This window comes from Accipiter gentilis, chromosome 31 (genome assembly GCF_929443795.1).
Source record: "Accipiter gentilis chromosome 31, bAccGen1.1, whole genome shotgun sequence".
NCBI classification, from domain to species: Eukaryota; Metazoa; Chordata; class Aves; order Accipitriformes; family Accipitridae; genus Astur; species Astur gentilis.
In genome coordinates this window covers 11,998,648-12,113,418 of record NC_064910.1, presented here as the reverse complement: position 1 = coordinate 12,113,418, position 114,771 = coordinate 11,998,648, and the positions used below count along the sequence as shown (strand labels likewise).

The 114,771-nt window shown below is 42.0% G+C and overlaps 5 protein-coding genes across 13 annotated transcripts; 2 read left to right on the top strand and 3 right to left on the bottom strand.

Annotated features, from left to right (window-relative positions):
• The first annotated feature begins 1,639 nt into the window (after positions 1-1,639).
• On the top strand, positions 1,640-6,564 carry SLC25A6 (solute carrier family 25 member 6). Its single transcript, XM_049834626.1, has 4 exons — positions 1,640-1,816; positions 3,029-3,515; positions 4,246-4,386; positions 4,888-6,564. The coding sequence occupies exons 1-4, from the start codon at positions 1,706-1,708 to the stop codon at positions 5,043-5,045; spliced, it is 897 nt and encodes a 298-aa protein (XP_049690583.1). The 5' UTR covers positions 1,640-1,705; the 3' UTR covers positions 5,046-6,564.
• A 576-nt stretch (positions 6,565-7,140) lies between these two features.
• LOC126053044 (granulocyte-macrophage colony-stimulating factor receptor subunit alpha-like) lies at positions 7,141-29,500 on the bottom strand. Of its 3 annotated transcripts, none has more exons than XM_049834612.1 (12): positions 29,315-29,500; positions 21,560-21,677; positions 21,252-21,388; positions 20,122-20,242; positions 18,856-18,985; positions 18,588-18,769; positions 16,485-16,624; positions 13,663-13,701; positions 12,594-12,723; positions 11,841-11,934; positions 11,106-11,187; positions 7,141-8,290 (listed from the first exon to the last, which is right to left on the bottom strand). In XM_049834612.1, the coding sequence occupies exons 2-12, from the start codon at positions 21,645-21,647 to the stop codon at positions 8,165-8,167; spliced, it is 1,269 nt and encodes a 422-aa protein (XP_049690569.1). In that variant the 5' UTR covers positions 21,648-21,677; positions 29,315-29,500; the 3' UTR covers positions 7,141-8,164. The 3 variants fall into 3 exon arrangements, with proteins under 3 accessions (XP_049690569.1, XP_049690570.1, XP_049690571.1); XM_049834613.1 differs by having other exon boundaries at positions 18,588-18,763; XM_049834614.1 differs by lacking the exon at positions 29,315-29,500 and having other exon boundaries at positions 21,252-21,385; positions 21,560-21,643.
• Positions 29,501-36,186: 6,686 nt separating this feature from the next.
• Positions 36,187-49,664, bottom strand: LOC126053048 (granulocyte-macrophage colony-stimulating factor receptor subunit alpha-like). 5 transcript variants are annotated; one of them, XM_049834623.1, is made up of 10 exons: positions 49,546-49,664; positions 48,674-48,771; positions 45,583-45,712; positions 45,315-45,490; positions 43,856-43,995; positions 40,175-40,213; positions 39,061-39,190; positions 38,531-38,627; positions 38,306-38,387; positions 36,187-36,615 (listed from the first exon to the last, which is right to left on the bottom strand). In XM_049834623.1, exons 2-10 carry the CDS (start codon positions 48,768-48,770, stop codon positions 36,541-36,543), a joined length of 966 nt encoding a protein of 321 aa, XP_049690580.1. In that variant the 5' UTR covers position 48,771; positions 49,546-49,664; the 3' UTR covers positions 36,187-36,540. The 5 variants fall into 5 exon arrangements, 4 of the variants coding, with proteins under 4 accessions (XP_049690580.1, XP_049690581.1, XP_049690578.1 ...); XM_049834621.1 differs by having other exon boundaries at positions 36,189-36,615; positions 45,315-45,496; XM_049834624.1 differs by lacking the exon at positions 40,175-40,213 and having other exon boundaries at positions 36,188-36,615; positions 45,315-45,496.
• Positions 49,665-61,114: 11,450 nt separating this feature from the next.
• Positions 61,115-73,920, bottom strand: LOC126052963 (granulocyte-macrophage colony-stimulating factor receptor subunit alpha-like). Of its 2 annotated transcripts, none has more exons than XM_049834356.1 (8): positions 73,823-73,920; positions 66,478-66,640; positions 66,210-66,385; positions 65,359-65,498; positions 63,484-63,622; positions 62,843-62,930; positions 62,191-62,272; positions 61,115-61,206 (listed from the first exon to the last, which is right to left on the bottom strand). In XM_049834356.1, exons 1-8 carry the CDS (start codon positions 73,839-73,841, stop codon positions 61,144-61,146), a joined length of 870 nt encoding a protein of 289 aa, XP_049690313.1. In that variant the 5' UTR covers positions 73,842-73,920; the 3' UTR covers positions 61,115-61,143. The 2 variants fall into 2 exon arrangements, with proteins under 2 accessions (XP_049690313.1, XP_049690314.1); XM_049834357.1 differs by having other exon boundaries at positions 66,478-66,607.
• Positions 73,921-95,065: 21,145 nt separating this feature from the next.
• Positions 95,066-113,903, top strand: LOC126052961 (interleukin-5 receptor subunit alpha-like). 2 transcript variants are annotated; one of them, XM_049834354.1, is made up of 10 exons: positions 95,066-95,259; positions 95,601-95,755; positions 95,885-96,032; positions 96,605-96,713; positions 96,799-96,986; positions 100,867-101,003; positions 105,154-105,298; positions 109,154-109,241; positions 110,812-110,902; positions 113,288-113,903. In XM_049834354.1, exons 1-10 carry the CDS (start codon positions 95,157-95,159, stop codon positions 113,408-113,410), a joined length of 1,287 nt encoding a protein of 428 aa, XP_049690311.1. In that variant the 5' UTR covers positions 95,066-95,156; the 3' UTR covers positions 113,411-113,903. The 2 variants fall into 2 exon arrangements, with proteins under 2 accessions (XP_049690311.1, XP_049690310.1); XM_049834353.1 differs by lacking the exon at positions 113,288-113,903 and having other exon boundaries at positions 110,812-111,085.
• The last annotated feature ends 868 nt before the right edge of the window (positions 113,904-114,771 follow it).

The following is a 114,771-nucleotide window of genomic DNA, read 5'->3' as shown; positions in this document are numbered from 1 at the left end:
TTTTAGCCCTACTTAATTTGTGAGCTCTTATGAAAGTGGATAGCAGAATATGAGATTAGATAAAGAACAAAAAAGAAAAAAAAAGTGCAGGAACAGAAGAAAAAGCATGGTGCTAAAAAGGATTTCCCCCAGTCAGATGTGTCCGAGTTCCCAAAGTGATCAGGACAGGACAACTATTGACTGCACAGTTTCATGTCACAAAAGTTATGTATGTTTTACCTTCATTTTTCAAACCAACAACGCTTCAGATTTCCAGAGTATTAAGTTCTTTTTTAATCAATGTATTTTATGGGGAAAAGAATCACAGCCTTGCACACACTGTGTTGTGCTATCAGAGTATTAACGTTCAGGTTTGAACTTTTTTTAAACGAAAAATACCATGCTAAACTGTATGTGCCTGCCTAAGAATATGCACTACAGTCTTTCAATAATTACATCCAAAATACGGTCCTGTAACACTGCACGTGCCTAACCCTGTGTGGGCACAGGAGTCACTTCACTGTATCTGTATTTTGATGTAGAATGTAAAATAGTACCGAATTTACTTCCTGTCTTTTGATACACAAAACCAAGGTGTAGTGATGTGTAATACATAGTCTACCATACTACAGCAGAGACGACGGCTATGCCTGGCACATCCTGTTCTCACAACATGCCCTCTGAGCAAGATGCTCTCATTTTGAAATCCTGCAAGGTACATACATGTGTAAGCAGTGGTTTCGGACACCTCAGCTGCTGCAACTTTGTGGTTCACCAGTCATCTGTTTAAAAAAAAAAAGTCTGGCTTTATTTACTTTTGTAGGAAACACCTAAAAAAAAAAAAGTCTGGCTTTATTTACTTTTGTAGGAAACACCCATTAAAAGTAAAAGCGGTAACAAAAGGTGCGTGTGAACTAACGCCCTCCAGCTAGACCAATTTCAGGACTTACATTTAGAAAGAATAGGTACGATTTCAGACAGAAGTTTGGCCGCTAGGTGTAAAATTTCACTTCCAGCTTGCAACAAAAGTAGCAGAAATGACACCGGCTGAAGCCAGGCCTGTCTGGTGAGGGGCAGCGGCCCTGCCCTGAGTGAGTGCCCGCTCAGGCAACCCGCAGGAGAGCTTCTCACGGCGTCCAACCTCGGGCGCCCCAAGAAGGGGCCGTTGCCTCTCTAGGAGGCCGCGGTTCCCATCTTCGGCGTTTCATCCTCTCGGATCAGTTCGGTGACACCGGGACGTTAAAGCCCGGCGCCGCGGCGAGGAGGAGCAGGCGGGAACAGAACCTGAGGGGAAGGCGGGCGTGCCTTCCGCCGGCCTCACCCCGACGGGGGCGAGCGCGGAGCAAAACACCCGCCGGCGCCCCCAATCCGCTCCCCTCCACCCGGCGGCCGCCTCTGCGGCCCAGGGCCCCCCCCCTCCCTCTCAGAAGCGGCGCCTCCCGCACCGCTGCCGGCCCCGGGCGGAGACGAGGCCTCCCGCTCCCCTCAGGCGGCGGCGACGCGGCGCTGCGCCACTGGCGCCGCAGGGGCGGGGGGAGCCGCCCCGCCCTCACCGCCGGCCGGCCCGGGCGGCGAGGCCCCGCCCCCGGGGCGGCGCGGCCAATGGGGCGCCGCGGGGCGGGGCCGGCGGCGCCCGGCATTTAGCTCATGCGCGGCGGCGGTCCCGCCCTTTCGGCTTGAGCGGCAGCGGCGTCTCTTTCCCGGCGGCTCCCGGCGCGGCGCGAACATGGCGGACCAGGCCATCTCCTTCCTCAAGGACTTTTTGGCGGGCGGCGTCGCCGCCGCCATCAGCAAGACGGCGGTGGCGCCCATCGAGCGGGTCAAGCTCTTGCTCCAGGTCAGCGGCGCGGCCGAGCCCGGCGGGGAGCGGGGGCGGCCCGCCGCCTTCCCCCGCGGAGCGCCCGCCGAGGCCCCGGCCGGGCCGGGCCGGGCGCTGAGGGGAGGCGGGCGGGCGCCGCCCCCGAGGAACAAAGGGCTCGCGCCAGGCGGCGGCTGCCGGCATGGGGGGGGGCGAGGGGGGAGTGTGTGTCACGTGGGCGGCGGGCGCCCGCGAAGCCGGTTCCGCTATGCCGGGGAGGGGGGAGGGGGGGAGGCGTCTCCCGGTGTCACTTCCTCCCGGCCCGCGGCTGGCGCCGAGCGCGCAGAGGGCGAAGGGGGCGGTCGGCCGCGCGGCGCCATCTTGGTGACCTTCACGTGACGGTGCGGCCCCGGCAGCGCATTGGTCCCGTTCGGCGGGGCCGGGCCCGCCGGCGGCGCGCGGGGCCTTGGGGTGACCCCCACCCCCACCCTCACCGCGGACGGGGCTGGGCGGGGCGGCGACCCAAGGTGACCCGCGTGACCTTGGCGGCGGTCGCCGGCGGGAGCGGACCCGGCCTCGCCGTGGACGGGGCGGGGGGGAGGGGGGCGCCGCCGGTGGCCTGGCCTGTCCTGTCCCGTCCTACCCCCTGCCCGGTCCCGGCGCCGGCTGGGCAGCGCTCTCGGCCTCAGGCAGCTCGCCCAGGCGTCGCCTCCGCCCGCGGGCCCGCCGCGGCCGGTACGGGCCGTCGGCTGCAGGTGGTCCCAGTCTTTACGTCCTCGTCTCCTGCCTGCCCTTGTTCCCTGACGGCCGGGCCCTTCTCTTCTGGCGAGCTCTGAAGAAGCTGGGAAGCGATTTTAAGGCTTTTTCTGGTTCTTAGGGTCGTACAAGGCCTCCCGTATCCCTGGTTGTTTCTTCACACGGGTCCTCCTGTTTTGTGCGTGTGTAAAACCGAGCGGTTTAGTTCTTGAGAATGAACTCGGGTGAATCCTCGAGTTCTTTGGCCTTCACCAAAATAGGAATAAATGACCGTTCTTACCAGTCTTAAGATTTAGACTGACCCAGCAGCTTTTGCTCGGAAGCTTGCTACTACCGCTGATTTATCGTGGTTAACAGAGGCTTAATCTCTGGGCACAACTGCCATCGGGCATTCAGGCTTAACAGCTCTTTGTTTTATAGTAGAAGCAGACTTAAGCCCAGCTGTAGTGCAGGCCCGTCAAGGCATACAGTCAAAATACGTGTTTTTATTTGCAGGTACAACATGCAAGTAAACAAATTGCTGCTGATAAGCAGTACAAGGGTATCATCGATTGTGTAGTGCGTATTCCAAAGGAACAAGGAGTGCTGTCTTTCTGGAGAGGAAACTTGGCAAATGTCATCAGATACTTCCCCACTCAAGCTCTCAACTTTGCCTTCAAGGATAAGTATAAGCAGGTGTTCTTGGGAGGTGTAGACAAGCACACTCAATTCTGGAGGTATTTTGCTGGTAACCTGGCTTCTGGTGGTGCAGCTGGAGCCACTTCTCTCTGCTTTGTCTACCCCTTGGATTTTGCAAGAACCCGTTTGGCTGCTGATGTTGGAAAAGCTGGCGCAGACAGAGAATTCTCTGGTCTAGGGGACTGTCTAGTCAAAATTACCAAGTCTGATGGTCTGCGTGGCTTGTATCAAGGGTTCAATGTCTCTGTCCAAGGCATCATCATCTATAGAGCTGCCTACTTTGGGATCTATGATACAGCAAAAGGTAACATTTCAGAGGGGATCTGATAAACCTATTTTCAGAATTGTATTGTCTGTTTATGTCTGTTCTTGGATCTTGCTCTATGTCTGTCTGTAGTAGCTATGTGAGCATGGAGGGGGATATCGGTGCCAACGTCAGTGACACTGCAGTGTTCAAGGCAAAACTGGGGCATGCGTTGAAGGCAGCAGGCTGCTTTGAAGTACTCCTGATTTTGTACTTAAAGGAGTTTCTCTAATGCCAGCGAAGCATGTTGGTAACCATACATGATTGTAATAAGTTCTTTTTTGTTCAGTGCGTTACTGTAGTTATATTGGACCAATTCAGGTGTGTTTAGCCGAGTGGGATTGAGCGGTGCTTTTACAAAGCACTTGCTTGTTAAGATTGACATTTGGCCATAGAGTGCAGGGTAATTCACAGGAACAGTGACTTAGTTGAGTGACACTTATTTCTAAAAAGAGTAGGTAATAGTTAGATTTCTTCTTGTGCCAGTCTGAAAAGAATCCTGGTGCTTCAGTGTTAACTGTTTTGATTACCAAGGAGGAAATCCTCTGAATTTCCTTCAGTGTTTTTTTATATTGCTTCAGCAAGTTTAAAGTTTGAGTATCTTGTGGCAGTTTCAAAGTATGGCTTTACAATGTTTCATAATAGTTTGTCTCGTAAAGTAGCTGTCATCCATTGAGTGAACTGGAAGAGGATGTACCAGATAAAAAGCTAATTACTTTTTTTATTGCAGGCATGCTCCCAGATCCCAGAAATACTCATATTGTTATCAGTTGGATGATTGCCCAGACGGTGACTGCTGTGGCTGGTGTGGTCTCCTATCCTTTTGATACAGTGCGGCGTAGAATGATGATGCAGTCAGGGCGCAAAGGAGGTAGGCTGTTAATTTGTGTAGTTCTTCAAGCAGCATTAACAAGATGGGGTTCTTTTTTCCTAATAGTCATCCCTCAGCGCTTACAGTTCCTTGTTCCATAAATCTGGTATAAGTTAGGTTACATTTAAATGATACGAGGAAACGCAGTAGGGCTCAACTTGTGGTGTTTGTCAGGAATTATGCTGAGGACTTTATAGAATATGAAATGGGCAAACGGACTGCCTGTTTGCAATGACAGATTAAATGAAGGCAATTAGGGGACAGTATAATTGCCAAAAAGAAGGCTTAACATTTTTATTTTGTGACTTAGGTTTTAATAACTAGGCAAGCAGATAGGAAGCTTTTCTACTGCCTGAACTTGAACTAAGTATTGTGTTACAGTCTTAAAATGTGTTTTGGGACATCACAAAGTAGCTAGAGAAGGGAAATAGGGCAGTTGTTAAAAAACATCTTAGATACAATTATAGGAGTAAAAAATGACTCTGTGCTCTTTTTCTACAGCTGATATCATGTACTCTGGAACAATTGACTGCTGGCGGAAGATTGCAAGGGATGAGGGAGGAAAGGCGTTCTTCAAGGGTGCATGGTCTAATGTTCTCAGAGGCATGGGGGGTGCTTTTGTGCTTGTGCTGTATGATGAATTCAAGAAAGTCATTTAAACAGCCTAACTAGAATTGGAAATCAAGTTGAGCAGATCATGTAGAATAACTACCATTATGGACCATTGACCTTCAAGAAATTCCTGTGAGTCTTATTTATCGGAGCCAGATGATATTTGTAGATGGGGCTAGAAACTGACATAGAGGACTGATCCATTTCTCAGTAACATGCATGAAGACACTGGATCTGGCAATTCAGTGTCGTGATTTTAGTTATTTTTTTTCAGCAATGTGGAATGCGTGGTATTGGTTCTGGGTCCAAAGTGGCTGGGTCCAATTTAGGCAGAAAAAATAGTTTGCCTGTGGATCAGTCCCCGGTTTCAAGTCCTATCTTCTAGGACCATAAAATTGTATTTGAAAGTACTTGCTAACAAATCATGTTCTTTTCCACTTGTACTGAAGCACTATGTACCATTTTGCACAGCTGAACATCTAGCAATTTTGTTTTTAAATTGGGGCATTCTGCTGTAAAACAATAAACATACTTACTCTGTCTGTGTTGAAATTATTACATAAAAGCTTTGGGAAAGCCTCTTTTGTTTTGAAAACTTGTTTCAGATAATGGTTCCTCTGATACACTGCACTGTAACAGAATAAGCTTGATTTTTAAAAAAAAAAAAAAATTTGAATGTGAGAACTTCAGTGGGGTGGGGCGGGGGAGCATGGATTATACTAATAGAAACTACTCCCATTCTTTGTGCCTGATAGTGTATGACGGGCTGCTGCAATTGGCTTTTTGCATGATTCTTAGAAATTGATTTGCAACTTTTCATATGATTTAAAATGGGGTGTGTTCTGTTGTAGTGCTAGGAGAACCCAAAGTCCCAAGGACAGTCAAAAAGTAATACTCTTGCCCTTGGTAAAACAGCTTAAAATTAAATTATTTTTTTTAAAATCAATATAGAAAGCAACATGGCATTCATGCAAAAACCCAGGAACCTAGTAAATGCCTTCAACTTCTGAGTAACCTATGTATTGTATTGTTGCTGCTATTTGGAAAAGCTGATTGTGCCATTCAAGATAACTGTTTGGCCTGATCTGTAGCAGTGGTCAGTACCTCTGTGGAAGGTGAATTTAATCTGAAATGAGGTTCATTCTAAGAGGTGAAGTTGATGAGGGGTATGAGAGGGAATAAATGTGCTTCTGCGTAGCTGTAAAATATAGATCAAGATAAGTCAGCCTTCAATATTAACTGATTGATGTCTAGTTCCAGGGATTGTCAGAAGACCAAAATCAGACTGAATAATTTCTTGTACTGCTATTTGAGATAATGTAATACCTATGTGCCGTTCTTCATATGTACATAATCTTACTTTTGTACTTTGTAAGCTGCAGAGATGTGGTAGGGGGACCAGTAAAGGAAAACAAGGTGTTCATCTTCCAGTTGTGTTTTTAGGAACTCCCTGTATCGTGAGAAAGAAACTGTGTCACTGTATGAATCATTGAAGGCTGACTGAGCTGTCTTGAGTTCTTTGTGTGCCTTCTGAGGTTGCTGTTCAAGATGAAGTATTTAAATTAACTGCTTGGCTTTGGCTGATTATTACCTTCCTCTCAAACATAATTTACCTTTTTCCTTTCACTGTTGCACAAGCACTGCTTTCAACATCTGTATGTGAATGTAAGTATGTTACACAGCTACTTTGTACACAGGCTAATAGCAAACTTTATGTACCCTCTGCAAGTGTTTTTTTTATCCTGTTCAGTAATGCTAGCTCTGTTGTGGTGCGGACAGGTCATTTGATGTTTCAACTTGCTGTTTCAGTTGTATTTATATTGATTTGGGGGGGCAGGGGAAGAGTTTTTGTCTGTATAAATACATGGCTTAGGTTTATTTTCTGAATCGGTGGCTTGAAAGGTAGAGATGATGATAGGATACCTCACTGTGAGTGTATGGTGGCCCAAGCTTTGAGAGGAAGAACCAAACATGACAATTACTTAAGCAGCCCTGAAAGAGGGAGGATATTTTTCACCTCCCCTCCAGAACTAGGTTTTAACCAGAAATAGGAAAACAAATCAATGCAAGTGTAGGTGTTTTTTTAAGTGGAACTGCAATTTACCTATGCTGTGTGTTCAGCATGTACTACTTGGTGTTCAATTTATTTTTTTTTTCAGTATATGGCTTCCCTTAGTCATGCAGCAGCAATTTTCAGTGTGTGATTATGCAGTGTGGGAACGTAAGAGGCAAACAATAAATGAGACTTTTAAAAAAAGCATTTGTTCTCTGCCTTATTGGAACACTTGTTGAAATGTATTTATTTTCAAAAATATTTTTAACAGGAAAAGATCTGGAATTTGTTTAAGAAAATACTGGCATGTAAAGCCTATATTGTTTTTAAAAGGCATTGGAAATAGGTCTTGCATCCTTTGAAGGGAAGAAATAAAATGCATTGGTATAAGGAAATCTTTACATTTAAAATCCAGTTATTAAGATTTTATTCCAATTCTCACAACACTTACACTGGATTTTTTGAAGATTTAAATACTATCTATGTGAGTTAAGTCCATATTAATTTAATATTGCAGAGGTTCACATTTGCATTGGAAATACTGAGCTCATGAAAGGATTGACTGGCAGCCCAGCATTAATAGTTCATTTTGGCAAGTGTTGTTTTATTTCCCATTTTCTGTTTTGCATAAAGTTCATTGAATATACGGTGACACTTTGGTATTGATGGTTGCAAGGTTGAAGGGCAGTTTTAAACACACTTTAAAGAGAGCTAGTTTCTGCTTCAGAAAATAGTCTGGGTATATAAAAATGATAAGCTGGGAAAATTTACTCCTGTGGCATTCTTAAGCAGTCCTATCATCCTCTAGGAAATCATGTTCAGAGGAAAGAAGCATGATAGCGGTGAAGATGGGAAATAAGTTTCTTTTGTGTTGTGGATGAGAGGCCTTGTCTCACATTGTGAAGAAAATCTCAGCGAGGTTTAAGCAAGTCTTCGCAGCGGACATTTGCAGAAAAGCTTAGCTGCCAGGCATTGTGTTCTTGAACAAAGGGAGAAGAACAAATTTTACTGATTTTTCTCCACTTTTTTCCACTGCTCCATTTTAGATGGATTTTTATGGGACAGGCTTTTATAGGTGATTATAGTAATTTCTGGTCTGGTTTGAAGTACTTGTCAGGGGAATCCATTTTCTTTCATGTTGGGGAATCCACGTGTTTTCTTTTTGGAAAGTTGGGTCATCTCTTCAACCATAGTTATTTCCTCGGTACAATGTGTCTTTGGTAGATTTACATATTTTGTCTAAAGAGAAAGAAAATTGTGTAACATGCAATAAGCTCCAGAGTCACGGTTGATCGGAGAACATTTCTAAGTGTTAGATACACCAGTACCAAAGTCTTGCTATTTTAATATGCAAGTAATGCTTGCAAAGCAGGAGAAAACAGTTAAGTATTGTTTGACTTTTAACATCTGTGGTCAGTACTAGCTATTTGTCAGCAGAAGGAAAAAGAATAAAAGTTGATTTAAATGATAGACAACCTTAACTGAGACAATAGAAGAAATTTATGCAGTGAGTATTGTCTGAGTTTTGCATACGTAGGCATTAACTAGACTTAGAAAACATTTTGGTTGCTGTCATACAGTTTGATGGTGGTTAACCTGGAGAGTTCTACGACAGTGGAAGTTTCTAGGGAAGATCATAGTACAGCGCTTGGGGCTTAAAATATTGAGGGGAGGTAAATTTGATTTTTAAAAAAGGAGGGTTTGTAAGGGGAGGGGCAGGGAGAAGGAGGGGGGGGGAAAAAAAGGCAAGCTTGCTGTAATATTGAGGGTATGTCACAGAACATCAAACCCAGATGTCTTGGTAGGGAATTTTGTCTAGGAAATCTCGGATTGCTAAGCACTGCAGGGCTTTGTGGTCATGGTGTTTTGCGCTACTCGGCCATTCTCCAAGGAAAACAGCGCATCTGCACACAGAGTGTGTCTTGCAAGTTCTTGGGAGGTATTTAATTCAGGAAAATTAAAGTATTAAAGTATAGTTCTGGGTGAGGGTGAGGAAAGCGTTTGGGGTGAGAATGACCAAAAAGTGAAGGAAGTTGAGTAAAATAAAATGGATTAGAGGAATGCAAGGGGTGTGATGTACTGAGTGAATTGATTGGTAGGATCTTGGCCACAGCAAATAAGAAAACCGGCAGTTCTTTTATCATGAGTGTTAAGGATACAAGTGCAAACTCGGAGCAGAAAGGTTAGGATTGTAAATCATGAGGTTTTTCAGTGATCTAAGGAAAAGTTGTATTGTGAAACAGGACAAATAATGAGAAAACGTGAAAGGTCATCGAGTAAGTAGGGACAAAATGAGGAAACACAAGCTTTAAGAAGGTGTGATTAGCAAAGGACATTACAGGTTTCAAAATAACTCCCAAAAATACTAGCACTAAATGCCAGGAAGAGATAGTCATGTGCAATTCTCCCGGAGAAGGGGAGCTCTCCTGAGATAACCTATTTGTGCTTTATTCCCCGCTTTGAAGAATTACAGCATTCAATCAGTGTTAAAGATACCCGAGTGTGGAAAAAAGAGGTAAAATAGAACTAAGCTTTAAGATTAGATTAAAATAGGCAAAGAGTCGGCTAGAAACTGTTTAGACACGTCAGAGACTTACAGATTAGCTTCACCGTGCGTGTTGGCAGGTATGAGGCAACCTGAGCTGAGGACTTCGCGTGAACTCTGACAGCGAGTGCCGAGAAGTTGCTGCTTGCGTGGAAGTGCCTGTGCCACCGTCTACAAAACCACATCCATAAAGGCTTCTGGGTTGTAGCGGGGTGATGTGAGTGGTTCTGGTAGTATATGCGCAGGAATTTGGAAGCTGCCCAAGTTTTGTAAAAGCAAGCAATCTGGAGTCTGCAATTTTTGAAGGACTGCTTGCTACTTTACAGGCAAATTGCTATTTGATAAAACGATGGACTGTGGACTGCTGCTGCTGCGTAGCCTTACCTCTGGCAGCCTGATATGAAGTGAGCTATCGGGTATTTATGACTTAAGGTATGTGAGGAAACTCATCCAAGTTGCCTCGCTACCTGCCTTCTATTAAAGCCAAAGTGGTAGGACCAAAGAGAAGTAGGTTAGCCCAATGTGCTGGTATGAACTATATAAACTAGAGAGGTTTAGTAGTAATAGCTTTGAGGATACTTTGTAAAGGGTTGAAGGAAAATTTCAGTGTCACTTTCGAAAGCCTCATTGAAAAGGGTACTGTTGCCCACTGAAACTTTGTAGGCAATAAACAACTAGCCTGATATATTGATTTAAAGTACATCTTCACTTCAGCCAGCTGATAGAAAGCATTCCCTTGCTGTGCAGACACTGGACAAACCGCCATTCAAATGGACAAATGAGAAGTATGAACGGTTTGAAGCCTGGTTGTCATGATACGTGAAGAAAGACTGGAAGAGTTAGCCGCTGTTGACCGTGCAAGTGCGTAAGATACCGTAGACAGGAAAGGAATAAGGATAAGAAGTAATGGATTTTAAGTGCAGCAAAACAGGCTATTAATAAAGCTTTCTGAAAGTAAGGCTAATGAAACGTTGGAATAGACTGCAGAGGGATGCTACAGAATATCGGTCAAACACAGTTTGCATGTAACGTTGAAACCGTCATAGCTAATCCTATGCTGAAGCAAAGAGGAAGGCCAGTTCCATCCCTGTTGATTTTCATGATTCAATGCAACAGGATTTTTACATAGGTACAGGTCAGACTTGTATATATTCACATTGTATTATGATCATTGATATTTGAAAATGCTAATGGAAAATGCTTCCTCACTTAGGTTATTTTCAAAGTGTGAACAGCAACCTAGAAAAACTGCTACATGCAGAAATTACCAGTCTCAGTAAAAGTGATAACTCTGGTCTTAAAATATGGCTGCAAATATGTACAGGATAATCCCTAGTCTCAGCACTAGCATAGAGCATTTCTAGTTTCAAAACAGCATACTTTGCATGAAAGCAAATTATTTTTTAAAGGACCAAATTTAATGCTCATCTTTATATGCCAATTCTTCTAGTCTTTGGCCTATCGTAGTTTATAGTTAACAAATTTGACTGAATTGAAAAGAAAGCATACCTGGATATCTTCATCAGTTGATGCATTAAATTTTTCTCTTGGTTGTGGTATGGGAGAAAATATGCTCTTGAAACTGCAATACCTTTGGGTAGAAAATGGGGTTGCAAAGAAATTAAAAATCCTGGTAATATAACTTAACACAAATATTTTGTGTTGTACTTAAGGACGCTTTTTACATTCAAGATTGAATAGCTGTTGCTCTACAAATCACGAAGTGAGAAGTAAATTATATTGAGTGTAGACTGAAGGATACCTATTAGTGCACTTATCACTGGGGTAACTAAAATTTTTTTTGTGACCAGAGTCACAGTAAATACTTTATTAAACAATGACTTTCAATAAATCACATGACATAACTTTCTTCCACAAGTAAGTGAGAAATTTTATCAGAATAATGACATCTTTGTTTGTCCCTGTTCTCTCTTGTCTGGTACTGTCTGAAGCCAATAGCTTCAAAGCGATGTGGATGTTAAATGCTTAAAAGTGAGAACAGAAATGTTTTTGCAGGATCTGGTGGAATCCATCACTTACTAACTTAAATATCCTTTCCCCCTTTTTCAATTGTAGTGATTTTCCATGCCAAAGTGCCATCCGTGACAATACTGGTAATAATACTTCATTACATTAATAATCAGATTATTTAAGTTTGTAGGTAGGAAGGTAGGAAATAGGAAGAATATGTTTCATAGAAATAATACTGTATCAATCGTTTCTACATCAATAAGGTTGATTTACCTTTTGAAAAGACAATATTGGAGCAGTGTCACTGAGATTGTTCCAAGTGCTATCAGAAATAAAATCACAAAAATAAAGTAATCTTTCCCTTGACCTGAAACATCCAAGAAAGAGAAATATCTTAGCATGCCAAAAAGCTACCTTTGTGACTGTCAGTAATGAATGCAAATTTCACCTGATGATCTGAAGACTTCAACTTGACTTCTTACAGAACCTTGTAAAAAAGTTCAGGTACACGTGACGCATTTTAAACCATTTCAAACATTTAAAATGTAGAGAATTAAAAAAAAAATCCAGAAAAGGAGAAGAAGAAAGAGAGTCAGAGAATGAATAACACAGCAAAAGTGGTGGAACTGTAACAAGGGCGTTGAGGAAAGGGTGAAAAGGAAGATGCAGAAGGAAGGGGATGATATTCACGGCAAAAACTTGAAGAACTGAAAGGCAGCCTCAGCACTTTGGACCGAAGACAAGACTGGGTTTGTCTCAGCCTGTTCCTGTAGCCCTGGCATCTGAGTGACTGCTGCCTTCACGATCCCACCTAATCAAAGCCTCCCTTTGGTATCGGCCTCCCTTGCCATAGTATTGGAGCTTCTCCTCCTCCACATGAATAATTTCCACCCAGTTCCTTCCATGGCTTTAGGTAAGAATGAAGAGTTTAGTTGTATCTGTGAGTGTGAGGGAGCAAGGGAGGCAAACATGGTAAAACTGGAAAAAAAAAAAAAATCTGTATTAAATAATATTTCACAGTCTTACCGAACTCGATGGGTTCGCTCCATTCCCCCCAGTTTGAGCTTACACGACAGTATTTTCCACGTGCTCTGATTTTCAGAACGTATTTTTTTTTCTCATTGTAATTTTGGAATTCGTAGCTGCCATTCCTTACCTAAAATCAAAGCAATCAGACTGTGCATTTCACCCCATAGGAAAATGCTAATAAAATTTGGGGGTTTAATTTCCTGATACAGTTTCTATAAAAAACTAATTTGTATGATTTTGTAGGTATGTTCTAGTTAAATATTCTTCTCCCCAAATTTAAACCCATGATAAATTAGTTCATCCTGCCACCAAATCTTTCTGGTTTTTGAACTTCATTGGGTCTTTCATTTATTTTATTATGCTTTAAGGACACTTTTTTCCCTGTCCTTCTTTATGGATCCTAAAAAAACCCAGAAGGACAGAAAGCTGAAACTGGGGAAGCACCCTGTAAACTCACCTTACAACCTTTACAGGGATTAGCCATGCAAATATTCCCTGGATGGTGTCTGTCTTCGCTAAACAGACTCAATGTCTGTGAGACAATCCAATAACAGAACTGTATCGTCTGGCCTCATGACACTTTATACAAAGTCTGGAATCTGCCAGGCCTAAGATGCTTCCAGGGCTGAGGGGATCCCTCATTTTTCAGGGGAAGACTGGCACTGTGTATTAACTTCCACAGGTTTTGAAGATCTCGGCGTTCCCTCTGTCTCGCTATCCTGAACTACCGTGGTGTTTTTCCACCAACAGATATGAGAAAGGGAATGTTTCCAATTTTTATTAAGCAAAATGTCACATCTGTCCTAAGCAAAATCTGTTTGTGCAATAAATGGAAAGTATGAAGTTTTGTGAAATGCATGGAAAATTCTGCTTAGTCTGAGCTACCCCATCCAAAAGGGATGTATTAAGTTTAGACATAAAGATACCACAGGAACATGTTTTTCTAAATTCTCATTGCTATATTGATACAAAAACTATAGTTCTAGAAGTAAGTATATTTTATATAATGGTATTTATATGCTTAAGTGGGCAAAAGCACAAATTTGTATATGACAAGAATACTTACTTCAGAACGGTCATCCTTTTTCTCTTCTTCGGGCTCATCCTGCAAACCCAAGAAAAATCTTCATTTTTATTACTTTCTTGTCACACAGTCAAATACTTCTCCCTCTTTTGTTCTCATTTTCTTCCTTATAAAAATTATAAGTAATTTTAAACTGAAAAATCAATTGGATATTGTGCTCCACTAATGTCCCAGAATATAGCACTTTATTCAGAGTTTTGGCTTCCTCTATTTCATTTCAGAGAAGGAAGGAAACCTGAATTATTTATCAGTGGCTGTGAGAAGGTGTATTTGACTCTAAGGGCGTATTTACACTGTGCATTCTCATTCAGCAGAAGTATATCCAAATTACGCAAGCAATCAAATTATCCTCCAAACACAGCAGATCTACAAGCTGTGATTTCACAATGGTTTGATAACATGGGGCAGAAAACTGATGTGAACAGCAAATTTACCCTCCTTCCAGTCAAAGTCTCTGTTAGACGTCTGAGTGATCCATACTCAGGGTCTTTCCACAAAGTACTCTGAAGAGCTACTTACGCATCCCATACAATCAAAATTTAATTAACTAGAATCAAACATTGACCTGGATCAAAGAACCTGAAAATTTTGAAAAAAAAGATACGTTCAAAATTGAGTGAACAAAATCAACAGCAGTGATTTTAGCAAGGATCCCAGAAAACATTGAAAAGCTGAGGTCCTGGAAACATCTGTCACATGTAATGTCAGAAGGATAGCTGGCATTATGGAAAAGTCAGAAAGATGTTATTGGAAAGAACGTCTCATTTCAGAAAATACACCCGCTGTGTATGTTGCGTTATAAAGTAGACCAAGTATTTCCCCATTACTCATCATCAGCTGAGCTCTTTCAACTTTTAGGACATGATGGAAGTCACCAGCCTGTGCTGTGAATCGGGAGGGTGCAAATGAGTTACCTAAACTTCAGGTGTGCAGTGCCATTTCAGCTGCCTTACCTCGGATGGTCCCTCCTGAAAAGTGTGAGTTACATCTGCTATCTCCACGTAGGTACCTCTGGGACCTTCACTACCTGTAGCACCTTACGGGGAATGAGACGCCTACTGCTCAGCTGCACAAAGCCCTGGATGTGCATTGACTGTTACCAGATATCCGTGCGCCTTTGCAGATGCCTACATTAAGGTGTCTCAGTCTGCGAGATGAATTTCACGCCCAAGTGTAGGAATCTACTGAACTCCACTCATTCTGACTGCGGTGCGGGGAAGAAGAGGTAACGTGTATTTCTTTAAAAGAAACCTTTTGATAATATTGCTTTAGTCATATGTTGTAACTTATATCTTCTGGTAAAACATTTTAAGTATTTCACACAAGGTCTTGCTGTCAAATCATTCTAGCCAGCTGGAAAGCTGTGTGTACTGCAATTGCTCCTTGAAATAGCTGCCAAGACAGATACTATTAATGCACACAAGAATCCAAACAGCCTGCAAGCTGCAGGCCTTGTTTTGAATGAATTAATGAGTTTTAATGCTGTATTGCTTTATTGTGGTTGTATATTGATGTTTAACCCTTAGCTGATCTTTCGTATAATGGCCTTGTGTTACAAATGCCTGAGGAATTGCCACTGCGGTAAGCTTCTGAGCTGTGGCTGGGAATGGGTTAGGTAGGGAGCACTAATCTGTCATGGCACAGATATCATCCACGTGTGGAAATCATGTAAAGGTAAAGCAGGTACCCCAGGGATGGGGAGGAAGAGTGCTATTTCTTGCCTCCTTGTCAAACTCCTGGGCTCAAAGAGTTTTGCTGCCCTTTGTCCTTGGGGATATTAGAATCGGGTCTTTTAGGCACTGGGATTTGTGGAGGAGGATTTGACGCCTCAGCCTCTCTGCTCCATCGTACGTGGTGGAAACGAGACGTACCTCAGCTGAGGTAAAGCACGTACTCTGTGCTGTCCTGCACTTTTCACTCTGGTAAGTTGGCAGTGCTCTGCCTATAGCGTAGGAGGAATCCCAGCTCACTTTTGGTACATACATGTTTACGTCTGAGAGAGACATTTTAGATTCCTCTCCTGCAGCCAACGGGAAGAAAGAAGCACTTTAGGGACACGATTTGTCTGTCACCTGCCTTGGAAGGAGAAGGTAACACCACACCTGGCTGCAGAGGCGTCTCCCCTGGGCCTGTGCGAACTTTCCCCTGAGTTGCGGGTATCTAATTTTTCAGAAGAGTGGCTTCTGTTTCAGCGCTGGGTTCAAACCGGAGGTTTTGGCGGACGCTGTGTGGACCGGCGGGGGTCCACGGGTTGGCTCAGCCAGGCTCCGGGGAAGACCGGCGCCGGAGGGAAGGGCTGCCAAAGGGCAACAGAGGTGGTGGAGGAGAGGTGTGGGGGCTGAGGGGGGCAAAACAGTCCCACGTGTTGAAATGGAGGGGCTGAAGCCACCTGTAAAAAATGTATTTTTTCCTTCCTGGGAAGCAGGAGGAGGGTGAGGGGCCCTGGCCTGGGCTGGAGGCTGGCACTAAGGCAGCGCCCTGGTTGCGGATCGCAGGCTGCCATCACGCAGTCGTCTCCCGCGAGACGTGCTCATGCAAGGAAAGCATCTCGGGAGCTCTCCCAGCCTTTGGACAGAGACCCTTCGTGACGTTCCCCTGCTCTCATCTGCTTTTCTGCTTTGCGCCTCTGATCAGGTTGAAGTAAGGTCGTGAGCGGTGCGATGCGAGACCAGCAGAGCTGGAGCAGGAGGACAGCACGGCTTACGAAAGAGAAGTTAATAAATAAAGGAAACAGAAGTTTGCACGTTATAGATATGCATGTACATAGGTACGGTGCCAAATACAAACCAAAAAATTGTTTTTACCTTATTTCGTATGCTTATTTCATACTGAAAACAGCCCGTGTCTTTCATATGACTTGTAAGGGGTGGTTGCCATGTAATTATGCAACCCACTGAATCTCTAGTGCAATTGGCAGTGATATTTAATGGAGGAGTAAGTATTTCTGGAAGAAATTAAATAATTAATGGTCAGTAATCAGCTACAACTCATGTGTTCATAGCAAAATACATGTGAAGTTGAGGCAACTGATGTACGACTGTGCTACGGTTGTTAACAAATGTTATCTGGCAAACAGGAGTAAAATACAGTAGCAAAAGTTGGGAACGTATCACTTCAGTTGTTGGACATCTGAAGTAACGGAAGTTCATGTAAAAAATGTATGAAGAATTTTCTGTAATTCAGTAGTACAATCAGCAGAGTGACATTTTCTTCTACATCTAAATTTCACATTGACAATGCAAGTCTCCCTAAGAATAAAGATGGAAGTTTTTGTTTGTTTGGTATTATTCATGTAGAAGATCAAGTCATCTGAATTTGAGTGCCTACAATAGAGTTGACTAGGGGTGACCTAAGTGTCTACCACTCTAGTCAGCGAAGACCTCATCAGTAGTGCCCATGATGTCTGCAGAGCTCTTTGGTGCGCCGCGGAGCAGGCGTACTCGTCTGAACCGCTGTGGGCTTTACAGCCTGCATCAGCTGCAGGCAGGAGCCAGCCTCACGCTGCGGACACCGGGAGGACCCTGGTCTCTCACAGGTCCTGGGCCACGGCTGTGGGAGAGACTGAAAGAGTTACTGTCTCAAACATTGTGGTGGGGCAAGTTCTGCTTAAAGACAAACCCTGCAGAGCAAGGACCCGAGGTGGAAAGCCCATCAGCTCAGACCTCAGCAACAGGAGGGGGAGGGCGTGCTGGAGGGTGCGCAGCTCCCTGTTCTGATCAGCTCTTCTGATACAGAGATCAAACAACGGCCGTGTCTGCAGGGAAGGAGAAGTTACTCCACAAAGGACCCCCAAACCCAAAGGCTCACAAACTGCTCATTAGCCTGATGAGTTTGGGTGCCCGCCCGAAGGAGGGGCAAGGATGATAGAAGGGCACAGACTGAAGCCCCGGGTGCGCAAGCCCACCGGGACTGGACCCCTCGGCTGGCTGGACCAACGCTGGACCCAGGACCGGTGAAATCTTTCTCTCTTCCTTTTTCTCTCTCTGTCTTCCTCTCTCTTTCATTTTCCACAATCCCTACACCTCATCCGTTTCAAGACGTAAACCGTTGACCAAGTCGGAGACTAAGAGTGGATCCAGCCGCCCCTAGACCCTTCTCTGAGGAGGAGTCTGGAAAGCAAGGGGGTCTGCTCTGAACCTCGGGACTCAACGGGAGGGATCTCCTTAATTCCCTGAATTGATGTATATGGTTACACGGGTTACGGAAGTAGTCTTATGCCAATCCCTATTGTGAGAAACTCTGCCACCTACTATCACCCCTCCCCAGTTCCATTTCCTTCTGTCATGCATAAAATCTTTAACTGACCTTTTGGTGTCGTTTCACCTTAATTTAGCCTGAGGGAATTTCGAATTAAACAGGACTCCTTGGTCTGTCCAGTCTGGGTCGTGACAATCTGCAAGCCTTGTGGATGCCTGAAGAGTCTGAGGGTGTCTCAAATGGCACTAGAGGCATGTTTTTAGGCAACCGAATCCTGTCCCAGATCTCTGCTGGAGCTTAAACACCTAGCTCACACATAGGTACCCACATATTTAACTAATGCAGCCTTAATTTGCAAGTTGAACCCTCCCTCTGGTTTTAGGAGCTCTTGTGGCTCTCAGAGAAGCATGGAATTAAGGGATGGCAAAATGAGCCCATCAGAAAGGGGGCCTTGAAAGTCTAACCGTTGCCTTTCATCATCTGGATTCCATGGACATGTTCACACCACTTCTCTGAGCAGTTATTTCAAGCTGCCTCTGCCTTTGCTTGTTTTAGTTAGCTGACAGAGTATTGTTCCAAAAATTATCGGGAGCAAAGTCTGTCCTGCAGTGCAGGATCCTGCAATGGCTACAGGCTTTGTTTTATTCTTCTTTTCTCTTTGAGGAAAATTCCTTGCTTCTTTATTTTATAAAATAAAAATGTTCACTTACCAATTTTATACAGTTGAATGTACTCATCATAGAACTGGATCAGGGCATCTTTGCTAGACCCGTTCACCAGGAAGTAAGCTTTTTCAGGCTCTATGCTCACATTTTGGAACATACATCCTGTGTTTCTGCCATTTTCATCTTTAATGTAGAGCTTACATTCCATTGCATCTTCATACCTGTTTCTAGCAAGGTAATTTAGTTAAATGCGGTCAATGTGATGTGTCGAATGAGAATTCAGACTTCCCTGGACTCAAGTGGACCTACTTACCTCGAGTTCTGCCAGTAGAGAAAATATTGGGTATCTCCTGGAGCATCCCTGCCTGGCTGCCAAGTGCAGTTCATGAGGGAGATGTTATAAATCACACAGGAGAAGTTTTCAATGGCTGACCCATTCATGCCTGCAAACACAGGAATATCCGTGATGAGGAAAAGTTGTGTGACTGTTCCAAGCTGGAGGATCTTGGCACATGCTGAGATATGTTAGACACCTGCAACGCCAGCTGGTTATTGCTTGGGTTAGGAATGACAGCTGAGAGAAAGCTAGACTCTCACCCTATTTTGACTGCCTCTGAACAGTGAAATCTGGGAGTGAGCAGAACATTCACACAGGTAAAGGAAGGCACGTTGCCTTATAACACCATCCTTGGTGCTACAGAGAGAAGAATTTGTCCTTTTGCAATTAACGCCCAGGAATCTACTCCTGAAGTGTTGACACACAGCATTTTAAAAGCTGAGACTTTTAAAAGTAAGGTTGGGCTTTTTTCTGCCCTCCAGCCAAACAGGCTCCTAGCTAGATCTTTCCACCCTGATGGGGGCAAAAGTGACTTGATCTCTTCCTTTTCTGGAGCACACTGAAGTGGGAACCTTGTTTCTTTGGAAGCTCCCTCAGGGCTGGGCTGTGCAGGCATGCTCAGCCTCCTTCTCTCTTCTCCTTCAGCCAAATTTCAGTGCCCCAACTTCGGTGAAAGGATGAAGGCTTCCTCCGCTATTGCCTCCAGCCCCCTCCAGCACCCAGTATTGAGGGCACACCAGGACCAGATTAGGAGATTGCTACCTTCAGTTTGCCCCTGGCTGCTTAGCATCGGCATATTTTTTCCTCTCCTCCTCCCATTTTATGGGTTTCACTGATCTCCAGACTGTGCCTTTAGCTAGTGCTGTGGTCTGGCTCTTGGCAAACTCAGCAAGAGCCCAGCAGAAAAGCATTTAATAAAGAAATGGGCGCTAACATCTTAATTTGTGACAGCCAGAACAGTTATTTGAATCCACCTTTAAACCACTGTAATTTAGTAGCATTTTGGAGCCCTAGTACGAATGAGAATAATGCAATTACTGATACATTTGTAGTAATGCAGCTCTTGCAGAATTGTGGAAAGATTCATTGCAGAGCAAATAACTTTAGCAGATCTGCAAAAAAATCTTTAATAGAAAATAAAGTGGTTACCTACTGTGTAAGGGATTGTTTTCTAAGGAAAGTTGATTGTTTATCTTCAAAGATTGCAAATGGAGAAAACCTTACCCAGACCATAGACATTACCTCCACGGATAAAGGTGCAGTGTTCTGAGATGTTTGTGTCTGGCACTTCAATGATAAAGGATACCCCTTTGTGCAGGGGCATGTAGAATTGCACTGGAAAACTGCATAGTGAACTATTCACCTGAAAAAGAAGTTGTTAATGTTTTATTTCTCTATTTTTCCTCTGCTGGTCTTAGATGATGCTGGCCATGGAAGTGCAACTTAGAAACTCAATTTGTGGGGCCAAAATCTTGCATGTATATGTATGTGTCTTAGGCTCAAAAGCCAACTCTCTCCTTTACCATTTGAGGGTGCTGTAGAATGGAGCTGAGTGATCAAAAGCGTGACTACAGAAAAAGCTTTGCAACTCAGGAGTTGGATGCTACACTAGCGTGCAACTATTAGAGAAGGCTAATAGTACCTCAGTGGCATAACAGAAGATAATAAATAGGGGAACCACAACAGTATTTAATCAAAGGATTAAGAAAAACAGAAGTCCTTGTCTGACCTCCCCAGGGGTCAAAAAGGTGTCTATGGCATTATAATCTTCAATAAAGATGTGATGTGGTTTTGTAATATGTATTTCTATTTAAGACATCTGCTTTGCTAGGATAAACAAGCCATCTCTATCTCTCTGTCAAGCTTCCTACTTTTCTCTTTGGCTAATGTGGGCTTATAACATAACCTTTGCTACAGGCATGATCCATTTTACTGGGAAACAAGTGAAGAACTTGAGATAATGAAAATCAATGGCAGTGTTTAGGGAATTCATTTTTATTTATTTGAAGGGTCTTTTGCTCTGTCTCTCTAAATTCTCTAGGAGTCTCACAGCCCCTTTTATCAGCAGCTACATCCCTGTTCATGTATCAGTGTAGGTACAGTTCAGGCTATTGCCTCCTTTCCACTTTGGGGCTGGAACTTCAGTTCCGTGGTATGCATGGGATGCTCCTCCTGCAGCAAATGCACCCTGGCATTCGTGACAGCTTTCCACAGCCCCTGGCAGATCAAGCTGTAGACTGCAAACAATCACTGATCAGATTTTACCTGCAACTGATTCATTTTTTTTCAAAGTAAGTGAAGTCGATAAAAGGTAAAGAAAAAGGCGCAATTATTTTCAATTCAAATATTTTCTCAATGAATAGCAGGTTTACCTCTTTCGGTACACTTCTCGTGACGCTGTTCCTGATGGCACATTTGTACTTAGAGAAATTCTTGCTGCTCTCCCAGGACAGTTCCATTTTTATCCAATTCATTTTCACGTTTGTAATAGGTGATTCTTGTGCCTCTGCTGAAAGTGTTACAGAATAAGCTCAGTAAGGATATGCTATTGTTTTTGTTGAATGCAGAGGATAGTATCTGTCAGGCTTAAGATGACAATTGCCAGATTAATTGCAAATATCTCTGATAAATGAAGAATTAAACACTGTTTCTCAGGTTGTATCTACAAAAATATACTTACACCCCATACACTGGATGTCAGCATGCAGAGGATGAAATAGCACCACACAGCACCAAATCACGCAAAGAAGTCCAAGAGTATCAAACATCTTTTCTTCTCTGGAAAGAGACAATGAAGCCTTCAGGGGAAAAAAAAAAAAAAAAAAGAAAAATTATGCTAAAGTGTACTTTGGTTTCTGCAAAGCTTCATTTTTTTCATGGGCATAGTCAAAGATGCTGTCTAATTCATCCCTAGCAAATATTATTTAGAAAAGCCAAGCAGAGGGTGTGCTTCAAGATGTCTGGCTGGCACCTCTTCTTTGAAAGAACTGAATAGGCTCACTCTTGTCTATTACAGTGCAGCGGTTTGAGGTAGAGAGGCCACAGACTCTCATTAAGATACCTGCACTCACTTTATCTGGTGCAGAGACCATGACTTAGGATTACTGTTGTCCCACATAACTATCCTAACCATACCATCAGAAAGTCAGGTTTTCTTGCTTTCTGATCCTATGAACATCACTGCGGATTTTCCTACTCAGTGCTCCAGCTTCTGCTGCAAAGCGAGCTTTTAGACTGGCTTTCAACCATTTGTTGAAGGCACCTGTTGGGAAATGGATGGTTTGGCTTTTGGTTGTGTCGGGGTGTGGACGACTCACTTCTCCATGAGTTCTCTGTTAAAGCCAGCATCACCACCAGGCTTGTTCAGAGCCTGTACCGGCTCCTGCCAGCATGTCTTAAGAGTGCATGGAAAACATCGATGAGATCTGAACTGCTGTCCTGGTTTCAGCTGGGATAGTGTTAATTTTCTTTCTAGTAGCTGGTATAGGTTTATGTTTTGGATTCAGTATGAGAAGAATGTTGATAACACACTGATGTTTTCAGTTCTTGCTAAGTAGTGTTTAGACTAAGTCAAGGATTTTTCAGCTTCTCCTGCCCAGCCAGCAAGAAGGCTGGAGGGGCACAAGAAGTTGGGAGGGGACACAGCCAGGGCAGCTGACCCAAACTGGCCAAAGGGGTATTCCATACCATGTGATGTCATGCCCAGTATACAAACTGGGAGGAGTGGGGCTGGGAGGTGTTGCTACTCGGGAACTGACTGGGCGTTGGTCAGCAAGTGGTGAGCAATTGCATTGTGCATCACTTGTTTTGTATATTCCAATTCTTTTATTAGTATTGTCATTTTATTATTGTTATTATTACCAGTATTAGTTTCTTCCTTTCTGTTCTCTTAAACTGTTCTTATCTCAGCCCCCGAGTTTTACCTTCTTCCTTCTGATTCTCTCCCCCATCCCACTGGGCGGGGGGGAAGCAAGCGAGCTGCTGCATGGCGCTTAGTTGCTGGCTGGGGTTAAACCACGATGACTGTCTAAGTAAAACAGGAAGAGAAAGGTCTCTATCTCCATCAGGTTTTAGCAGGAATTAAATGTTGACCTGCTTACCTTTTTTTGACTATGGCAAATCTGCAGTCTTGCTTCAAAGTCTTTTGGGGTTGATTTCAAGACTTCATGTAGTAAGGGCTTAATAGCCTTAAAATAATGTTTAGAGCAATGCCCTGAATCACTTCTCATTCTTTTCCTGGAGGCAAAGATCAAAGCTGACAGCAGACATACAGTTGATATTGTGTATGTTATCTATCAATTTCAGTGCTCTTTTCTATCACTTCTTTTCTTTCCTGACCACAGATCAGCTAAGAACAGCTTTCCATTCAGAAAAGTACCTTAAGAGCTGGAATTCTGATGGGCCTTTCCAAAGGCCATTTGGCACTGGATAGCCCTGGATTCAGCTGCTTTTCTGTTGCCCTGAATATCCAAATAGCAGCATTTATCATAAACTTGATGACACTTCTGTCAGTTCCTGACTAACGAGAATGAATTTTTCATTTTTATATGTGATCCCTCACTTCTTACCTCTTTACATGGAGAACTGAATATAGTAAAGAATCCCAGTTGTTAGGTGTAGTTTACTGTATCTCACTATTAAATTAAATAGTTTTTTTCTACACTTCCTTTGTTATTATTTGTTTTGGGTCCAGATATTGTTGAATCTTACTGTGGATGTTATTAAACTTTCAAGATCTCTTTTTTGTAATCAAAATACGATGCTAGCTCGTAGAACTATGTTCATAATAATTTTAAACTAACGTAACTACAGTGATACACAATTGAACTTGGGCTATAAAATATACTTGAGAGGCTAGGAAAAAATGCTGAACCTGCTTAGAGCTATTTTAGAGAATGTGACTGTCAAGTCTTCATGTACAGTTCATTTGAATGAATATTTACATAATTACAAACAGTATACACCTTCATTCTTGGTATTTCTGGTTGTCTGCGCCTACAACTTTGTTTCTGTAAGTTGTTAGTATTTTCTAGAACCTACTTCTGTCTTTGTGTGTCTTTCAGTCCAATTTCCCAAAATGACATGGTATGTGCTAATGATCCTTTTCAATGAAGAATGCTATAAAATACTTTTTTCAGTGTTTCTTTCCCCTCTTGACTTGCCTCCATAATGTCTTGATAATGGAACAGACTTATTAGCATACCTGCACATATCCTGTGTGGGATGAATTTTGGTATTAAGACATCTAAAAGTATCTACAAGTAAGTATTTACATAAGCACAAGTTGTTTAAGCTCCCGTTATAGTCAACAGAGATCTGTGTGAACTCCATTCACTGCACATACACATAAATAATTTCTCACTATTTGCTTCAAAGCCTTGGACTATTGCTATATAGAAGTCTTATTAGCTTTTTTAGTATCTTCTGTTTCCCTCTGCTGAGTTTCTTTGATTTGGAAGTCTTTTTCTTAAAGGCATTTTTTTAAGCAGCGACCAAATCTTACACTTGGTTAAGTTTCTTTTGCCTACTTTTCTCTTTTCTTGTCTCTCGCAGAGCGTGTGACTATTGCCCCTGGTGAAGCAGTGGTAGACCGCATGTAGGAGGCTACGCGTCCCCTTCCAGGCTGTGTGAGTGCAGGAGAGGGTTGGCATTGCTGCCTGGTTCAACAAGGTAGTTCATGGCTGTGCTTTCTTGTGTTGTCCTTCTCTAGCTTAAGAAACACTTGATCCTGGCTGGGCTGGAGTTAACTTTCCCCAGAGGAGCCCATATAGTGCTGTGCTTTGTATTTGTAGGTAGAACGGTGTTGATAACACAGCGATGTTTGGGCTGTTGCTAAGCGGTGCTCGCACAGCATCAAGGCTGTCTCTCCAGCCCCGTCCCACCCACCCCAGCAGCGAGCAGGCTGGGGGGGCACAAGGAGTTGGGAGGGGACACAGCCGGGACAGCTGACCCCAACTGACCCAAGGGATAGTCCAGACCATAGGGTGTCATGATCAGCAGATAAAGCCGGGAGAAAGCAGGAGGGGTGTGGGAGGAGGCGTTAATTATCAAGGCATTTGTCTTCTGAAGCAAATGCTGTGTGTCCTGAGGCCTTCTCCGGGAGTGGCTGGATGCCACCTGCCCATGGGAAGTAGAGAACCAGGGAAGAACGGGATTGAGAGGGCGGCTTGGTGGGCACCTGGTGGCCAACCAAGGTCAAACCACCACAGTATTTTTTTCCTGTTTCTATCGCAAATGGCTCTGCACTTGTTAAACTAGATTGACTCTGTTCTTAGAGGTTTACATCCCTCACCTCAGAAGAGTCTACTTTAAGTTTTTGCTTGTTGCAGCATCAGCAACTGAGGAGTCAGATGTTACAGATCACTGTAGGAACTTTAAATTCTAAGGAAGCGTGAGCCCTGCAAAGGGCAACTCCACATTCATTCCTGTAGTGTGAAGGTCCAAGCAGAGCTAGTCAAACAGTGGCATCAGTTCTTGTCAAACATATCTGTATCTTAGGTACCACTTTCCTTTTCTCAGAGGAAGGTAAAACTCTTTGTAAGAGATTTCTCTATTCCCAACATTTGTTTTTTCTGTTTTTTTTCTAAATGAGGAAGCAACACTGGTTAATGGTTTTTATTTGTTTTAGTATTTCCTAGTGGTGTAACTTCCTAGTAGCAATTCTCTTGATTGCAGGTATTTCTAAGGTTAATTCTAAGACTGTGAGGTAAATTCTTACAAATGCAGGAAAAAGAGAAACATGATAATGTTTTGTTACGTGTCTGTCCTTCTATATTAATTTTCATGCTCCTTTCAGAGTCCTGATTCCAGAGTGACTCCATTTGTGGTGAAAGCAAAAACCTAGCCAGACCCTCCAAGGAAGCTGGAGTCTTGAATATTTCCAGGAGGCGCCTCACATTTCGTGGAAATTGGCTTCATGTGACCCATCCATTGTGGTCTCCAAGACACCATGTCAGAGTTGCAACAGAGACAGACTCTTCACTGTAGCCTGATTCTTCTCTGCTTATCTCTTGCAGCATCAATTTTTTTCTTTGTAAATCATCATGCTACAGCAAGGATGTGGCCACAGCTGCTGGGAGGGCATACCAAAGAATCTTAAGTACAAACAGTATGGAGGACTGGTTGTAAAATGCTATGTGAGATATTGCTCTCAACAGTTATTTCCACTTTCCCATGCTCTCAGTGATCTCTCCAGTAATGCACATAGGAACCTCGAGATGTCCTGTCCTTCTAGTCTGCCCTTTTCATATAACCATATTTTTGTCCATTTTGTGCCATCTGTTCAGTCACTCTTAACATTTTCTCCTTTCTTTCCTCATCCTACGTTCCTTTTTAGGCATTTGTTTTCCTATTCTCTGGCAACTGTGTGCTCACCTTTCCTTTATAGTCTTTGCTTTCTTCTTCTTGTCATCTCCCTCTGTCTGCTCTCGTGACTTCACTGCTTTCAAAATCTCCCTCAGGTTTCCTACACATAACAGCAGCCCCATACTGCAAGCACTGTTCACGTTTTCTCATGGAAACCCCTGTCTGGAGCACTGCCGAAGGAGTCGTCTGCAGCCCTGCCAGTTTAGAGGAGCGTGCTTGCTGGCACCGTTGCCTCCAGGCTCTGGATGTGTCATGGGGCTTGCTGTGGGAATAGCAGGGCCTGTAAGCGTTCGCCTTTCTCATAAGAAATGATGATTTCCACTGACCACAGCGCTAAGGGGGTTTGCTTCCCAAATGATTCATGTTTCACAGTTGACGGACTTTTAAACCATTACACACGAAGGGGTTAGTGTTGGGTTGTGCCTATGTTCTCTCTATCGCCCCAGCTGAATGTACCAACACGTAGCCGGGTTCCCTGGCTTTTCTCTGGCCTGCAGGCAGGATCAGAGATATAGGAGCTGACCGATCCATGCCTTCTGCCCGGTAGCCAAGCAAGTGGCTCCAGCACCACATCTGTAGGAGGTTTCTACCTCCAGGACCTCCACCCTCTCCCAGACTGGTCTTTTGCAGACAGGTGTGGTAAAACTCCTCTGCTCTGAACAGACCTCTGTTTTGAAGGTGTCAGAAGGAACACGTATTTATGTCAAGCCAGTTGGGAGTGTTATTTGGAGGATCAGACCAGAAGAAACATATAAATTCTTGTGTAAGTGGTATTTCCTCATATTTCATTAATGTAGGAGGTAATATAGAATCCATTAGGATGAAAACACCCATCCTTAACTCTACACTTCTTTCTGCTTTGCTTCTTTCCTCTTTCTCCCCTGGCCGACCTCTCAAGCGTCCTGACCTCTCAGCATGTGACTACACTGCTACGTAGGGGAGGGCCCCAGAGGGGACGCAAGCACCCAGTTTCCACACTTCTCAGTTCTTAGCTCAGTCCCTAGCAATCTTCTCCAAGACAGGTTTGCTATAAACATAATCTACCTAAGCTATATGAATACAAGCCAGCCAGTGATACTTGGCCTTGGAGTTTTCTTTTATTTAGAGCTATGTGCATAGCGTGTATGTTGAATTTTTCAGTAGCAAAATCTTATCAAGGAAACATTATAAACTTACTATCTAATGTTACCAGATGTATGATGTGTCTTACTCAGCAGTAGTGATCATATCCCTGGTAAGTTGGGTGCTAGCAAACATGAGTCTGGTCTTGCATAACAAGGCACGGTCAAACTCAGTCTGCTCTAGAAGGATCTTAGTATCAATGTGTCAGAAGGAAAACACACTCACATTTAGAAGCTGTGGTATGTCTATAGTAGTTTTTACAGAAAGTATCCATTAAATACTGACTTGAGCACCTTCAATTCTTACCTTCTTAGTCCGTACAGTGTCTTGTCTTTGATCTTAAACTGTGAGTGTAGGATGATACCGTAAAATGTCACCTAAGACCAAGGTTCCTTGGTTCTAATTCCCATCTTTGCCAGTGACTTTATTTCTTGAATGGCTCTGGGAAAGTTACTCCTGCTCATGACACACTTCCAGGAATGAAAATAAGAATTTTACTCATAGGGTGATGTGAGGATAAACTGATGCTTATACATTGTGGACTTACAGAGAGTATTCTACACTTGCTAAGCATACAAGGAAGCATAGAAATAAGAATAAAAACCTTACGATGCATACCAGACACTGAAATATCACTGTCAAATTGCTGTCTAAATGCAACTTTCCCAGATTTAGCTCAGTCTTTAGATCAGTATTTTGATTTCTGTGGATGACAGAAAGCTGGGAGAAGTGGTTGATATACCATTGTTCTGCTTCAGAGGGACCTGGCCAGGCTGGAGAAATGGGCTGACAAGGACCTCATGAAATTCAGCAAAGGGAAGTGCCGAGTCCTGCACCTGGGGAGCAACAACCCCTGGCACCAGCATGGTCTGAGGACGACTTGCTGGAAAGCAGCTTTGCAGAGAAGGCCCTGAGGGTTCTGGTGGACAAGCAGCTGATGATGAGCCACCAGTGTGGCCTTGCAGAAAAGAAGGGCCAAGGCACCCTGGGCTGCACTGAGCAGAACGTTGGCGGCAGGTGGAGGGAGGTGATCCTTCCCCTCTGCTCAGCACCGGTGAAGCCAGACCTGGAGTGCTGGGTCTAGTTCTGGGTCTCCCAGTACAAGAAAGACAGAGAGCTACTGGAAAGAGTCCAGCGAGGAAACAAAAAGATGGTAAGGGCTCTGACATATGAGAAGAGGCTGAGGAAGCTGGGACTGTCCAGCCTGGAGAGGTGAAGGCTCAGGAAGATCTCACCCATGTGTATAAACACCCCACTGTGGGGAGTAGGGAAGACAGAGCCAGACTCTGCTCAGTGGTGCCCAGTGATCAGACAAGAGGCAGTGGGCAAAAACTGAAATCATGGAAATTCAATTTAAACCCAGAAGACACTGTTTTACTGTGAGGGTATTCAACCACTAGAATAGGTTTTCCAGGGAGGTCGTGGAGTCTCCAACTTTGCAGATACTGACTGGGCAAAACCCTGAGCCATCTGCCGTAGGTGACCCTGCTCTGAGCAAGGGGTGGGACAGGACAATCTCAGGAAATGCCTTCCAGCCTCAACCATCCCAAGATTCTGTGATTTACTTTTTTTTTTCAAGAAATAGAAATCGACGTATTTCTAGTTAGATTAATTTATAGAAAGGGTACAGAAAACAGCATTTCTTTCAGTTACTGCAAAATAGATGTCAGATAACAAATGTCAAATAGCACAACAGACATCGTAGACATTTCGTAGCCTTCCTTCAATCTTTCAGAAAGCTTTAGAAATTTTATATATACACAGATTTACATTTTTAATCAAATAGGCTCCAAAATTTTGCCTAGACTTTCTTAAGCAGGAAGCTAATCCGGATTTTGTACATGTGCTAGTATAACTGTACCTAACTTAATCCTTGGTAAACATTTGTATTCTGTACAAAATCTTCTGCAGCACAAGAAAAAATAATAGACAGCAATAAGAGACATACCTCTTCTTGAAAACCCCGTCTTCCTTTATCTTGTTTGATTTTGGATCACAAGCGGCAAGGACACTTGAACCTGTAGTTGTGGTCATGCAAGCATCAGTAAGTGCTTTGCTTTGCCAGTTAAAGTTTTTTACTGCATGCAGCTGTTAAGTGGCAAACGCTGCAAGTCAGAAAGCGACTCAGTTTATCATTTCCCTTACTGCTTCTGAACTTCCTTAAATTTCCTAATTTGCAGATGTTAATGATTTCACACGAACTGATCACGCAACTAACTCTTCCTTCCTCTTACATTGGATGAACTAACCATTAATAGTCACAATATGCAAACTTATTACATAAAAATGCATAAATACTCAGTACTTATAGTACCTGAATATGCTCATAGAAGTACCTCTCCTACAAATAAACACATTTTCATAAATAATATGTTGTGTCTAGTCCATGTTTAAAGTGCTTATGACATGGCCACTTATTTCTGTCACGACCTGACTGGCTGTATATGTTGTTTATGACGCCGTCACCAGCCCAAGTTCTCCTTTGAGGAAGATCAATCCTTAGCATGCATTTTCAAATGGCCAAGAAAATTCCGTCTTGCATATTTGTAGGCAAAGAAGTGGCAAGGAAAATAACAGATCCAAATTTCTGAACTTTCTCACTGCCTGATTTTGGGTTGGTTTTGTTTAGTTCATCTTAGGCTACAAGATCATGGGTTAGATGCAAAAAGTCTCCAAATTTTCAAATTAAAAGAAAATATCCAAAGCATTTGCTGAATTCAGTAATGTCAAGTTCGCAAAAGACTTTGCAGTAGTATAAATATGAGACTCTACGCCACAATGTTTGCTTTAACTTCCAGCAACTTTAGATGTGGCTCTGTGTCACGCTGAGTGTTAGCCACTTCCCAGTTTGTTTTACAAGATATCTGGTGTGCAGATATGTAATCTTCATGTAATAGCTTCTTTTTTATTTCTTGCTGTTCTCAAACACTTGTACGAAGAGTGATTTGAATTACCCCTACCTTCCATTCTCAAAACAGGCACAATAGCAGGAAGGTGAAGAATTCCCCGGGCTTCTTAGGAGCGAGCCAGTATCATTAGTAGTTAGTCTGTTAGAGGAAGAACTATTAACCCTGCTTTACTTGGACCAAAATCTCTTCTTTTTTTTTTTTTCTAGTCAGATCCACCAATAGCAAATTACTTCACAGACATTTCAAATGCTAAATATCTTTGCTTTTCAGTCTACACTGCTCAGTCTTTCCCACCTTTACCCAGTGAGTCCCATCAGAAGGGTATGTTAATAATATTTTCCATTTTAAAACTTTGAGGTTATGGATGAAAAAACCTATAGATAAGTTAAATGAGTAATACAGAAGGCAGACCGCATGTGAGGCAGTGGCTCAGATGCAGAATTTGGCCTCTAGAACCACATACCTAGCACTGACTCAGTCCTTGCCAGCTTTTTCAGTACCTTGGGAACAGCACTGGCATGTTTCGAATCTTCCACTCCCTAAAGGATTTAATTTGCTTATTTTATGTAGCTTGAAAAGAACACAGTTAGTACCTGTGTCAGTGTAGTCTGAACTTGCCTATTCATCAAATATGCTCTACTGGGTACCACCAGCCACCTCAGTGACCACTACCACCTTGTGTACATTTTGTATAGCACCAACCTCCCGTGCCACACCTATTTGTGAGGCAAAACGTGTGTCAGTATTCCTGATTAATTCTGATGAAGGGATTTGCATCTGGTTGTGGTGGTGTGTTTGGTCAGGTTCTGGGTAACCTGAGGCTGGTCTTACAGTGTCATCTGACCCGTACCTTCAGACTACCCAAACAGTGGCTGAATTCGTTTTAAATGACCCATTTAAAACTCCAGCCTGGAGTAATTCAGCAGGGCTCTGTGTGCACCAAGAGGAGCAGCCACCCTTCCCCTCTTCTTGGGGTCTGGCTGCCTGTGCTCCCTGACTGGGTGCTGTGGATGGGACCTGGTCAGGGGGGGCACGGCCCTGCTGGCCCCGTGGCTGCCCTCAGCTCCTGGGCAAGCCCAGGGCTCTGACTCTGCTGGGGACCAGCTTCTTTCGGGACATATGAAATCTTTTGCGCTCCTGTTCAAACGTCCCCCACCTTCTCCTGGGAGCAGTCATCTCAACGGCTTGTGAACTGCCACAGTCTGCAGCCTGGTGTTTATGATAAGCCAGCAATGATGACGGTTTTGTCTAATATACGGTTCTGTGTTTTATTCTAGTTCAGTACTGGCAACGTGAGCGGCTGAGACTTCCCCTAGAGTAGTCAGGGGTGGGCAGAGACCTCTCCAGTTCTCCCAAGGCAGCCCCTTCCAGCACCAGTGCTCTTGGTCCACAGGTATAGAGTGGTCTGCTGGGATCTCTTGCAAGGTGGTGTTCCATGCTGATGTAGATGTCGCTAGCCAATTTATGAATAGCTTGTCATAAATGAAAGACAGAAAATTCACTCTACGTGGTCTGAAAAATCTGTTAATAACAATGTCTCGGTTTAGCATTAACATTTGCAGCATTAGGAGGAGGTCTGACAAAAACACCAGGCTAGCAAAAGCTTCAGAAATGTTATCAACCTTTCATAAGAAAGCAGTAGGTGGAACAATTGTGTTCATACCCTTCTAGAAGTTGCCAAATGTTGTATGTACCTGTTTTGTAACAGACTAACAAGGGCTGCTGTAATGCACAGTTCTGGGAAATGCACAGCACAATTTTTCAAAACACTGTTTTTGAAAAAGTTATTTTAAAATAATGTTATATTTTTTACCTTCTCCTCTCCTAGACAATGTAAATTCAAGTGAGTAGTGGATGAATTCAAAGTTCCTTTTGGACTATTCCTTCAACCTGTCTGGGTCCCTCTGCATGGGACCCCCTCTTCCTGAGCAAATCAGCTGGTGACCTCAATTTGGTGACATCTGCAAACATGTGACAATGCACTCCATCATCTCCTCCAGGTCATTGACAAAAACATTAAACCAGATAGGTCCCAGGATAGACACCTGTGGTACCCCACTTGTCACACCCTTGGTAAAATCATACCGACTGTTCCCAGTGACCACCTTCTTCTTAATGTGCTCCAAGAGGACTCGTGCCATGAGTTTCCTATGTTGCCTGCAGTTCTCTGGGTTGAACTTTTGGCCTTTTTTTGAACATGGGTGTAACACCTTTCCTCAATAAGTTGAAGTGTGTTATCACTTTCCAGGAAAAAACAGGAAGCAAATGAGGAGTTTGTTTAGAATCTATTTAATGAGACCGTAATGCCGTCTCCTGAGTGTCTCGATATTGTCTTTATCGCACTTTCCTGTTCCCTTCCCTACAGAGAGCCAATGAACGGTTCATAGCTCATGGCTAGGTTTTGACGGATTAGAGCCAAACTATGCTTCACTCTGGCAATTTTGCCCAAGAGAAAAGATACTGTGAAAGGTTGTATAAACTAGTATAGTCTAGTAAAACCCCATCACTCTCTTAGCAAGCGATTGTGAGCATTTCAGCTCTGGCCACTGCTGCCTACTGAGAGAAATACAAAGAAGGTTTTCATGCGTGTCCAGCATGAACTCAGCCTCATTAAGAAATTGGCCTTGCTGTTCTGATCTGCTGCAAAAAGATTCCCAGGCGAGTCTTTGACCAAAAGGCAATCATTAACTTTGTCAAAGGCAGTAGGTGTGCCAAGAGCTGTTTGCATCCAGCTACAGGAGAAGCTGGGCAGTGTGGGGGATCGCCCCTGGTTGCACTGGTAACTGGAAGGCTCCCCAGCACTGGAACGTGTCCCGGAACAACTGTTCTCAGCACTGATTTGGCCAGTATTTGCAAGCGATGTCCTGAACAACTCCTGGACATAGTCCAGAGGTTAGCTCAGGTCAGGGCTAATTTCTAAGGGCAGTTTGCATGTGTCCACCTGATTTAAAGATTTAATAAAATGTATCTGGGCTCTTACATGGCAATTGGCCTCAGTGCAAGAAAGTAGCGCTGGGAGTATTTATTCTAATAATCGAATGTCTAGTATCATTATAAAACTAGTTTAATAATCAAATAGCTATGTTCAAAAGTCTAGTCTAGAAATCTCAGCCTTTGAGTCTCAAAATGAAAAACAAATTTATATCAAAGCATAAGCATGATGTGTCAGTGATTCCTCACCCAATTATGAAAAACATTGTGAGATCCCCAAAACCTGAATCTCAGAGACCAAAAGGGGCAGCAAGATATATGAGTTATCAAAATTAGTGGGGCTACTCAGAGGATAATGTTCTTTTTCTTGTGAATGAAAGTGCTCAAAGGCTAATACTGTTAAGGGAGGAAATCACTGAGCATTTTCTGTTTGAGTCTTAAGACCACCTTAGAAGCCATGGTGAGCTTCCAGCATTAAATCCTCACATGAGAACAAGTAGATGGTTCACCAACCAACCATCCAAACTGGGGAGTCAGATGACGACTCTTTTGGCATAACTCCAGATCAAGGCTGAGCCTTGCATGGAGTTAGGCTTTAACCAAAAAAAGGAAGTTTTGTCTGTGCTCTGCTATTACCTGCTCAAATTCTCATTCCTTTGCTGGAATATGCTTCTTTCCCAAAGAAAGGAGACCAGAAATCAAATTATACCAGTAAAATTGTTACTGTGCTCCTGATCTTTGTCCAGGGTATCATGAGACTCCCCAGGAGATAAGGGTATTTGCCTCTTGTCTTCTGTGCTGACCTCATGGTCTCTACTGACCACTTAGATCTTACAAGGGCTTACATTGTCTGCCTGTTGCTATACTTCATAAGGGATGCAGAAATTATTTTTTTGCTAAGTACCAATAATTCATTCTGAGGAAATGTTACCTAATATTCTTTCCTTCTCAAAGCTTTGATGTGTGGAGCCACTATCGCAGTACATGATAAATAAATGGCTATGCCCACTCCAGTATCTTCCCAAAAAGTTAAATCAAACATTAAAATGTATTCTTTGGATCCCATTCGTAATACAAACAGATCAAATAGTAGGGTTTTTTGCCTCTTTAAAAAGAAAAATCTCTTTGATCCTGGCTTAACAAAGTAAAAGCGTGAGGGAGGCTGCACAAAATAAGAAGGCATCCATCAAAAAGTTGGAGCCCTTGCCACAGAAGGAAAACAGGAAAGTGTGTGAATTCTGACAGGATAAATACAAGAGCACAGTAATTCAGGCCAAAAACATTTTTTATGGAACAACCTGTAAAAGGAATAAAAGAAATCTAATAATAAATCATTTCCCAAAAAGGAATCTTATCAGGAACCACTGAGCAAATAGATGATTGAGGCATATCAAAAGATTTGTTAAAGGAAGTAAAGCGGCAACGGAAAGTATCAGTGAGTATTTGGTACTACAAATGCCCTCAAGGATGTTATGCTGGGACTTTTCTTCAAGAGGAATGCGAGGGAAGATCATGCTCAAAATGAAGTGCCAAAGGGCTTAGAGAAAAAAAATGAGCATTTCATCGTTAGACCAGGAGAAACATCTAAGCTGTCCTGAGATAAGAAGAGGATTCTCACATACAAGTAGTTTGGGATGATAGAAACCAAAGATGACTGTAAGGAGGTTCAATAGCCTGATTATAGTGAGTGACTGAATGATAAACTGGCAGATGAAATGCCAATTTCATATACAATGTACAAAAATGTAAAGTTGCTCACATGATGAAGAAAAATTCTAACATGCTGAAGTGCTGGATTGGCTGGCTGGATATTTTACTCTGATACAGTATGCCTCTGTATATTGCTGTTGCTATATGATAAATTCCCAAACATTTTTCTGTTCCGTCTAAAAATGCTTAACTTTGGAGGTTAAAAATACTTTCCGGATACATTTGTCTGGATCATCTGAGCATGACAGAACTCTACCTGTGCTCTGCAACAGGGAAGGCACCACCAGCAGGACAGAACCTCTTCTGAAACCCCTTACGCCAATAAATTGCATGAGCAGGTAAGGATCCAGCAAAGCAAGAGTGTAAAGAAACCCAGCAACTTAGGACTGGAAAGAGTGACCACTTGCCAGTTAATAAACAGAACCTGGCCCAGTGTTACTAGGAAGAGTGGAGAAAACTGAGAGCTGAAATTATAACAGTTTTCTAAAGCTTACTTAGAGTGGATGCAATGGTCCGCTAAATCTAACATTTACTGGGGAAATCTCTCAAGCCTGCCATATTTAGATACTACTGCTCTCAGCAGAGAAAACGGGCAATAGGGCTTTTACAGTACTCTACCCAACAACATAAAGCACAGCCTTTCCTGCAGAACACAATCTCGAATTTGAAATAGGGCAAAGTATGCCTCCCAGGCTTCTAGGAAGACAGCTTAACAAAGCCTGCGTCAGGAACAATATTCCAGAAGATATCCCCATTCACATCTCTTTAGAAGGCCTACCCTCCAGTATATCAGGCAGTGTCCCCAGTTTGCTGTCATCCAGTTTGCTAAGGCTGCGTTTCATCCCATTGTCCAAGTCACTGTTAGCAGTGAACACTAACATGCACTCAAATTTTAAAAAACTAAGAAGTTAAAAAGGAATGAAAGAAGTAAAAAGACAAGTGAGTAGTAAGAACAAGAAGAGCTGGGTACCTACAGAAGTAAATTCTGGGTTGATATCAAGTTTATGGTGGCTGATCTCTTAAGTTGTGACACAATTAGGCTGTAGGATTAGTTAGGGTTGTAGACATACTCCCGTCCTTTGAGAGTCCTGTTCATTACGGGCCACCACTCAACGTGTCAGCCTGTTTTCAATCCCATTTTCATTTTTTTTAGTTGCCAGTGAGTACTGTAAGAGATCTGAGGAGACTCAGGTATGAACAGGCCAATTCTTGACAGTAGAACAAAGGCATTCAGGGACCAGAAATTTTTTGTAAAAAATTTTATTAATCTCAATAAATTTATTCTTATTACTTTTAGTATGAGACAAATCCATGCTTTTTCCTTAAAAAAAATTAAAATGTAACTAAAACTTCTTGACTGAAATATTTCAATTATATGATTAAAATCAAAGATATTCAATAAGAACAAGTTACCCAAACAGTTAAAATCAGCCCAAATTAAGAGCAAATACAATGGCATTTCAAAAAATTACATGTAAAGTATCATTTTCTTTTGGCTGCACTGCTGTTTTTGTCAAGAAAAGGAAGAAAGTGAAAAAAGCCTCTCTATTATTCCAGATTTCCACAGGAATATGCATCTGCCTGAGCTAAGAAATGCACTTTCACATTCCTCAGTTTTTCTTTGTTATTTCACTACATCAGTAATTAATATTATCTCTTCATTTTCAGATGTTATTGACTGAATTTTGCTCTCCATCAGCTGAAAGGAAAATAAAAACTTCCATTAGTTTTATACATAAGGTTAGGTTAGCCTCTAGTTATGCACAATTCAGAGAGTATTTCAAATTTTGTTGCATATTTTACACAGAAATATTTCATTTCTTTATTTCTTAGCTGATAAGTTTTCCTTAGCTGGCCATAACAATGAAATTTCAGCAACTTTGTAGTGCTGACACATGATTTTTGACTGGCCCAGAGGTGGGCAGGGAGAACATGTGCTTTACTCCAACGCACCATCCAGATTACCACAAACCTTCTCAAACAAATTAATACAAAAAGATTAACTTTGCTAAGGTGTGAAAGTAGGTGAGTACACATTGGCCTGAAGTTTAGCTAATTGAACAGACCATGAGAAACTACTGGACATGACATGAGAAATTGCTGGACAAGAAACGGGTGCAAGTAAGCTGCTGGTTGGTATACTGGTCTGACCACCACAATCTGTGCCTATTCTGATTTCAACTGGGATAGAGTTTATCCTTTGTTTTTGAGTTCAGTGTGAGAAGAATGTTGATAACACATTGATGTTTTCAGTTGTTTATACTAAAAGTCATGGATTTTTCAGCTTCTCCTGCCCAACCAGCAAGAAGGCTGGAAGGGCACAAGAAGTTGGGAGGGGACACGGCCAGGACAGCTGACCCAAACCGGCCAACAGGGTATTCCATACCGTGTGCCATCATGCCTAGTATATAAACTGGGGGGAATGGGGGTGGGGGTGGTCGCCACAGGGGGACTAACTGGGTGTCGGTCAGCAGGTGGTGAGCAACTGCATTGTGCATCACTTGTATATTCCGATCCTTTTATTATTACTGTTGTCATTTTATTAGTGTTATCATTATTAGTTTTTTCCTTTCTGTTTTATTAAACTGTTCTTATCTCAGTCCACAAGTTTTACTTTGTTTCCTGATTCTCTCCCCCATCCCACTGGGTGGGGGGGGGGGGAACTGAACCAGCAGCTGTGTGGTGCTTAGTTGCTGTCTGGGGCTAAACCACGATGACGGTACATTACAAAATCCTGTTTTGAATCCTATCTTCCTTTCTATCCTGTCTAACTTGGTAGCAAACTTCACTGAAGCTGGACTAGTGGGTGAATAGAAGACCTGTGCCTGGAGAGACCCAAAATGAGAGCTGGTGACCTGGTGGGGGGACCCACAGTCCGGACACAGAGATCAGATGTGAGGAACTTGTGAATTTATGGTTATTGTGAATGCGGAGAGTGAGGGTGTATGCATGTCTCACTGGCAAACTCCAGCCCTGCTCAGACAGAGAGGAGCAGCAGGACTGGGCTGTCTGTGACCCTATTTATATGACTGCTGTTGGTGTTGACGTGGTGCCAGCAAAAGTACCTTGTGCTGGTCTTCGTGGCTGGCTGCATTAGGGTCCTCTGTGTGCGAGTGCCTCGTGTTGGGAAAATGCACGGCCTTTGCTGCTGTCTGGACCTACCAGTGGGAGCATCAGCCCTATTAAATGGGAGAAACCCCCTCCTGCGTCTGGATTAGCACTGCATTTGATTTCCCTTAACAAACTTGCCTGCTGATTTTCTCTTGTAATTCCTCAAAATATGACAAAGAGCTATCCTATGTGTTAAGCTCCTTGTCATTTAAAAAATACCTGCAATAGAGCCTTGTATGTATTTCATGCATTTAATATAAAATAGAAAGAGAACATACCTTTGGGTTTGTATCAGGCAGTCCACGAAGTACTTGTTTTGGCTCTGGGATTTGTGGAAATGCTGCTTTCCAACAGCCAGTCCTGGAGATCAAAAGGCATGAAATAGAAAAGTGTGAGTGAAAAGGTTTTATCTATACTACAGAGACACCTCTACCTTATTTGTGTAAGAACTGCAGATGTTTCATACACTCACACAAAATAAAATAAACACATAAGTTGTTTACCTTTTGCAGAACAAAATTGCGCCGATTACCACTAAGAATGTTGCAATAGCTACCACAAGTAAAATCCATACTGAAGAAGAAATAATTTCTTCATTTCCTGAAAGAGAAACAGTCATAAATTATTATTATTAACAAAGAGAAACAGATGCACAGCTGTGTCAGACTACTGTGGTGACTGACTGGTGAATGTCAGTCTGAAAGTTTTCACTTGGTATAAAAAATCAGTTCTTTAATTTAACACCTTAGCAGTAATGTTTGCTGGAAGGGATAACATTGAGCCTGTTTGTCCATCCCTTGTAGTAAGCAGGTACGCACTTCAGCTGCAAATGTGTAACTTGTTATATTTATTTCCAATATTAGAGTGTTAAGAGATGTATTAAGTCTCTTCCTCCTCTTCTCTGTAGCATGCAGTGAAACAAAATATTTGCCAACCCTTTATAGATCTTTGTGTCCATAGATGTGTGGCAATGTGTGAGGTAGACAGGACATCGCTGGGGGAAGAGTAGCCCAAGGCACGGATTTGTTTTTACCAAACTCAACTGGTGCACTCCACTCTCCCCAGGCTGGGCTCACAAAGCAGGCGCTGCCAGCAGCTCTCATTTTCAAGAGGTACTTCTTTCTTGTATTGGATCTTTGAAATGTGTGACTATTTGCCCATTCCTAAAAACAAAGCAAAACTGAGATGTTTTTCTTTGTTACATAGCTAGGCGTTGATAATGTGGAAGCTCCTTTTACCAGCGAAACTTTTACAATGCTAGGAGAACATTGCTCGTTAAAGTAGACTGCTGTTACAAGGCAAAAACCCCCCATACGCATGTTTATTATGTATATAATACGTACGTATCCGTGTATCTTCTTTAAAAAATAACCTGCCACTCAATAAACTTTTTGTTTAGAAGCTATTTGTGTTTTAAACTATATCCTGTAATTTCTTACAATGTAATCTGATCTATTGTTAACTTCCCTTGGCACATTGGCAGAGGCAGAAAAATAGAACTGTCTCATTTTGAGTGATTTGAGGAATAAACTGCTTGCATGCACCTCGCCTTCCTCAGTCTTTGCATTATGACTTTTCAGGAAAAGCATAACTTTTTCAGCCAAACCTGTGAAATAAGTAGAAGACTGCAGTACTTAGTGTTGCTAGAATTTACTGAAACTCGCTTGCTCTTGGAGACTTTCAGGGTAGAGGTGGGATATGCAAGCTGCACTGGTTAGAGGGAGGTGCAGCATACCTGGAGGACAGCCTCTATCCCAAAGGGCTTTAGTGGTCTTTGTTTTTCATAAACAAAATTAAATTCCTAGGAGGTGTTTTCTCTGTGTCTCTTTTCTCTGCTGTCACTGATGTGTAACTTCAAATTCTATTCCAAATATTTGAGGGGAAGAATGGACAAAATAATGTAAAATGGAAGGATTTTCAAAATACTTACAGGATAGTAATATAGTTCTGCCCCTGAATGTATAATAAATGACATATGTCATGATGATTTAGCAGTTTAACACATTCATGAAATTCATAAATAAGGATCTCATAAAGCATAGGACATTGAACACATACTGATTTAAAGGCATTTGCATATTATTTACTTTTTACAAATGACTATGAAACTAACATGTATTGCTGATTAGTAGAACAAGCAGACTTACTTGTATAGAAGTATATTTGGTTTTCCCTTCAGGATTATCCTGTAAATTGAGAAAAAAACCCTTCATTTTTATGATTGCTTGTTTTGTGTTTAAATAATAAGTAATTTTTATCTACTGTCCCCCTTTTCTGCATTACTCTTTCTTATCTATTTGACAGTTTGTTCAGAAGAACTAGTAATTTATCTAACATTTAGTGTCTAATATATAATTCATATACAATGCCAAGTTTATTTAGTACTAATTCTTCTATGGAAAAGTATTTGTTTTCCTTACCACCAGAGTTGAGAAATAAATTTTATTTCATATTGGTGAATAAATTGCAACACAAGCAAACCAGACCTGAATGAAAACTGTAACTTTATTCTTACACCCACTAGGAAAAAAAAAAAAAGATAAAAATCTGTGAAATAAACTTTTTAGTTTACCTCTAGTGTTTATCTTTTACAATAAATGTCACTATATTTAATTGCAAATACTATATAAATATTGTTTTCTTTCCTCTCAGATAAAAATATTCAGGACTGACATGGATTCACAGATATTTTAGGCTGCCATCCAACTCCATTTTTGATAGACAGAATAAAATTCACTCATCTCTTCTGAATAGCCATAACGACTACCATGTAATGTAGTGACCACACACAACTAATGACTGCAGACCGTATCATCTCCATTAGCCTGCCAGAGTTATGTATTTTTTAAATTATTTTGCGTTCTGTAATGCTCCATTTTAAAACTAAATGAAATTAATCCAAACTTGTTTCATAAACAACTGCATGCATGCTCATGTGGCACCTGAACATGAGTTTGCAAGGCATGCTGCTCTACGGGACAGCTTCTAGAATCTGTAAACAAGCTAACTTAAGCACAGAGATCCATCTAGGAGAAAGTGCAACAATATAGTTTCCCTTTTTTTGTGTTTATACTCAAATAATATATAAGAAATGTAAACAATGAGGTCATAGAAGACTTCAGAAAGTAGAGTTCCAGAAGGACAGCTGGTCTTTTGCATATTTTGGAAGAAAAGATGTATGAAAGGGCACTGCATTAAAAAACTGAAGGAGAAAATGGGTATGATGTTGAAAAGAGAGACTCCCTCCTGCAGAGGATGGCGGCACTAGCCTACTGGCCTGACCTGATGGAGGTCTGCTGCTTGCCAGGGGCCAGGATCCAGGATCCTGCGGAAGGAGGGCCAGACTTGTCTGGCTATCGAACTATTACCCCTTCCTGCTCTTCTGTGTGGGCACCAATGGTATGGCCAGGGGTAGGCTGGATGGTTTCAAGGGTGCCTGCAGAGCACTGGGGAGATGGTGAAGGGCAGGAAGCCCAGATGGTGTCTCCTCAGGCCTTCCAGTGAGAGGGAAAGGCTTGAACAGAACTGGATTCATCCAGCAGGTCTGGAGTCTGGTGGCACAGGCAGGGCTTTAGCTTCTACAACCTTGGGACCCTTTTTGAGAAACAGGGGCTACTGAGCAGGCATAGCATGCATCTCAGCAAGTGGGCTGAGTGTGTCCTTGCAAACAGGATTGCTAACCTCATCCTTGGGCTCTATGTAAAGGAGTACTTTGAGTACATAGAGCTCTGTCTTGGGACAAATGATGAACCAGTAAGAGAGTTTGTGAGTAGGCATCAGAGGACAGACCAACACAGGTGGCAATGTAGTAGGTGTTTGTTCCAGATCTACCGGTCAAGAAAAGGAAGCAGATGAGCCCTCTTCAGTCAGCTTGAGAAACGCTCACAGCCACAGGCCTTGGTACTCCAGGGAAACTGCCCTGGAGGGCAAAAAGTTGTTGGCTGATCTACAAGGATAGCCTCCTCAGAGCACAAGAATGGTCCATTCTGGTGTCCAGAAGATCAAGCAAGTGTGCCAGGTGAGCATGGCAGGACATGAAGCTTGAATGGGAGCTCAGAGACAAAAAGGGAGTATGCAGAATGTAGAAGGGATCTGGGAGGAATCCGACGACATCATCTGCACATGCAGGAATGGAGTCAGGAAAGCCAAAGCTCAGCTGGAGTTGAGACCAGTGAGGGAGGTGAACACAAGAAAGGTTTTTATGAGTGCACCGGCAGCGAAAGTGAGATTAAAGAGAATGTAGGCCTGTTGCTCAGAGTTGGTGGAAACTGATGACAAGGGCCATGGGAAAGGCTGAGGTATTTGCTGCCTTTTTAGCTCCATTTTCACTGGCAAGGTTTGCCTTCAGGTTTCCCAGGTATCCTGATCTATAAAGCCTTAACTTAAAATATAGCTGAAGAAGAAACCAAGAGTCTCAGCAAATTCAGTTTATCAGTGTCAGACATGCAAAAATGGGATTGAAATTATGTACTCATGGACATATCCTTTTTTTTGTGTGCTCCCAAGGCAAGTAATTTCCGATTGTGAAAATTAAGTTTAAAGGCTGACTGTAATACAATATATGTTGCTCACAGTGTATTAGTAAAACAATACAAGTTTATACCTGGCAGTAGTAAAGCAATAAATTTTGCAACACAGTAACTGCTGGATCTTGACATAATTAGTCAAATTTAGAAATTCAGAAAACTTCTAATGACTATTAAAAAAACGCTAGGCAATTCAGACTACGTGTGAATCGAACATTCATTATAAACCGAATATTAGGCATATTAAAAGACGTTAAGAAGTATGTATTGCTTTACTGCAATATACTTTTATTCTAACGTCACACAGATTTTTCTGCAAGCTTTCTTTGCTGCAATGGCCAAGGGATTCAGAGAAGTATTTCAGTTTCACAGCGGTTAGTTGGGCTTGCAAGAAAACTCATCTACGAAATAGCAAGCCCGATCCAGACTAAGAAGTTGCCAATAGCAGAAATCTAGGGAATGCCTTCCATCAGCCACTAAGTGGCCAAATCTGGTTGTAGTACAGTCAGGTTTTTCCTTTGTAGTCGCTGTCTGCCACCCTGTGGTCATGTAACGCAGTTCTGCCACAGTTACAGTGGTTTAGGTTTACTCTTGCAACAGAAAACAGCAATCTCACTCCTTCCTTATTGCTGCAAAAAGACTCGTAAAGCCAAGGTCTGAATTTGACCTTCAGTAGCTTAAATCATTCCCTCAATAACCTGTGCTTATCCACACTGCCTCTCTGCTGTCTCTCACGTTTATTTTCCTTTTATTTAACATTATACAGCTTCAACTTTTGAACCAACTGGTGTGTTGCTTACATATATCTGGATAAGCTATTTACATTTCATATGTAGAGAAATTTCATTCACCTCCATCAACTCATATTTGTTAAGTGGATGCACATTTCTCTAGTCAGCCCAGCTCTGCCCTTTCACAGAGATGCAGTCACCACTGGAAGGCCTCCAGTCCAGGACGGCTCCAACAGGTCTTAGTGAAAGAAGTGCCTTTTCTGAGTTTTGGCACAGCCAAAGCTGTGATATGTTCAAGTCTTGATTAACCATCCTTCTCCTCTTAGTCCCACACCGTCACAGTAATCCAGTGTATTTCCAGCAATATCTCACTTGGGGAACAGGAATTTAAAAAAAATGGGGCAGTATGGCATAACATGGTGCTGAAAGGCAAAACCACAAAGGAGTACAGTGCTACGTATGAGGAAGGCTACACCATACAAGAGAGACTGATTTTTCTTTTCACCCATATGTATTGCTAAATGCAAACATACGTATTAATGGTAGAGGTAGGTAAAGAAATTCCTCTTACCTTATACTTTATGTTGATTTCATATTTAAAACAGTTGTCTTTGTTAGAATGACTTATTTGGGGTTGTTGCCATTGAATTATGCAATAATTTTTAGTTTCATCACAGTTGACAGTGATATTTGATGGAGGCATGAGCTTTTCTGAAATGATATATCCAAGAATTCAAATAATTAAAATCTCTTGATCTCTTGATCTGTTTTTATTTTGATAAAAGAGTGCAATTACAAGCAACACTTCTATGAAGAAAGATACTAATTTGTATCTATTTTTCTTAGGAACTCTGTTAGAAATAATTGAAAGACAGAAGTTCTTTAAATCTTGTCCCCAGTATCAGAAAAAACAAGGACTAAGGCGGGGAACATTACTTGGGAGCATACAAAGATACAAGCCCCCTCTGTTTACTTTTCTAGGTAAATAAGGTAGAGTCCTGTCTTCTTTTTATAAGGATGTTTTTTACTGCAGGAGGATGAGCTGATGCTAACCCTAATGTAAGAAAGCCAAAGGTCACTTCTTTCTTCAAGCCTCCTCACACAATGCTGCTGTGACATGAAAGTGTTGCTTGCTTGGTGTTGTGAACTATGCAGTTTATTTCCCCCCCCCTTCTAAAAAATTAGCCATACAAATTTCCTAATTTCACAGATGTGAGCAAAAATGTGAGGACTTTTATATTTTGATCATCGCTGAGGACTTGATTATTGTAACAGCAAAAGACAGCCACTCTTGACAGAAAGGGTGCTAAAAGGTTGATAGAGGAAAGCTTAGTTTCTGCTAGACTACTACTTTACATCAATCTTTAGAGACAGGCCTGGCCTATTTGTGATGGGCTATTTGGTCAAAGAACAGTTGTGTTTCATCTGCCATGAGTGATATTATAGCTTAACTCCTTCTCCTTATAGATGAAACCTCGTTTGTCCATTTTTTGGAGACAATACCAAAACCAGTGGGACTTTGCCAAAAAGGCTTTGCCACAGTAAAAGTAATTGCACAGGATGCCTCCGAGTAGAGCACCTCAGGGGTGCTTTTGTACACATACTGATGTCTTTAATCAAGGGTATGGTGTCACTGTATGCCATCCCCACTGGCAATGAGAACCACAAACCAGTGCTCAGATAACTTTCTCCTGAAAAGTCTCCTCTGTTGAAAGGTCTTTGGCCACGATTGAAAGGACGGCAGGGGGAAGCACAATCATCTCTTAAAGTCCTTTGGACCTTGTTGGAGAAAAAACTGAAAACAGTAAGGGTAGATTGCTAACAAATCTGAGGCAGGCTGCAGCTGTGGAGCTTTCTTGCTTATTTTCCCTCATTGCTCTTCTGCTTGAGGAACAGATTTTATTGAAGAGGTCACAGTCTCTTACTTTCAACTCTAGGCGAGACAGGGTACTTGCTTCCTTCTCAGGGATAAATGCTCTACTACCTGCATGCAATAATGAAAATAATGCAGAAAGAAATTATTTACTTACCAATTTTATACAGTTGAATGTACTCATCATAGAACTGGATCAGGGCATCTTTGCTAGACCCGTTCACCAGGAAGTAAGCTTTTTCAGGCTCTATGCTCACATTTTGGAACATACATCCTGTGTTTCTGCCATTTTCATCTTTAACGTAGAGCTCACATTCCATTGCATCTTCATACCTGTTTCTAGCAAGGTAATTTAGTTAAATGTTGTCAATGTGATGTGTCGAATGAGAATTCAGACTTCCCTGGACTCAAGTGGACCTACTTACCTCGAGTTCTGCCAGTAGAGAAAATATTGGGTATCTCCTGGAGCATCCCTGCCTGGCTGCCAAGTGCAGTTCATGAGGGAGATGTTATAAATCACACAGGAGAAGTTTTCAATGGCTGACCCATTCATGCCTGCAAACACAGGAATATCCGTGATGAGGAAAAGTTGTGTGACTGTTCCAAGCTGGAGGATCTTGGCACATGCTGAGATATGTTAGACACCTGCAACGCCAGCTGGTTATTGCTTGGGTTAGGAATGACTTGCTTCATTTTAGGTAGTTACACTGGAAGATGTTTGCACTGATAGATTCAATGAAGAGTTTGTCATGGATAAATCCTCCAAAGATATGATTATAGCTGCATCTGATAGAATAAGTCTCAGGGGATCCTACACTGCTCTAGTACAGTCCGACACCTAAAGTGGCTACCCCTGTGATTTGAATTATTCCTGGTCAAAAGGAGACACTGGTGCCACAATGCCACAAAGTGAAACATGTGCCCGTCATCCTTCAGTACCCTGCCGTAGCATTTGTATCTGAAGGATGCTCTTCAGCATCCTGTCAAATGAATGGAGAGAATGAGGAGCTTCCCTGTGGACTCCAGAGAGGGAAAGAAACCCAAGTGCAGAGCTGTGAGGCTTTTCAAGACTTCAGGGAGATGTGTATGTAAACTTGTGAGGTGTTTGTGCTCTGCAGCAATACCTTCTTCCACCTGAGATTAACATGAGGAATCTTCTCCTGATCACGAACATATCAATTTACTCCTTTACCCCCACCCCCAACAAAACCCAAGAAGGAGACTAAGCATACCTTTTAAAAGGAAGGATGATTTATCCATCCTTTTATAAGGAATCAGCAAATACTTTGAGCTTGATGAGCCAGGAAGTAATATAATTTTGTACATGCCAACTCCATGTTGCTTAAATGAGCAGATCTTGTACCTCATTCTCTTAACAGTCTCATATATATTACCCCTCTCATACAAAGAGGAGTAAATTCTGTCAGACCTTTCATTATTGTGGATGGAACTCTGCAAAGTGTAAAATGACTGCCTGGGGAAGGAGCTGGCTTGAGATTCATCTCCACTAACATTAGCTTTCTAAAAACTAGCACCTAATTTGGGCAAGTCATACAGGTGCCTTGTCTATGCAGTGGTGAAGGAAGACACAGCCAGTGGCTTATAAGAGGTATGTATTTGACAGTCGGACTGTTAGATAGCTATGGAACTGGCTGGATGGGTGCATCCAAAGCCTTACAGCTGCCAACGGCCCAATGTCCAAGTGGAAACCAGTAACAAGTAGTGTCCCTCAAGGGTTTGTACTGGAACCAGTACTATTTGACATCTTCATTAATGACATAGAGACTGGGATCGAGTGCACCCCCAGTAAGTTCACAGATGACACCAAGCTGAGTGGGGCGGTTGATTTGCTAGAAGGAAGGGATGTCATCCAGAGGGACCTGGCCAGGCTTGAGGAGTGGGGCTGTGCAAACCTCGTGGAGTCCAATAAGGCCAAGTGTAAGGTCCTGCGCCTGGGTTGGGGCAATCCCCAGTATCGATACAGGCTGGGGGATGAATGGGTTGAGAGCAGCCCTGCAGAGAAGAACTTGGGGATATTGGTGGGGGAAAAATCGGACATGAGCCGGCAATGTGTGCTTGCAGCCCAGAAAGCTAATCGTATCCTGGGCTCCATAAAAAGCAGTGTGGCCAGCAGGTCGCAGAAGGTGATTCTCATCCTCTACTCCGCTCTTGTGAGGTCCCATCTGGAGTACTGCATCCCACTCCGGGGTCCCCCGCACAAGAAAGACACAGATCTGTCAGAGTGGGTCCAGAGGAGGGCCACAAGAATGATCAGAGGGCTGGAACCCCTCTCCTCTGAAGAAAGGCTGTGAGAGTTGGGGTTGTTCAGCCTGGAGAAGAGCAGGCTCTGAGGAGACTCTCTTGTGGCTTTTCAATACATAGAAGGAGCTTATAAGAAAGATGGAGAGAGACTTTTTACTAGGGACTTTAGTGACGGAACAGGGGGCAATGTTTTAAACTGAAAGAGTGTAGATTTAGATTGGACGTAAGGAAGAAATTTTTTACAATGAGGGTGGTAAGATGCTGGAACCGGTTGTCCTGAGAAGCTGTCGATGATCTGTCACTGGAATTGTTCAAGGCCAGGTTGAATGGGGCTTTAAGCAACCTGGTCTAGTGAAAGATGTCCCTGCTCATGGCAAGGACGTTGAACTAGATGATATTTAAAAGTTGCCTTCCAACCCAAAGCATTCTACGATTGTATGAACCTGCTTGGCCCTCAAGAGCCACTCCAGAAATATTGTGTCTTCACAGGCTTCTGTGTCACACCAGTCAGCCCTGAGCAAGCACATCACTGCACCTCCAAAGTTCCTGAATGTTTATGTCCTGTTTTTAGGTAAGTCAGATAAGGACCCATGTATCTAATTCAGTCTGTCCTTTGTACTTAAAAATTCTCATCCACACAGCATGAGATGCCTCTCACCAAAGTTCCTCTGAAACCAGGAAAAAAGGTACTCTTACACATCAGTCCCATCAAGGCCCTGACTCCAGAAGAGTCCTCTGATGGCAAGAATTTCATGAGAACAGCCAGAGAGGGCAAATATGCCTCAGTACCAAGACAGGTCTCAACAAAAACTGGAAAGGACTGCTAAAACACAGACTCTCTTGTTCCTACCAAGGATACTTTTTTTCAGTTACTTAAGGATATGAAAGAAAAAGAAGAAAGTGTAATGATTTATCTCTCTTAAAACTTTACATGGCAAATTTACCACTATAGTCTTGGTAAAATCTCCTGCAGTCAGTGAACACGAGTCCTCAGTGAAATTCCTGCTGCTCAGTCAACTCAGTTCCATTTTCCACTGATTCAGCATCAAATTTCTAATGAGTGATTCTGGCATCTCCACTGCAAGGGTCACATAATAGGACCAGTAAGGTGCAAGACTGATTCCCAGAGTTTTGGGTGCAGAGGTTACTACCTAGCACATCTAAGACAGAAGGCAACTTAAGCACAACTACCTACAATGAGAAGCATGTTACACTCCACCTTGGAGGATTGCCCCATGGAAGTGTTCTACTCACAGTCTGTGCAGTGCCAGCCAACACACAACTGGGTGATCAGCAACATCCACTGGGTCATGAAGATGAGTGTAAGAGGAGCGGTCATCTCTTTCTTCATCCTTGGAGACAGAGAACAGTGAAACTTGCTTAAGGTGAAAGATGCCATTGTGAACCACTCTCCCCTAAATTTGTATAGTTTGAGCTGCTCATATGCCTGCTGCTATACCATCTGACCAACTCTCAGTACTGGTGGGAGGAAAGATTAGATAGACTTCTCAAGCAGTCAATGTTCAAATAAAGAGTAACAAAGTTTAAGAAGTCGTCCCTTTCTGTTACAAAACAATTTGTGTAATGATTCGTAAAGCTTCTGATCTCAGGAGCACTGCGTAAATGTTACATACACACATATTTTTGGTGACTGCTGTCTTAAGGTCTAGAGATTATTTTTCTATTTGCTATATACAAAGGTTAGGATGAATAGATGTGAAGCAGGTGGGTAAAGAGTTGCAAACAGAAAATATCAAAATGGGTCACAGCAATATCAATCATCTTGAGTTATCCAATGGTGAGTATAGCAAGTTTGATGAGGGTGTTAGTTCATGTACTGTCAAGGATGTTTTTGAGTATATGCTTAAAAGTGGATCTTGGAGAGGTGTCTAACTTCTACAGATCCAGTACCAAACCCAGTAAGAAAATAAAAATTGTGGCTAGGATGTTTCTTAGAGGCAGTGGGCACTTTATTTGCAAGAAACTTCATAAAACTTAGCTCCATGTATTCCTCTGACAGCTTTTTAGATTTTGCCTGGGACATCACCCCTCCAGCCCTGGACTTCCTAGAGTGTCTGTGAATACCTCAGCAAGCAAAATAGTCGGAAAAATAAAGATGGACCCACCTCCTATTTCAATATGTCTTTATCTTGTTTATCTTTCTGTCATAGTCTTCAGGCTCAGAGAGGATGGAGACTTGCATTTTAAATGGTTGTATAGCTAAAAATAGGGCTGTCTGCCTTGCTGCTTGTATTTTGGGGAACTGTTGTGCCATCGGAAGTGTTGCAAGATATGATGTTCATCACTTCCCTCCCAATTCTTGACAAATACGTTATTGCAGAACTCATGATTTCACGTAACGTGAACAAGCAGTTAGCTGGTTAAATTTTCCTTTCTGCTTTACAGAGCCCACTGGTGCTTGGGAATCCAGTGAGCATCTCTCAATACTAACCACCTCTGGGGGCTGGGGGGGCTTCCTATGGTGGGTCAGGGCAGGGCCTGGCACCCAGGGCCCGTCCCACCCCCCCAGGAGCCGGGGGCACCGGGGCGGCCCCAGCCCCGGGCATCGGGCACCTCCATGGGGACGGGGACGGGACAGGCCGAGGCCGGGCTGGGACATGGGCCTGCATGTAGGCCCGGCTCGGGGGGGGCCATGGCCGGGCAAGGCAGGGCTGTGGGGAGACGGAGTGTTGCTGGGGCAGGGGCTGACGGCCCCTGACATGGGGTCTGGGGTCTTGGGCAGGGTGGGGGGAGTCCCGGGGGGCTGGGCAGGGATGGTCTATGGGGGCACTCAAGGAGATGACAATGCAAATTTTAAAAGTTCCTTAAGCCTGTGAAAAAAAGAGTATTTAAAGTCTTGGATAGGAAGTCTTCAAATAAGATATATCTTATCACCCAGTTGTGATCGAGGTTTGTTCTCAGTCTATTTCTCCCAGTGTCAAAAAAACAAACCACAAGCCACTGCAAAAACAGACAAGAAATTGGAAGTAATAAGCATCTGACTACAAAAATCTACTCCAGGGCCTGCTGCTGAGTATTTAGTCCCTTCTCAGGTCACAGTTGTACAATTTCTAAAGGAGAGGGTTATTATAAACAGTATAAAACATCAAAAGCTCCCTTATACCTTGAAAGGCTTTGCCTCACAGAATACAATGTAATTTACTTAATATGGATATTTATGATCCATGTAAAGTAATTTCTTTTCTTCACATGTTGAAATTGAAATATCACTAGAAAACATGACATTTTTCAAACAGCAAGATACATCAACGTTTTCCTCTTAAAAAGAGGCAGATCTGTTCTGCTGGAGTTAAAAACTTGTAGGAGACAGAACTTTCCATGTGCTTCTCTACCACTCCTATTTCTTGCCTATTATATTTGGAAAAAGTCAACTACTGCCCAGCACACTTCCAGGATGCTCCAGGATTCACCTTTATCAAAATCCCAAGATCTTTTTTATCCTGTGGCTTCTTTATTGACATATGAAATGATATAACCATATCAGCAGTAGTTCATATATCAGCTATTCATACATAACTAAGATAGTTATTTCCAAAAGAAAAAAACAAAGATACTGCAGTGCTGACTGTCTTTGAGGACAAAGAGAACTTACTTTCTAGAGACCCCGAAATGCCTAGACTTATGAGTGTTTCTGCTTTCTAGATTCCTCTGAGTGTGAGATTGATGACTGATAAGCTATAAGAGGACCGCCATTTTTCAGGTTCATTCTCTTACGTTGCTTGTAAACATGAATGACTGAGTTGTCACTGAGACCAGCCAATACCCCAAAGTGGATATCTGTCCTGCTTTCTTCTTTGCAATTCATATAGTATGAAGGTAACAGCAACTTTTTGACTGCAAAAGTATTTTCTACAAAAATGAGAATTGAACCAGCTCCACTTCTGCTCACATGCAGTACTAGAAGCCTAGAGCAAGGCATGAACAGAAAAACAATGTATTAAATGACACCCTATGGTTGCGTTCATGCATTTGATCATGTCTGTCAGTACCTCAGTATTGGCTGAGGAGATGAACAACTCACCTTGAGCAACCAGAACTTAAAAAACTCCAGTCATCCCTAGAAACAGTAATCATGAAAGAAACGACAGAGTTTGGCCTGGTCTTTTGTGGTTTCAGAGGGAAAGGTTTAGGGCAATGATGGCTTTATAAGGACCAATTCATGGGAGTTCACTTTTTTCAAATGCTAGGAGAGAATAAAAATGTCACAAAGTTTTTCTGAAGCATAGTTATGAAACAAATAGTGGGAATGAGGAGCAAATAAGAGTAGGTGGATGTTCTAACAAAAAGCAGATTTAGACATAGAAGAAGCTCTTTTTGATAAGAATCACTATGACTACCCCTATCACATTAAAGGTGTCAACAGACAAAGCAACTGAAAGTTTAGACCTCAGGTCTATCTGAAAGATAGTCATTCAGAGGAAAAAGTACTCCATTGTCAGAAGTTTCACTGTACTTCCAAATTAAAGACATTCCATACCTATCTATGTAGGTATTTTTCTGAACACTTACGGTGCTGTAAAGATGGAAGAAAGGACTTGTGATCACAAAGAATGGAAAAACCCCACACTTCATTGTGCCCTCCTCTTTGGAAGAAGGCACTGAACTTTGTGGGGGTAACAGACTGGCTTTCATGGAGAAGGGAGGGTGGGAAGTGCCCAGGGTAATAAAATGAGAGCTGTAGAAAATGTCATGGAGAGTCAAATGGGGTTCTGGAAAATGAAGGAAGACAGAGTTTCCATGCCTCTCTCTTTCCCTCTCCTTTCCCCCAGGCTTTCACCTCCCTTGGTCTCCATCCTCCAACAGGTCAGTTCCCAGAGCATTAAGCAGTCTCGCACCCACTCCATCAGCAGACACATCCAAACCAGGAGTTCTGCTCACCCTATGGCACCTCACACTGCAGGAGCAGAGAAGGGAGGGAGTTGAGGTGAGCCATGCAGCACAGAGATTGGGCTGTGGAGGAGGAAGGCTAGGATCGATTGCACCAAAAGTTGCATTTACTGATCCTGCACCACTTTAGGGATGGTTTTTAAGAGCAGCTGTTGCTGTGAGGTGGTTGTAGCTCCACACCTCTATGGAGATTTCTTGGCAGAAGCAGTTGGACCACAAGACTGCGCCCACTGATGGCTGTGGCTGGATTGCTGAGCAGTGTTTTTATCTGAGACACCCTTTCATCGCACTGTTTAGCATTGATACAGTGGGACATTGACTGCCCTGGGCAACTGTGTGCTTTTTCTGTGCCTACATCTGGTCCTGGGAAGTGCTGTCAACCTCCAGCCTCTGAGTCATCCCAGTTACACATCTTGCAATGAGTGGACAAGGGCAAACACATCTGGCCAGTGCTGGGTTCTCCTTCTCCAGTTGAACTCTGAACTGGGTGGCTACCTGTGCACCCCAGACAAAGCCCCATGCTCCCACTGTGAAGATCTCCTAAGCCTGTAGAGCAGGCAGCAGAGGAGCAGTGTGCTCTCTGCTGCTCTCTCAGATTATGCACCTCTGTAACAAAATGAGGAAGTCTGGGTTTTGAGGTTTTGGGGTTTGGGTACTTTTTGTTTTTAAAATGGAATATACTGCAGCAGAACAATCCAAACAGCCCACAAAGGCAGTGGTGTTACCACAAACAAAGGACAAACTATCCTACCTGGGGGATTTCTTTACTTGCCTATATCTGGGGCAAGTCTTCACTTAAGGCTTTCAAAAATGCAAACAAATCAAAAAAATAAAAAAACCAGAACCAAGCAAAGCTGGTGCTATTGATGGTGCTACCAAAGTATGTTACCTTTCAGAGGTCAGAAATTCAGTGTTGAGTGCTGTTGTGGTTTAAGCCCAGCTGGTAACAAAGCACCATGAAGCTGCTCACTCAGTCCTCTCCCCCAGCCCTGGTAGGATGAGGAGAAAATATGAAGAAAGACTCATGAGTCGAGACAAGGACACAAGGGATGACTCACCAATTAACGGGCAAAAGACAGGCTCAACTTGGGGAAGGAACAACATCAATTTAACTTACTACCAATCAAACCAAAACAAGGATACTGAGAAGTAAAACCGAATCTTTGAACTCCTTCCCGCCACCCCTCTCTCCCGCCTGGCTCAATCCCCCTCCCGGTTCTCTCTCCCTCCTCCCCCCGGCAATGGGGGTTGGGGTCGGTTCCTCACCCCTGGTCTCTGCCGCTCCTTCCTCCTCAGGGGAGGAGGACTCCGCACTCGGGCCCTGCTCTGGCTCTCACGTCCCACCCCTCTCTCCACCGCAGGTTTCCCCTCTGAACTCCACTCTCCCAGCGGCGCTACCGCCGTCGCTGAGGGGCTCGGCCTGGGCCGGAGGCGGGTCCGGCTTGGAGCCGGGGAAGCTTCCAGCAGCTTCTCACAGGACCTGGCCCTCACCCAATACCAAAAACCCCTGCCACACAAGCCTGTAACAAATGTCCTCAGTATGATCCAGGAAGTGGAAGAGAAATGAGAAGAAGAAGAGAAAGAGAAAGAAGAAGAGAGAGAAGAGAGATCCGGGCAGGGACACTAGGGCTGTTTACAAACTTTTGGCTGTACAGAGAGTAGAGTCACTGAAGGAACAGGATTAAAACCAATCTTTCTTAAAATTCCCAAAAGCTTGAAGAATAATTTATTGTTCCAACAACAATAGGAGTGCTCACAAGAATTGCCTAGGCATTTTGCTATGCTGGTGTTTTACAGCTTTTGTGTAGACTGAAAAAATACAAATGGGAGACAAGGCCCTCTCTCTGGTCCTTGCAGCAAGAACTTTCTAGTTTTTAGCAAATGTCTCTCCACAGAACAGAGGAACAGCCATAAGAGACCAGAATAAAGGACTTCTATCTATGTGAACATGAGCCACTTGGTTAGAAGGTTATATAGCCTGACCATCCTTTCCCAGTGAGTATTACATTGCATCTTTGCCCAGGGATGGGTAAGGGATACCTTAATCCCACTCTGACTCCCACCTCCATTGTTTCATGGATAGGATTTCTGGTGCTCGTCTCAGGGTGCTGGTAGTGAACAAGTTTTCTGAATGGCTTTGCAGTCTCAGCAGCTTTTGTAGTGAAAGCAGTGGGGATGTAGGGAGCGCACCAACGGCCGTGATCGACTGTGAGTGAAGCAGGATGGAGAGGATCCAGTAGACTTTATCTGTTTAATTCCCCTAAGATTAAAGTAAGCTTTGGCTTTAGTTGGCCACTTATGATGCAAGTGCTCTTATCTTTAGGCAGTTATAACTTAAACAGAAGTCTCCTACTCTGGTTCTGTTTTAAAAAGTTAAAAGCAATTGTTAATGAAAGCTTATTTAGAAACACAGAATCATAGAAAAACTTGGTTTCAAAGGTGGCCTCTTGGAGGTAAGCTGGTCTAGTGTCATTTTATCACCCTGAGAGAACTTTATCTACCATGAGAGGATTTCTACCACCTGAGGTGACTTTAACCATCCTGAGACCTGCTGGCAGGGTACAAGCAAGCCAGGAGAATTGCAGAGGTCACCAGGAACAATATTTTGATACAGATGCTGGACAAAATGACTGCAGGAGGTACTCAGCCAGATCTGCAATTCATCAAAGAAGAACTGATCACAGGTGTGACAGTCATCAACAGTCTTTACTGCAAGGATCATGATGTGGTGGACTTAAAGATCCTGAGAGAAAGGAGGAAGGCAAATAGCATGCTATATATGTTGAATGTCATGAGAGCAGATTTTAGCTTGCTCAGGGCAGAATAGGATCTGGGATCTAGTGCTCTGCCCATGTCTCAGCTTGTGACTGAGAGACTGGCAGTAATTCAGAGACTTTCACTATAGATGTGCTGGACTCCTGCCAGCAGCTTGGGTTTAGCCTCCAGCACATCCTTCCCGTTCTTTCCTGTGTCTTGGATGCCATGACATGTAACACAGCTCATCCTTTGCAGTCCCAAGTAACCTCTAAACAGCTCATGACATCTTTCACTTTTGCCCTGACACACAGTCTACTATGCCAGAGGTATCCTCGCATACCTCACAGATCCAAGTGTCTGAGCCTTCTGCCACTACTTGTTTCCTCCTGACCTTCTGCATCTAGCAGAAGGGCAGAGCTCAAAGGGTTGTAGTGAATGGGGCTATATCTGGCTGGCAACCAGTCAGCAGCAGTGTTCCTCAGGGCTGAATTCTAGGGCCAGTTCTGTTCAATATATTTACCAACAATCTGGATGTGGTAGTTGAATGCACCATTAACAAGTTTGCTGATGATATCAAACTGGGAGGTGCTGTTGACTCTCTCGAGGGACAAGAGGCCTTGCAGAGGGATCTAGATAGGTTGGAGCATTGGGCAATCATCAATGGCATGAAGTTTAACAAGAACAAATGCTGGATTCTGCACCTAGGATGTACTGACACCAGGCACAAGTAGAAATGGGGAGAGGAGTGGCTGGAGAGCAGCCCTGCAGAAAGGGATCTGGGGGTGCTGGTGGGCAGCAGGCTCAGTACAAGCCAGCCGTGTGCCGGGGAAGCCAAGAGGAAAACCGCACCCTGGAGAGCATCACACACAGCGTGACCAGCCGCTCAAAAGAGGGGATTATCCCGCTGTATTCAGCGTTGGTGCGGCCTCACCCTGAGTACTGTGTGCAGTTCTGGGCCCCACAATTTAAGAAGTATGTTAAAAGTCTTTGAATGCATCCAGAGGAAGCAACAAAGCTGGTGAAAGGGCTGGAAGGCATGTCCTATGAGGAGTGGCTGAGGACTCTGGGTTTGTCTGATTTGGAGAAAAGGAGGCTGAGGGGTGACCTCATTGCTCTCTACAGTTTTCTGAGGAGGGGAACTGGAGAGGGAGGTGCTGAGCTCCTCTCCCTGGGATCCAGTGATAGGACATGTGGGAATGGTTCAAAGCTGCACCAGGGGAGGTTTAGACTGGACATTAGGAAGCATTTCTTTACTGAGAGGGTGGTCAAACACTGGAACAGGATTGCTAGAGAGGTGGTCGATGCCCCAAGCCTGTCAGTGTTCAAGAGGCATTTGGACAATACCTTAACAACAGGCTATAACTTTTGTTCAGCCCTGAATTGGTCAGGCAGTTGGACTAGATGATCATTGTAAGTCCCTTCCAACTGAAATTTCTATTCTATTCTATTCTATTCTATTCTATTCTATTCTATTCTATTCTAATTTCCTCTGCTGCAGGACTGTGATGGGTTGACCCTGGCTGAACACCAGGTGCCCACCAAAGCCATTCTATCACTCCCCCATCCTCAGCTGGATAGGGGAGAGAAAATATAACAAAAGGCTCGCGGGTCGAGATAAGGACAGGAGAGATCATTCACTATTACCGTCACGGGCAAAACAGACTCAATTTGCAAAACATACTCAATTTATTACAAATCAACCAGAGCAAGGTAATGAGAAGTAAAATGAAATCTCAGAACACCTTCCCACCCCCCCTCCGTTCTTCCCGGGCACAACTACCCTCCCGGATTTCACCACCAAGCCCCCCCAGCGGCACAGGGGGACAGGGATGGGGTTTATGGTCATCACACGTTATTTTCTGCCGCTTCACCTCCTCAGGACGAGGGCTGATCACACTCTTCCCCTGCTCCAGCGTGGGGTCCCACCCACGGGAGACAGTCCTCCACGAACTCCTCCAACGTGGGCCATTCCCACGGGCTGCAGTTCTTCACGAACTGCTCCAGCATGGGTCCATTCCACGGTGTGCAGTCCTTCAGGAGCACACTGCTCCAGCGCGGGTCCCCCACGGGGTCACAAGTCCTGCCAGAAAGCCTGCTCCGTGGGCTCCTCTCTCCACAGATCCGCAGGTCCTGCCAGGAACCTGCTCCAGCGCGGGGTTCCCATGGGGTCACAGCCTCCTTCGGGAACCCACCTGCTCCGGCGTGGGGTCCTCCCCGGGCTACAGGTGGATATCTGCTCCACCGTGGACCTCCCTGGACTGCAGGGGGACAGCCTGCCTCACCAGGGTCTTCCCCACGGGCTGCAGGGGAATCTTCGCTCCGGCGCCTGGAGCATCTCCTCCCCCTCCTTCTTCACTGACCTTGGTGTCCGCAGGCTTGTTTCTCTTACATGTTCTCACTCCTCACTCCGGCGGCAGTTTCTCTCCGTCCCAACTTTTTTTCCTTCTTAAAAATGTTATCACAGAGGCGTTACCACTATCACTGATTGGCTCGGCCTTGGCCGGCGGCGGGTCCGTCTTAGAGCCAGCTAGTATGGGCTCGCTCTCTCTTGAACACAGGGGAAGCTTCCAGCAGCTTCTTACAGAAGCCACCCCTGTAACCCCCCCCCCCCGCTACCAAAACCTTGCCAAACAAAACCAATACAAGGACCTCCCTTGGTGCCTGTCTGCTGGATCTTGGTTCGTGGTATGGGATGGCTCAAGGCATGCCTCCCTCCAGCAAGGGCTCTGCTCTGGACAGAAGTGAAACTCCCATAAGAAGCTATGGCTTGATGAGGACAACTACCTGCAGCTTTTCAGTTTAAGGGCCACCATACTGAGGTTTTTTCACCTAGCACAGTCTTTTCTTCACCTTGGAAACACGTCTTCTGTTTTGCAGGGAATCAGTTTACCAGAACATTCAAATCACTCAAGACATTCCCCTGTGCAAGAGTCTGTCCTTTGTTTTTTTCTGGCACACATGCAGAAACAAAGATCTTACCTATTTCAGAAGAAGTCATTTTAGCAGCCTCAGGTAAAGCTTTGGAAAAGCTAGTCAGGAATAGAATTGCCTAGTAGGCACAGGAGATCTTTAGTGTAGAGACACTCTTCAAGTAATGCTGATGGGAGGAAAAACCAGATCATTTGTAACAGCAGTATTAGTGGACTTAGCTGTTGTAACCATGTAGTCCTGTAATACAGTATTGTCATTGCTAGTAACAGCCCATAAGCTTTGTAATGAGTTTGCAAGGCCTCAGGGCTGAAGTGTGTCAGGCTTGCTCTGCTTGAACTTTTCTTGACCTGTTTGTATTTTTGTTTGACCAGGTGTCCATGGCTAATTTGTTTTACTTTTGTTTATCTTTGTATGGTACCACAAAAGTCTTACAACTCTTAACACACAGATGCAGTGTAGGTCTGGATGACAGCAGAGGCCTTTAGAAATGGAGACACAGGATAGGGCGTAGAGGCATGAGGCTGGATAAGGGATGGGACACAGGCATGGCACTGGGGACTTCATGGCTATCGATGGCCTCTAACCCCTGGTTTTCCCAATCTAAATAATCCATCCATGGAAGCAAAATGTGTGATTAGCCTCCCTATTGATGGCTTTGTTTCATATCTCCTTACTAATTGGACGATTCAGGATGTGCCTCTTCTGTTTTGTCCAGGTGTTATAAAACCACACAACCAGCCTGTACCATTTGCAGCTAGCAAGTGGCAGGCTTCTGCTGGAGAGTTCAAAAGTTCAATTACCAACATTTCCCACCCCACATACATACACATAATTATCTGCTACGTGTTAGCATTCATATTTTAAGCTCTTTTTTCATCTACCATGGATATGATGAAAAGTGGGAGGAAATTTTTGGTTTTGTAAATGGCTGTGAGCAACATCTAGGGCATGCTATGTTGAAGGATGTAGCAACATAGTTTGAAGGTGAAAACTATCTCCTGGACTCTTTAACAATACTCACTTTGTATAAGGAAGTGATCATTTTTAAGACACTTAATCTTGGCCAGTTTTCAGTGGGTTTTCATACAGATGACAAATTTTTATTCCTGATCACAATCTCAATATGGCTGTACGTTTTCCAAGGTATTGGACCACTGGAGATCCTGAATTAACCTCTCAAGTTTTGTTGTTCTTATTTTATTTTTTTTGCATGGTGTTGAAAAGCAGTATAATAACTTCCAAAGCACTACTGAAATATTTTTGCAGAACATTGCAAGAATACTTATCATAAGAAGAAACAAAAATAGTCCAAACAAATTATTTATGGAAAATGTAATCAAATACAAAGAGGCTTTTAAAGATAGGTTCTTGGGGAATTGTCTCTACAGTCAAAAGTATTGTCTCTGCTTGCAAGAGGGAGAAAATATGAAAAACCTGTAAATTACTGCCACCAAAATACATACATTTGAAAAAATACAAGTTGCTCATTTCACTCCTATGCCATTACGTCTCTTCACCCAACCAGGCTGAAGAGACAGATGAATCATTCTACAAGCAGCTGGGAGTAGTCTCAGAATCGTGTGTCCTTGTTCTCGTGGGGGACTTTAACTTTCCAGATGTCTGCTGGAAATACAACACAGCAGTGGGTAAACAATCTAGGAGGTTCCTGGAGTGTGTGGAAGAGAACTGCCTGACACAGCTGGTAGGTGAGCCAACCAGGGGAGGAGCCTTGCTAGACCTACTGTTTACAAACAGGGAAGGACTGGAGGGAGGATCCGGGGAACTACGGGCCTGTCAGCCTGATCTCGGTACCGGGGAAGATTATGGAACGGTTTGTCTTGAGAGCACTCACATGGCAAGTCCAGGACAAGCAGGGGATTGGGCCCAGTCAGCATGGCTTTATGAAAGGCAGGTCCTGCTTGACCAACCTGATCTCCTTCTATGAGCAGGTGACCCGCCTAGTGGATGAGGGAAAGGCTGTGGATGTTGTCTACGTCGACTTCAGCAAGGCCGTTGACACTGGCTCTCACGGCATGCTCCTTGAGAAGCTGGCGTCTCATGGCTTAGACAGGTGTACTCTTCGCTGGGTGAAAAACTGGCTGGATGGACGAGCCCAGAGAGTTGTGGTGAATGGGGTGAAATCCAGTTGGTGGCCAGTCACAAGTCCGGTTTCCCAGGGCTGAGTATTGGGGCCAGTTCTCTTTAATATCTTTATCAATGATCTGGATGAGGGGATCGAGTGCACCCTCAGCAAGATTGTGGATGACACCAACTTGGGAAGGAGGGTTGATCTGCTTAAGGTCAGGAAGGCTCTACAGAGGGATCTGGACAGGCTGGATCCATGGGCCGAGGCCAATTGTGTGAGGTTCAACAAGGCCAAGTGCCGGGTCCTGCACTTGGGTCACAACAACCCCATGCAGCACTACAGGCTGGGGGAAGAGGGGCTGGAAAGCTGCCCGGCAGAGAAAGACCTGGGGGTGCTGGTTGACAGCCGGCTGAATATGAGCCAGCAGTGTGCCCAGGTGGCCAAGAAGGCCAATGACAGCCTGGCCTCTATCAGAAATAGTGTGGCCAGCAGGAGCAGGGAGGTGATCGTCCCCCTGTACTGGGCACTGGTGAGGCTGCACCTCGAGTCCCGTGTTCAGTTTTGGGCCCCTCACTACAGGAAAGACATGGAGGTGCTGGAACGTGTCCAGAGAAGGGCAACCGAGCTGGTGAGGGGCCTGGAGCACAAGTCTGATGAGGAGCGGCTGAGGGAACTGGGGCTGTTTGGTCTGGAGAAAAGGAGGCTGAGGGGAGACCTGATCGCTCTCTACAGCTACCTGAAGGGGGGTTGTAGCGAGGTGGGTGCTGGTCTCTTCTGGTCTCTTCTGTCAGGTGGCTGGAGATAGGACGAGAGGAAATGGCCTCAAGTTGCGGCAGGGGAGATTTAAGTTGGATATTAGGAAAAATTTCTTTACTGAGATGGTTGTCACACATTGGAACAGGCTGTCCAGGGAAGTGGTTGAGTCACCATCCCTGGAGGTATTCAAAAAGCAAGTAGTCGGGGTACTCCATAACATGGTTTAGTGGGCATGAATGATGGTTGGACTCGGTGATCTTGAAGGTCTTTTCCAACCTAAATGATTCTATGATTCAATAACAGTTATTTCTTCAGTTTCGTGCTTTATTAGTTGATTCTTATATTCTGTCTATTAAAGGGAGAATAAAACATTTCATTAGTGTTTCATGCATGAGATCAGCTACAAGTTTACAATTTATGAATCTCCTTCATTTGGAGAGTTGTTATTTATTATATAGAAGCTGTAGTGGGAATCTGCCAATGAAAGGACTGAAGTAGACATGTCTAGGTCTTCCCTCCATGATGAGCTCCCCAAAGAGGAACAAAATACTTTTCAACTCAAAAGCCAGAAAACTCTTTTTAAACATTGAAAAGTTAACATGACAAAGGAACAGAAAGTAAAAGGATTTATAAAGGCTGACCAGGGATCCAGTGTGTCCTTGCAGACACATTCTTGCTTCCAGACCTGGCTGTGGCCAACTTAAAGACTTTGCAACTTGCAAATTGCAGCAAACTTTGCAACATGCTCTCTAGATGGGCAGTTCCCCTCTGTTACTTGCAATATCTATCTGCCTGTTCCTTCTTCTTCTCATGAGTCTCTCCAGCCCTCCACATAAGCTAGAACCTCTCAGCTCTCTGCCATACTTTCTTGCTTACCATATGCTAGAAACTTTTCCTCCTTCAGCATCATTGCCAAATACTAACATGGGTCTCAACATCTGCTACGGCACAACTATTTTTGGCCAGCAGTAGATTTCATTGTCCCTTGTTTCCCATAGCTGATCAACAGTCTGATTCTGCATTATTATTGTGCTGAGAAGCTTAGGCTCAGCGCTCTTCTAGTGATAGAATATGGCTTACAGGGAGAGCAGTGTGAAATAGTGTATTTTCTCCAGTGCTCCAGGTAGAGAGATGACAATTGTTTCAGAATGGAAAAGGAAAACCAGAAAAATTATTTGCATATGGACCTTCTCTTTCATTACCCCAAGGACAAGAAAAAGAAAGAAAATTTATACTTGCTTCTGTGGATCTTCCTGACACTTAGGTCATACCTTTGAGACTGCAGTGGATCCTTATTTACAAAAAATTTCAGACAAATGAAAAGAAAACATACCTGGAAATCCATTGGAGAGAGCTCACGGAATGGGTCTTTTGGCTGTGGTACTGTAGCAGATGTTTTTTTCAAATAAATGGTTCTACAGTGGCAAAAAGTGTTGGTGAACAAGACTTAGTATGCAAACATGAACATTTACTACATAATAATGCTCCTAAGGTATTATTTTATTCCTCTATGACAAAAGTAGTGAAAGGGTAAATAGAAATTACATATTACATAGGCTGAATACAATGGTATAATTTCATTGTTCAGAATTTGGATGACAATTTATTTTATGACTTATTCAAGAATCATAGGAAGTTGCCTTTTTAAGTATCTGAAAGGGAAATAACTTCAAAACAAGGAAACAATTTCATGTACCACCCATCAACATTGCAGGGTCTGATGACAGGAAAGTGGCACTGATGTAAGGCCTTGTCCCAGTATTGGAAAGCGTTGTGTTATATGGAACAAGTGGATAAGAAGTTTGGGAAACAGCAACATAGAGCCCACTTGAGGAACATCCAGCAGGTCATGATTCATGCTATAGTTCAGTGTTGATTTTCCTCCTCCTTCCTCTCCTTTAAAAGGAGGCCAAAAATTTTCTGTTGGGGAAAGAGGTGTTATTTCAACTACAGAATAAAAATTTTGCACAAGAAATAAGGCTTACCCTGCGAAGATAAAAAGCATGAGAGTTGCTGCCAGCACTGGTATCAAAATTAACATATATGATGAAGTAGATGTAAGTTGTTCTTCTCCTGAAAGACAAGCATTCATCCAAGTGTTGATTAGTATCACAGAACAGGAGTGACTGCACAGCTATCTGCAATCTGCTCTGTGTAATAGTGTCAAACACCAGTATGAAATGGCTTCTTTTTTAGCTTAGCATCTCATTGCCCTGTAACATGTGGAGGAATGGGATGGCTGACAGTAAGTGGACTGTCTGTGGTAACTTGAGACCTTACCAAGCATTTTGTGAGGGACTGATGCCTACTGAATACTTCAAAATCCAAGGTGGCAGAGAGTAACAGGGGAAAAGAGAAGTTTATAAAGAAATGGAAGAAGGAAAAGAGCTGGCAACAGACCTCAAAAAGGTCTGCTTTATTCACTGTCTCCTTTCAAGAAGCACCTACTGTCACACCAGAATGCTTGGAGACCTTCCTCATATTAAGAGATATGCCAATTCTTTGCTCATAGTAGCAAATTAATGCGCAAATATCAATGTGTTTCCATCTGTACATATGAAGTAATAAATGAGGCAGACAAGTAATGGAGGGAAATCCAGGTCAAGGACGTGATTTTCCTTCTTACCAAACTCTACAGGTGTACTCCACTCTCCCCAGCTTTGGTTCACTAAACAACCATTGTCAGTTGCTCTGATTTTGACGCTGTACCTCTTTTTTGTGCTGAAGCTTTCAAATATGTAGGAGTTTCCTGTGATGTTTCTTCCCTATATACAAAAAAACTAGACTGAGAACTTTTTATTCACTAGATGTACAGATGTTAAGAATGTGTCAGGTTCATTTAATGATGCAAACAATTACAAAAGAAAATTTTACATATACTTCTGTGAACACACTAGAGTGAAATAACAAAGAAAATTATCCCTTAATAAATTAGCTTGTGCCATCCTAATTCCTTTTGTTTGAACATTTTTGGTTTTGGTGATGTGAAGATGAAATTTGCAGTATGCTTCCCTGGCTCCTTAGCCTCTTCTAAACAATGGGACTTGAAAAAAAGAGTACATTTTAAATGCCTTCTTCTAAAGACTGAAGTGAAGCTGTTCTTCCACTGAAAGATTTTTCCCCACCACTGGTGCTCTGAAATACTGTACCCTTACATTTGATTGCAGAACTGAGTATCAGAGAACTAAACAAAAAAAGGCTCACGTTGCCCACCAATTAAAATTTTATGTTTTACCTGTACAAAACAAAGTATCTAAAAAGATACTAGTGAACTTGGACAATGTTTCATCCATTAAAACTTTTGTCAGTGTAGCTTTTGTATTCTTAAACATTTAATTTAGCTGCATTATGTCTCCATGTCTCACAAATATTTCCTCAAATATTTCAAAATTTGGTTTTAATGGATGTAATACTATTTTCCATATTCATCTAAGTCTTCAAAATACTTGCAATTACTGAAATGTATAATAACAACCATATACAGTCACAACCTGGAAAACCTGGATATTCTGTTCCAATAACCTGTCAGAATATTTCTTTTTATTCAAAGACATGGATGGCTCTTTCCACTTTAAGTAAAAAAAAAAAAAAAAAAAAAGACACAAAACTTAATAAAACCCCATAATGAACAGATGATATATTACTGCCCCTTACATCTGATTGTGACAGCTGTGGTGCAACCATCTTGATTGTCATGCTGCAGACCTACCTTAGGTAAACCTAAACTCCTGCAACACCATGCTGGTGTCAGTAAATGGAGGCAGCAGGAAAAGAAGGCAAGGCTGGATACACAAAGGAGGTCCAGGTGGAAATGCTCAAGAGCTCTTGCAGCACATCCTAACTTACAGGTGTGCCTTTGTAATAAAGGATGTGTTACTTCTTTGGGCCTAATTTAGTAATATCATAAACCTGACTGAGCAGTAATGATGACTACAAGAAGCAGGAACAAATGCAAAGTGGGTTTGTGAAGGACATGATAAAAAGTGATTGATGGGATAGGAGACTGCAGAGAGGAAAACCACAGAACAGAAGGTCCTGACCTAAATTTATCAGAAAACAGCAGTAGGGCTGGAAGGCTGCACTGGGACCCAAACTACCTTACAGAGACACATAAAATTGGTTGTATCTACTTTAACAGTACTTTGCATTTTTGTAGTGTGTTTAGAGTTCAGTTGATGTGTCCTATAACTGTTAATAATGAAGTCATCAGGTAATATTGTCCATCCACCTACGTGTGCTAGAATAGAAATTTGCCCTCAGTGTGGGGAATCCCTTGCCCAGTTTCTTTAAGGACCACCTGTACAGTGGACTGAAAGCATTCTCTCAATTTGCTGCCCCTATTTGTGAGTGACAGCAGTCCTCAGCTCATGCGCAAGAAGGGTGCTACATATCAAAAAAGAGAGATTAGTTAAGTAGGGAAAGATAACAGGGTATTGGTTGTATGATAGGATGTGTGGAAATGCAAACATACAGAATATTATTAAGTCATAATTATTCTTACCTTGTTTTCTATCACAACTTCATATTTGAAACAACTAGGTTTTTTCACATGACTTGTGCGAGGTGGTTGCCACCGAATTTCACAATGATGAGACGCTTCTGTACAGTTCACAGTGACATTTAATGGAGGGGTGAGTTTTTCTACAATAATATAATCAGAAATGTTATTGATTAATAATCAGGTCTCTTCATCCTGCCTTTTTAAAATATAGGTCAAACAGCTGGTCTAAAAAGATGTAATGAAGCTTTGTCAGAATTATGCAGCTTTGTCAGAATTATTATATTCACCCCATATTCTGAAGCAAGACTCCCTGATTTAACACTCCAGTTGAGGAGCCTGGAGTATCAGCAGCAGCAGTAGGTAAAATTAAAAAACACAAACCATTTGTTAGATTTTACTGAATTCAGCATATAATCTGTGCAGTTTTTTTTTTTATACTGTGTTCATATTAAACAGAAGCAAATTATTATTTTTTTTATTAGCAACATTCTTCCATTAAAAAAATGAAAGTTTTTGCTCACAGAATTAAAAGATAATGATATAAGACCAACATGTAGATAGTCCTGCTCAGTCATCTTTAGCTAGTTAATCCCAAAAGATGATACCTTTCTTTCAGAGAATAAATATTTGACTGAAATGTTCACAATTCTGACCTATGCATTCATTCATTTTTGTTCATTCTTATACTTTTGATTTTCAGCCATTGAGGCTGGGGAAAAGCAAAAAGAAACCTGTTCTACGGAGCAGTATTTTAAAAATGTATGCTTTTTGCCAGGGATGATTTCTGCATTCCCATAGTATAAAACTGGAAATAAATTTAAAAAACCCCACAAACAAAAACAAAACCTTACCAATTTTGTACAGCCTAATAAAGTCCTCATGTAGCTGAATGTTTTGTCCATTTCTAGACGCATTTACCAGGAAATGAGCTACTTTGTTTTCTATTTTCACATTTTGGAATCTACATCCTGTGTGTCTTCCATAATTATCTCTGATGTAATTCTGGCATTCTGTGAAATCTTCTTTCCTTTACATGACATATTGCATCAGTTAAATATTGGCAATGTCACACGTCAGAGCAGAAATCAGAATTCCCTAGATTCAAGCAGATCTACTTACCATGAGTTCTTCCAGTGCAGGAAATACTGGGTATCTCCTGAAGCAGTGCTGCCCACATCCCAAGTGCAGTTCATGAAGGAAACATTAAAAATGACACAGACAAAATTTTCAATGGCTGTCCCGTTCATGCCTGCAAACACAGGAAGAATATCCCATGTCCACACTGCAGAAAGACAGTGTAACTGCTCAAATCATGCAGATCTCTGCAATCTCATTTAGTAATTTTTAGCCACCTGATTAGTAAATCCAACTGCATATTGTTTGGGTCTTGCAGTTACGTGCTTACTTTAAGATAACAATGATTTTATTTGCATCGAGCCATGAGGATTATCTACCATTGTTACAGATGCTGAAGACGTGACTAGGATTTAATCAGCTCTCTAATCAACTCAGGCACAGGGTTGTAGTGGAAGCTAATATCACACAGTCACTGTTGTGTCCTTTGTTTAGATCCCCTGTTTATCTAAGCTTCAGTCTCCAGTGGAATATAATTCTACAACCACGAGCAAGGCAGGTTCTCTCTCCTGTTTGTCTTAAGTGCTTTGGCCCTTGGTTGACTTATAAAGGACTAAGGATTTAAAATAAGCTGTCCACCACTTTCTTCTGTGTAACAGCTGGGTGATTACAACCTAACCCTGAGATTGCTTTCTGAAGTTAGTCCCTGCAGGTGTCACGATTTTGAAGAGAGAATGACATGTTTTTCGATCTTGAATTGAAAATGGTTGCTAATCTATCCTGGCATTTCGGATTCAAGGATAGGGGGAATTTTGTTTGCGCTGAACTTGATAGAAGCAGGCCTGATTGTCCACGTCATTAATGTAAAACCAAGACAAAACTGAAGCAGAAGTTGATAGCTTGCTTAAGTTAGAAGACTATTCAGGCTGTGTGTTCACATGAGGAATGAATTCCCTGTGTTGTTTCTTCCCCGTCAAAAGGTGAGATCTCCCACAGGAAGTAAAAATCATGCAGTACCTCTGCTTAACTACTATCATCACAAACTGAAGGACTGGGTCACAGCTTTCCATGATAGTGGTTCATTGAGCTTAAGCACCACCACTGCTTATTTACATGTACCTCCCCAGTCAGCCTTACAGCTCCCTACATGTTTAACACAGGTTCCCAAACATGGCTCAGAAGCCACCATATTATGAAAACAAGTGCCTGCCTCCTGTCCAAGCTTCACTGCAGTCCAAGCTGGAAGCCTCTTCATGTTATCACAGGACTCTGATCATGTAGCTGACAGCACTGATTCCAAAAGACATTCTGTTATTGAGCAGACCAAAACTTTTAACATCTGCCCTGGTTTCAGTTGGGATAGAGTTAATTTTCTTCCTAGTAGCTGGTATAGTACTATGTTTTGGATTTAGGATGAGAAGAATGTTGATAACACAGTGATGTTTTAGTAGTTGCTGAGCAGTGCTTACACTAAGTCAAGGATTTTTCAGCTTCTCATGCTGCCCTGCCAGTGAGGAGGCTGGGGGGGCACAAGGAGCTGGGAGGGGACAGAGCCAGGACAGCTGATCCCAACTGACCCAAGGGATATTCCAGACCATAGGACGTCATGCTCAGCCCATAAACTAGGATGAAAGCTGGCCGGGCGGCCGCTGCTCAGGAACAGGCTGGGCATCAGTCTGTTGGTGGTGAGCAATTGTTTTTCATTTGCACCACTTGTTTTTCTTGGGTTTTATTTCTCTCTCTTTTGTTATTTTTCTTTTCATTACATTTTGTTATTGTTATTGTTTTATTTCAATTATTAAACTGTCCTTATCTCAACCCATGAGTTTTCTCACTTTTACCTTTCCAATTCTTTCCCCCATCCCACCAGGGGGGAAGTGAGCGAGCAGCTGCGTGGTGCTTAGTTGGCGGCTGGCGTTAAACCATGACAACATAATTGGATGCTTAGGAAGAAAGTATAACGAGAGAGAAAACACTGAGCAAGCCTTTACCTATGTGCTCTCTCAGCTATCAGCAAGCAGTGCCCTATGGACTTCCAAAGTTAAAGGCTTCCTCATAGGTCACTGTGCTTAGCAGTCTGAGAAAGCCTGATCCCCCATTAATTTCCTTCATCCCTTTTGAGTCTTTTTTTTTTTCTTCTTTTTGGTCTCTACCACATCTCTTGCCAGTAGGAGGAGCAAAGGCAGAATGCTAAAGGTGTATTTTCCTTCTGGCTCCTTTCCTCTCTTCAGCTGTAATATAAGAAATAGCAATTCTCCAGAAGAGAAGGAGCTCAAACTCTTGTACCTAATATTTTTTCATTGCTTGCTCCAGGCAGCTACTGTGCTGTATGAAGCCTTTTGGGACCACTCCGCAAAAGGAAGATTCTTTCATTTGAGTGTACTACAAGTGTAAGCACATAATAAAGGTGGCTAGGGTCATAGTTTCCAGAGGGAAAGGCTGTTATCTAGGAGATCTGACCTAATACGATGCTGCGTGGCTTAGCTACAAACAGAGCTGGACAAATTAAACCCCGTCCCTCAGAACACCTCAGTGGAAGTGTTCACTTCACACTCATCACACCGGGAGTTAGCATGCACTATGGAAAATGTTGTCAGGAACAGGACTTTGCAAAGGAGTCCCAAGTGTAGCAACTGTCTGATTCTTAAAACTTTTGAAATAAAGGGGAATTGTTCAAGAGACAACAAATTTGTCAGAGTACTCCTGGATTTCTGGAAAACTTCCTCTCTTCCAAGCAAAAGGTTGAAACTATTTCAAGAGCTTGGTTCAGCAGCATTTCTTTTAACAGCAGTGTTGGCCTTAGCATCCCCTGTCCTTCCCCATCCTCCATGGCTCCTTCCTGATTCCATCCTGCCTCCCTGGCTGTGCTAGTGCATTCCTTGTGGGGCCTTGTGGTGAGTAGTTCTGAAGAAGTGATCACCACTAAAAATAATAATGCTCCTCCTACCGCAGCAGCAGTTTTTCTTTCTTCTTGTTTTTTTCATCTGGCTCATCATCCCTTACCAGAAACAATGGAACAAGGTCATCTGAGGTGACATTATGGGTTAGCGATAAAGATCCAGAGGAGAGCTGTCTAATTTATTTCTGCTGCTGCAAGAAATGTTGACCCCTATCTGGTTACTAGAGGCATCTAAGCTCTCAGTATAAAGTTGCTTATATCCAACTTACCTCAAAGTTTATATATATATATGTATAACAAACCCCTCCTGAGAGTCCCGTGGTTATGGTACTGTACTGAGGTGATGGAGAGCTTTGCTCAGTTCTCTGCTCTGCCACAGATTCACTTTATGACCCCAATCAAATCTGTGCACTTCACTTCTTCATTTACAAAAGAAATAGAGAAGTTTTCTTCCCATCAAGAGATTGTGAGGTAAATGCAGCAGTCTGAAGCATGACCACAGGTGCTGTGCAAGTGTCGTGGTATAACCCCAGCCGGCAACTCAGCACCACGCAGCCACTCACTTACTCCCCCCCACCCAGTGGGATGGGGGAGAAAATTGGGAAAAGAAGTAAAACTCGTGGGCTGAGATAAGAACAGTTTAATAGAACAGAAAAGAAGAAACTAATAATGATAATGATAACACTAATAAAATGACAACAGCAATAATAAAATTATTGGAAAGTACAAATGTTGGGCAGTGCAATTGCTCACCACCCGCCAAGCGACACCCAGTTAGTCCCCGAGCGGTGATCCCCCACCCCCACTCCCCCCAGTTTATACACTGGGCATGACGTCACACGGTATGGAATAGCCCTTTGGCCAGTTTGGGTCAGCTGCCCTGGCTGTGTCCTGTGCCAACTTCTTGTGCCCCTCCAGCCTTCTCGCTGGCCGGGCATGAGAAGCTGAAAAAACTTTGACTTTGGTCTAAACACGACTTAGCAACAACTGAAAACATCAGTGTGTTATTGACATTCTTCGCACATTGAACTCAAAACACAGCACCGTACCAGCTACTAGGAAGACAATTAACTTTATCCCAGCTGAAACCAGGACAGCTAGGGTCTTAGAGGGATGGGCTTTGTGAAGTCTTTGGCAATGCTGCAAATCAAAAGAAAAAAGGATTATTCTGATTTCAGGTCAGATCACAACCTGATTCATGAGTGGCCCGACAAGCAGTTGAGTTGGCTGGTGACATAAGAAATAGGGTGAAAGGAACTCCCAAAATGGCACTGTGGTCAAGGAAAAGGCAAATGTTTTTTAAAGTAATTCGCTTAAGTTCTGCAGCCAGAACATTCCTCTGCCTACAAAACAGCCATGATCAACCGCACAGTGTCACGTTCATACCAACATCAAACACACGGTGGGAAGATCACTCAGATATGTGTGACTTTTGTTCCAGGTTTTGAGGGGACATCTTTTTTATTTTTTTATTTACTCATCTTTCTGTGGATATGCCAAAGAAAATCTAGCAGAGTAGGCAAGTATGACTACTCTTCCTTTAAGGTTTATTTTTGAGCCTACTGTATTCATTCACAGTGTAAGTGTTACAGCTTTATTTTTAGCAATACATTAAGTCTTCATGAGACACTTGTCCCATTATCTCCCATTATTTCAAACAGGAACTGAAATTTTCCTCTGTCCAGCTTATACTTGAGGACTAGCTGAATTGTTCTAGTGACTTCTTGCTTAACCACTCCTCTTTTAATAACCCCATATTTGTCACTTCTTTATCATTATTTCCTTAAAAAAGATGTAGGACCATACTCTCACGATCCTTTTCTGTGAGCTGTGACACAAAGAATGGTTTAGTTTCTCTGTAGTGCACTCTTCCTTCTGAACTGCCTCCTATATTCTTTGATAATGAAAATGAAATACAGATGCAAGTACACTAATGTCCTCACAAGCATCCCTTGTTCCATACATTAATAACTTTTTTCCCATATTTTAATATTTTTAGCTATATTTGAAATTTTTGTTGGCATTCTTTATGTCTTTTCATGAAAAACGTGAGGTACTTGAGACAGCCGTGATGATTGTGATTGCACCCAACTGCATAATAACCCACTGTTTTAAGCATATGCAGTGCTTTTATTTATTTACTTTTCTTGAGTTGACTTAGATTACCTCCATCTCTTGGGCAGATGTTAGAAACTGTGTAGGAGTCATAGCTGCAGAAAAATATCAGAGAAAAGAAATTTTGGCTCTGCATTCCTTTGTGGTAATCCGGATTAACAAGAAAGCACAGGATCTCACCTCTGGGCTTTGAGACCAAGAGAATTTTGACTTTCATTCAATAGATCTTGAATAGAAAATGCATAAACTGCTCCTGACTCTTGGACACAATGAATCAGATAATTTGTAAAGGATTGGAAATAAAATACTTGCTATTGAAAATGAATAAAAGGAAATTAAATTGCTTTAATCTTTTAACTGTGAAGATGCTGTCAAATTGTGAGGTGGAGTTTGTCTTACCTAAACTTACCCAAGTACTGTATAGGTATGCTCACAGGGGAACCAGTAATTCTACATTGCCTTAATAGTGGCTGGAAAGAAACAGCTACTCAAGACACAATTTATTCAACATGGTCTAGGATGAGATGAATAAAAGCTTCACTATGTTTATTTCCTGCCAGTCACTAAAAAGATAGCCCAGGGTGACCAGCCCAGAGGGATCCTTCTAAGACTAAGCTATCTGCTTTGGTCAGGTGAATCCCGGGGGTTTCATTCCTTTCCCCACTTACATCAGCTGGAATCCGCAAGTAAGTTCTAAACAGAAATTCTGCCACTATTCTTTTCTTACTGAAAACTGCAAATTTATTTTTGAAAATGCCTTTTCCTCCTCTTTCTTATACCTGTGTTAGTATCATATGCTAGGTCCACAGGGACCTTGACAGGCTTGCGAGGTTGGCCCATGTGAACCTCATGAAGTTCCACAAGGCCAAGTGACAGGTCCCGCACATGGGTTGGGGCAGTCCAAGCACAAACACAGGCTGGGCGATGAGTGGATGGGGAGCAGCCCTGCGGGGAAGGACCTGGGGGTATTAGTGGATGAAAACCTGAATGTGAGCCATAAATGTGTGCTCGCAGCCCAGAAAGTTCATCACATTCTGGGCTGTATCAAAAGAAGCAGTTGGGAGGTGATTCTCCCCCTCTACTCCACTCTGGTGAGACCCCACCTGCAGTACTGCGTTCAGCTCTGGGGTCCTCAGCACAAGAAAGACATGGACCTGCTCGAGCGGGTCCAGCGGAGGGCCATGAAGATGATCAGGGGGCTGGAACATCCCTCCTGTGGGGACAGGCTGAGAGAGTTGAGGTTGTTTAGCCTGGAGAAGGGAAGGCTCCGGGGAGACCTTATAGTGACCTCGCAGTACTTAAAAGGGGCCTGCAGGAAGGATGGGGAGGGACACTTTATCAGGGAGGGTAGTGGTAGGACAAGGGGTAACGGTTTTAAACTGAAAGATGGTAGATTTAGATTAGATATTAGGAAGAAATTCTTTACAGTGAGGGTGGTGAGACACCAGAGCAGGTTGCCCAGAGAAGTTTTGGATGCCCCATCCCTGGAAGTGTTCAAGGCCTCATGGCAGGGGGGCTGGAACTAGATGATATTTAAAAGTTCCCTTCCAACCCAAACCATTCTATGATTCTATGTACTTTATCATGTCTTGATGTTGCTATGATTTTTATAACCAATGGAAAGGAAGGTTTGTAATTAAAAAAACCCAAACACCACTTCTTTTAATATCACTATTTTTTTGTTAAGGGAAATATCTTATCTGTGCTGGGTATAGCACTTAAGACTAGACCATTGAGTTTTATTTCCCAGCTTTGCCTCTGAAACACTTGGAAATCTATTTTCCTTGGGGGGAATATATGAAATGGAATTACTGCTTACATGTCGGATGTGATATGGGGATAAAATTATGCCTACATTCCTGCAACATTTTCACAGAACAGTGTATATGTGAAATCTTCTGCTTAGTATTAAAATTGTAACAAGAGAAAAGACACCGACATACTTCCATTCTACTGGAGCCTCAATGCAGTACCTCTAAAAGGGTTTCACTCTGCATAGTGATTTTGTTCTATGGATGTAAAGAGCTAAAATCTGAACATTTCCAGTTTGACTGTGTTTTCAAGAGAAAGTGGCATAAGCACTCTTCAATGCTGTAATGCAGGTTTCAATAAGCAAAATACTGCTATGTGGATGAGACCAGTAATACTGGAAACTGCTAATTTTAGAATATTTTTATATCATTATTTTCAGACTATAGAAAAAATACACCATCAAAATTTTGGCTAAGACATTCATCAGACAAAAGTAGTGTCTATCCACCCCTCACAGTTATTTTAAGAACATTAAAACTAGCACAAATAACAAAATGCGGTATTTCTTTGACTAGCTTCTTTGGAATAAAAGTAAACAACAGACAAAGACAAAAGTAAACCTACCTCCTCCTTGAAAATCCATTTCCTTGTGGCAGTTACAGTAGTGGGGCACAAAAAGGATGGAAGCTGTGAATTTGCCTTGGTGGCCTATCTTTGTGTGCTTCGACAATGTGATTTCATTATTAAGTCCTTCGCAACTGCTCATGTCACAGGGGGTAAAAATCCCGCCTACGTCTTACTCATTTCCTTTATGTTGTAATGTAACAGGGAAAAGCGTGGTTACGGCCATTGTTTTTCTACAGGGAGACAAATAGGTCAGAATAGAGGGACATGCTCTTTAACACATACTTTTCATACAGGCTTCTGTACAGGGAGCAGCCTCAGAGGCAGGTGAATGTATGAGTCTTCCTTCTGGCTCAGGTATAGGTCAGGTACCATCGTTTCAAGCCACACCATTGTTTTCTGCTTATTGCTTACGGACACTGCCCTGCACAGAAGAATAAGCCTGGTGCTCTGGACTTTCTAATAGCCATTCCCAGCTTTACACTAGCCAGCCTCATTTCCTGCAGATGGGTAACAAAGCAGTAATGCCAGCCTCCACAACTTTTCCACTTGACGTGTGCACATTTTTCTGGGCTGGGTGAATTCAACACACAGACCAGGAAAAGTGCAAATGCCCTGAGTGTACCAAATCAACGCTATGTCACTCGCTATGCCTGTGCTCCTGCCCTGGTCCCACGAAGGTGTGCAATCCCCTTTGCCCTCTGGCTTCAGAAGCTGAATATCTTCTTTCCAGCTGCATTCAGCAAAGAGTGCACACACAGAGCGTGGTGCTCCCACAGTTGGTCATGCACAGGCATCCACAACTGCTCTTGTTAGCAGGCTCCAAAATGAGTAAGCCTGAGGCTTTTCTGCCATCTTGACTGCTTTTGACACTGCAGAGTGGGGCTGAAAGATGTTTGTCCAGCAAAGCAACTTTCTGTGAACTGAGAAACATAGCACCTGCCTTTTCATGTAGCCCATAGCACAGGCTGATTACAGAGCCCTCTGCCTTTCTCACCTTTAAATAATTTGAACAGGAAAATGAAGTTATTAAAGTAGACAACGGCATTTAAATCTGATTACTTATAATGTTCATGGAGTGTGCTAGTCTTACTATGTGTATCTGTTGTATGTCACTGGAGGAGTGGTAAATCAGATCAAATCTGTCCTGCTTCTGTCTGTCTGTATCTTGTACAGCTTCATTCCCATCTGCCTTTGTTCCTGTTGCTTTTCTGGGCAGAGGAGGAATCGGGGGGGGGAGGGGGGGTGTGGGGGGGGGTGTGTTCTTGAGATGTTTCCTCTTCTTCAGGTCTCAATTCCTCAATTTTATTCACAGAATAGACAATAGGATGCTAGCACGTTCCCTGCTTAGACACTTCATTTCAGGACCTGCAGAAGTAAGGCCTTTTGTTCTCTTTCTCATTTTCTGTTGTAGACACTTCTATAAAATTGGATTGAATTATGGTTTTGGGATAGATTTTTATCAGTGAACCTGAAACCTCATTTTCTATAAGGTATGTACAACCTGCCCAGGTAGATGACAATAATGCTGTGTAGGTTGGAAGCTAAACAACTGATTCTCAAATGCATCCATAAGTTGCACAGAATGAAACGGGTCTTCCATGGAAAGGATGTAAGTATGGAATCACACTGACATCAAAGCTCTTAAGTATGGCAGGAAATACTAGTTGTCTAGTGGACACAATCTGCAACCCTGTTAATAGTATTTTCTAGTTTAATAGATGAGAATTTCTCAGAACATTTAACATTGTTAGAGGAATGAATTATCCAGGAAAACAACTGTAACAGTCCAGTGATTTCTTGGATTTTTTTTTTTTTGGTTACTTTCTTTAGTCCACTGGCAAGATTGCTGCTTTCCAAAGTGCCAGTTAATTCTACACTCACTTTTGAACTATTGACAAAGCCCATTGCCACTGTGTCCTTGAACCTGTAAGGGCAGATTGCCTACGAAAAAAAAAAAAAGAAAGTTAAAGAAATGGAAGGATTTAGAAAGCTCAGAGCAGGAAAGAATCCAAATCCCATCAGTGGTGTATACAAACTCCTAGACAATCAGACACTTGATATGTACTCTCTACACGCCAACTGGGAGGAAAAAATACAGGAACTGATCCAGAACCCTAAGCATCACTAGGTAATTTATCAGTGAACACATGAGCCTTCAGGTGAAGCCACTCATGAAAACAACAGTGGGACCATGCGTAATAAAACTAGAGATGTTTTCTTTGTCCTTGTGTTTTGTTCAGACCTTAGTATTTAATTTGGCTTCAAGGTGTGGTACTTGGTGAACTTGCACGAGTTTCACTCACTATGTCTTCCCTGAAACAATGTATGAAACTTTTGCAACTAAAAGCTAAAAATCATGACCTAACCTCAGGAAACATGTGAAACTGCCAAAATAGAAATAAAAGAGCTTCCGTGATGAGAGCTCCAGGTGAATTCTAGGTAAGGTACACACTGCCACATCTTTCAGATCAACTGGCAGGTCTTACAGAAAACACAGAAAGGTAACCATCAAGTTGTGAGGTGTGTTTTTATATTATTATGTTCAGGTAGAACAAAAGTTAATTTGTGCTCTTGGGACTAGTGTGCGTTCTCCGTTTGGCCACTGAGGAAATCTCGTTACTTATGACCTCTTGCAATGACTAGAGAAAATTCAGTCAAACCAACCCTACCTCTGTAGCACCTGGGGCAAGATGCCAAGTTGCCACCAGTTGAGCTGTAACACTTTGTAAGACAAGTGCTCGCGTGACAATCCAACATGCAAGTTACTCATGCTCTGTTTACTGATGAGATAAAGAAAAAATCCCAAGCATCAAGTGGTAGTCTACTGCTGCAAGGCAAAGCACAAATTTTTTTTACCTTTCTTTTTTGTATCATTTCTGCATCCTGAGCATGTGTGTGGGAAGGGCACGGTTTGGCAAGTAAGTGCCTGGAATGGCTTCCCTCAAAACTTCTGCAAGGGTCCGCAGAACAACACTCCTTCCCAATGGATGCAGCTACTACAGGTAGGTTTCATGTTTCTAGTGTTTCTCCCACAAGCTGAGGAAAGGCTTAGGATACACTCACCTGTGATTTCCACCTTGAGCTCAGCACGCGGAATTGGTTGTGCCTGTCTGTCTTTCAGAGAACTTCTGTGAATGCTGGGCTATTTGTTTACTTCAGGGAAGAACTAGTTTTCAAGCTCTTTTTAGGCTTGCAATTAATTTCCAAATGAAATAGTGGAAATCTCTCCTTGGTAAGCTCTCAAGGGGAGAAAAAGTTTTAAAATGTGCTCCTCCACTGCCCATTGATTGTAAAGTTGCCGTGGCTGAGATACTTTCCCTGCAATAATGAATGGCGAAAAAGGTGAAAGTTCACTGCAAAGCTGCACTTTGAAGGGGCATCTTGGTTGGCAAAACAGATCAAAAGGTTTAGAATAGAAACTGAAAGAAATAAAGGAAACAGAGCAAATTGTATAAACAATAGCTACTCGAATGCAGTCACAGAGGAAAGAGACTTGACCTAAATTGTAAGTATTTTCCTTTCTTTTTTTTACTGATTAGCTTCCTGTATAAGAAATAGAAAATGCAGATGGATGGTGTTCATGCACGTATTGTGGTAACAGCAGATAAAGTAATGCAGTATCAGCAAGGGCAGTCATCACTTACTTCTTAGTTAAGAGAAAGTGTTGCACTTTGTTAATTCCCTTTCTTCTAAAGAGTACCACTTTACATAAAAGTTGTTCTGACTGCTGCTCTGTAGAGGAATTGAAAGAGTCGTGCTAGAGGTTAAAGACAGTGCTGAGACATTTGTGTCTACTCAGCTTCTGCAGTTCTTGAAACTGGACCCTGCAGATTCTCAGAACAGAATTATTCATGGAACCCTGAGTCCCAGCACTGGAGAAGCTTGACCTTGACATAACTGTTACAGTGAATTGGGGTACAGGAAACTGGACTGGTACAAATGCCTTAATTTATTGTCAAGTGAATTTCCATAATTATGAAAATTTTTCATATAGATTGGAAAAGTTAAAACCTTCAACATTTCTACAGAGTAAACAATATGCTATCAGTTTCGGTATAGGCAATAAAACGAACTATATGGAATGTATGACTTCATGAAAATTCACAAAATGCCTAAGACCACTCTGCAGTGGATTTGGGGTACTACATATGCATCCCAGTCTTGTCATTCAGAGTCTTATGATCAGTATTTGAAGTAGACATGGATGTTTTCACCAAAGCAGTCAACTTGAAGATGAAGTTCCCCTTAGCAGCTGTGCAGTCTGAAGGACGATTTGGTTTGCTTAATGAAAGGGAGGGGAGCTGCATGTCAGAGTAGTCTGAAAGCATCCTTTACCTTTAGACCAGCACATTTTACCACAGACTTTTTGCATCAGTCTGGATTCTTAAAAACAGACTAATTGTACAAACTTTATATGACTAGCTTTGTCACTTTTAATTTAAAACACAAGAATTCAAAGATTTGCATTTAGTCTTCATAGCTAATGCTAAGAAAGAACACTGCTGTTGTAGTCAAGAAGAATCTGATAATCAAAAAAGAGACATTAATTTTTATTTTTGTTTCTCTGGCTTAATCTATTTTAAATTTATCACCTTCTATGGGAGGTATCAGAAGCAGAAAGCAAGTGATATTAGCAACTTGGTTATGGGGTTTGATTTTTTTAAAAATTATTTTTTATTAATTCCACCAAGAAATATACGCTTCTGTATAGTAAAATTGCCCAAGCCCCAAGCTGGCTTCAGGGCCAGTGACATTTTCTGTAGAACACAAACACTGTCTTCACCTTTTTGCACAATTAAGATATGCTTCAAATCTTACAAGCAGAGTTTATACCTTTCCAAGAAACAGGGCTATGAATCTATTGGCTGAATTTAGTTCAAATCTGCAAACACCACCAGGTCTCCTCAAACTACAGAATCAGCTGATTTTGTCCAAGCCCCTCCTTTTCCTTTATTTGTGGCATACAGTCAAAGCTGTTTGGTTTTGTAATGAATAAGACACTCTGAGACTGTAGCAAGGAGTTTTGTTTAAACATTTTACTCCTTCTGTTTTGTGTTTTAGAAGAAAAGGAGAAATTGCAGGCAACTGCAGCTGTTAATATGCTGACCTCACATGGTAAGAGAAGTGTAAGCAGAAGTTTGCTGGATATAAATTTGTCCATAACAGCGCAGAGCTCCAGACACCTAGCATCTCTCGGTATAGGGCTATCCAGTAGGTACACTAGATAACCCTATCTTGGATATTACACTACTTGGAAGCTGAAATATAGCTCAACTCCTCACTGTGTGGTGGTGACTGGTCCCAATGTCTGTTTTGACTCTAGTTTACAAGAAGTAATTTTTCACCCTATTTCCTTTACTTTCGTGATTTAGCGTGCTTGTCTCTGATCCTAGGCTACCACCATGTGGCCACTTTGAGAATCTTCCCAAGTAACAGAAAAAGACTGCTGAGCCTGGAAAGCAGCAAGGCACTGCCTGCGAACAAGACGAAGGCCACATGTAGCTTTCAGAGGGCTTAATTTTGCTTCTTGATTGCACTCAGTCATCCCTTATTCAGAGACTCTGCCCTTTGGTTTGTGTCTGTTTTGTTCTGCTTTACTTCTTCCTCCCCAAATACTGGCAAAACATAACCTAATTGCAGAAGGAAAAGGTGCAAATTGTTCTGTAAGTAGTAGCGTTGGGCCACTCCATGCATTAAACTCTAGAACATAGGTTTATCTATGCTGGGCATTGCTGCCCACACATTCCAAACTCAGAGTTTCAAATCGTCCTTATGTAAACCCCTTCTGTAAGGCCTTTGATAGAGCCCCCCTCAACATTCTTGCGTCTTGACTGGGGACATAGCACTTTGACAGACGGACTGTTAGATGGCTATGGAACTGGCTGGGTGGGTGCATCCAAAGCCTTACAGCTGCCAACGGCCCAATGTCCAAGTGGAAACCAGTAACAAGTAGTGTCCCTCAAGGGTTTGTACTGGAACCAGTACTATTTGACATCTTCATTAATGACATAGAGACTGGGATCGAGTGCACCCCCAGTAAGTTCACAGATGACACCAAGCTGAGTGGGGCGGTTGATTTGCTAGAAGGAAGGGATGTCATCCAGAGGGACCTGGCCAGGCTTGAGGAGTGGGGCTGTGCAAACCTCGTGGAGTCCAATAAGGCCAAGTGTAAGGTCCTGCGCCTGGGTTGGGGCAATCCCCAGTATCGATACAGACTGGGGGATGAATGGGTTGAGAATAACCCCTGTTTAAACTAAAAGAGGGCAGATTTATATTGGATTTAAGGAAGACATTTTTCTTCCTTAATGGGGAGTGGTGAGGCACTGGAGCAGGTTGCCCGGAGAGGCTGTGGCTGCCCCATCCCTGTCAGTGTTCAAGGCCAGGTTGGATGGGGCTTGGAGCAACCTGGTCTAGTGGAAGGGGTCCCTGCTTGTGCCAGGGGGGAAAGACTTGATGATCTTTAAAGTTCCCTTCCAACAGAAACCATTGTGTGATTCTATAAAATATGATTGTAGTAAACACTCTCCAACACTCATGTTTCTGAGCTATTATTTCAGACTGGGAACCAAAGCAGACAAATATGCAAACCTCTGATGCTATAGATTTGCAGCTGTCAGGGTAGGAATGATGAAACTTTGTACCAAATAAAGGGTCTTGTACTGACCTTAGTTTTATGTACGTAGTAATGGAAATAGTATTTAAAAAGAAACCACATAGTTAATATATTCATTGCAGAATGGACTTGGATACTTTGTTGGAGCTCTTCATCAGGAAATAACCTATGTTGGAGTCCATCACAATTTGAAATCTATATCCAGTCTCCAACCAAATAGAATGTTTATTGTGGTATTAGCATGTCACCTTACCCTTTTTCTCCATGTACAAATAATTGTTTAAAAAGTGGAAAAATGGAGATAGTTTAGTCAAAGCTTTTAGCTAGATTTAGCTTAGACATTATTAACTCCTGGTTGTAGCTTTTTTTTTTTTTTTTTTTTTCCCAGAATTAAATCTCTTAAACCTTTTTACCAAAACATAATTTCTGTTAAGAGAGTTTATATACTGACAAGGAGCAGATCAGTGCTGAATTTGCAGGCAGGCTGACTGACCAGACCAAATTGTGCTTTTGTTCACAGTCATTTTATACACTATAGCTCCACACAGTGAATGTTAAACAAGACTTCAAGGATGGGATTAATTTCTGAAGTGTAGATTAAAACTGCATATTGTAGTCATCTATACTTTAGTTACATCACTATGTGCTCACTTCAGTCTGTGAAGAAATGGATACTTTCTGGGTGAAAATGAACAGGGTGAGGGGAATGTTGTTTTGTCAGAGTGTATTTCTTTTCATTGACAATAATGACAGCGGAACCTGATTTGTGCCAATATAAATATCTCCACTGAAATGACATTTCTTCATTTCAGAATTCCTTTGCCTTTTAAGTTGCAATGACAATCATCTGATTATTCCCAGAAAGGTGATATGCACCAGTCTGAAATTGTGGTTATACAACAGTAACATAAGTACTTTCATTTCTTTCCCATGCACTCACTATTATACTCTGACTCACAGAGAATTGTGCTCAGGTTCTTCAGTCATTTCCAGCCTAGGCTATGCTGAGCATTGTGTGACAAAATATTAAGGAAGGAAATGAATGGTGTTCTTCCTCTTCCTTTCTGTATTTCTTAGTAAAGTTTGCCTTATCATGTTCTAATCATTACTTTCTAGTGAAGTTTTGCATTAGGGTAATTTTCTTCTTAGAAGTAACTCATGAGTTGATCTGTTTTTCAAGTTTGTGAGGTACACTACCTACCTGAGCTAGTTCTGCTTTTTTTTCTTTGAAGTCTCTTTAACACCTATTTACCCTCTATTTTTCAAGTTGGTGTGTTTTTTCCTTTCAGATATTCAGAAAGACAGAGTACTTTTCAAACCCTAAATATTGAGTAGTTGTTAGTACCCTTTCCAGCCATATGGGGGTTGTGTCTCTGTTACAGCAGCTCTGGTTTTAGCTGTAAAGCAGCGCACACACTGAGCTGTTGACCCTGTGAGATTGCCTCAGCCTCTCTGATACGCACTTTGCTGTATCAGCAATGGGCTACTATTTCAAGAAGCCATAAATGGGTGCAGTGCAGGTAGTAGGCTAGTGGAGGAGACCTTGCTTGTTTACATGGCACTTCAATTTGGGGAGCTCTTCTGGTAACCTAGTGTATGAGCATCTCTAATACGATGACTGGGGATGGTGCTATCTATGCTCAGCAGTGGCAGGATACCTGTGGTGCTCTTCAAGACATAGTTGCTCCGTGACTCCTGTGCTTCAAACTCGGACAACCCCTTCTTACCACACAGCCTTTGTTTTAGTGATAATGCTTATTTAGTCCAAATCTCATGCAAAGACCAACTGAAAAGGCCTTGATAGTCTTTGTCAAATGCAGACACCCAGAACAGTTCTGGCAGTAGTCTCTACAGGAGATGTGTCTAAATATAATACTCGTATAGAAAAGTTGAAACGATAAGCAATGACCAAAGTCACATGACAAATGACAACAAATCTTCTCCAAAGATGAGGTTACAACCTTACAATAGTAATGTGTTCTGCATTATCATTAATAAATCCATAAAGCCTCCCATAATATCCTCAGTGTTAAACATTCCCAGGCTATTTTTGAATAGAAAAGATCCCAGGAGTGGCTGCAGTCGATCTTCATCATACTGACATGTCTTCTTCAGATTTAGATGCCTTCTCTACTGACCTGTTGATCACAATTTTTTTCTTGATTTGGCTAATCTTCTTTCTGTTCAAACAGGACAAGTCAAAACCCCAGCCATGTGGTCATAGGTCTGATCTAACAGGAGATGATCAATGCTAGTCTTCCACCCAGCAGATGGAAGAAAGCATCTCTCCAGCAATTTCTCCTGCAGGTATTGGTAGCTCCAGGTGAGATAAGGTAAAAGTATGTACATCAGCTGCAAACATTATCTGCTTCTGTAGCACTATATGGTCTAAATCAGTTAAAAGTCATATTTTGGTGCAATATTGTGGTGGGTTAGCTTTGGCTAACAGGCAAACTCCCACTCTGTTTCTTGCTTACTCCCCCTCCTTAGTGGGACAGGGGGAGAAAATAGGAAAAAACCAGGAATGAGAGCTCATGGGTTGAGATAAGGACAGGGAGACTGCTTACCAGTTACCACTGTGGGCTAAACAGACTTGATGTGGGGAATATTAACGTTTATTTATTGCCGATTAAAATAGATACAGGTAGTGAGAAATAAGAAGACAAACATTAAAACAACACTTGCCTCCTCCCACCCCCGCCCGGGCTCCACCTCATTCTTTCACTTTACACTCCTCTACCTCCCTGGGGGGTACAGGGGGAATGCTGGGGGCTATGATCAGTACATGAACGGTTCATCTACACTGCTCCTTCCTCCTCATGCTTTTTCTCTGCTCCAGCATGGGTCCTCCATGGGCTGCAGTGAATCTCCGCTCCATGATGGAGCACCTCCAGCTCCTCCTCCTCCTCCAACCTTGGTGTTCCCTCTGCTTTTCCTCACTCTTTTTGGTTCCTCTTCCTCTCTCTGTCCAGCATTTCCCCCACCTTTCTTGAATACGTTTTCCCAGAGGTACCATCACCTTGGCTGCTGGACTCAGCTGTGTGCTGCTGTGGGTCCAGTGGAGCCGGCTGGAATGGGACACAGGACAGCCCGTGGTGTCTTCTCACAGGGACCACCCCTGTAGTCCTGGCCACAACTATCACCACATCTAGCCACCTACACCCAATGCGTGTTAAAGTAAGTTTCTAGTGCTTTGCTTTTTCTTCCTAAAATAAACAGAAGAGTGAATGAATATTGAGCTAGAGCTCAACAGCACTTTCTCTGGGATATCACCTATGTACAGGCATTCTCACCAGCAAAACAATTAGAGGTCAGAGTATGCAGGAACATTTCTTGCTCCTTAACTTAAATATTATACTTATATGAAATAATGGCCCAGTCAAGACAGGTTACTAGCAATTTCAGGAGAAATGAGGTGTTGAATAGTCTTCATGTGATGTACCCAAAAGAGGCTTTGGTTTAAGTATGGGCCTATTTTCCCAAAGCTGAGATCCTAATAGGTATCTACAGGTTAGTTGTTGCTAGAAAAGTCATTCCAAACCCATAGGGTGGGATTCATCTCTAATGTTATCCATCTAAAAATTATATCTGATTCAGAGTCTCATCCAAGAGGGCAAGACTCTGAATTATCCAGATTATTTATCCAAATTATTAATTTGCTCTGCCTTATGGGATGAGATTAAACCTGTAACAGACACCTAAGTCATGACAAGTTCATTAAACTTTATTCTCTGTGAGGGGAACCCAAGGTTATAAGCCCAAACTTAAGGATCTTTGACAGATACTTAAGTAATGGCAGATGAATCTTATCCTCCTGATGTAGAGATAGGTCTTTGCACAGTGCCACAAATGGCTCCTCTGCTGATGCCGGTACTGGTAGTTTCAGTGGTGAGGTTACCTACTACAAATTAGCTAGCTCTATCACGTCTGCACAGTGTTTACTCTATCCTCCCCTCAGTTTTTTCCAGCTATTGGAACACTTATGCTGATTCTTCAGAAATAAACCTTTGTTAAAATAAGGAACAACTGCTTAAAAGGAAGAAAAATATTCAGCCACATACACTTGTGAGATAAAACGAAGTGGAAGTGGCTAAATTAAGGTGACTCAGCCTAAAGCAAGGAGCAGTTTAACAGAGTGATGACAACCCTGATTCAGCTGGGCAAACTTTGAGTCCTCTTGCGTCAAGAGGGCTGGTACTGCTTGCATGATCAAGTGCACTAGTAAAGGCTGGAAAAGGAAGTAGTGCCTGGGACTGAACAAGGATCTGACTGCTTTACTAGTTAGCTGACCTGGTTGCACACAGGGAGGTGAGTAAGCTGTGGGAAAAGTGCAAGTCATATTGGACTAAGTGCAAGAAAGGATTTGGAAATGTTAGGCAAGCTTGATCCATGGTGGAAGCTACAGCTTTGAGAAATCACCTCAGAATGAGAAGCATGTCTCACTGGGACTCTCCAGGATGCTAAATGGGGAATTACCTAAGCTTCGCAGTTGGAAACAGCATCATAGAGGGCTGTATCCTCTCATCTTGTCCATCAGAAATGTGTGTGTTCTTCCTGTGGGACTGAAGGGGTGCATCATGGATGGACTCCAACAGCTGTGAAGCTCTGCCAAAGGTAGGTCTAACAGCACTCCTTTTTTAAACTTCAGGCAAGGTTCATTCCCTTCTCTCAAATCCTTCCCAGCAGCAGAAACCCTCACCTCCTTCTCTGTCGAGGAAGTCAGGGCTGTGCTAGAGCAGCCCTCCTCTGACTGACTGATTTTAACCCAGCTTCTCCTCCACCTCCTTTGTTTTCTATCCAGTAATCCTCAAGTGAAAAACTTATTGTTTAGTCAGAAAAATCAAGTACCCTCCACTGGAAACTGCAAAAAAACCCCTGAACTCTCAAATTATTTTCAGGGAAAGTTGTAGATTTCAGAATACTCTTCTTATAAAACTTTCTAAAATTTAGAATAAATCAGATTTGTTAAACATCTAACACTTAAAAATTTTATCAAAATATTTCCTGAATTTTTTTTTAATGATAACAAATAACAGTGCCTGTGGATAGGTCAGTCTTTTGGGTGAGTGTAGAGTTGCTTCAAACAGCATGTGTAATGGTTGCTCCAAGCTGAGATACAGCAATACTTCAGAAGTGTCATGACAAACGGACACAGCTTATTGCCTTTCAGTGTGATTTCTTGCTCAGTGTATGCTCACTGATAGGAGACTGAGAGACCACAAGAATGCAATGGAAGAATTTTTGTTGATGAGCTCCAGATTAGTGATAAGGACATAGAAGTCTGAACAAGCACAATTATCAACATTGACCAATATTTAAGAGTGCTGAGCAGAGCACCTAGAAACGTATCTTTCTCTAACATAGAATGAATTTTTGAAAATCTCTCTAGGTGAAGTGGCCAATAATTTTGTTAGATGGTTAACTTGTAAAGAGGTTGATATGTTTTGGAATCAGGATTAGCAAAAGCTGTTTCACAAGCAAGTTATTTATTTACTTTTGCTTGGCAGATGGATAGACATTTTCCCTCTGCCTGTCTCTAGTGATCTTTATTTCATCAGACTGTTTGATGATGAGTCAATTTTCTTTCAACTGAGTCATAAATGCAGCTCTTCACTATTGTGATCTTGGGCAACTAGAGTTTGGTAGGGGAGGAGTGTCACGAGAGTGAGAAAGTTCTTCCTAAAATGATGGCTATAGCAGGTGGATAGACTTTTTGCACTCCAGATTTGGCTGTGTAAAGGACACCGATATGTTTGTCTTCACTGAGAATGTTACTTGCACATACATGTTGTCTTTCTTGGTTAGGCAATGAACGCCCCATGGTAGCACTAGAAGACTCCTTATTGAATACCAGTTTGTGAGTTGAAAGAGTCAGATGGAGGATGCAGAAGGCAGCACTTTACAATATCTTCAGTATTCTAGAGAGGAAGCAGTCTTTTAATAACCATTTGTGAATTAATAAAAGCTTTGCCAGTGACAGTTCTAGGTCTTAATGGTGGAAGAATGAAAATTAAGACTTCAATTTTAAAGAAGTTATAAGGATTGTTTTTGAGCACCTGAAATGTTTTCTGCATACCAACTGGGGAGGGAAATAGAATGAACCATTCTGAAGGATATTCTTAAATGAATTGTATACAGGAAACATGGAGAGAAATTAACAATGCTCCATTAAAGGAATGGAGTGATAAAAAAAGGATTTTATTGAGAGTGCATTGCTTTTTTTCAATCTGCCCATTCTTAAAGGTTTTGCCCAAACAGAGGGAGAAGACATTGAATTTGTAACAATTTTAGGGGTCTGAAATTCAATTGTAATGAGCAGAGATCTAATCAAAGCAGTTTACAGCATGATTTATCAGATTTATGGTATGGGTCTACCTGGAGATAAGTCTCCTCCCTCCCCTTCCCCCTTCTTTTTCTCTAGTTGACTCATTACTTTAGCTAGATCTCCGTTAGCTGTAATGGAAACCTGGACAACTAGTTCCTTGAAGACGTCAGTTTGCAGGTGTCTGAATCCTAGTCCTAGACTGCAGAAACCCAGATGGAGGATTAATCCCATCCCCAGACTTGTGACTGAGAAAAAAACTGAGCATGTATCCTAAGACCTTCCCCACGTGCCTCCTCCCAGCAGGGTCTGTTCATTCGTTCGTTCTCTGTCCATACTTTAGGTAGTCCAGGTAGCTAAAGTCCTGCGGGAATGTGTACAGGTCTAGCAGGAAGATATTCTGCAGGTTGATGCGGTGGTTTAGTAGCTCAGTTTCATTCTGTTAAGTGGGAAAGCCGGGTGATAAAGAGAATTAAAGAAGGAGGCATTGAGGTCTCTGCCTCCTTGAGACATACGATGATATACATGCATCTAATAGTAGTTCCAATACAGAAACAGGCACATCACACACCTGTGAACATGTGGAGTTGCTGTTTGTGGCACAACAGCCATCAAAAGATTCAAACCGACTCTAAGAGCTAAGCATAAATAAAGGCAAACATGACATGCTTTGTTAGTCTCTTATTTGATTCCACAGTTTTGTAACTGATAAAGTATATATATTAAGTATTCTGTTGTCAGTGCTTGAATATCTGATCAGGAATATTTGCATAAATTAGCAATCAGATGCCAATATATACGCTCTTAACTGTCTAGGAATTTTCTCTGTGTTAGGCTATGTTTCAACAGTTCCCTTGAAAGAAGGAGAATGTTTATGAACTACAGCTTATCTTTTATAATACAGCAGGCTCTATTCCTAGAAATATTCAGGATGCATATCTATTGTTTTTACACTAAAAGATAAGTCATTCTTTCAAGTTTTAGTCTCTTAGGCTGCTTGTCATCACAATTATTGTGATTCATCACTGATCTGACCATCACCCCAGAGGGAATTTGTGTGCATAATGAGATATCAGCTCCTGATCAGTGTTCTGAATTTTTCTATGTAGTTCAGAAAGTTTAAAATGGAAATTTCAGAACAGTAACAATTCCTAGCTATTTCAGCTATTTCTAGTGTGGTTTGGAAAACTTGTATAATCTCTCCATGCCTCAATTCCTCACTCAGAAAAGATGAGGGGTCTGTTTTTTCCCATCTTTCCCTCCCCTTTCTCTCCCCCATTTGAAGTAGTACATACCCTAAGGTAGGTGTTAAATGCATCTGATTTAGTCTAATGGATTTGAAACCACAATACTATCAGCACTACCTTCATAATTCAAACCTTTCACCGATTCCTCCTGAGTAGCTTAGAACAAGCATGCCTATATGGTATTGCATGCCTTCATAGGGCTCATTCCCACCCCTGATGAAAAGTCAGCATACCCTACAGCGCACCCGAAAACTGCACATTGCTATCTTATAAATCACTGCATGTGGGATTTGACTGTAATTGATATTGACCTTTACAGATGTAGAAAACCAGAGAAATTAGAACAGAGGCATTGTATCTGGAGTTTACTTTCACTGTCAACAGATGGCTGTTTGCTGTAGGTGATAATTTTTGGAAAACAAAGAGACATCTTCTCAAAGAAATTACTTTCTCTGGCAAGCCTTGCATTGATATATGTACATATGCATCTATCTAGTCTGGAAAGTGTTACAAAAGTAATCCGCAACAAAAGAAACGTTCCATTTTGAGAGCGCAGATGCAGAGTAGAAGGCCACATGGACAGCTGCCATCCCTATTATGTGAAACAGAAACATGAGATCAGCTTTGAAACAGGATTAAGAGACCCGAATAGGGGTAATTTAGTCACTGCAGCAGGAAACTGTGATGTCAAAATTCCCTTCTGCTAACAAGCACTTATCACTTTCCGGACACTCCCTTTACTGATATCCTTCAAGTCTGCTTCTCTACCCTTTTGCAGTAAAACATTTAATTTTCAACAGCCCAAATCTCTGAAACTTCATTTTCACATCAGTGCAAAGCAAAAGATGAGATTTTGCCCTCTTCCTCCCTTGATGTAAACAGAGGTGGAACTAAAGAGCACCCCAAACGTCCCCGGCACATGATTACAAACACTAGCTGTGCTAAGGCAACAAACTAGACTTCGAGGGAATGCGAGAAGGGAAAACACATGTCCTTTAATCACACGCATGGGACTTCGCTGGAACTAGCTCAACGCAGGGTTCAGATGACTATGAAGGGAATGGCTGAGCGCTGGCTTTATGGATTGTTAGCAGTAATTCCTTTTTACAGGCAGCTAAACCCTGGGTGAAGTACTGCACAGTGCATTGGCTTTATGGATATTTTTAATTATATGACATGCTGTTTTGATCAGCCCAAATCCATATGTGGTTCCAATACAGCACTTTGATAAACTGGAAGTATTATTCAGTTCTGTGTGAGAGTCTACTAAGGGTGGAGAAAAGCTTTGAATTCTTATCATTCTTGCTTTTCTGAATAAATTAACAATCTGTGAAAATTAAAAAAAAAAAAAAAAAAAAGGAAAAAAATCCCTGAGGTGTAGCTTCCTTTTCATCTTTAATTATTTTAAATTATAAGAAAACTCCAGAAAACATACCACCAGGTAATGAATGCCTGTTCTCTGAGTCAGCAATGTTAATATGTCATTGGTGTAAGAAAACAGGAAGAAACATGCTGCAATTACTTATGTGCTACCACTACTTCAATGTGCAAACCACACTTAAACCAGATACAGTTTGTACATTTTGCTAATAAGCAGAAAACACAATGAGAAAATAAGTTTTCTACATTTTAAAAATGAAGTATTGGGCCTGTGGTCATGTTTGCTACTATTACCATTGGATACGAGATTCTAAGTCATACTCTTCTCACTTAAATACAACATACTTCTAAATATAGTCAAAGTTCTCAAGAAGCATTTACCTCACTTTACCTAGTTCCTTGTTAGAAAAGAATGGGTTTTGTACACCCCCACCTTAAGCTCATGTCTGATAAACTCCAGAACAAGGGTGCAATTGGATTCAAGGCGTTAGAGGTAAGGGCTGTTGGTTTGTGCTTATGTTGTATAATTGCATTATCTAGTGTTAACAATAAAATAACACGTGGACCTAACTATATTCTTTTCTAATCTAAAGCCAAGATTAACTTATTGAATCTATGTATAAGGGAAATCTGGATATAAACCAGTCACAGTAATCACAGCAAAAAATATGTTATTAAAAGAAACAGGCACACGGTGTACACCCAAGATGCAAAGCAGCAGTTTTTAAGGCTTTAATAGTAAGAAGTTGAAACATTCCATTGGGTTTTTGTATGACAACTTTTTGGTTGTCTTTTTTTGGTTTTTTTTTAATGTATTTTGAACATACATACTGAAAGAATAAAAATATTTCCATACTTAACTGTAACAATCTCTGCCTGGGACGAGGGTGAAGATCTTTAAGTCTCTACTACTTCACCTAACAGCCATCTAAGCAAGAGGGATGCACGGCATCCTTCCTTTGTCAGCGTTTCTCTGCTGTGTGCCCAGTAGCTAAAGATGGGGAAAAGCAAAGCAGAAAAGCCAGTTTCTGTGCTCTGGAAGGAATCACACCAATTAGTAAATGAAAGAAAATACATTCCTTGATCTCTTCAGCCCTTTGTAGCAGTGCTTGTGAAATGAGACTTTTAAGAGGATACTAGCTTGTCCAAATCTGGCTTTTTTTTTTTTTTTAAAGGCAGTAAATAGTGCATTCTTGACACCTTAGGTTCAGTTTTGCACCAAAACCTGGGGTCACATTCTCATTGAATAAACTTTAATGTAAGTGCAGAGGCATATCTGTTCCAAACCACAGTCCCAGAAAAAACCGAACAATTTTATCCATTATTCCCTCTCCAAATTCAGCTTAAGGTGGAAAGCTGGAATACAAAATATCAGCTTCTATGAATAAAGTGGTAAATTGATTTCAAACTCACTGACTACCAAGGCAGTCAAACCCTGCAGAATGCCACTCATGCTGGTATGGCTTGTGATTCCATATGCTGTAATTGCAAACTAACCTCATTTACAAAGTAAACCTGGTAAAAGTAGGACAATTTCAGAGGCTAGGCTGGGCAAAGCTTCAGATATGAAGAGTAAAACAGACAGTCATACCTGTTCAAAATGTAAGATTTATTTGTTCTTTTTCCTCCATGAGTTCTGTGACTTTTGCTTACCTGTCTAGTTTGTGTTTGTTTTGGTTTGGTTTTTTTGTTTGTTTGTTTTTTTTTAATTTGATGTGCAGTGAAAGATGCTTATTAGCCACTGAAAAACCAGGAGAACAATGGCAAGTAGGGTATAATCTTTCTCGGAGTTTAACTTCATAGCCACCACTTGCACTATGTGATATAATTTCTTTCATAATCTGACTTTTTCTTAAAAGCGAAAAGCTCATTATAATATGTAAAAAGTTTCAAAATCTTTCTCTTCCATGTGCAAAGATTAAAAATAGTAACAGCTCTGACCACTGAGCTAGTCATCCAGAGGTGTGCCTCTTTCACAGTATTTCGAAGAACTTGGGTCAGGTTCCAGTTAGTGTTGGTGTGTTCAGAGGTGGGCTTCGGTCCCACAGTGGGAAGCGGCACTGGCAACGGGCTTTTCTGAGGGGGTGTTCTGCAAAAAGGGAAGTCTCTTGAATCAATTTCTCATTATAGTCTTAAATCAAGACATTCTTCAGTGCTGATCTCCTTTGCTTCTCAGCCCAAACGATGCATAGGTATCCAGGATTTAACGAGCATTAAAATGAAGGTATGTTTTGGAAAAAGAATGTAAATGGTATTGCTGTTTTGACTCTTCAGCTACCCAGGCCTTTAAAATGTATTTGATCTATATTCTTTATTTCAGCATTCCTTAATCAATTTCTACATTGTCTACTATCAAATATGGGGGCTTTGAAAAATATGAATTGACAGCCTTAAATGAAGCATAAGTTTTAGGTAGTCTTAATCAGACAAACACTCCTAGTGATTCCCCCTAGCTGAGATTGTGCATTAGAGCCATGAATAAAAGATTTCATTGCTTAATGATTGAATTTACCCTCTAAATTAGGCACAATATTTTTTTCAAGAGCACTTGAAATTGTCTTTTTGGACAATTTTACTTTTTTTTTCCAAGAAAATATTAAAAAATGCTGTTACTTAAAATGTTAACTTTTGTATTTAGGAAGATATAATAATCAGCCCCACAAATTTTTCAAAAATTACTTTATTCAGACACATGGACAGCGAACAGACCAACACTTCAGGAAACTCTCAGGTCTCCTGAATTTTTAAACCTAAACGGTTAATTTTCCTCACACTCCAAGTAACAGATCTTAAGTTTTGTGAAGATTGGTTTTGCTACTTTCATTTTTCTTGCCCTGGCTGTCTACTTCCCAGATTCACCAGATGGGTTTTGCACAAACCCTTACAAATTCTGCAGCTGCACTGGCGTATGGGCTGGCAGCTCCCCTAATGTTACCTCTCCTTCCCCTACTCCAGCAACCTGCGGTTGTAAACCAGACATTGCTGGGCAGCAACCGACAGGCACTGGCTGTAGTTGAAGCTCAGTAATGAAAGCAAGGGGATAAACAAAAGGAAAAAAAAGTAAAATGTAAGTGTAGTACTGTTTTTAAATATTAAAAATACTTTCCTACTTAAAAAAAAAAAAAAGTATTTTTTGACAGTGCACTGTTTGGAAAGCAATATTTTTTTTCTTTATGATTATTTTTTAGATTATTTAGATTATTGAGATAATTTCTATCCCATTAGATTAACTGGACTGTCTGTAAGTATATTTGTGCATTTCTCCTGAAACAAAAGGACCACAGAATCTTTTTTAAAAATAATTTGTTAGGCAGCGAATTTTATTTTGCACCTCATAGACTGAATTTCAGCTAACATAAAGCTGATATGCTAACATAAAGCTCTTTGTAGCACAGGATTAGAAACGTACAGTCCTGTCTGGGTACGTCTGAGAAGAAACCTTCTGTCTTTCTGCTCATCTATGTGGGCATAAATGGAAATATGCCCTCTTTGACAAGTTGTGAATCAAAAGCATTTTACGTATGGGTGGCTTTTCGTTCTCTCCTGGTCACCCGGGGTGTCCTTATGTTGCAGTGCTTTTGCTTTGCTGTTTTCTGTGGACCAATTAATTGCACGTAAACATCAGGAGTACCCTATGGGGTCAGCCCCGCAGTCTATCTGCTGTTCTGGCGGCAGCAGTGGCAATAGGATCGGATCCACAACGCCGGCCACCTCCTGCAACCCGCTCCCCAGGTATTCCCCCAGCACCTACAGCTGCTGAATCAGGGATGGTAGAGGGTACATCCACCTCTAATACTTTTTAGTAGCTTTTCATGTACCCGCTTTCTATGAATTTGCCTGGGCTGTCTACCATCGTAGCGCCTGCGGGAGCAAGGTGCAGGAGTTCATTGCACGCTGAGTGGAGAGGTGCCTCTCGGTGCTGTACGAAAAGTACTCCTGGGAACAAGTCACCTCTGGGAAACAGCAATGATCTCTCCTGAAATGTCTTTCTTTGTCTCAAGCTGGTTGTTTTTTTCTAAGTTCATTCGGACTTACTTTAAAAATCTTTCTTCTCTGCCCCTGTGTTTCCTCTCTCCAACTGAATGCATTTATATTATCTCACAGATGATTTCCATTTTTGTTTCTAACACCAGAAGTTGTTGCTTCTTTAAGAGGTATTTTGTTCCTTTTCCTGTTTTGGGTCACCTTTTGACTTGTGTTTTCCACAAAAGTCATGTTAATATTAGCCACAAATATTTTAACTTGCTTAGTGTTTGCCATCATTTTTCCTTTTCTCCTGATTTAAATAAAGTACATACATGTTCCTAGGACTATTTTTGATTGCTCCATCTCATGGGAATGGATGAGCCCTTTACAGCCGCTACATGTTGAATTATAAATCCTTGAAAGCTCCTTGTTTTCATTTTACATTTTCCCTGACTTTTCTCTTGCCACACACCATACCATTCCAGGGGCATCATTAATGGCACAGCTCACCCCTTCCCTCTCCAGGCAATTAGAACTGGCTTCTTTCCCAGGCACACCAAGCAGAATTTACTCGCGTTTTTTGTTGGCCGTGTGCATGGTGTGGCATGCAGACTACAACTGCTGCAGCTGCCACAGCTGAGATCAGTACCAGAATGAACCAGGTGGGGGAATCTCTGCCTTAAAGCATTTTGTCGTGGTTTTTCGTAGCACTTCATAAACAATGACAGCATTCATTAAATGACCTCTTGTTCACTGCATTGTGCCAAAATAGCTTTATGAATGAGTCTATATATATTTGTATAAGCGTATGTGCCTTTTTTTTTCCAGGTAACCTCACTGCAGATTTTTGGATGTGCTGAATATTCACATATTTTCCTCTACATGACCAGTGCCACTCGTTAGTCAATGTATTGTGAACATTTTGATATGGCTCCAGGTGTCCTTTTGCTGATCCCTGGATAACATACATAGAGTGTGTCTGAGGATTTAGTATTGAAAACAATCAGAGCCAAGATAAATCGGTTAGTTTGTGATTGAAAGACCCTGAACATAGAGGCATATTAATTCTGTGGAGAACTCGGGTCTCAGAACTGGTTTTACATTAACGCAACCTTTGAATGAGTACTCAGCCATCAGAGAAACAGAAATTATGTCTTTCTAAAACCAACTTTGATCAGTGTGGAATCTGTTTGCTTACTGTATCCCAAATTTAGCAAACACCTGATATGCTCTCGCTAATATTTCTAGCTTTTGCAAATGGCAGGATTCACGTCTTCTCAGATAGTTACGGTTCATATCTTCCTAAAGCAGATACCTAAACCAGATAACAGGAATCACAACCTAGAAGTGACAGCTGCTCTACTGTCACTAGAGGCTAGGTAACTGATACAGATACAGCTGCTAGTTTTGTATCTAGCCAAAGTTATGTCAGGCGGCTCCTACCCAAACTGCCTGCTTTCAGTATCAGTAGTGTCGTATCTGTGGTCTTGCCTTGCAATCTAAGCGGTACTGCCATTCAGAACCAGCTCAGTATGGCACACGTCCTCTTTGGCCCTAGCACCCAATTAAAGAGTGGGCTTAAATACATTCTTGGAAGAGAAGGCACCGATCAACAAGACCTGTTAAACATATGTCATTTCACATTTACTTCTTATACCTTGGACATCACTTAAGCAGTTAAGTGTCTGTTTCATATTATTTCACAGATGCAAAATGAAACCATCATGTTCTAACTCCTTTTTCAATCAAACTTGGAACTAAAGAGTCTCAATTTCTGCAGACCTGTGGCCCCAAGCGTTTGCGATGGCACGTGTTACAGTCGTTCTTGTCATGCTGATATTAAGTTTTATCCAGCGTAAGACACCGATTTCCACTAGCTTGGCAAGTGGACAAGAAGATGTAGTGGGTAAGTATTAAGCAACAGTTCATCCTACGATAGCCATCCCAGATATCTAATCTAAACTTGTTGTCAATGCACTTTCTACGGCCCATAGAGAGAAACAGAGAGACCTGTGCTAGAAGAGGTGTCCAAGACAGGTATAAGTGAATCGTCTAACATTCTGAGACTTGCAAATAGGTAAACATGAATGTCACTACTGAAGTCAGTCATATTCAACAGAGCTCAGAAACCACCCTGTCCATGTAAGAACAGAGCTCCTGGGTGTGCAAGCCTTGCTGAGAGCCAAATCCTTTGTGTACACAGTGGTGGGCCCTCTCTTCCTCTAGGTAATTTCATTGTAATTGCAGATACACTTGGGCTACATAATGCTCTGTGGATTATCAAGCATGAGTCAAGAGTCATTCTGTACTGGAATGATAACCTGACAAAAGAAGAAACTGAGAAGTACACTGTGAAGTATATTTTGAGTTATAAATTCTTCAATACCAGTCACGAATGGAAAGTAAGTTGTTCAATGGTTACACATAAAGTGAAATAGTGTATTACTTCATTCAGTAGATGAATTTGCACAATTTCCCTTCCAATACTTAGTACCGTCTACCTTCATGCAATTCCTTCTTCCTCCTCTTAGGAAAGACTGCGGGAGAAGAAAAAGATAATACGTCTTGAGTTACATTCTGGTTTTAATGCTAAAGTTAAAACACAACTTTTTGCAAAAGAAACAGAAGATGTAATTAAGGAGAGTGGCTGGACAGAATTTACTTACAAGGCACCTCCAGGTCAGCTGTTTCCTACATGTTGTTAAGACATCCAAGCGTTCATGGTAATGTCCTGTCTTACTTGGAGACATATTATTTCTGAAAGCTCATTATTATCTTATACCACTTTTTTGGTATGGGTTCGGTAAGAAGATGACACATAACACCTTGCAATATAGCAGAATTATTTTCTTTATTAGACATGTTCACATTCAGAAAACTCCAGCGCCACTGAGCAAGATGTCAAAACAACCCAACCACTCTCTCCATTTTCCCTTGCGACTCATGTGTCTTGAAGATTGGCTTCCGTATCACCTGGTTTCAGGAAATCCTGAAAGAGCAGAGCTTTTCAGCTACTAGTCTGGATATTTTTTTCTTTAAGTGGGTTAGTAAGCTTTTGATTGTAGTAGCAGGTGTGCTTCTCAGTTGTCATTGTCGAAAAAGCCAAAAGACCCATTTGTTCTCACTTACCACTTATGCTTCTAGAAATAAGGCTATATAATGGGTTTGTAAAGGCAACCATCATGTTGTTATTAGAAAATCCGTGTAAAATAAACATCACTCTCTCTTTTCCCCCCCTTTCTTTGTTGCAGTATATATTCAGAATCTTTCATGCATCATATATAACAGTTCTTTTTTCAATTGCACCTGGCACATTAAAGCAGAGGCCCCTGAAGACATCCAGATCTTTTTGTCATACAGGTAAAGGTCTTGTGCAAAATAAATGTGAAACTGTGTTTTTGTACCTAAGTCCTTGATTTGCAAGACTCTTATTTCCTTCTCACAGACATGTAGGAAAAGATTTTGAATGCCAGCAATATATAAAAAATGCAAGGAAGAAAAATATTGGTTGCCATATGAAAAAAATATCTTTCCAACAATCAAAAAAAATCAAGTTAAACATAACTGTAAGAGATCTGAGAAATAATTCTAGAAGACTGTCTTATTACAAAGCTTTTACACCTGAGACAATAGGTAAGTATTGTCTATTATTACCTATTATGAAAAGTTAGTTTATTGGTTATTTCATTGGTCTGGAAAGCAAAGGAAGGAAAGAGGGAAGTGTGACAAAGTCAGAATATTAATTCTAACTTTTTATGCATTCTTCTCTCTGGTATTTTTACACAAAGATTAATCAAAATAGATTATGGCTCAAAGGGTTTTATTTTTTTTCTCTGATGTAATACCACTGTTTATCGATAATTGTAATTTTAAAAAATTGATAGGCTAGTGTGAGAAAATGCAATTTGAAAAGCATTATACCCTTCTTTTGTCCAGTTTTTCTCCTACCTATCCTTTTCTTTTTTTTACAGTGCTGAAGAAAATGTCATAAAAAAAGGAACATAAATAGACACAAGTCTGATTCATAACTGAATTTAAGAATATGAATGTTCTCAAACATTAGTAACATTTCTAATTATTTATTAGGTCATTTTTCAGTTAAAAATATTTTGACAGTTATTTTTAATTATTGACAGTTTTGAATGATCAGATAAAATTATTTTTCCTTACTTCTCTGGGAAGTTTGAATTAATCTCATGGATGAGAAATCCACCTGAGTTTTAGCACAGACTGCAGATTCAGATACCTTCTAAATTATGAACATGTTGATGATATTCCAGAGCTGTAACACGGGAATCTGTCATAACTCAAGGGATAGCAAAAAACTCATTCAAAACTATCAAAATTTATTCTGAGATAGATCTCATTTATTCTGTTCTAATAGATCAGAATTATTGGCTTTACCTAAAGATTTACACTGCAATCAGAGCCAGCTATAAGCAAGATGTTCTGTTTTAGCAAAATAAAACATTTTCAAGAAAATAGGATTTTCCTGAAAAGACAAAAAAAAGAAAAAAAGGCGGAGGGGATGATGACTAATCTGCAGGAAGACTGTATTAGGTGTTTTCAGAGCTGACTGGGAAGATGCTCACTTCCAGACTCCGGAGCAAAGAGCTGCCACAGTACATCCAGCCTTAGGATCAAATGCTTCACGCACCAACCAAAGCTTTCAGCTAATGTTCAGAGGTGTTGCCTGAACTACTCTAATTTGCCTGAAAGCCTCCTGAGGGCTTGCCCAGACCCACGTTGGCAGTTTCACGCCTTCTCCCACCCCTCTGCTCCTCCTTGGGCAACCTTCCCACCCAGAGCCTCCCCAGGCAGCACAGGGCTGGGGTGGGCAGGAGTGAGCGGGGGGATAAGTCGGAGGGAGCAGGCTGTCCCTTCCCTCCTTCTCTCTCCATCCACTCGATCTCCTTCCCCCTGCTCAGAGAGGGAGATATTCCCTCGTCTTCCCACCTTAGCCATCTTTACCCCTCATCGGCCGTCATCAGGGGCGCACGCCAGTCACAGCTGGTTCAGCCAAACGCTTCCCCTCCCGACTCAGCCCCAGGCACAAACCCTGTCAGTTTGCCTCGCCTCTAAAACCCGTTGCCAAGCTTTGGTAGAGTATGGCAAAACCTGAGCGTGCTTGCAGGGGATGTTTTTCACATTGCGAGTAGTGGACTTACTCTTGCAAGGCTCCACCACTGCAAGCCAGGGTTACCTTCTCCCTCCTGAGAAGGTACCCTCCAGGTCACGCACATCAAAAAAGGTCATTTGTATCTGGGCTCCCCTTCTTAAACACGAAAGCCTCTAGCTGGGCTTAGCCCTAGCCCTTGCACAGTCCTGGAGGTTCACTGGCCACCAGCTAGCTACCAGCGCCCGCAATCCAAGCTTTCCTCTAGTAACTTGATATATGGTCTGACAAAACAGGACTTATGATGCTCTGTGCTGCAGGCAGCCCCAAAATAACTCAGTTCTGGCTGTCGGGTGTGGGGGGGGCTGAAGAAATTTCCAGATGACAGGTAACAAAAGGGTGACAAAAAATTAGTTTCCTACTCTTGATATACTCACAAAAGGGAGAGATGCTCTAGGGATAGTATTTCAGAGACTAAATAAAAAAAAAGCTGCTGCTTATCTCCTCACCTTTCATGGCTCATGGTGTGCCTCCAGCCTCAAAGGCAGGTGTTGGTCACCACCAACAGCTTCAGGGACAGGAAGAAGTGAACAATTTTACAAGCCCGAGGTAGCCCTAGCATAAACCTTTTGCTGACTCTGTGGGATCTTTGCTCAAAGAGAGGAGACTTCTCAAGGAGGGGAAGGAAAAAGAAAAGCCAAAAAGGAAACCCCAGTGTGACATACACGCCTGTGGAGAGACAGGGTGGTGCAGCCACAGCTGCTAGAGCAAGCACAACGGCGTCGTGGACCAGTAATGCTGCCACTCGCCCTCTCTCTCTCCCCCCACGTCTTTTCCCTCCAGCACCACGTTGCAGCCATGTGTCGTGGTTTAACCCCAGGTGGCAGCTCAGCCCCACTCAGCCGCTCACTCACGCCTGCCCAGTGGGATGGGGAGAGAGTCAGAAGGGTAAAATTGAGAAAACTCGGGGGTTGAGATAAAGACAGTTTAATAGGGAAAGCAAAAGCTGTGCACGCGAGCAAAGCAAGCCAAGGAATCCATTCCCCACTTCCCATGGGCAGGCAGGTGTTCAGCCATCTCCAGGACAGCAGGGCTCCAGCACGCCGAACGGTGACTGGGGAAGACAAATGGCATCACTCTGAACATCCCCCCCTTCCTTCTTCCCCCAGCTTTAATGGCTGATCATGACGTCCTATGGTCTGGGCTATCCCTTGGGTCAGTTGGGGTCAGCTGTCCCGGCTGTGTCCCCTCCCAACTCCTTGTGCCCCCCCAGCCTGCTCGCTGCTGGGGTGGGGGGAGAAGCAGAAAAGCCCTTGGCTCTGGGTGAGCACTGCTCAGCAATAGCTAAAACTTCCCTGAATTATCAACAGTTTTCAACAGAAATCTAAAACACAGCCCCATACTAGCTGCTATGAAGAAAATTAACTCTGTCGCAGCCAAAACAAGCCCCAGACCTCACTGACCCTGTCCAAGAGACATGCCCTGCACTTCTGTCTCTGCCAGGAGGGCTTTTTCAGAAAACTCCAGCTGTGGTTCCTCCCTTCACAGCAATGCAACAGCAGCTGGAGAGGGCTCAGGCTGCTCGAGTACTCCAGCGCACACCTAGGACCAGTGCCCTAAGGCTCACCATGCTAGAAAGCAACCGCAGACTTGCTTATCTAAAGCAAAGGCTAAAATTCTGGGAACCCAAATGTCCTTGCTTCCAACCCTGTACTTCCTCCCTCCCTAAAATAACCCCATTGCCATCGCACTCCTTGCACTTAGTGACTGGAGCACAGCAGCGGGAGGGGGATTTTGTTTGTTTTTTAACATCTAAGCACATCTTGCTTCCTCCGTAGCAAGTGCTTGCCTGCTCATTTACAGGAGAGAGAGATTTCTTAAGCATCTGTAGCAAACCATATATTGAATAAGACCTAACAGGAGCTGGTACCCTTCAGTAACCCCTCAGCAAGAGATGGAATTCCAGGTTTTTCATAGTTATACTACCAGGCTTATGGGCAGACTCGGAGTATCCCACAAGGCACAGGTATCCTACATGGCAGGAAGCCTGTAGCAGCTCGGAGTTCTCCTCGACACCCACAGACTCTGGAGAGTGCACTCAAAGGGCCCGCTCCTCCTGCCCACCCTCACTACCTTCCCTGGAAAGAAATGTGGGGGGGAAAAAAAAAAAAAAAAAAAAAGACTCCCTCTCTTTATTTTGAGACAGAAATGGATGCCATTTAGTGAGCAGCACTTTTAAAGAAAATGTGTCACTTACTGAATGCCTTCTTTGGGTGAGAAAAACTCCAAAATAGTCAGCTGTGTATTTTAAGGACTAATGCACTGTGTTTGTTTTGTATCAGCATAAATATGAGAAAGAGCCTGAGGTACAGAAGATCTCTCTGTGCTCTTTTTCAGAGAAACTGAACCCACCCATCATCGTCTCAGTTTCCCTTGAAAACAGAAGTATTAAAATTCACTGGAAATCCCCGCCTACTATTGGTTCTGGAAAAAGCAAGTGCTTTTTGTATCAAGTGAAAAGAACAGATTGTAAGGTAATCAGTTTTTTGGTAATACACTTAATGCGTAAAATATAACTTCCATAAAAACTAGGTATCCCTTGAATTTAACAGAATTAAAACTCAAACAAACTTTAAAGAAATCACAAGGTCTTTCATGAATGATCCAACTTGTCTTGTCTTTCTGGTCAAAAATGGAAAATCAACACATTTTATGAAGTCTTTCAGAGTTACACTTGCATTGAAGTGGATTTGTTGTTTTTTCTTTTCATCTGGAATTTGAACTGTACATTAGTATCACATAGATTACTGACCTTTTTGTTATAGAAAAAGGAGTATTGACTAAAAGAAAAGTTTAGCAGGTACTCTGATAGTATTTTTTTAGACACCCCCCCCCCCCCGCCCACCCGCCCCCCATTTTATTATTATTTCTACATACATCACTGAAAGAATTATGCCTGTTGTTTGCATACACTATATATATTTAAAAATATTTCATGGTGTATCAGCAGCTTCTCTTAGTCTTTCTAGTAAGAAATAGAACAGTGTTATGATTTACATCATGTTGTGTGGTGACTAAATGCCACCTGGCATTAGCTGGTGGCATTTTTAAATTACCTGGAAATAAGAACTGAAAAGTTTTCGTGCAGGTTCTTATTTGAACTCCCAAAGAGTATAAAGCCAAGCACTTAACTCAGAATACAATAAGTATGAAATTCTGATGTGTATTGGAATGTGAATTTTCTGAATATTTGGTGTTTTCATTCAAGCTGTCTTTGAAGGTGTGTTTTTGCTTAAGGACCTAAATCTCAGCTAACCCACACCTCAGTCAGCGCACAGCAGTCTAACAATAAAAGGTTTATCTAAGCTGGCTGCAAACATTTAAAAGACAATCAAAACCTGAAAGAACGTATGACTGAACTGATATGTATCCACTCTTGTTAGACACAGTAGAAAGGAGAAGTGCAATGAGGTAGACACTATTGATCACAAAATATTATCTTCATGAACTACAGCAGAGTTTATTAATTGAAATGCAGTGCTAATATTGCTAGGCAGCTTCCAGAACAGGGCTGGCTCTTCCCACGTTCCCGCAGCGCAGAGAGCTCAGGTCTGTACATGGACATGCCAAAGCTTCCCAGTCCTCTTTGGATTTTTCCAGCAGACAGACAGGGAGCCTCCTTCTTGGCCACTTCTGCAAATAATTATCATTCCCTAAACCATTCCTAAGCCTAATACTTCAAAAACCCTGCCAGAGACATGCGGGGACTTGTCCCTGTGCATTCGCAAAGCTCCTGATCACTAAAGGCAGCGAGCGGAGGGAGCAGGGGAGGTTCGTGTTGGATCCTTGGTGCCCTGTTCAGCATGGTGCTGGAGCCCTTCTGATTCCTTCCTGCCCGTGCACACAGATTTCTTTCCTCTTCCAAGACTCGGAGCAAGGGAGGTGGAAGCGGGGAGGGCCGAGACTAAGGGGTGCCCTCCCACTGCAGGGCTGGGCTGTGCCCAAGGTGGGCAGGGGGATCCTGTGATCCGCAGTGTTCCTACGGCCACTGCAGCCCCTGTTTCCCGCTTCCCAACACCCTCCACTCTCTGGAAGGGAATGTCAACTACATAAATCAGTCCAGCATCCTTACTTAAGTGGAATAAACCTCTTTTATTTTCCTTGTCTTATACAGCTGCTCCTCTGCTTTGTGCACATCTGCAGGATATAAACATAGATGGATGAGGAAAGCAAAGAAAAATCACTGGGGCATGGAAGTGAATAAGCACCTACAGCAGTGGAAAAGCATGTTGGGTTTTTTCCACAGATGGGATGGTTTGGGAAGACAGGAGAGAGGCAGCTGCGGCAACAATAAAAATAGATGGATGAGGGCACCAGCTAAGTGAGGGGGGCTTTCAGGTAGATTTGAGGAGAATCGGTGTTAAGGCTAGTAATGATTAAAATGGTAGTTACCTAGCCAAGAAGCACAAAAAGGGGGGTTGAGGGTTTGGAGGGGTTGGCGACAAAGTTAAGGAAGAAAACTGCAGCAATATCACAAGAGACACAGGAGGGAGAAGAATGGAGCAAACTTGAGATTCTGTTTCCTGATCAAAGCACGTTCTTAATTGCTGTCACAGAGACTTAATGAGTTGAGGTATTAGGGCATCCATAAGCAGGCCTGCAGATATTTGTTGAAGAACAGGTAAGAGTATAATGCTTAAAATGTACAAGCCTATATTTATTTATTCTGAATACCTGAAGAGTTGACTTGCTGAATACTTACGCATACAAATAATACTGTGATACAGATTGATAAAGCTTAAAAATAGGGAGTTAAGTCTGCAGGTGACTGGAAGACAAAAAGGGTTGGCAAGTACTGTGGGAAACAAGGTTAGAATTTGAAATGTTGGGTAAGTCTGAAATCAACAAGCCAAAATTCAGTGATAAGGAAAATCCTATGATTAGGAAGTAGAGGTCAAATGTGCCAACACAAAATAAGGAATTAACATGTAGGCAGCAATGCAGAAGAAAAAAGGTCTGTGGATTACACTGAACCACAGACTGAGTCAATCATTCCATGTTATTACACAAAGGTCAAATGCTATTCAAGTATATATGACAGGCATGTCACATGTAAGATGTAGGTTGTGACTAATTTGCCCTTCTAGCTACTGAGTTTCACCTAAAGTTTCACAATGTTCTTTGGGCACCACCACAAAATATAAATACGCTGAAAAAAGTTCAGAGAACATCAGTGAGAGTTATCAAAATGAGCAATAGCTTTGAAAATGTGCTCTAGGAGTGGAAGACTGAGGGACGTGATTTAGAGTCCAGGAGCGTAACTTGTGTTAACAATCTTTTGGTAAGTAAAAGAGCATAGGGATCATACTTCCCCATGCCAACTGGTGAGTAGGATAAAAAGTGACTGGCTAAATTCAAAGCAAGGAAAACATAGGCTAAAAGTTAGGAAAAGTGTCCTAATTCCAAGGAAGGTCTAGCAAGGGAACAGGTTTCTGAGGCTGCTTGGGGCTGGCTCTGTATAGAGCTGCTGACAATGGCTTAGACATCCTCCACGAATGCTCTGGGTAGATATGACTGAAAGTTGCCACGCATCATGACTGCTGGAAGGTGGCCTACATACTTTTGTAAGAAATCTTTCACTCCTGCATTTTGGAAATTTCCTATGATGACGTAAGCTTGTTATTGGCTCCTTAGGAAGAAATTTTCACACACAGCACTTGGTTAGCACTTAACCCTCGTAGTAATTTGCAGTTTGCTTGTGGAAGCCCAAGGACTTTCGCCCATTTTTACTTACTTTTAGCATGTGAACTTTTGGACCTATTTTTGGCACCAGATCTGGAAAGGTATTAAAGAATGTGAAGAAAGAGAAAGAAATGGCTTGGTACACAGGGTCAAAAGCACACTGCACCAGTCAGTATGAGGAGAGCAGGAGATCACCTTTTCTTAAAGTTGGCTTTACAGTACTATGTCATCGTGCTTTCCTAACACCAAAGATGCAAAGATTCTGGGCCCCTCTGTGTCTGAGGCGCATACTTTCTACTTCTTTGCAACTTCCTAGCATTATTGTTAGTTTCCTCTCCTGCTTTCTTTTTTGTTCCTTCTTAAGTTCTTAGCATTGTTTATTTACCGAAGTTGGCTTCAGTTTTCAAAAGTGATGAATGATTTAGAGATCTCTCGGTTTTAAACTCTGACATTCCTTGTGCAGGCTTGATCTTTTGCAGCGATGTGCTTTCTTTTATAGGCACAGTTAAAGATACTTCAAGATAGTCACAAAAATGGTGGGCATCCCCTCACCACCAGTCAGCTGAAAAATGCAAGGTTTTATTCTACCAGACAAGCAAGTATAGCACACTACTCACACCACAGTTCCATAGTTACTGTATTTGCCCTACACTTGGTATGATAAAAAATGAAAGTGTTTTCAAACTCTTACTATAGCTGATACCTCCTTCCATCTTATCGGTTCCAGGGGCTCCCTTGTTTTCAGTCCTGAGTATCAACATATGCCAGGTAAGAGTCAGATAGTGTAGAGTCAGATAGTGTCTGGGCATAAACATTTGTTCTGAAAATCTGTTCCTACTAGGTTAAAGATATAAATAATAGTATTTGACATCCCTAGATTTATATCTGTTTGAACTGCAATGTGAAATCACCGAAAATAACCCCCTAAACCTATCTTCATAGATTGTAGATGTCACCGCAGAGAAGTATGAGTATTCTTTGCATAAGCCAGCAAACAAATGTGCAGCACAAGTGAGGGTAAAGAAAGAGACATGCATAAGAAACAAGATTTGGAGTGAATGGAGTGAACCAGTGTTTATTCACGATGGTAAGTTACCATGTATTTACTATTCATGACATATCAGTACGTATGTTATTACCATTCAACGTATTTACTTCATTATCACGTTTGTTGTTGTCCTTGCTGTATTATTGTACCACAACAGGACCTAGAGGTCCTTGGCATGCACGAGGCTCACACAGGTCTAGGTGCTGTAGGGAAAGGCAGTCTTGGGTCCAGTGAATTGTACTTCCTTGGTCCTAAGGCAGTCTAGCACAGGGCTGTTCTCCTGGGGTAAATCACATCTGACTCTTGACTTCCTTTAGAAAACAATAGTGGTCAGCAGCCGAAAAGCCCACCACACCCCCCTGACTGCCCTGCAATGGACAGCCCAAGCATCTCAACAAATGTTTTTGACCGGAGTTAGTAAGCCAAGAAACCCACAAAAGTGAGAATGTTCAGCAAATCACATAGTCCTTAAAGACTAAGTCTAACTTTTTTTTTTTTACTACATCAGGGGAATAATTTCTTATCAGACAGAGGTAGGAAATGGTTTAGCTCTCATTTAAATAGATGTGCTCTGGCCCCTACAGCTCACTTCAGCACAAATTAAACAAGAACCTTGCAATAATTTTCCTTCACCTCCTATGACTAGATTTTAACTTTTGTGTCCTAACAAGGGAAACTTGTGCTTTCTGTGACAAGAAAAATGCCTCCGCATGCAGCAGCTTCCTGACGTCAGGTTACATAAAGGGGAAGCAGTATAATGGAGTTATGCTACATTTATGGAGAGAAACTGGTGCATAGAATTGTCTCTCTATGTTGACATGCAAAAAAAGTACAATACTATTGGTAGTAAACCAGAACAAGATAAATATTTAATGCAACAGACTGTGTATTTTGGAATGTGTCTTTTTGTTCTATTGATCTTCAAGTACATATTTATCTGAAGACACAGGAATTGCAATGCCAGACATTATTATATTTTGCAGTGGATTGAATGTAAATTCTGTAATTTACCCTACAAATAGGGTTTATAGGATGTTGCCCGCCTACTCTATCAGATGCCTCACCACATCCTACTCCCACCTCTCAGCTGCCACCTTTGTTGGCCCAGATTCTTTCATTTCATTTCAAAAGCATTTTGCTTGTGAAATGCTTGGAGAGAAAAACCTAGCTGCTCCACACGCTCACTGTGGTGAAGGAGAGAACCTGTTTCAGGCCATCAGAGACTTGAGTTGCCCTTTGGAGATGCTGCTTTCTTCTCACTGAAGACAGAGCGAGCCTAGGAGGGTAGGATGGCCTGCAGAGGGATCTGCCTAGCATCAGGCTGGACACGTCTGATGGGTAGACAGCGGAGGAACGGGAAATCAGAAGAGCTTTTCCTGGTGGGGGAATGTAGATTTACTTCTCACCAGAAGGAGGAAATGGAGCTGAAGAGTCACCCGTCCTGGTCCCAGCCTACCAAACTTTGCTCTCAGCAGCTGCAACTCTCCTTCAACCGTTTTCAACACCGCTGCTCTCCCAGCTTCTGCTACAGCTGTTGTTGAGGCAGAACAAGCACAGAGTGTCTCCTCCCCTTCCGAAAAGTTTGTGGCGGACGAGACCGACGTTGCGTATAAGCTGTAATATCTGCACGTGTTCAGTACAGCATGTTGATTTACCCCTGGAGCATACTGCTGCACATATGCAGAAGTTCATGTGACGCAGCAATTTCCCTTCTTCCTTCCTGTACTTGGAGAGGATCGGTGGCTTTTATAAAATAAATCTATGAGTATATTACATTGAGGGGTTGCACGCTCAGGCAGACATCTTTAAATGTCTCCTTTGATGCCTAGAGAAAGTTTTCTGTCCATTTTATTTTGTATTCCGTTGAAATTATTTTGTCTGCTTCCAATTGGGAACATGTATAAGCGAATATTATGAAGTACATTTTAATACTGCCTAGATTAGAAAAACCCTGGTATTAGTAGTATGGTTCATGGTAACTCCATGGAAGTCACATAATTTCCTAGACACAGCGAATTGAAAAAATTGAACGCAATGACCTGCTTTTTGTTTGCTTCTACATGACATTCCTTTAAGAATGCATTTTTAAGAGGCATTTCAGCCACCATTTAAAAAAGCTGAAACATCAAAATGAAATAACATAATTCAAAACATAACTAAAATATTTGTTCTGAAATGTTCCTTTGACATGAAAAGAATTTGTTAATTTTCTCATGGGAAACACATTCATTCTCCATTGGAATTAGCATATGCCCTTGAAAAAAACCAAAATTTAAACTGAACTGAGCTGTTTAGTGTAGAAACTTTCTGCTAAAAAAAGAAATGTTTAATCAGCTTTATTCATATATAGAAACTTGAAATAATTGGTCTAATTTTTAGAGCTGCTGAGCATTCACAGATCACTTTGAAGTTAATAGTAATTCAGAGGTGTTCTGCATTTTCTGCAAACCAAGCCACTTGTTTTGGTTTCAAAGTACTGGTACCTGTGACTAAGTTTAAGCATTTGCAACTGAAAAAACCCCACCATAAAATAGTGTCTACCTAAAAAAATATATGTGCTCCTTTTTCTTCCTCCTTTCCAAAATGCATGAAGTAAGAAAGCAAGAGAAGCAAACCTCTTTACGCTTCGTCTGATGCGAAGACCACTGCTTCCTCTTCTCCCTGGTGTTTACGTGATACAGGGTTAGCAGAATGGTGCAGAACAATTACCTCCAACAAAAGAATTTCTACTACACAGTCCAGAGATTGTTCAGAATATGTTTTCCGAGCCCTCGCCTCAAAAGACAAGAAGAGAAAAACTCCCTTTTCATCTTAAAGTGAATACATAATAGTTTTGTATTTTAGCAGAACCTAAGGGTTATTCTCATACACAGTTCTGCCCAGAAGTTTGTGAACTTTTTCTTGGTTTCATATCCAATTTGTGGAAATTCATAGTATCCTTGGTTTAAACTACAGATGGGTTCAAACTTGGAACTTTTGTTCAATTCTTTTGTTCTTTGAATTTGATCTAGATTGATCCTAAACCCACTGTTTAACTGGCCTCGAACTATTAACATTTTAAGAGCTGTTCCTGCCTGTTTTTCTTTAAAGTACTTAGTTCAAAGCTATCCAAACTTGTTATGGTTCTAAAGCTAGGTACTAAACAAACAAAAAAAAATTGCTACAAATACCTTTTTGAATCAACCAAAGACATTGGTATTTTTGTATTTCGGGTATTTTGGAGAAGGAATGCAAGGTACAGAGCAGTAGTTTTTGTTGAACAGTATGAATACGTATTGCTGGTATTTCTTTAGGACTATGCCTAGCATGGTTAAAAAAGGTAAATATAATGAAAACCAAATGTTTCTTCTTGGGTGGAAGAGAATCTTTTGTTTGACAAAAAGCTTTTCTTTTCATTTTGCTTTAAACCAGTTACAGCTGTGAAGGGGTGAGGAGGCAGCGGCAGGGCGCTCTCGGCGGGTGGAGAGGGGAGGTGGCAGCAGCAGGAATCCAGAAGCAGCTGGGGCAGCAGCAGGAGTGTCGAGAGCAGATGGACAGAGGGTTTGCTACCCAGAGGAATCAAGGCTGGCTGGGAGGATCCAGTGGCACGACAGGCTATGCCCAGCATATGAGGGCAGAAATCCAGGAAAAGGAGGGCATGGGGTCTACTGGAGCAGAGGAAGCAAGGGAAAGTGCTGGATGCAGGCGGCAGCAAGGCTGAGGGCTAAAAGGAGGAGGAAGGAACAGTGCTGAAATCAGAAGCCCCTGTTTCCCCTAAAAAGGCTCCAGGAAATGTTTCTTTAAATCTGTGGCAGTTCAGGAATAGTGCAATATTTATGAGTCAATATATAATTCATCCAGTTATGAACTACGCTTTCCCACATTATTAATATTACCTTCCCTCCTCTCTTTAAGAAAAGACAGTGGATGTCATGCTTCTAAGCCTCACGTCATTTTGTCTCCTGATTTTCCTTGGAGGTTTGCTGCTATGTGCATGTAGAAGGTACTGTACATTCCTGGATGGTAGTATAAATTTCTGTTGGAATAGATGTCGGGGTGAGGGTAAACAAACATACAATGGATTAAAATCAAACACAGATCTTCTCAGATAAATTATGTTTACAAGAAGCAGTTAATTGTGCATTTTTGACTATTGTTCTGTTAAGATATAGTGTAAGATATTGAGCCCTATCGCTGTCATCTCACAGCTCCCATCACAGTCGCTGGAGCTCCAGTCCCACATCCTACTCTCAGATGTCTTTCTGCCACTATAAATGAGATTTTTTCATTAATGGCAATTATTCGTCTTACTCTGACTGCTGCCCCTCTATTCTCAGTGTGACTTTACCCCATGCTTTTGCAGGTTCTGCATCCAGGACCACCAATGTTAATCATGCCACAGATGAAATGCATTTGCCATGTTGCCCAATTTAATTTCCCAATCCATGGGTATTACCGAAAGCAGTCTTTTACTCTAATCTGGAGAGTTTACAAGAAATAAATAAAAAAGGAAAGTCAGGCTGACGGAAAGCATTTGTTTTGCTGTACTCTTAGTACAGCAAAGTAATAGTAATAGTAGAGGTCCTACACCCACCAAAAATTAGTGCAGCCAGCTGCCTCCATGCCACTACTTTTCTGCCTGGCTATGGAGCTTTCCTATTGACATGGCAGAGAAGGCTTTCTTGAACTGAAAAAATAAGCTTGTTCAGGATAGGATGGTAAGTCAAGATGCCTTAATATTTGGAAGGTGCAGTATGTAAATGGAAGCTCTGTCAAAAGTAAATTGATTATTTAATTAATGACTAAATATTATTCCTGATTAGGATAAAAGAAATTATCATGTGCTCTATCTTCCAGTAAACAAAGACTTAAGGAACTATACATATGAAAGCTAATATAAAAAAAACAGAATAAAAAGTTTCCCCTGGGGCAAACAAAACTTGTAATTGAAAGCCATCTGCACCTAAACATGAAACAATATTCTGGTCAAAAAATGAGAAGTGACTCTGGCCTCAAGAGAGTGATTCAGCTGATAGATCTTGTCGGTGGAAAATTTACATAGTACTCAAACCCAACAGATAATCCTTTGTGATGAAACAAAATGTTTTCATGGTTCTGTGCAGACAACACTCACTCTCCAACCCGAATTCTGCTAGGCCTCAGCATGAGTTAAAAGATGTTTCCGATGCTATGCCTGCTCCCTGTCACCCAGTGTTTCTTTCTTTGATTGTCACACTTTATCGGTAATATTTTTAATTATGAAAAGCACATAGAGGAGTAATTTTTTAGCTATAGACATAGTAGCATGCCACAAGCTCTCGGTTTGCCTGGAAGTCATGTGTTTGTGCATATCCACACAGTGCTTTTATATCTCTAGCAGGCTAAAAACCAGTCAGGCTGAAGAAGAGCTGGGAAAAATGTTGAGAAAAATCTCTGCAGTGAAACAAAAAAGGGTAGAATGACTTTAGAAATTGTAGATTCCTGTCTAATTGACGTATCTATTACACGCCATTATTGACTGATCTGTTCCTGCAGACATTTAATAGTCATGTGTCCGTATCACTCTCCTGCAGGTATAGATGCCTGGAAGTTATAACTATGCCTGTTCCACATCCTTCAGATAATATCAAAACTTGGTTAGATGCAGATGAGACTCAACACGAGGTAGTGTGTGTCTGTCTTTTTTCTCTCACTACATTGACATGTATGATATTACTTGCGATCAGAATGGTACATTACATCTGGAGCAGCAGGTCATTTTTAAGAAAAACTGGAAAAAAGGTATGCGCAATGTTTGTAGTGAAGCATGAAGAGAACAGAATGCTTGTGGAGGTCACAGGACAATGATCTCAGTAGACAGGATGGAGAAAATCCTCAGGGGAGTATAATCTCTAGCGTGTCTCAAAGTGTTTCAGTATATCCACACTCAATGAGGCAACATTTTAAGAAGTGATCACCCTGACTCCCTGCAGAATAGTCAGTTATGGGATATTACACGTATAAGCGTGAGGGCAAGTTATCAAAGGGAAAGTTTTTGTGGAGATCTGCAAGTCATTGGCTATGTTGTAGTAAATGTGCACATTCTTATAGCAAATAAGAGGAGGCTCCACAATGCACACAACATAAGCTACGCCAACAGTGCACCTGCTGGGGGAAAAAATTGCGTACAGAGGTGTTTACTTTGGAAGAGCTGATGTGCCGTAAGTTCAGATGCTAGCTTATCTCGTGACAAATTATAAGTCTTCAGTCGACTGGGCAAAACAAAACAAAAAATATTTGCAATATTTGTGTGGCTATCATTAATGGAGCTCCTTGGCTGGCATATTCAATGCTTCTTATTGCTGTCTGTCATTGTGTGAGTTAGAGGAAAAAAATGTGTTAGTCAGGCAGTGGTCTAGATCTCTATAACTCTGGTGAAGCTACACAGTGAACTGTGCTCCAGGAGGGATGGTAAGATTGCCTCTTACCTGGTTCTCCTGCAACACATGATGAGAAGGTGCAGGTGTGCCCAAACTATGCTTTTTGGGGGGGAAACATCATTGAGATAGAAAACTGTAATAAGGATTTTCTTGTCCTGTGTACTCAAAACATTTGTTCAGAGCCTCTGCAGGATTTCTATTAATTTTTTCCTACCATCCTTTATTACTGTGCTTACATTGCAATATCGAAATGTCTTCTAGTAGTGCATTCAGCAATGTAACTAACAATTACCAATGTGAGTGGTTATGCCATCTTCTCTCCCAGGGGAAAAATGTGTGCCTTCCAGTATTGTGTTTTGGTTTTTGGATAAATGTACCTACATGATTGCAAACTCTGAAAGAATCCATGGACCATCTCAATTAATGAATCACTATTTGCATTGTAAGGCAAGAGGCATGGGTTGTTTTGTTTTATTTTTACCTTCTCAAGACAAATTTATGGAAAAACTGGTGTGCATATGTTATACAATCATATTACAAATGACAAGACTGAAGTGTTTTGAACTTGCACCTGGAGTTCATTCAACAGCCCTTGGGCTGGCTTTCAAGAGCAGTCTGTGCTCCTCTTCTTTACAGCCATCTTCTCAGAAAAGAAAAGCCCAAGAGCTCCAGAACTGGACTGAAGCCAAGTCTCTTATTCTCAAGATTCAAAGTCATTTCTATGCCACTTCTGGCCAAAATGATTTGACCAAATTTTACCCCAAAGGTGCCATATTTACCACCTTTTCTGTGCAAAAATCCTTTGGTGCCCTTTTCACCAGTGAGAGTGTGCAAATTAACTAACAATACTGCTTGTGACCATCATATATGGACTGGCAGAATGGAAAGATAAAATCATCACCATCAAACCTACGTTCTGTATCTGCCTCCACCCTAGAACTGCATACACTGCTATTTAGGGGTCTTTGTATTCAATATATAAATAAAAAACCCCACAGCAATCAATGATCACCACAAAAATTATATTTAATATCACTAACAGAGAAAGAAGAGATTTTGTCCCCAAACTGTTACAAACACTGAATATACCTTTGACAGGAAGACCTCAGCATAGCTGTGTAATTACTGTCTAGATGATTACAACAAGTGGTTGAGATGACTGTTGATGGCACTTCTGGGAAAGATAAATTGAATAAAACATATGGAACATATCAGTATCTCAAATACTGCTGGCACCTGAAATAGCAAAGACATTGGCTTTGGACATACTTTAAGAGTTAAGAAGACTGTGGAGAATGGTGCTGAGGTAATCTGTTTTATCCAACAAATAAATATAACCCCTGAAAGCTAGACTGTGACTTTGACATAAACCTTAGGTACATAGTCATATCATCCTGAAGGGTGACAAGCAACAAAATTATGGCTTGGGAACAACTAAACAAATCTGTCTGTGAACAGCTTTTAGATTGAGAGAGTAACTCATACGGTTTCTGTATTCCTGTTACAAGACAGGGTTAGTAATTTGTACTAATCCCAGATACACCAAATAAGTAGCATGCTTGTACAATATTCAGAATTTGTAATACCATTGAATGCAGATGTTGTTCATAATGTAACTTTTATCCAACAGGAACAAATGTCAATGCAAATGGAGATGCCCTCAGAGGTTACTATGGGAATACCAGAAGAGAACGGAGATGAGAGCATTCAACAACAGAAATGTTTGAAGGAATCTGGATTAGAAGACCTGTAGGGATGATATGCTTTTTTTATCTGCATGCGAGACTTACCCGTTTGTTAGGTGGACAATATTCTGACAGATCTAAGAATGGCTGGTACTGGAGTTTGTCTGAGCCCAATAATTTGAAGTATTTTGAGCTCTGACATTATACAACTCTTAAAATGAGCTTTGGATCACAAGGGCAAAGCAGTGTCTTGCGGTTTGTCTCTAACTACTACTGATCTTCAGCCCAGTAAAATTACAGCACCTTAGACAAGATGATCTAATATTGAGGTCCACTTGGATTAAAATGGGATTAGAGTTAGTGTTTCATAATGCTGCAATAGCTTCCAAGTACTGTGTAATAGATCAATGCTGTTGAACACTGGCTGTTCATACAAATCTCGTACTACCTATTCAACATCTGATTGAAGTGGTCATGAGAAATGGTGGAAGCAATGAATGTTTCTGGAAACAGCAGCAGAAGCTCACAAGGGTTCTCTAAAGCTCAAAAAAAAAAAAAAAAAAAAAAATTTCTGCATTGTATAAGCAGACATCAACCAGAAAGAAGAGTCATGTGTGAAGACATAAGGTCTTTTGATGTAATGGACTTATTCCTTTGCAGTTAGTAAAAGGAGAAAACTTTAGACAAGGTAAAGGAAACAAAGGTTTTGGCTGTGTTGTGATTGTTTAAATAAGTATAACTCAGAGAAGTTAAAATTCAGAACTGACCAACTATTGCTATTTATTTTTCCCTGTCCTTTTAAAGAAATCTTTCTTGCTGTTTCCATAAGGTGGCGAGCCATGCCATTTCACTTTGAGGTACACAACCAGGACAGAATCTTTTAACTGTTAGTTAAGACAGTATTTATTTGACTACAAGAAAAGGAATATAGGGCCTTGATTTTGCAAGGAAGAGGTTTCTGTAGATTTTTTTTTGCAGGCAGGAAATACAAATAAATGATAGACCTAATTTTCTGGAGGGTTTGGAAGCTATCTAAAAAATTCTTGTTTTCGTTACTGGTAAAATTTCTCCATGTTCAAAATAATATTGGTTGAAGGAAATATTTGATTACACTTGGAATAACATCTTTTGTATTATTGTAGAGGACAATATAAAATTTTTGTATGTGCTTTTGAAACATTCAGTTTATAAGATACACATCTGTGCAGAGTTTTGATTCACCTGAATATGCTTTTTTTGGTGAAATGTCTCCCTCACCACAGTGGAGAAGACCGCACTCTTTCTACTTTAATACCAAGAATGGCTGGTAACATTGCAAGAGCCCAAGCTGGAAATGCCTGAACAACAAAAGGACTATCACTGACTTTGCCATAAGATCACGTTCATGACCTCAGGAAAAAAAATCAACTTTATTAGGTAGTGTTACCTT

Bases quoted from the DNA above. Each gene is read 5' to 3' on its own strand.
- SLC25A6 (XM_049834626.1), top strand. From the start codon at position 1,706: ATGGCGGACCAGGCCATCTCCTTCCTCAAGGACTTTTTGGCGGGCGGC. The intron at 1,817-3,028 runs GTCAGCGGCGCG...TTTTATTTGCAG, and splicing joins GGGTCAAGCTCTTGCTCCAG to GTACAACATGCAAGTAAACA. The intron at 3,516-4,245 runs GTAACATTTCAG...TTTTTATTGCAG, and splicing joins GATCTATGATACAGCAAAAG to GCATGCTCCCAGATCCCAGA.
- LOC126053044 (XM_049834612.1), bottom strand. From the start codon at position 21,647: ATGTTTGATACTCTTGGACTTCTTTGCGTGATTTGGTGCTGTGTGGTG. The intron at 12,724-13,662 runs GTAAGTATTCTT...CTTTGATTTTAG, and splicing joins AAAAGGATGACCGTTCTGAA to GTAAGGAATGGCAGCTACGA. The intron at 11,188-11,840 runs GTAAATCAACCT...TTCTACCCAAAG, and splicing joins CAATATTGTCTTTTCAAAAG to GTATTGCAGTTTCAAGAGCA.
- LOC126053048 (XM_049834621.1), bottom strand. From the start codon at position 48,770: ATGAAGAAAGAGATGACCGCTCCTCTTACACTCATCTTCATGACCCAG. The intron at 45,713-48,673 runs GTGAGTAGAACA...CTGTGTTTGCAG, and splicing joins TGGCTGGCACTGCACAGACT to GCATGAATGGGTCAGCCATT. The intron at 40,214-43,855 runs GTAAGAGGAATT...CTCAATTTACAG, and splicing joins AAATCAACATAAAGTATAAG to GATAATCCTGAAGGGAAAAC.
- LOC126052963 (XM_049834356.1), bottom strand. The intron at 66,386-66,477 runs GTAAGTAGATCT...TGTCATGTAAAG, and splicing joins CTGCACTGGAAGAACTCATG to GAAAGAAGATTTCACAGAAT. The intron at 62,931-63,483 runs GTAAGAAGGAAA...CTTGTCTTTCAG, and splicing joins GAGTACACCTGTAGAGTTTG to GAGAAGAACAACTTACATCT.
- LOC126052961 (XM_049834353.1), top strand. From the start codon at position 95,157: ATGGCACGTGTTACAGTCGTTCTTGTCATGCTGATATTAAGTTTTATC. The intron at 95,260-95,600 runs GTAAGTATTAAG...TTGTAATTGCAG, and splicing joins TGGACAAGAAGATGTAGTGG to ATACACTTGGGCTACATAAT. The intron at 96,033-96,604 runs GTCAGCTGTTTC...TCTTTGTTGCAG, and splicing joins TACTTACAAGGCACCTCCAG to TATATATTCAGAATCTTTCA.